This window comes from Sparus aurata, chromosome 6 (assembly GCF_900880675.1).
Source record: "Sparus aurata chromosome 6, fSpaAur1.1, whole genome shotgun sequence".
NCBI classification, from domain to species: Eukaryota; Metazoa; Chordata; class Actinopteri; order Spariformes; family Sparidae; genus Sparus; species Sparus aurata.
In genome coordinates, this window is record NC_044192.1 from 33,971,417 (window position 1) to 34,113,658 (window position 142,242).

At 41.7% G+C, this 142,242-nt stretch overlaps 9 protein-coding genes across 23 annotated transcripts in view; 3 read left to right on the forward strand and 6 right to left on the reverse strand.

Annotated features, from left to right (window-relative positions):
- Positions 1 to 8,188: 8,188 nt before the first annotated feature.
- Positions 8,189 to 21,976, reverse strand: p3h1 (prolyl 3-hydroxylase 1). Its single transcript, XM_030421601.1, has 15 exons — positions 21,302 to 21,976; positions 19,942 to 20,094; positions 17,836 to 18,025; positions 17,600 to 17,731; positions 15,857 to 15,996; positions 14,631 to 14,720; positions 14,482 to 14,534; positions 13,889 to 14,016; positions 13,562 to 13,689; positions 13,104 to 13,199; positions 12,753 to 12,903; positions 11,453 to 11,570; positions 11,292 to 11,367; positions 11,026 to 11,166; positions 8,189 to 9,467 (listed from the first exon to the last, which is right to left on the reverse strand). Exons 1-15 carry the CDS (start codon positions 21,761 to 21,763, stop codon positions 8,697 to 8,699), a joined length of 2,829 nt encoding a protein of 942 aa, XP_030277461.1. The 5' UTR covers positions 21,764 to 21,976; the 3' UTR covers positions 8,189 to 8,696.
- A 2,157-nt stretch (positions 21,977 to 24,133) lies between these two features.
- c6h1orf50 (chromosome 6 C1orf50 homolog) lies at positions 24,134 to 27,402 on the forward strand. The gene is made up of 5 exons (XM_030420945.1): positions 24,134 to 24,340; positions 24,848 to 24,963; positions 25,051 to 25,137; positions 25,488 to 25,619; positions 26,550 to 27,402. Exons 1-5 carry the CDS (start codon positions 24,283 to 24,285, stop codon positions 26,733 to 26,735), a joined length of 579 nt encoding a protein of 192 aa, XP_030276805.1. The 5' UTR covers positions 24,134 to 24,282; the 3' UTR covers positions 26,736 to 27,402.
- A 236-nt stretch (positions 27,403 to 27,638) lies between these two features.
- Positions 27,639 to 32,000, reverse strand: ap5b1 (adaptor related protein complex 5 subunit beta 1). Its single transcript, XM_030420942.1, has 3 exons — positions 31,682 to 32,000; positions 30,445 to 31,239; positions 27,639 to 29,723 (listed from the first exon to the last, which is right to left on the reverse strand). Exons 1-3 carry the CDS (start codon positions 31,817 to 31,819, stop codon positions 27,774 to 27,776), a joined length of 2,883 nt encoding a protein of 960 aa, XP_030276802.1. The 5' UTR covers positions 31,820 to 32,000; the 3' UTR covers positions 27,639 to 27,773.
- A 676-nt stretch (positions 32,001 to 32,676) lies between these two features.
- On the forward strand, positions 32,677 to 38,846 carry nuf2 (UF2 component of NDC80 kinetochore complex). Its single transcript, XM_030421596.1, has 13 exons — positions 32,677 to 32,911; positions 34,845 to 34,919; positions 35,181 to 35,257; positions 35,391 to 35,452; positions 35,579 to 35,676; positions 35,896 to 35,969; positions 36,271 to 36,364; positions 36,448 to 36,510; positions 36,673 to 36,810; positions 36,916 to 37,056; positions 37,836 to 38,011; positions 38,153 to 38,288; positions 38,373 to 38,846. The coding sequence occupies exons 1-13, from the start codon at positions 32,789 to 32,791 to the stop codon at positions 38,478 to 38,480; spliced, it is 1,365 nt and encodes a 454-aa protein (XP_030277456.1). The 5' UTR covers positions 32,677 to 32,788; the 3' UTR covers positions 38,481 to 38,846.
- Positions 38,847 to 40,457: 1,611 nt separating this feature from the next.
- Positions 40,458 to 51,684, reverse strand: cfap57 (cilia and flagella associated protein 57). Its single transcript, XM_030421595.1, has 21 exons — positions 51,363 to 51,684; positions 50,849 to 51,162; positions 50,492 to 50,751; positions 49,133 to 49,307; positions 48,901 to 49,053; positions 48,521 to 48,660; positions 48,012 to 48,177; positions 47,806 to 47,919; positions 47,461 to 47,673; positions 46,341 to 46,514; positions 45,400 to 45,561; positions 45,095 to 45,250; positions 44,744 to 44,837; positions 44,445 to 44,635; positions 44,182 to 44,355; positions 43,918 to 44,076; positions 42,746 to 42,889; positions 42,233 to 42,349; positions 41,380 to 41,514; positions 41,028 to 41,168; positions 40,458 to 40,860 (listed from the first exon to the last, which is right to left on the reverse strand). The coding sequence occupies exons 1-21, from the start codon at positions 51,517 to 51,519 to the stop codon at positions 40,687 to 40,689; spliced, it is 3,513 nt and encodes a 1,170-aa protein (XP_030277455.1). The 5' UTR covers positions 51,520 to 51,684; the 3' UTR covers positions 40,458 to 40,686.
- A 1,008-nt stretch (positions 51,685 to 52,692) lies between these two features.
- efcc1 (EF-hand and coiled-coil domain containing 1) lies at positions 52,693 to 72,543 on the reverse strand. Of its 2 annotated transcripts, none has more exons than XM_030421538.1 (8): positions 71,713 to 72,543; positions 70,200 to 70,639; positions 59,425 to 59,576; positions 58,965 to 59,100; positions 57,611 to 57,767; positions 55,734 to 55,823; positions 55,026 to 55,095; positions 52,693 to 54,872 (listed from the first exon to the last, which is right to left on the reverse strand). In XM_030421538.1, exons 1-8 carry the CDS (start codon positions 72,388 to 72,390, stop codon positions 54,739 to 54,741), a joined length of 1,857 nt encoding a protein of 618 aa, XP_030277398.1. In that variant the 5' UTR covers positions 72,391 to 72,543; the 3' UTR covers positions 52,693 to 54,738. The 2 variants fall into 2 exon arrangements, with proteins under 2 accessions (XP_030277398.1, XP_030277397.1); XM_030421537.1 differs by having other exon boundaries at positions 55,665 to 55,823; positions 71,713 to 72,542.
- Positions 72,544 to 75,099: 2,556 nt separating this feature from the next.
- On the forward strand, positions 75,100 to 87,432 carry cfap92 (cilia and flagella associated protein 92 (putative)). The gene is made up of 16 exons (XM_030421061.1): positions 75,100 to 75,377; positions 76,107 to 76,369; positions 76,542 to 76,738; positions 76,912 to 77,134; positions 77,238 to 77,357; positions 77,487 to 77,612; positions 79,276 to 79,460; positions 79,603 to 80,441; positions 80,561 to 80,755; positions 81,052 to 81,304; positions 81,379 to 81,543; positions 82,237 to 82,425; positions 82,671 to 82,821; positions 84,960 to 85,174; positions 86,851 to 87,005; positions 87,108 to 87,432. Exons 2-16 carry the CDS (start codon positions 76,123 to 76,125, stop codon positions 87,292 to 87,294), a joined length of 3,447 nt encoding a protein of 1,148 aa, XP_030276921.1. The 5' UTR covers positions 75,100 to 75,377; positions 76,107 to 76,122; the 3' UTR covers positions 87,295 to 87,432.
- acad9 (acyl-CoA dehydrogenase family, member 9) lies at positions 87,011 to 100,174 on the reverse strand. Its single transcript, XM_030421062.1, has 18 exons — positions 99,898 to 100,174; positions 98,426 to 98,519; positions 98,168 to 98,269; positions 96,444 to 96,550; positions 96,190 to 96,290; positions 95,800 to 95,878; positions 95,554 to 95,725; positions 95,373 to 95,446; positions 95,215 to 95,290; positions 95,049 to 95,119; positions 94,832 to 94,951; positions 94,616 to 94,744; positions 92,943 to 93,022; positions 91,749 to 91,875; positions 91,588 to 91,665; positions 89,505 to 89,633; positions 87,954 to 88,026; positions 87,011 to 87,668 (listed from the first exon to the last, which is right to left on the reverse strand). The coding sequence occupies exons 1-18, from the start codon at positions 100,078 to 100,080 to the stop codon at positions 87,568 to 87,570; spliced, it is 1,896 nt and encodes a 631-aa protein (XP_030276922.1). The 5' UTR covers positions 100,081 to 100,174; the 3' UTR covers positions 87,011 to 87,567.
- Positions 100,175 to 102,541: 2,367 nt separating this feature from the next.
- iqsec1b (IQ motif and Sec7 domain ArfGEF 1b) overlaps positions 102,542 to 142,242 on the reverse strand; it is a 233,083-nt gene continuing 193,382 nt past the window's right edge. For 10 of the 14 annotated variants that reach the window (XM_030420306.1, XM_030420305.1, XM_030420302.1 and 7 more), the window contains 13 exons: positions 123,088 to 123,367; positions 119,319 to 120,580; positions 118,647 to 118,808; positions 116,662 to 116,784; positions 115,255 to 115,421; positions 114,628 to 114,767; positions 113,923 to 113,952; positions 113,635 to 113,760; positions 113,444 to 113,543; positions 112,803 to 112,964; positions 112,504 to 112,680; positions 110,614 to 110,663; positions 106,816 to 107,349 (listed from right to left, as the gene is read on the reverse strand). In XM_030420306.1, the coding sequence (XP_030276166.1) occupies positions 106,816 to 107,349; positions 110,614 to 110,663; positions 112,504 to 112,680; positions 112,803 to 112,964; positions 113,444 to 113,543; positions 113,635 to 113,760; positions 113,923 to 113,952; positions 114,628 to 114,767; positions 115,255 to 115,421; positions 116,662 to 116,784; positions 118,647 to 118,808; positions 119,319 to 120,580; positions 123,088 to 123,367 (3,313 nt within the window). Of the gene's footprint in view, positions 107,350 to 110,613; positions 110,664 to 112,503; positions 112,681 to 112,802; positions 112,965 to 113,443; positions 113,544 to 113,634; positions 113,761 to 113,922; positions 113,953 to 114,627; positions 114,768 to 115,254; positions 115,422 to 116,661; positions 116,785 to 118,646; positions 118,809 to 119,318; positions 120,581 to 123,087; positions 123,368 to 128,126; positions 128,262 to 139,789; positions 140,010 to 142,242 lie in introns of those variants that run through there. The other 4 variants (XM_030420313.1, XM_030420308.1, XM_030420300.1 and 1 more) reach the window with 4 other exon arrangements.

Here is a 142,242-nt window from a genome sequence, read left to right on the forward strand (position 1 = left end):
AGCATGTTGCTGAAGTGGTAAGAGCGTCAGTTCCTTTTCCAATGCAATTAGTTGTACACAGCTAATCACATTGAAAACATAGGCATAATGTTAGTTTGCCAGAGTTGGCCAGTACCCGCTAAAAGTAGCTGTCCAGGTTGCTTGGCGCTCTAGCTCACTAGCTGGTCATTGCTTGTATTAGGTGATTGAAGACAAAGGCAGAGAGGACCCACAAGGGTCCTTTCATCTTTGTCTTTATTATCTCTGTTATATATCATCTATGTTTTCTACATTCATTTGCATTGTGGATACAGCCTTTTTATTTGAGTTTAATCCCCCTTAAGATTGTTGGGTGAAGTAGACAATATTTAGCTCTTTTTCAAGAAATGTGGCAGCCGTTTAGATAGCTCGAATTGTGCTCGACCAGAATTTTGGCTTTGCATGACCTGCCTGTCCACAACTAAATGTTTATGAGAAATATTAATATCCAGTAAAAGAGACATGTTTTGAATTGTGATCTTTTGAAACACACACAAAAAAGTATTTCACACAAATCTCCATCAAAGGGCCCTTTAGCACAATATTCTTACATTGCTCCACTCCTGTAAACATTGTAATGTAAAGTACACATCATACACCAAAAAAGTACGGCTGCTGCGTAAAATGTAAATACAACCATTTAAATATAAACCGACAACAGTTTTATGTAGTGTTCATGAGTCCATGTAGTAATATCCTTTATAAAATCACGTGTTCAACAAAGTGGTGAACCTCGGCCCATTCTTGCTTGTGAACGACTGAGCCTTTTCCGAGATGCTGCTGTCATACCTATCATGACACTATCATCTGTCACCAGTTAACCTGTTTACCTGTAAAATGTTCCAGACAGGTGTTTTTGGAGCGCTCCACATCCTTGTAAGTCTCTGGTTGCCCCTGTCCCGACTGGTTTTAAAATAAGCATATTTACAAAAATCAATGAGGTTGATGAGTTAGAATATTACATATATTGTATCTTTGCACTGCAAAATGATCAAATGAGCAAATGATCACATTCTGTTTTATTCATGTTTAAAGAGCATCCGGGTTGTATCAGCAATTTGTGGTTGGAGCCTTAAAACATAAAATTACCAGTATGATAATTAAACTGTAAATCAGTAGCTGTCTGGCAGGCAGGAAATTCACATTTTTCCTGTAGGTCCGTATCTATAGATCTGTCTTCCTGCACATCTATACATGTCCACAATCTTACTGGACCCCTGCTTCCCTTTCAGCTGTGGTCCCATGCCCAGGCCGGCACGGCTGTGATCCCAGTCCTATAGGAGAATAAGGAGACAGTTCATGGCAGAGCTGAAGTCATCAGCCAGGCATCCGTCAGAACAGCCACTGAAACAATGACCCCCTCTGTCCCGCAAACACAAGGTTGGTTTTAAACAAAAGGCCGGACTGCGCTGAGATGGACCGGCAGCAGCAATGGAACTGACAGCTACAGTTTGACCTTGTCTTGTACTGTAACACCTCACAGTCCTCCACAGTTAGAGGGAGCCTGTTTGAATAGGGGATCTCCTCACGTTAAATATTCCCATTGAAACTTTATCATTTGGGCCGAACAAACGCAATATCTTGAAAATAACACCCCTCGAGATTGTGCTGTCTGACCTCTCAGTAGCGGAACAATACCACACACACATATCTCCCAGAGCGCTGAGCAAGGGTTTACAGAGATAAGTAAAAGGCTGATCTTGAAAGTTGCAGCCAAAACGTTGGACAATGAAAAGTTTCCTTTGGATGTGCTGCCAGTAGCCGGAGGAGCGGAGAGACGGAGGTCATGTCAGTCCTTGATAGCCCGCTGTTTTATTCTCCTCTCTCCAGAGTCACAGTCACAGTTAATCTCAGCCCCGCGCCCCACTGTGCCTGACCCCAACCTGCCACCTCCGTCTTCATGCCCGCCACGTTGTCATAGCAACAGTGACCAACCATGTGGCGCACACACACACATATACAGACACACACACACACAGGCCTGTGGTGTTTAAAGTGAAAAGTACCTCTGCTACGTATGAAAATGAATTGAAAAGTGGCTGCAGGCAGAACAGTCAGAGACTGCTGTACCAATCACGGACTAGACCTCCGTTGTCTACTGTACTCTCACACTCTGCCCTCCCCCCCTCCTCCTCTCTCCCACTCTCTTTCGGAGAAACAATGATCAAATCCTTAGGCCACAAATATACAAAAACAAAGTAGCCTGTGTGTGTCTCTCCCTCTTTCTATCAAACAAGAGTAAGAAGACACAAAGAAAGCACTGACAGTACACCAGACACACACACACACACACACACACACACACACACACACACACACACACACTGACTGCATCAGCGCCGAGGGATCCTGTTCATGTATTCTATGCTGTAGGAGGTTGGGAGTTGGTTTATGCATGACAGCTGAGTCCATCTGCCCTTCATATTAATCACACCGCGAGCTTAATCAAACTCAAATTTGGCGTTTTCGGAGGGTAAATCAACATGGAACTCCAGCGTATTCTTTGACAGGGTCCCTGTGTCGATATGTGTGTCTGTATTTATGATGACAGTATACGTCTGTGTGTAGGGTTGTGTTGGTGGATGGGTGGGTGTGTAGATATGCATTGCACGCATGTGTTTCAGAGGGAGGCTTTTGCGTCAGCACTGACTGCAGTGTTTGAACAGGGCTGAAGGAATTTTTCACTAAACATTTGACTTACAGACCGACACACACGCCGACAGTCTGTTCGTGGGCTTCATATATAGGGCACTGTTATGGCAGCACTGTCGAACACCTTTATACTATATGCTCTGAATGGCTTGGCTTTCACTCTTTTTTTATGCCTATTATTTGGGTGACCATAATTGCACACTGTCTTACCGTGTGTGTGTGTGTGTGTGTGTGTGTGTGTGTGTGTGTGTGTGCGCGTGTGTGTGTGTGTGTGTGTCCAGATGGCCTCTCCACGCTGGCCTGACTTCATCCACATGCTTATCCTACACAGGCATCACATCACAGTATCCCAGACAGAGTCATAGCTGCCTATTGACCAACTCCAGAAGTGCCATTACAACAGATACAACAGACATTTTTAAAGGGACCATGTATTTACTAATGTCAATGCAGACATTAAGTTATAATCTGTCATTGAGCTGAGATGGAGCTTCACGCTTGTATTTCATTCCATTTAGACCTGTGGTGCCACAATCCTGCATATTAAAAAAGGCTCTGTGGGACTTGTGTGTTGTGCTGGGAGCCGGTCATTACTTTATGTTAGCAGATTCCATTTCTAAACTAAGCTAGTTACTGTTGCTCACTGTTGGTGCAGTGAACAGTGGCACTGAGAAGAGGCACTCGATATGTGTGTGAAGTTACATCCTTTGGACTGTCACGCAAAATCCGACATGAGTTCTTTCCAAAGAAGTCCACAGTCCAGCAGCATTAAAGAACTTCAGAGCTCAATCAGCTCACATATGGCCATTAAAAAAGTGATTGATACATTTAAAGTGCTATAACTTGATGTGTAGAGCCCCCTTTATGCAAACAGAATCTCATTTTGCATCACAACACCGTGACAGTGGTGCTCTGTATAGTGACTTTCTGCTCATTGTTGGCTGCAACTTTAGTGTTTTGGTTTCACTCTCAAATCAGAAAAGCTGTTTTCCGCTCTAAAATCCCACTTCTACGCCAGCACCAAACAGCAGACTGGCACATTTACAGAGTACTTGGTGAACACAGTGGAACATTTGGCAGCAAAAGACAGATATTTAATAGTGGCCAGAAACACGGGTCTATGTATGAACGCTAACGATACTTCCGAACTGATGTATAAATAAGGAACTGTGTATCATCTGGTGCCAAGTCACCTTTGTTTCCAACAAAAAAATCAAAATCGGGGCCTTGAAAAGTTGCCTGTTTCAGGCTGTCACAAGTCAAAAGTTTGGACCAACTGTTCTGCTGACATGTAATTTCCCGCTTGACTTGCCTTAAAGGAACAGTTCGACATTTTCGAAAATATGCTCATTTGCTTTCTTGCTGAGAGTTAGATAAGGGGAAACAGTTAGCTTGCCTCTATCCAAAAGTGACAAAATGTGCCTACCAGCATCTCTAAAGCTGAGTAATTAGTGTGTTATGTCTGTGAGGTTATGTGCTCTCCTATTTTTGGCCACCCGCTTAGATTGTGTTACCTTCATCTGGCTCCTTGATGTACCTTTGTACTTGCATGGACAAGTGTTGAAATCTGTTTCCCCAAAATACTTTTCCATTAACAAGAGATCCCTGTATCATTTACTGTGTATGCAGTCTAATGCAAAGATCTCACATGATGTTGATCTCAGTGTCTTTACACTGCCTCTCCATTAAATTCATTCCCATTTCAATCTCTTTTGACCACTTTTCTGCTGCATGGTCAGGCAGCCTGTTTCCCTGTGAAGGTCTGCAGGTCTGCGAAATCTGAGGCTTAACACTAAAGGAAAGCAATTCACTCACTTCTGTTGGCCTGAAGATCTGTGGATCTGGACACACTTTCAAAAGCAGCTCTGAACCTACCTGCTTTGTTTAGCTGTATTTAGTCGACTCTGTTATTACCTCAGCCAAGGCGCTAATAAAAGAGTCCGTGTCCGGATCCGGATAACAGTCTGAATCCGGATAATGTTCTGGATCCAGATAAAGGGATAAGGTATGTGGTTAACTCAACTTTAAGAGATGTGAGAACTGAGACTACACATGTTGTCAGGGACATTTACAGAGACTTACCTACTCAATATTCCATCTTTACAGCTGAACCTAAGTCTTGTAGACTGATTTATAATAACTTGTCAATAGTATAATGTACTGGTGATGATGAAGTCATGAGACTGAATGTGATTTGTCTATAGTCTAACATTAACCTAGCGAACATTAGCGATTTCATTTATGCTCCAAAAATCATAAAAAATGGTGTTAATTTGTGAAGATTACCATATTGAACAAAACATCTTAGCAGGAGATTTTTCTATTATAATCCAAAATCCGGTGGAAAAATCCCAGACTATTTGACGAGGGAACCAGGGTATAGAAGCCCCGAGGGGCAAGTGAAATCTTTTTTTTTTCTTCTGGCGATCCATTTTCCAAATCAGCAGCTGTTGGAGTACAATACTTTTGTGTTTTCTTTTGTTTTATGTTCAAAATGCCATTATAACATCAACAGCAGTAGTTACCAGAGAGCAGGACCGGGTATAGGATTCTTTCTCTGCCAGTGCTACGATGTTGCCTGACCAATATGTGGGGGGCTGAGAAGATAGTTGATTTTCATGACTTTAGAATTTATAAGTATTTGTTTCTTCATTACATTTGACAGCAGACTTTCTATAAACCAAATACATGTCACCACAAGGCAATGCCAAAAACGTCTTTTAGGTGCGAAGGTGAACAACTTCAGCACTGGACAGCGCCCTCGCTGCCATCATTTATAACAACTTTGACGAGATCATTATGACACTCAACACTCATATTGATGATCCATCTGATTCACCTATCACTGACTTCTTCATGGTGTCTAATACCAACCCTGTTTTCAAACATTAACACAACTGGTTTAATGATCAACACTCCTCAGCTGTGAATACAATAGTTCCATACAAAACCAGACTAGCACCAGCTATCAACCATCCCGCCTGAATAAACCATTCCATCAGACACCATAGGAGGGACTGTAGGAGAGTTGAGTGGAGAAAATCCTTCATGTTCACTACCTTCACATAAAGGAGCTATTAACCAGGCCTAATCAGCTCATCGGAGATGCTAGAGCGGCATATTTCTCTGGTTTAATGAACAATTCCAAACACAAACCAAAACACTATAATCAGCATCCAAACCCTCCTCCTTTCTTGACTCCCTGCTACCTCCTCTGATGACCGTGAAACGTTTTTTACACTTTTCAGCGGCAAGATCAATGGTCCCGGAGCAAATTTCAGGTCGACCATCTGATCTCAACCCCATTTCCACACAAGATCTTCTGAGCATCGTGTCTCACATGTGCCCTCTTCTGCCCCTGTTGATAAAATAAAGTGCCAGTTACTTCTTCCCTGTCATCTCACTACCATCAGCCAATCTCTCTCCTCAGGCAGCATACCTTATTATTTTTAACTTAACTACAGACCCATTTCCAGCTTCCTTTTATTTCTTGAAAAAACTGGTGCTAACCAGCTTCTCCAGCTGATTGAAGGTCACAATTTCATTGATATCAGCTCTGCCCAAAGTGACAAACGGCATCTTATGTGTACAGATAGGTGAAGGTGAATTCTCAGTTTTAATTTTATTCCACTTATCCGCTGCCTTTGATAACATTGATTATGCTATGTTAATTGACAGATTAATGAACTGGGCTGGCATCTCTGGCACTGAAATATGGTTCACCTCAATATTGGATCCAATCCGGTCCCCTCTATTTATGCTACCTCTGGGTGATCTGCTGAACTCCTACCATCGCCACGCAGACTTCGCACACTTCTTGTTTAAAACTGTATAACCTTAACAATCTAATCACCCTGCACGGCTGTCGAGCTTTTGTTACAAGTAGGATGTCTCGTAACTTCCCCCATTTCAATTCTGACAAAACTAAGGTCCTTGTGATCATCCATGATTGTTTTAGAAGTCTTTTTCAGTTGAGATACATTCATTATTATTATTATTATTATATTACAATACCAGACAAAAAATATAATATTATCTACTGCAGCCATGCTGAGAAGTGGGTGAAAGACAACAACTTTAATGGGGAAAATATTTATTAGCGTCCGTTATCTGCAGTGATCCTCCAGCAGCAGAGCCCTGTGGGCTTTTAGGCACACTTCTACTCTAGTCTTATTCTATTTTGGATAGTAGCATGTGGTTTAATACTTATGTGTGTCTGATGACAGTTTAGTTACAAAGATCGTAATGTTTACTCTGTGGCCGTAAGAAGCAAGAAAGATCGTCAGTCAAAGATGAGCTTCCTTATCATCCTCCGCCTATGCCTGTCAAGTGTGCGTTTAGACAGTCAGGGAACAGATTGGGAAGAGAATTTGTAGTTATCAACTTTTATATCTCTTATTTAATGATAAACTGTATTTTTTTTTAAAGTGAAATGCTTGAGTGGGCTTAACTGGGGCTGTACAGATTTGTGACACCCTCTGCCTGGTGTAGTGCCTTCCCTGCCAGAGAGCTCTGGCAGGAGGAGCGTACAACTGTTGACTTATCTTATTATTATCTTATCTTATCCTGGCAAAAATGTTTTCCACTAGTTCTCAAGTCATGAACACAGGAGAGAAAACAGTTTAGATCAGACGGTGGATCACAAGGAAAAACAAGTCTTAAGTTGCCCCTCAAGGCTCCTGTAGCTTGGCGATGCATTTCCAAGTTAGCCTACAAAAAACGTGTCATCCCTGCAGCCTTCTATGCTGTATATATCATGTGACTTGATAACTGATGCGTGAACATTTTAGCATTGTTTTAACGTAGCTTGTGTATATGTATATGTATATGTATATGTATAAATATGTGGTGGTGTAATTGGGAACAAAACATCATATTATATCAAATGTAACGGGTTTTTTTTCATATGTTACCTTATTCTACAGAGGACCTCATTACTCTAGCTGTTAAATAAATGTAGTGTGTAACGTCTGAATTCCCTCTGAATTGCAGAGCGGTATAAAGTAGCATGAAATGGAAACACTCAATCACAAGTAACTAATAAATGAACTTTGTCACCTTCCACCACTGCAGAGGCATCATTAATAGGGTTCTGTCTGTTAGCTGTGGCTCTGTGAAGAAAACCTGGTGATTGAGAGAGTGGTGGGTAAGACGTCTCTTTTACGGAGAGCCAAAGCTCACGCATACAAATTTAGACATGTTAGTTTTTCCGAGCAGACTCAGAGATTTATAATGCGACTGTGCTGAAATGTGCTGAGCTTCAAGGAAGTCAGTAGAACAATGAGCGCTTGGGCTTTGAATTATTCAGGCTGAAATCAAATCACAGCAGGAGGGAAGCCGGAATCTGGAAGTCTCTTGAAGTTCGCTACCTGAGGATTTCTCCTAAAAGTGAATGTGTTATGGTTTGCTACATGAGCAGCGGCGGAATACCGAACAGCGTTTCCATCCTGACATCCAGTGTCGGCTTGGAGTACTGCGCCAGATGGGGATATATTCTTGTGAAGGAAACCTCACCACAGTTTAGAGACGTCACTTTTATTTCATCGATTCACACAGTTGATTTTTCTCAACAGAAAAAGTCTGCTTGTATTAATAAATCCCCTTCCCCTCTGTAACCCATCGGTGCTCGGCTCCACAACATGACATTTCACATAAAATAGCTACAGAAAATTCCAGCTGAAAACTGAGATGAAGACATGTACCAGCTGAACAGATACAAAGCCTTTGGATGCCAAACGAAAAGTGGTTACAGTGATTAAGGCACAAGGAGATTGTCAGCTGACATACAAGCACTCAGGTAATGTTTCCCAGTGATGTTTACTGTGAAACAGCAGTCTCTTGGTATTCTTCAGTTATGGCTGACCTTTAGAACATTACACCATCATCCACCATAGCCAATTCATTAAAAGGCAAATAGCATTGTACAACCTTTCACTCCTTTATTATTTAACCACCCACAGAGAAGACCTTGTATAAAAAAGTAGAAAAATAAACAGCACATAGACACAGTCCCAGGTGCTGTTGGATCACAGCTCCTCCTTGTCTTTCTGAGAGTCTGAGGCTGACGTGGCGTCAGCTTTAGCTTTTTTGGAGTCCTTCTTGGCAGCAACTTTTACTGTCTTTTTTGCAGCTGGCTTTGCATCCTTTTTGTCAACGTGCTTGGCTTGTGTTTTGACCGTCTGTTTGCCATCTTTTTTAGCCGCAGGTTTGACTTTGTCTACCGTCTTGGTCTTTGCTTGACCTCCAGCTTTGGCCTTTGGTTTAGGAACAGCTTTGGCTTTAGTGCCTGTTGTTTTACTGACCGGTTTGGCTTTGTCCTTAGGTGAGTCAGCTGGTTTGTCAGCCTGCACGTCTGCTGGTTTGTCAGCCTGCACGTCTGCTGGTTTGTCAGCCTGCACGCCCGCTGGTTTGTCAGCCTGCACGTCCGCTGGTTTGTCAGCCTGCACGTCCGCTGGTTTGTCAGCCTGCACGTCCGCTGGTTTGTCAGCCTGCACGTCCGCTGGTTTGTCAGCCTGCACGTCTGCTGGTTTGTCAGCCTGCACGTCTGCTGGTTTGTCAGCCTGCACGTCTGCTGGTTTGTCAGCCTGCACGTCTGCTGGTTTGTCAGCCTGCACGTCTGCTGGTTTGTCAGCCTGCACGTCTGCTGGTCTTTCACCTGCTCTTTCCGGGTCAGCCTGCGCAGGAGGCTCTGCGGTTGTCAGTTCGGGCTTCGAGGTGTCCCTCGCTTCCTTTTTGATGAACTCTTCATTCACAGGGGTAGAAAACATTTTCAGCATATCCTGAGCTTGTATTCTCTCCTATAGGAAGGGGGAACAGATTGCAAAGTCATTGAAAATGTCAAGATCAGAGGCATATAAAAACTGTAATAATACTGGATTGTTTCATTGGATGTTTCCAGAAAAGTATATATGCACGACTAACAATCGCAGGTGTCCTTTAGATTTCTGTTGCCGGTCACAACATCATTATCTACTGAGCGTTCAGTTTGAATTCACCAACTCTAATATGTCTTTGAAGTGATGAAGATCTCTAATGCTAGTTATGGTAACTTTCTTTGTGCTGAAGGGAAGGGAAGGCAGATCAATGATATCAAGCAATGTTAAGTAAATTATTGTTGTTTATTCCTGAATGATATAAAGAATGGAACAAAGTCAATACTGTTATATTACTTTCACATATTAGTTTTACAGTTTTTTAATTTTCGCTCTCTCAAGTGATTTCATTAAGAAAGTATTTTTCTATATAGCTAAAGTTTACTGCAAAAAAAAAGAGGATTCATTTTTCTCACTCTATTCATGAATAGAGGCTGTCAGTGTGAAAATAGTAAGTATGTCTGGGCTTTTTGTAATTGTAATTTAATTTTTGTAATTATAACAGAATTTCTAAAATAACAGGAAGAAACAAAAGAATGCCTGGGAGATGCCAAAATAATTTGTCTCTTAAAGCAAAACTCTCGCCAAAATGCAACCTAGGGTCTTTTTGTGAATGTACCCGAGGCAAACCTTTGTGTAAAAGCATAATTACGATGAAAGAGGCACTTTTAAGATTTACCATATTTTTCGTTTTCGGGTCAAACTCATTTTCAATGAAGTGCTTGGGGCACTTTTATGATAGCATCAAAATCACTATTTTTAAAACACTAAGAAGGCTCGACACAACATGAAACTTTGCTCGTGGCATCACCAGGGTCTCTACACATGAACACGAGCATTGAGAACATTGTTTGTGTACACAGAGTTTACTAAAAAGAAAGTTAGGGTTAGGGTAACTTCAAGGTCAATATTGCTTTTTGCTCACGACCTAACGTGCATTTATATGGAACTAAACTTTAGGAGCCATCCACCTCAACTGTCCTCCCTGTCACGTCATATTCGGAGATTCTCGACTGGCAGGACGGCGGTGAGCGGAACAAGCAGCTGCTAACGTGAGTAGTTCAAAAACTTTCTTTTTAGTAAACTCTGTGTACCCAAACAATGTTCTCAATGCTCCTGTTCATGTGTAGAGACCCTGGTGATACTACGAGCAAAGCTTCATGTTGTGTCGAGCCTTCTTAGTGTTTTAAAAATAGTGATTTTGATGCTAACATAGTAGTTGCCCCAGGCACTCTATTGAAAATAATTTGGACCTGAAAACAAAAATACGTCAATCTTGAAAGTGGCACTTTCGTTGTAATTATGCTTTTAAACAAAAATTTGACTCGGTACACTCGCAAAAAAGACCCTAGGTTCTATTTGAGCGTGAGTTTCACTTTAATAAACTGTTCTTACAGACTGATAAATCTAAACTAGTTAGTTACAACTTAGCTTGTGCTAAAGAGCTCTTCTGGCTCTTATAGTCTATATAGGTAGTCTATACCTTTTCCTCGTGAGCAGGATCCAGGGTGAACCACAGCGCCACAGCACACCTCTGACCCTTGGTGACGGCTCGGACACCGTGGGGGTTTTCCTTTCCTGCTCCAAACGCGACTACGCGGCCGCACTGAGGACGCACCTCAGCCTGGATAAGGGTGAAGATATAGAACATACACCATTTAATAGCACTGAAGCTTTACACTTCTATACAGTTTTTATTTATATGCACATTTTGATGAAAGATTACGTAAAGAAAAGTTGGAAATATACCGTTACTGTTTTAGCATCCAACTCAGTGAAGATGAAATCTCCTCCTTCAAAGTCTTCATTTAGATAAAGGATGGCACTGCAGGGGGGGACATTAGGATGTAAGGTGGCGGCTGTCTGGTGGAAGGACAGATTCTGTGGTGTACTTCTGTGTGTGTGCTTACCTGTAGTCTCTGTGTGTGTATGCAGGAGGTTCCTTTATGCACTCGTTCATCTCAGAGACTAGCAGACAGTTGTCCACATGAACAGGGTGACTCAGGTCCTTGCGGTCGTCCTGCTTCTCTGAATAACCAACAGTGAGGAGACAAGTTACAACACTTAGACCATGGACACACAACTGTGATCGCCTGCAGTGAGTATTTCTTAGAACCATTCCTTAACGCTCACCTCGACAGTTTAAGCAATGGATCAAATTACTGTAAGTAATTACTGGGTTTTGACACAAACCCACAGAGAGTTATCACCCAGCACTTCAGTCCCCCTCTGCTGGACAGTTAATAAAGCAGCTATTCCAGGCTCTAAAAAAGCTCCAATAAAATCAGTAATGACAACCACCTTTAGAAGCAAACCTGCTGCCTGAAGAGATAGCATTTTGCATCTTTGTTTCCCTGGATCCTCCTAACCAGTCAGCATGTGGTACTAAATGATAATGTCATGTGATAGTGCGATGTATGTATTATACTAATGTCAGAAGCTAATTGTATTTGGCTAGTGCTCGGTATCTGCTCACTGTGTGAGAAGGCAAACGGATTGTCAATAACTTCACGACAGCAACTATACATGGTAATAATGTTGTCAATGGTGTGTTTTGTGCATCCCCCTAGTGGCCAAAATGTCAATAATGAAGCTCTACTATGAAAAGGATCAGAATTTAAAGGTGTAATGTGTAAGATATGGCCAGACCTCTAGGGCAGCTCTTAAAACTATAGGAGCAGCATATCACCACAGCAACCGACAGCTGCTGCTCACAATACTGTTTGCTAGCCTTCTTTGGCTATGGTTAGCAATTTAGCTCAGTTAGCTGTGCGGCTAATCTTAGTGAGCTGTCTGGAGTCTGCCTGGACTTGTGGCCTCAGGTCATGGGCTCAGCAGCTTCCCAGTGAGCTTAGCTGGACACCAGACTGATACCGATCAATATACATTACAGAGGTGATTTACAGCGGCTTGTGACCTTTTTTTTTACTAGCCTCCATAGCAACAGTCACTGTAGCTCACAGGGGGTATGTTATTTGGATCACTTTTGCTCCTCTTAATTCAGTTTAATTTGTCTGGTGAATGGTAGGGCATATGAGGAGGACATTTAGGAATTCTCGTGTGCATGTTGGGTCCTTGAAAAGTACTTCCTGAATCTTAAAACTGACCTTCTTTTGTTGATGGAATCTAACAGATGTAATAGATAATTTTATGAATAAACCCGTATTTTCCAAAGACACAAAACCAGCACACCGTGCCTGGCTGACTTACCATCGATGGCAGAGCGACAGACCAGGTGGGAGTAGGAGAAGTAGAGTGTAGTGTCCAGACTGAAGTAAGACTCCAACATCTTCCTCACTTTCTCGCTGAGGTCGAAGAACAGATGAGCACTCTTCAGAGGAACCTTTCCCTCCTGTCCGAGCTGTAGAAGAGGCAAACATCATTTAACAGCAGCCACACAGATGTGACCAATATAGGTCAGAGACTGTTTTCATAGAAAGGTCTACCTCACTAATGTTACTATATAGAAAATATATCTGGGTGGCTGTTTTGACGGACAACATCACTGTTAGGTTTATACTTTAAGCCATGCTTAATGCTTCAGGGAGCAGGACTACAGACCTTCACAGCCTTCAGGATAGTGACCCCCTGGAACATCTCACTAGCAGAGTGGGGGGAAGGTTGCCCCCTGTATCCATCACCTTTCTGAGCAGCTGCCTGGAAAATATGCACAACAGCAGATAAACTCTCTGAAGTGATGGGCTGACTCGCACAACAAAAACAAACATATGAGACACAAACAGGCATCAGGCAACATGAAAAAGTTCAACTTCAACTAGGACCATAGTGTTGTGCCATGCGTTCACGGAACTTCATATTTCTGCCTTCACTGTGTTTATTTATTATAGTATTCTGTGTATTTTTACATCCATTTATATGCTGGGTTAATGGTAATGTGTGGCTATCTATAATCCCGCCTGTCCTGTTGCACTACCAAAGCAAGTCCAAACAACTCGTTTTTCATGTAAATTAAGTTAACTCAGTTATTTATGAACGACCCCCCTCTTTAGATAACTCACATTGGAGAGGCGCTGCAGCTCCCTGCACTCGTCGTCAGTGATCACCCCATCCAACAACACCCGCTGAGAGCCGTTCAGCTGCTTGGACATCATGGTCACCTTGATGTCATCAGGCAAAACAGTGACACCTAGAGGGCAAATATAACAGGATCAGGGAGAGAAAAAGTTTGACTATCAAAAACTTAAACTTTGACTTCCTTAAGTGTAGTTTTTACTGTAGTCTTGCTCTCATATGATATTAAAGACTTAATGGTGAGACTATGTGGAACCAATGCACCATCATCTCATTAACATCTAGGTCACTAGTAATCCTGGTCAAATATTTACCTTCCTGTGGTGTTATGATCTTTGACATTTCAGACGAATCCTTCTTCTTCTCCTCAACCAGAGTCTCAATCTCCTTCATCAGGTTTCCTATTTCCTCTGTGATCCTCGCTGCAGTCTCTTTGTCAGCTCTGACAGGTAGAATGACAGGGTTCGTACACATTTTTCAAGGTCAAATTCAAGCAATTTTCAAGCACTTTTAAGGGTCATTTTCAAGATTTTCCAGCACCTTTTTGCTGGGGTAAAATACGTATCTACAGGAATATATATACTCGTGATTTTTTCTTATCACAATTATGTACATTGTATTATGCTGTAAACATCTAAAATTATGTTTCATAATAGCAAAAACTTCAGAAATTAATTATCCAGTCTGATCCCAATTTTGTGAAAGACAGAGTTATAATGTCAAGCACTTTCAAGCACTTAAACTAAAATCCAAGCACTTTTCAGGCCTTGAAAACACAACATTGAAATTCAAGCACTTTCAAGGATTTCAAGCACCCGTACGAACCCTGATGACAGAGACCTTAGCGTCATTTTAACAATGCATTTGTACATTGTCATGCACGAATGTATATGAGCCGGTTTCTTACTTCTGCTTGTCTCTCAGTTTCTTGGGCATGACATCTTCAGGAGTCCACTGGTCCTGAAGACAAAATAATAGAAAAGGCACAAGTCAAATGCACGAAACCGCTGCATCAAATAAGCAAAATAAGCATGAAAAAATCACTTATTCACTCACTGGATCGACAAAGGTGATTCCGAAGGCTTCATATCCAAAGTAGAGCAGCTCTTTTTCTAGTATGGACTGCTGCATGTATTGCTTCACCACCTGCAGGTCACAAAACACATAAAGCGTTATTGCATCTGATAAAAAAAAACACAATATGTAGAACGTCTCCATGAGAAACGTCTACACAATATCAGCCTCAATAAAATGTTTAAGTGGCCCAAATCTTCATTCTATTCTGGTGGGCTGGATCTGGGTCAGAGCTGGGCCAGTTCTGGTTTATAAGGTTCGCTCTTGGCCGACATCTGCACAAGTGCCATGATTCCGTATGTAGGCTGGATGTGTCTGGTACAGTTTTCTGTATCTATATTAGGTATCTGGGTAGGAATGTCCCGAAAAGAACAAAACACTAAGAAATAAAAAAAAAAAAATACAGGATCTCTACTGATACTGCCACACACGGGTCATAAGTGATGATTGAGAGGGATTACTTTTGTCTAAACAGTTTGATATTCTACTTGTTTTTTAAGATAAAATCCTGCATAGTATACCCTTAACCCGGGTGGCCCAGATCAGGGCTTTTAGACAGCAGACATTGTGGCTTGTCATAAAGCACAAAGCATTTGTTATTATTAATCACCAAAGACACGGTGAGCTAGCATGCAGCAGGACCTTCAGCTATCATTGACTAATAACAAAGCAACTGACTTCACATTCCAGGTCAGTTTAAGTTTTCAATATTATATGAAACACAATAGCTAATGACTCTAAATGTATATAAATGCAGGAGACAGCATTGACATAGTTTGAGGGTATTTGGGGGTGCTTTTATTCCAAAACGAATCATGGGCTGGAAGGGAGTTTAGTTGTGAGAGCCAAAAATCTCAGCAGCCAGGGAAATGATCACTTAGTCATTAGTATTGATCAACAACCCTATTAACCCACTATAAATACTGCATAATGGACATTTGGAGCCTGAGGCAGTAAAAATCTTACTTATTGCTTCTTTAAAAAGCAGCAAACCTTTATGTGCTTTAGATTACCGTCAGTGCTTTTTTTATGTTCCTTTTGTGCCCTTGAGTACATTTAAGTGCTAATGGAGGCTATTTTTCTCTCACCACATGTTGTGCGGCCTGATTTACTGCTGATAGTTATGGATTAAGAAAACACACAGCTAAAAATAACTGCGCTGAAAAAGGTGCCTCTCTTAAACAGAGCACGAGTTAGCCTGACTATACCTGTCTGGCTGAAATGGTTTGCGCCTTGTCTTCGCCCAGCACAGCAGAATAATAGGCCAGGTTCTGGTTCATCACTTCATCATCAGGATGGAAGAGCAGGAAAGTCTTAGCACACTCGATGGCCTGCTCGTACTTCTCACCTGGAGACGGAGCAGAAGAAGAAGAGTGAACGACTGGAATGAGGTGTCCAGAGAAGAATGTTGTTTGATATATGTACTTAAAGGTGGTTTTACATATGAAGATAAGTCAACATCATGGGGAGTAATCTGTCCAGAAACAACTGTGACATCAGCTGATTTATGTCGTCTGTGGTTTGGGATGGACTTCGGAGAAAATAACCCCGATGATGTCATCAGGGTTATCCCAGCCTGTTCTTACATTTAGGGCATTTAGCAGATGCTTTTGTCCGAAGTGACTTACAGTAATTCATGCATACACTGATACACTGATGGCGGAGGCTGCCACGTAAGGAACCGACCAGCACATCCGGAGCAGTTTGGGGTTCAGTATCTTGCCCAAGGACACTTGGACATGCAGACCAGGGGAATCAAAACCAGCGACCTTCTGATAACAAGATGACGGCTTCACCCCTGAGCCACAGACAGCCGCCCCTGTTCTTGGCTACATTTACATTAATAGTTAAGTGTAGCTGCTGGCTCTGTGAGATAATTCAGACTTGTTAAGCTTCAGCACTAACAAATGCCTTTATTGAAACGTTTTATCTGGTGCTGCCTGTCAACTCACCAATTCAAATAATTCTAAGATTATCTTTTCCATAGCTCTACATCTGGAAGTCTGGCTCCTGTAGTTAATATATGAATGTGTCAGCTGTGTTTCCAACTAGTCATCAAGCAAATGGGTGGCAACATTTTTAAATGTCACAATACGCGCCTTTCTCATCATCTGGGTTGGAGGACGTCAATTTAGCTTTGCAAAGGGTAGTTTCGCCAGAGGTTGGCGGTTAAAGGCCATGTTACGCATGGCTGCAACAAACAGAACAGAAGACACAGATGTCGCGAACTGGGAACAAAGCCAGTTGATTGCATACTGTTCTTGAAAATCAAAGAAGAAGAAGAAGAAGAAGTAGAAGAAAAAGCAAAAACAAAACCAGTTGCCAGTTAGCCGTCTACTTGGACATTTCTCTGGGAATAGGAATCTCATAGAAAATCTAACAGCGTCTTCTCTTTCTCTTGGGGCGGCTGATCAGTCACGTGAGATGAGTGTTCTCTACATCAGAGCTTACTCGGAAACGTTTAAAACTACTTTGTGAAAGTTAGGAAATTTTGCTATTTGAAGAAGAAAAGTTCTGTCAGTCTGTTTACTGCAGCCGACCTACTGAAATACAAAACTGTTATTTCTGAATGTTTTAAAATCTACTTTGACTATGTTGCAGCTTTAACAGAGATCATCATTGCGTTTGCGATTTAAGAGGCATCTGTACTCCGAGGTTGTGACACTGATGAAGGCTGTCACTCATTATCAGTCAGTATAATAATGAAACGGCATCATTTTATCTCAACGTGGTGGAAACTCTACAGAGAGGAACCTTCATCACATGTCGTTTTTAATAAAAGGCCAGGACCTGCCGCATCATATTCAGCCAATATATCTGACCATCTACATAATCAGTGATGCTGTAAATCTCTGTAGGCTTAGGGTTGAATTCTGCTTCCATTACAGTGAAGGAAACTGGACAAAGTACACGCACACTCCTCGGTACAGGCTGAAAAAGACAAGACTCACTGTTGTAGTAGGAGAACTGCAGGTAGTTGAAATGTGAGGGGAGGAAATCGTCAAAGGGCTCGTCTCTGCCTGAAGTTATGGCCAGCTCTACTGCGCAGTGCTGCTTACAGTTCAGTACCTGCATGTAGTGGTCTGACACACACAGACACGTTTACACAAAGGAAAATGCTCAGCAAACACTCAGCTTTTAACATGAATCCTTTCTGCACAGAAAAGCCAAGGGTGTAGCGTCTCACCTGTAATGGTCTGGAACAGGTCAGCACTGTACTCCATGTAGTTGTATCCGTCATAGTTGTAGGCTCCCTCACAAAGTGCTTTGCATTCCTTGTCGGCAGTGAAGAACTCGTCTACAGCCACCTCGAAGTGGTCAGCCGCCAGTCCGAAGGAGTCGTCGCTGTAGTAACTCTTCCCCAGCAGGAACTCGGCCTGAGGGAAAGTAACAGGGTGTCAACAGGGTGTCCACTGAGGCAGGTTTATGGTCACAACTGCATTGCATTACTAGTGCTGTAACATATGGAAGTGTCCTGTTACCCAGACACATTCTTTCAGCAAAGGTGTCATTATGAAGTGGCAAAGGTAGCTCAAAAAATTATAAGGGGCAGCATAACCACTAACTACTGCTCATTATACTCTTTGCTGTAGCAACTAGCTGCCATTAGCAAGCAGCTCAGTTAGCAGTGGAGCAGATTACCCTCAAGGAATGTTTCAAAAAGGTTCCCTAAAGGTTCTTCTCCATCATAAGTTCTCTGATGGTAATCTGTGTAACTTTCAGAGAACCTTTAGCGAAACGTTCCCTGAGGGTTTTCCAAAAGTTATTTTGTGCAACCATCAGATAACCTTTAGGGAACATTCCCTTGAGGTTCTCTGAAGGTAAAGGCGTATGGAGAACCTTTAGAGAATGTTTCCTGAGGGTTCTGTAAAGGTTTTTTTTAAGTAACAGTCAGTGAGCATGCAATGTCAGTTTTACCTCAAAACATACACTGCACGTGACAGAAAGCCTTCTCGGCAGGCAGACGACTGCAGTTACATGCTTAGTCTATTAGCACAGTGGCCACTGCACTTAACCTCCAAACAGCTCTTTTCCTTCCCTGATGTAATGGTAGTGAAATACCTGTCATTTTGACCAGATTTAACCTTAACCTGTTTTGTGTCTGTCTGCGCCAAATGTCTATTTTGGCACTTCTGCTTGCATTTGTGGTCACAATGTTAGACAGAGCTGTCTCTGTGTCAGGTCATTAAATCTGTGTGTCTCTGCACAGAATGTGTAGTAGCGTCATCATTCAGTAGAGACGGTCACAGAGATTACAACCAGCAAGAGCTTGCACCAGATGACCAGTCTGATGAGTCCCGGTGACCCAAAAGTGCTGGCAGGAGTATATGTCAGAGTTTCAGCAGAATATATTTCAATGGTTCCATTTATGTTACCTGCATATTAAAATAAGGTTAAGGTTACAGGAACGTGGAGGTCAAAATAATCTCTGATACCAAGATGCATCTAACTTATAATTAGCGTCTTATACATCTCCACGCTGAAACTACGACGGCTTGACTATCAGACTATCTCCTTTTTGAAGTACAGTGGTATTAGGAGACAAGACAGGCCTAGGCTAGCTGGTTAGCATGCTAACTTCATTTAAAAATCTCTGCAACATAGTACATAGACATCTATGACTTAATATCAACACAGTCTTTATACAGGGTTCGTACACATTTTTCAAGGTCAAATTCAAGCACTTTTCAAGCACTTTTAAGGGTAATTTTCAAGATTTTCCAGCACTTTTTTGCTGGGGTAAAATACGTATCTACAGGAATATACATACTCATGAGTTTTTCTTATCACAATTATGTACATTGTATTATGCTGTAAACATCTAAAATTATGTTTCATAATAGCAAAAACTTCAGAAATTAATTATCCAGTCTGATCCCAATTTTGTGGAAGACAGAGTTATAATGTCAAGCACTTTCAAGCACTTAAACTAAAATCCAAGTACCTTTCAGACCTTGAAAACACAACATTGAAATTCAAGCACTTTCAAGGATTTCAAGCACCCGTACGAACCCTGTTATACTGTTGAAAATGTTAATGTTAGGGTAAAAATCAGGCGATATCTTACATATTGCCCCTTGGAACACACTTTGAGTTCAATTCCTTCTGTCTGACATAATATTGACTTTACCGGCAGTTTATAACCACCAATAAGCAGAAGAAAAGATTAGTAAAGCTATTTAGAAATGTAAAATTTGGCCAGTTACGTCAACCACAGGCAGACATTACGACAACACATTTGAGAAGGACAACTCAAAGACTGTCCTCCATCAGAGAAGGTGTTTGCTCTCACCATGTGTGTCCTGGCCTCCAAATCTTTAAAGTCCTCTTGCTGTACTCCTGCCATCATCTTGTAGTACTCCAGGTTCTGTTTCATCTCCATGTGATCCGGGTTGGCCAGGAAGAATGTGTGGGCAGCTGCCACTGCCTTGTCTAGCTTATTGATCTGAAAGACATCGGGGGTTAAAGTCACGGTCTTTGATTGAAGATGTGTTAATTATTGAATTACCTGGGAAAAAAAACCACAGACCGTAACTGACAGTACTATTAACTTCTTCTGTTTCTAGATTAGATGTTTTTTTCTAAAGTAAGAAACTTATAGTATTAGGATGTAACCATGTGGATTCAACCCAAAATTGCAAGAAATCACTGCAGTACATCAATTTCATCAAATAAGTTGAAAAGATATGAGACATTTTCATTTCATTGTATTTCTTTTCATGGGTCAAGGTGCAGTCTGAACAGGTGATATTTCAATCTGTGACAATGCTGTCCTGGTGTCTATACGAACATGTCCCACCATTGTTGAGCCGGGAAAGCAAACGGTCTGGTGGTCTCGATCTTTCCCCCATTTGTATCAGTTGTAGCCTGTCTATCTGATGGCTTGGAGCTGTGGTCCAGTGGAACTGATCCATCTGACCATGTTATTGTAAAAGCTTTTCAAATCTGAGCAACCAGCATGGCTGGGTTACAAAGTCGGCTAACTGACCAACAACTCTGCCATGACGTGCATTATGTTGTGTTGTTGTCATTTGCTGAATCCTTCATGTATGTAAGTTGGAACGACTCATGACAGGAGCTTATTACAGAACACGCAGTGGCTGGAGTTGAGATCAGCTCTTCCACCTCACAGATTTTGGTGACAGATTAAAATTCTGCATCAGATTTTTATTTTTTTCATCATGTTGCTGCGTTCACGTTCTGTGTGAGAGTAGTATTTAAGAGTGCACACACAGCCTGATAACCCAGGAAAATTTTGAATATGAAAAAATGCTCCTTTGACAAAGAACAATATTACAGTACTACAATGAGCCTATGAAGCATTATTTGCCTCTCTGTCTCGGCGCTGTAAGAGTTTATGAGAGCATTAAAGCAGCACTTTAGGCCTTTAAACTGCTGCTGGGTCTCAGCAGCCGACGTGCTACTAGCGTCAGGCTCCTCTGACTCCACCTTAAGACGTGGCATGGCTGTCCTGGTCTTGGGGGGTTGGGGCATTTACAGTATCCAGCTCCACACCAGCCCTCATTGCAGGCATGAATGAGATTACAATAAAATGTGTTCGGTTTCTCGCTCTGTTGTGGGCCTACATGTTATGGAGTCAAACTGGAAAATAAACATATCGCTGTTAGCAGCCTCCATACTGATAGCCCTACCTTAAAATATGCCACTTGTAGGTAATTGTACGGGGTCCTCTTGGTGAACTCGAGCTGCACTTCTGCAGTGACTTGGTGCATAGTTGGTGAGCCCAGTTTTTCACTTTCGCAGGAGTTCACACAGTCTGCCCGTGTCAGGATTTTCTGGAAGAAGCCCAGGTCCTCCACGGACCCGGCCCCCGGTATGGCAACTCCTAAGCCTGCCAGTTGGTCTCCGAAAGCGGTCTGGTTGGCGCAGCTCAGCCGGCACTGAGCCTTCACCTTTCGGACGGTAGCTTTGTTCCTGAGCGCCTTTTCCATGTTCAGGATGACCGTCAGCCAGTCCCCCTTGTAGTAGGCTTCCACCGCCGTGTCGAAGAGGAAATCAACGGGCTCCAAAACGAAGAGACTGCCCGGGCTGGTGTCCGAGGAGCACAGCGGAGCGATAAAGAGGAGCAGTGGAAGCGCATAACGGAGCTCCATGATGCTAAAGTGTCAGGCTGTGCAGCGGGGCAGGCAGACAGACAGGCAGGCAGGCAGACAGGCAGGCAGGCAGGCAGGCGTCTGAAGCAGGGACCGGACCGGACAGGCTGGCGAGGCAAGCTCAGACCTCTTTCACCGACAGTCGCTCTCCTGGAGGTGGGGTTTGAAGAGCAGAGCCCCCGGTTACACCCACCAGTGCTCCCCCGTATCCCGGCATACACATGGAGACACCATTACAAACTAGTAATGTCATAATAGAATGCTACTCATATGAGTGTATAATGTGCAGGGAAAAATGCAATAGGATACAGCGTTGACATATATCGTCGTAAAGTAATTTGTATGAGTTACAGAACTTTCTGATGAATCTCATGAAATCACCTTAAATCCAGGCAGGATCATCATTATCATCAGTTCATCCAGGACCAACGCTTCCAGATGGAGTTCCCAATAAAGGAAAGTTAGTTGAAATGTATGGAAGGTCATGGATGACAGAATTCACGGACAATGAGTTGCTCATAAACAGAAAAAAAAAAATCACACATAATCCGATATACATACAAAAAAATTAATATGAATCAGCTCTATAACTTTGTATGCTATTGGTTTGTCAGAGTCTCGTGTATTTTTAATTTAGCCTTTTGACATACCTTTCATAATAATTTCCAGTTATTTATAATAAAGATCAATTATCGGGTAGAAGGGTGCCACAATTGGACAATACCAACAAACGCACGATATCTTCCATCTTAAAATCTAAATTTACAGATCAAATCTCCAGACAGTGTCCTGAGTTATTTTCAATAATCTACGATATTTTCCAAGTTGGTCATATCTGACAGAAAATGTCAACGCGCATAAGTAGAACAAGGTGACTCATAAACCTGAAAATGTTCAACTAACGAAGAACAAACATGTCTTTGCAATATGTTGGAAAATGGTGTGGATGAGCAGTTATTTTGTCAGAGGACATAAAAATACGTTATGTGCCACGAGTCATTTTTACAGTTCGTCAGCAATTTCTAAGTTTCAATGCAAGTAGAAAAAACAACTGAACTGATAATTAAAGTCCGCACAAGAAATTGTGTCAGTGAAATAAAAAGCAAAATAAGAGCAGAACAAAAACACAGCAGACTTCACCTGGAAAGGTTAGTTAGAACATGTATGCCACAAGTCACTTATGTCCACTTCCATGGCTTTAAGATACATTCGGACATAATAAAATAAAAATGACTCTGAAAACTTGATCATTTTGGCAAATTCAGTTTCTTGTTCCTGCACGAAATCTGCACAAACGGACCAAAAAATATGCAAGAGCACCTATGATAGATATCCTGGTATATTTTATCTCAGGAATATAATATAACGTATCAATAAAGATCAATTATTGGGGTAGAAGATGCCACATTTGGACAATAAAAAAAAAAATCATCTATGTCTTTGTCTGTTTATATTGTATATATTATAGTCACTGTTTGTTTATTGTCTTCAATGCATGCACCTTCTTCATCAAGACAAATTCCTCGTTGGTGTAAAATCCTTCTTAGTAATAAACCTGTTATTCTGATTCTGATTCTGATTCTGACATGGCTTGATTGACTGTAACAAGAAACGTATTATGATGATATACTTCTCTTGTCATGATAATGTTTTCAGTATGGAGCACAAGCAAGTTAAACCTGTTGGTCTGTAAGTCAAAAAATAGGGTTGCTTTTCTGAGTCAAGTGCACTGCTTCTACTCCACTGGATCACATGTGAGTCAATAGTTGTGAGGACTTGAGATTGATTGGACATTTTTCTCATTCAAAACATAATATGAAATCCCATTTTCATAATTCTATGATATTTAGTTTATCTAACAAGAAAAGTTGTTTTTGTTTTTATAAGTTGTTATAAATGTTGTTATGATGACAAAAGACGACTGTGCCAAATGGAAGTAGGCCTATTTTGGTAAGAACAAATATTTAGGATACTTAAAGGACACAGGAGTATATTAAACATCCTAACTGCTGTAATCTTAGACACAACATATCTAATGAAAATAACTTCTGCAACACGTGTATCACAAAACTTGTGTAAGAGCGCACGCAATGGATCATGGGGGAACTTCTACGTTTGGGTTTCTCCACAGTGACACATCTCCTCTTGTTTAAATGCTCTGTGGCGAGGATGAGCTGATTTTGAAGTGCCTGGAGACAAATATAGTTATACATGAGCATAATATAAAATACACAACCAACACGTTGATATTAATTACAATGTGAAGCACATCACGAATTTATCCTGACAAATCAATAACCTCCAACGAGGCATTTTAAAATATGTTTGTTATTTATACAGGCTGAAATTAGGACTGCCATCTAAGAGAACATGGGGCGGGGATTTAGGACCCCGACAAGCCTCCAGTAGTTTTGCCCAGATATCAGCTGGTTATAAAAGCACCAGGTGGAAAGAGACAGTGTATTTGACAACAGTCGAGAAAAGCAGTTTGTTGTAATAGGAGAAAGAATAAAGACAACATGGACAGGACGGTCAGGACGGTCAGCCTTCCCACTCAGCCCGACAAAACCACCACAGGTAGAAGAAACTCAATGCTCATGTCCAAGCTTTCAACCGTCATGTGCACTCGCCGAACTGTTGAAGTTATCATACAGAGCACACGGACAATGTTTATTTGGATATAGTGGTCTTAAAGAGCTACACGTAGCCCGGCGCACGATACACCGGTGTGTTAGCAAGTGGCGCCTTGAATGTTCGAGCAGCTGTCAAGTCCACTACACTTCCACACATGGGCACGGGCCTTACTGCACTGTATGAGGATTTAATTCATAGTTTTTTGTTGTATTCTGCTGAAGCTCAAGGAGGCGAGATTGAAAAGTGTTTAAAGGTTTAAATTAATCTATTAGTATCGTGTTATTAAGTAAGTAATACATACAGTACTGGTGTGACATGTGGTAGTCAAATCAGTTGCAACAGTTTCAGCAATGGATTTGATACAGTAGTCGAGGTATTTAAGTATTCAGCTCTCTTCATTCGCCTCACATAGATTAAGTAATGGTGATGTAATTCTACCTGTTTGTGCAGTAAACCTGGTGGAGAGCAGCAGCGCCCCCAGCGGGCTGGAACTGGTCAGTTCCTATCAGACCCACAGAGTGGGAGACCCCATGGACCTGGTGGCCCTGGCATCACAAGTCCAGAAGGTGTGGACCGAGATATGTTTTTAAATGTTATGTTCAGACTGTCAAAGTATATACAAAGCACTGTAAATAACTGGACTTTGTCTTTAGGGGGATGATTTCATTAAAGCCAATGCTGGCAACAAACTGACAGTCATTGCTGACCAGATCAGATACCTGCAGGAGCAGGCCAGAAAGGTAAGAATATCAGCAAACACACCAGCACACACACAGAACGGGCTGTTCTCATGGATATGCTGCTGATACACAAATGCTGCAGTTATTCTTTGGACTGCTGTTTTTTTTTTTTATAAATGATAATTCCTGGTTCAATATATGTGATCCATTGAACAAGACAAAGCATCAAAATCTCACTGGGTAATGTTCTGATTAGACTCTTTTTGCAACCTATTACTTAATAATAACCTATCTGGAAATGGGACGGTAAGAAAACCTCATGTTATTTATGTGCGTATGCAACATGTCGAACGGGATGACCAGCCATGTCTACCAGTCCAGTGAACAGATTGTTCTGCTGTTCTTTCTAGGTTTTAGAAGAGGCTAAAAGAGATGCTGACCTCCACCACGCTGCCTGCAACATTGTGAAAAAACCCGGCAACATGTATTACCTCTATGAGCGGCCATCTGGACAGAAATACTTCTCCATCATCTCTCCTCAGGTGAGCATGTCACGATACATACTGGTCAGACTGCTGAGCTGCCTTTAATGTTCCGTAAGCCTGTGAGTACAAGCACTGTTACTTAACATCCCCTCAGGGAGAGTTCTGTGAGGATGTTAATATGTGAATGCCTAACTAGATACCTGCAGGCATTTTGCTCCAACTATGTTGACAGTTGGGGGCGTTTGGTGGTCAGAGTTCATTTGACGCAGGAGAGCCGATAGTGAGTCGATGGCCGTAACAAAGGCAGTTCAGGTTGGATTCAGCTGGTTGCTGTTAGCTCGCTAGGTACTGACAGGGACTGTGGTGGTGGTGTAATTATGTAATGTGAGGGGATTTTGACTTTGATTTCTATTAAACTGTCAGGGAATGGAAGGATTGTCACTTGTATTCTGGTGTACCGGAAAATAATTTATTGTTTCACAGATTTCGTGCAATAAAATGACTTTTACTTGTTTTTACACACAGAATTCAGGCTCTTCCATTACACACATATAAATGTATTCTTACTAAGGCTGCACACGTTTACCAATTCTTTAATTGAAAGTCAGCTGCCTTTTTATAACTGATTACCAGTTAGTCATTAATAATATTTGAGATATGTTGGACATTTTTCAAAATAAAATAAACAGTTTTAATCTCTGATTTGATCAGTTGTAAGAACATACTTTGTGTCCATCTTTGTTAGTTGATAATTTTTAATTCCCATTTACCTTACTGATAATTGATCATGATCATTGATCATTGATCATTAATATCCTTAATACTGACAAATAGACAAATTTAACACTTTTTAAACTACTTGCTGTAAAAAGTCTGACACATTTCAGCCTTTGAACAAAAGCTCCAAAATGTTTTAGGCAGGGAGCTGTGTGTTGGTAAACTTATATTGAAACGATTTTTCGACTTTCTTTGTCTTCTCCTTTGAAGGAATGGGGTTCAAGTTGCCCTCACTCTTTCGTCGGTGCATTCAAACTTCAACACGACATGTCCTGGACCCCCATCGACGACGTGGAGAAGAGGGACTCGGAGATCGCCATCATGGATAAACTACTGAGCCAGAAGACTGCCATACCTCCATACGCAGGACCCAACTTCAGGGGCCTCTCTGATTAGAGGACTGCTGAACTGGACTGAATAAAGGACTGGAATTTTTTTAAAGGATGCTGGCTATAGTCTTAATGAACATCTATTTGAACCGACAAATCCATACATGGATCGGTATTGCTGATATCCAAACAGCCATCACACAGTGTCTTGGTGACTTTTACTGAGTGAATACTCGTAATGCGTTACGACAACTTTTAGTTTGTATACACATTGTTCTGATATTGGATGTACACACTCAACCTTAACACTCTTCGCTAAACTAGTAAAATATAGAATGTGGTTTATCTGGTTAGCCTGCGCAGGGAATTTCTTCTGAATAAAATTAGAAAATGATGATTAGTCGGTTGTCTTGCCAACATTCATCACAAGAATGAAATTCAAAAGGTGCCCTGTGGAGTTCTGTAAACAAAAAAAACATGTTGTTTATAATCAGTAAGTCCCACTTAAATCCATGGTGCAAAACCTTTATTTATTTATTTTAATTGCTCATTGTTAATATCCATGTTTGCTGCTGGCAGTTGTTTTTGTCACTTCACTGCCTTTGTTGGTTGTGACCCACTAACAACTTCAGAATAGCATGAAACCACAGCAGGGTGTGAATTGTGTCTATGATCAAAAAACAAAGTCAAAAACATTGATCCAAAATAAATGCAGTGATCCACTGCGCTACTGACAGGGTTCTGTTAATGTACATGGGGTCTCACTCTGGTATTATAATGTCTTATTTGTATACAGCAGGGAAATACAACTGATCAATGATATCAGTGACATCATGAGCAACTCAAAGAAATGTATGTATTTTGTCGTTCATTTATAGACTGTAACCAACAAGATGTGAACAGATGTATATGGTGAATAAATGACAAAATATGTAATTTCATGCATTTGTGCAATATTAGGTCAAAACAATTAAAATGCAATAAGTTTATTTTAAATCAACCATCTTAAGCAATTTAATTTCAAGTACAACTTCAAAAATTCAGAGGATCTCGTTTTAAAAAATCAGCTTTTTCATTTGAATTAAAAACGAGGCAGTAAAAGGCGTCACAGATGGCCGAGAGCGGCGTCCTGGCAGGATGTGATTGTCAGTAGATAAGAATTAATGTGAGGCAGAAGCTGCCAGTTATCTGTGGCGATGTTAAAGTGCACGGCGTCTTCCTCTGACCTGATCTTCAGCAGCATGTGAGACTGTGGTGGGAGGAAGACGAGCACTTTGAACTCGTCGTCGTCTTCAGACAGGTCTGATACAAGGTAGGGGAGGAAGTGTTTCTCCACCAAGGTTATCAGAGCTGCCTCCTTCAGCTGGCAGCAGAACAGGCTGGTGGCACAGTCTGTCAAGTCCTTCTCTCTGCTGTCAGAGCTCATCTCATCCCATAAACCCTCAAACAAGCTCAGTCTGCCACCCCGTCCCCATGTAGGCGGAGTAGGCGGAGGCATGAAGACCTGCTGGAAAGCAATGTGTATGTCCGGCAGGACGGTGTGCCAGGAGAGCCCATCATGGGTGGTGAAGATGGCGCTGGCGTGGAGTGTGGTGGGGTGGGGCCTCCTGGGCTTCAGCGTCAGCTTCACCTTGGGACATGGCCTGTCTCTGAACAGACACGGGACGCTGATGTCGCTCAGGTCGTCATAGTGGTCGTCTGTGAGGCTGAAGTGGAGGCAGATGCTGAAAAGCTGATCAAAGCGGGAGTCCACAGCCTCAACGTGAGTCAGTTGGTGGTTTAATGTGATTTCGGAGGCGAAGCGAGGGTCGTGGAACTGAGTTCTGTAGGCTTCCAGTGCTACGTTCGCCTCTCCTGGGCTGTTCTCCGTCTCATTCTGGTTAAGGTCACTTTCTCTATCACTTTGTGTTCTTTCTCGTGGTTCAGACTGGGCCTTCATCAGCCTGAATATTGCTTTCTCTGTCTGGTGAATTGTTAGCGCGCTTGTGAGCCCCTCACCCTCAGCCATGATGGAAGACAGTGTTCGCCTCTTGACCTGCCGCCCTCCCTCAGTCAAATCCTGCGCCAACATGCTGGCCAGCTTCTCCCGGGACAGCGTGGTCAGGAGAGAATAGTAGAGGCGGGCATGGTCCATGATGTCCGTGTCTCCGTAGCGGCAAGTGAGGTGCTGCAGGATGTCAGCCAGAGGAATGAGCAGCGAGTCCAGGCTGGGGTGGACGAGGAGGCGGCGGCAAACCCCCAGCAGGCTGTTCCCGAGACGCCAGTCGCCACTCACGCACAGCGATGAGGAGGACGGAGTGATGACGCTGGACAGGAAGCTGAGGGTAGTGTGCTGGGGGATTTCTCCTTCCTCCGCCACTCGAGCCAGCATCTTGAGGTGCCTGCTGAGGTCTTGTAAGGTGAGCTGGGCGAGCGGGGCCTCGGTGATGACTCCCTGGAGGGCCTTCAGGAGCCCCACAGCCCAGCTGGACTCGGTGAGTTTGTCCTGGGTCTGGTCGGCCAGATTGATGAGGTGTGGAGCCAGGTAGGTGTGGTGGAGGTACAGCTGACACAGCTTCTCTGTCAGGCTGTTGGAGTAGCGCTCCACGTGACAGAAGTAGGAAAGAAAGAGGAGGACAGCTCTAAAGAATGTAACGACAATTTCCCTGCTGCCTCCGTTTTCCACAATATGCAGCAGCGAGGTGAGGTGTTCGTAGAGGTAGGCCAGGCCCCTGCCCTCCTCCCCGTCCTCCCCCTCCTCCAGGTAGACCAGAGACAGCAGGTTGAGACGGGCCAGCATGGTGGCGCTGTCGTTGAACACAGTGGGCACTAGGGCCAAGGCTAGCTGTGGAGTCAGCAGCACGGGGAGGGTCTCGTCACCATCGCTGCAGCCGATTGGCCGGTTCTCAGGAAAGTGTAGGATACAGTCCATGTAGAAAAGCTTCTCTGGTGTACTCAGCAGGGGGTGCTGGGAGAGCACCACCAGCCGCTTAAGGATGAAAGCTTCGTCTTCGGCGCTGAACAGGCTATCTGTGAACGCACACTTCATCAGCAGGGTGGTGTGGAGGAGGCCGACCTGGAAGAGGTCAACAAAGACTTACTGAGTCATCAAGTCTACTCACCTCAGAACTGTACAGGTTGAAGGAAAGGCTCACATAAACATTGCAATTCAGTCATCATCTCCCCACATGTACATTGGCAAACTGATTTCATTCTTAAGAAGGAGTTTTACTGTAGCCAGTAGTGATTAGTAGCTTGCAAAGCTTTACTTTCAAAGTACCTTCCCAAAACTGTATATCTATAAATACAGAATTTATAATCCTTTGAAATGTCTTTACATTACATAACATACGTAATCAAAGATGGAATGATGAGTGAATGGTCAGTGATATTCAGGTCACCCGTCAGTGGTTTTGATGTTCTGGCTGATCAGTGTTACGTTACTGCTCATGATTTCATCTTACTGATAGAACAGTCCTCCCTGCTACAGGCTTTAGCTGTGTCAAAAAAGTTGTACTGCTAATGCAAAACACAATAATTCCCACAGGCTCTGCTTCACATCACAAGCATCCATCTGGTGAACCACATGTTGGCTTTAATTGTAAAGCAGCTTGCCAAGGTTACTGCCACCTGCTGTTTATCATTTAATATGTGTACAAAAACAAAGACAAGAGTGATTTTCTGCACTCTGCGTCAGGATATCACTTATCACATATTGCATGAGTTTTCAGACTTAATTTGTTGATGTCACCTTGGGCCCTGGGAAATTCTCATGAGCGTTTTGCAGCATGTTTTACCTCGCTCGTCCCCAGCAGACGCAGCAGCTGAGCTCTGAATATAGCAGGAGGAACACCAGGCACCATCGCAACCAACTCTGTCAGTCTGTTCAGCAGTGCAGCCTGACACAGAGGAGTGAGGAGGTAGGACTCCTCCAGCAGGGAGGACAGGACTGAACGCAGCTCCTTGCAGTCAGGCCCAGTCTGGAGGGTAGGCACCGTCCCCATGGGTCCCAGGATGACAGAGGACAGAATGGCTGAGTCTTTGTTATTCATCAGTCCTGAGTCCTGCTCTGCTTCCCATGCAACAGAAGTATTCCCTCCTAGAATAGCCTTAAGATGCTCAGGACCAGCTCCAGTTTCCTGTGTGAGCTGATACACAGCATTTCTTAACACCAGAGTCTGAAGTCCTGCATAGGACTGGTGGAGCCGGGAGGATTCTCGCTGCCGGAGTCCACCTAAGAGCTCCAGGCGCTGGGAGAGAAGGCCTGGAGAACAGGCCTCCAGCTCCTGCAGGCAGTCACAAGCTGTGGCCCGCAAAGAGCGATGGGCAGCATCACCGTGGAGGTCACTGGTGTCCTGGGCGATCTGAAGGAGCAGGTCCAAGAAGTCTTGAGATGCTCGGGATCGACTGCTCACGCAGGAAGTGCAGACCAGCACGGAGGTGAGGGCCAAGAGGAGGTGACAACAAAACTGGACAGTCTTTGGAGGACACTGGGCGAACACTGACATGAGCTCCAGGGCTGTCTCCTCGCCCACTGAATCTGAGGGACACAGCACAGTCGGATGCTCACATAGTGGGGACAGCAGGAGGACCTGAGGTGGAGGAAAGGTGAGGAACATGAACCATCTGTTTTCACAGCACACAGACCTCACACACTAGTTAGGATTACATTAAACACACAACTGGTAAATGAAAAATGCCAAAGATAATATATCACGTAGGCTACTTATTACAAATCATTACACACTTGGAGAAAGAAACAGTAATAAAAACAGCCTCTTTGTTGAACGATGTGTGCTTTCTGTCAATGAATGACTTCAATTATTTTAGATAACAGTCCCTCTCAATTTCCCAAAGTCCAAGTTGACATTTAGGAAAAACTAAGTCACAGTAGTTAGGAAGAGTCAGCGTTTCACTAAACGGAAGACCAGGAACAGTATTTCGTACCGGGTGAATTAGCAGTGGAGCAGGCATTTGAACGCATTTAAAGGGACCGGGGATTCATTTATTGTACATTTCACCATACATGCTTACCTTCACACTGTAGCTGGCTCTGTCATCTCGGAGCTCTCGCAGCAGCTCAGCCAGGAAAGCCTCAGCTGTCGTCCCGGAGAGGAAGCGGGACGGACTGCGGGAGAAGGCAGAGATCCTCTCGGCCCAGTTCACCGCCATTATTATCCCCTTAAATCTCACAGCTAACCGTCAAGCTCAGTAACTCCGTCCACAGTCATTTTGTTCTACTGTCATCGACACAAGTTCTCCTAAAAGACACCCAGGACCCACCCATGGACCTGTAGGATCCACCAGGGGCAGGGCACGAGTTCCGCGTTATGTCACGTGCACATTTACCACGCGCAGTGTTACGTCAGCGCCCCCTGCTGCTGCGGGGTCCGGCCCAGGTCCTACTGTATGTTGGTGTATGTACAATTTGATATACTTGTACTCTTGTTATGTATTCGTACATAAATATCGTTAAGCAAGGCCACACAGAAACATATAAACTGAATCCAAACAAACAGGCAGCACGAGGTTAAAAAACTGTACACATTTTAACAGAAGAAGGAGGAAGGAATGGATAGACCGTATTTAATAACAGTGCACACAGTAGGAATGGGGGCGTACACCATAGCCCTACAGTGGGTGGAGGAAGTAACACCAGACAGATACTAGTTGTGTTTAGTAGGGTGAGGGATATAATGGATGAAACTTTTGGCAAAGGAGAACCTAAGGCAATACTGAAAAAAACAAATTAAGAAGAAATGGAAATTAGATGGGACAGGGATAGCAGAAGGTAACATTACAGCATACATAAAACGTACAGGTAGTGTATATTTATGGGATATTTAACATAATTGAGGGATTTTTTTTTTATTTAACTTTCTATTTAATCTGATGTCAAGCACTGCCATATATCGCCATGCTAAGTACTCCGGTACAGTAGGTGGCGGTATGCACCGTAAAGGTCATAGTTGCAAACCACCATCCAACCAGAAGAAGAACAAAGATGAACTGACCAATCAAACGCTCCGTCGAGAAATCAACAAGGAAGTCTTTTTAAGGCGCCAATTTTGTATCGCCGTGGAAGCAGAACCATTTTCCTCTGTGTTTTGTCTGTTTTTAATCGCCTTCAACATTACAACAATGTCTGAAAACACGTTCCCTCTTCATAGTGCGGATGCGATAGTGAACTTTTACCGGACAGAAGTTCTCACTGGCCAAGAGGCAAAACACTTCACCAAGAGCGATCTGACTCCTGCTCCAAAGGTAACGTCCGTTCAGGGTTACTAACGTATGCGGACAGAAACCGAATATTTCAACTTGACGACATAATGAGGAGGTGTAAATGGTTTGCGAAAAAAGTTGCAAAAGAACACGATGGACTTTGATAATGAATTTATAAGAAATGGTGCCAGACTATGGCGTTAATTTCTATTTTTTAACAAAGGGGAGACGTCAGTCCAACGACATATGCGATGAGGATGAAGTCGCATTGTTTATCCGTATCAGAAGAGCAAATATCATGTAAAGCTGTAGGATTTGACACCTAAAACGACTGAATAGGACCAGCTAACCATATAGCTTAACACTGTTACAGATGTTTACAGTATGTCAATATGCAGGACCCATAACATGTAGCCAAATAATAACACAAACATTTGGTTCATCAAACAACTGAACTTTATGTAATGGGTCGCTTGTCTTTTCTCTGCACACGAGTCATACCTTACATTTCATATCACACCAGCTCGACTGTTACAGATATTCCACATTTTAAAGATACAGAACTGTCTTTCTGTTCTACTATTTTTATAGTTATTTCATTTATTACATTTCTTTTATTTCACCTACTTTATCTATTTCATCTCTTTTATCTCACCTACTTTACCAATTTTGTATCTTTACCTCGCAGTTGTATTCTTGCTTTGTCTGTCAGAGCACTTTGTAAACCATGTTTTTAATTAATATCTAATAATATAAATTTATAATAATAAATTTTTTTTTTTTTTTAAATAAATAAATAAATAAAATAAATAACAAAATAAATAAAAAATAATAATAAATGTATAATAATAATAATAAATAATATTTAATTAATATATTCATGTTTCTGCCTTTTCAACTCCTTCAAGAATACAACTTCATGTTCAGCTAGAGAAACTGTTCAGCTATCAAAATGTTCAACTTTGTTAGCCCATTAAACCTATTGCTTTCAAGCCTTTCTGCCTCACCAGCTATTGGAAAATTCTGCTTTTTCTGCAAAATCCCGACCATTCAGCCTATAGTTTTATGCATTTCCGGCAGTACGTTCAGCAGATTTCGCTTCAGTCTTCAGCATTCACACTGTATTTTCGTAGGAAATGCAAATGTTTCTAGTTATTATTATTATTATATTATTATATTATAAAGACACACAGTTCTTTAAAACATAGTAACAACCAAAAAGTTAACTCAGCATTAATGTTGACAGTTCAGTGCTTTTGTAGTACAAATTAATCTTTAATATTACATTTGTTAAGAACTGTGCAACAAAGGAGCCAAAATAGAAGACAAACAATCACTTTAAGAACGAGAAGTGTTGTGTGTCTCATCTTCAAGCCTTACTGAACTCCAGTTCCTTTGTAGTCTCCCACAGACTTAAGTACCCTTCCAGCCCAAGAGAGAAAGCTCTGACTGTCTGCTGACTAACCTACAACAGTGTTCACTTCAACTGAATTAAACAGAAACAAGCAAAATCAGTCCCAAAAACACAAGTAACATATATCCATTGTAGTTACAGTGTAGTTTAACAGGGTGTTTTTTGTCTTGATCTGGCACATTTTTCACGGGCCCAACCCACATACTCAGCTCTGCTGCTCATCCCACAAATACATGTTCCTCACAAATGTGGCACCATTTAAAAGGGAAATAAACAGGCTTTCCAAAGGTATAAGATTTATTGCCAAGAAGCATTGTTACAGCAAAGTATTAATCTACCAAACACAAATGTCCTTGCTTATGATGACAATGTTTCAGTTTATATCTTTTGGGATTTGTATACAGTTGTATAGGAGACTTGCCAGCCAGACTTGGATGAGGAAGAGAACTCAAACAGACTAGATTAAAAGTCAGTTATACTGTGTGAGTTTCAACCATCAGTCCTCAATAGTCAGTAATAATAATAATCAGTAACAAAGTGCTCTTTCATTCTCTCTTTCAGCCGGAGGCGGTTCAAACATTGTACATGAGAGTGTTGCATCTCCTGTATCGTTTCAGACCCGAGTGTCACTCCATGGTAAGTACTGTGTTTGACAGGAAACATGAAGCTGTTTGCATCCAAACCAGTGTACCAGTTCATGAGGTCAATATTGATTTCATTATAGACTTAGTTTACAGTGAGCGGTCTCTTGTGTTCCTTTTTGTATAATTGTCACTGTCAACACCTAATGTTTATGTAGGTAAAGATGTGGTTCTTTATGTAACCCGTACTGTAGTGTCCATAGCCTGTATTTGTTTGAATACTTCCTTTACTTAAAAATCATTTGTTTTCCCACAGGTTCCTCTTATGGAGAACATTCAGTATCCAGAATATCATGAGGGGGCCACCGCAATTATGAGCGTCTACATCCGCATGTGAGTTCTCCTAGATGTATAGACATACCAATCACAAAACAATGAAAGTTAAAATTATTTTTAAAAAATGAATTGTAAGATGTGTATCTACAGTGCATCTGTTTTTATCAGTAGTGTTTTTGATCTCTTTCAGGCAACAGTTTCTGCCGATGTGCTTGGTGTATGATTTTTCACTGAATGACCTTCTATCGCCAAGTAATTTTTTTTTTATCTGGCTTTTTTTTTTGTTATTTTTTTTCATCAAACTATATCACTTATTTGCACATCTGATGACCTAGATGTCAGATGACCCTGGATACTTTTCTTGTTCTTCCTCTCCAGAAAAACAGCGGACTCTGACTATCCTCAGTGCCATCATGAACTTTCTTCACTTCAGGAAGCAGAGGATGGAGATAGCCCTGGAGAAACAGGCCAAATTTGTATGTTATGTTGGTCCAGTCAAGTGTGGTGTGGAAAATGGATGTGTCTTCTAAAAATGACATAATCCCTATATAATCTATTTGTGTCTATCAGTGACTCAGTGTCCAGTGGAACACTGCTGCTGGAAGTTTATCTTAAATCTTAAAAGAAAAACAAAGACAGACAGTATTGGCCAACTTCTTTCTCAATAAGGTTTTCTATTCACTCTCTCTTGTCAGAGGTCAGATATGGACAGACTGCAGGCTTACAAAAAAGGCATTTTAGAAGCAGAAAAGAAGATTGAGATTTTGACGTAAGTATTCATTTTTCAAGCTTCTTTAATGTCATGTTCAGCTGCTTTCTGGCTATTTGAGTTAATTTTAAACATAATATTTCAGCTATTTTCCGCTGTTAGTTGGACCAAACAAGCAAATTTAAATCTTTTACTATTTTTTTGACATTTTATACACTGAACGATGAGTCTCATTGTTGAATGCATAATGCCTACATTATCTAAATGCAAAATGAGTGGCATCACTGGAGGCACTGGAGTTGTGTGTCCCCCACTGTAACTTAAAAACAAGAATAGTTTGATGTTTGCTGTTGGTGTTCAGGACCATCCCACCAGAGCAGCAGGCTGAAGCTGACGAGTTGGCAGCCGCTCTCGCTGAGCTGCAGACCAACACCATGCATGAATGCCAGGAAGTGGTAGGTGCTGATGAAGCAGCCGGAGCACTAAAACTTGATGTTATGTGTGCTGTCAAGTGAATTAAAAGTATCTCCTTTTTCAGAATGCGAAAAATGACATCATAGCAGAACTGAAAACCAACAATGCAGAGAAGAATCAGAAACTGGTATGTGACTGGTGGAAATATTATCATGTCTATGCCCCATGTTGTGTGGTACTTAGGTGTACTGACCCAAACGCCCACAGAAAGATCAATCCACATGACAAACACTTAGACCGGAGGCCTTTTGCTGAAAAGATCTTTATGCTGTTTGGATGTGTGTTTCAGACCCAGCTGAAGGTGGATGTCAGCAACCTGAAGGAAGACATCAGCAAACTCAAGTCTCAGATTGTGGAGTCTCCAGAGGAGCTCAAGAGTCAGATGGAGAAGATGAGGGAGAATGTCAAGAATATAAAGACCTCCATCGTGAGTAGAAAAGCAGAGTGATCTCCCAAAGCTGCTGTTTGAAGACGGATATATGCAATTGGTTCTTTTCATTTAGCTTAAAGCTTTTGATGGCTCTGATTTCAGGAAGATACGGATGAGCGTGTGGTGGAGCTGCAGAACATGGTGCAGAATATGACTCATACTGAGGCTGAGATCCAGCAGATGTCCAACCTGCTGCAGGACCTGGAGAGCAGCATGAACAACACCAAGCAGCGACAGGAGGAGGTAAGAACAGACCGTCCCTACAGTAAGCACTGTAAGTTTACATACACTTGTAAAGAACATGTATATTGCTGCAGTCTTGAGCTCCAATGATGATCCCCAGGCAAAAGGAGGTCTGCAATGGGGAGTGGTTAAAGATTCAGCCAGATCTCTACCAGAAGCTTGTGGGTGGTTATTGAAAGCACCTAACTGAGTTGAAAATGGACAAGAGAAATTTCACCAGATATTAGAATACTGTATGTACATGTAACCCAACAGGTTTGAGCACATTTTCAGAAGACTACTACTGACAGTAGTATGTGTTCCACTCATTCCATCACAGAAAAAATTACATTTACATTTATCAGATGCTTTTGTCCAAAGCCACTTCCAGTAATTAACACACACTTTCACACACTGATGGAGGTGGCTGCCATGCAAGGAGCCGACCAGCACATCAGGAGCAATTTGGGATTCAGTATCTTGCCCAGAGACACTTCGACATGCAGACCAGGGGAATCCAACTAGCGACCTTCCCATAACAAGATGCTGGCTCTACCCCTGAGCCACAGCTGCCCCTGTAGAGCTGTAGAAATCATTGGAACTTCAGACTGCCATGATCTACTGTGCGTTCTTTACAAGTGTACGTTGGACCAGGCTCCAGAATGAACAATCCCCCAGCAGTACATTCTGATAATTATGTGGTGTAAAAACACTAGAATCCTCTCTTTACCACTTGTTAGTGTGCAATTGTGCATTACTATATCATTGTTCTGTATGTGTGTCTGTGTGTCTGTGAGTAGCACCAGGAGCTAATGGCTCAGTATGAGAAGAAGCAAAAGGAGCTCAAGAACCTGTGCATTGAGGAAGGCCAGTTGAAGCGAGCTCTGGCCATGAAGCTGGACAAAGAGTCGAAACAGAACATCCGCAGGCAGAAGAAGAGAGAAATGAAGGAGCAGCATGTTCAAGAAGTGTTGGGGTACTTAATACACACAACATGATTCACTACTGCTCATTTCTACAATATCATGGGATTTACACAGAGTAGTTAAAAATCTGATTCACAGGAATAATTTCACAATCCGTTCTGCAAACTAAAAGTATTTGAACTGTTCCCCAGGCAGTGTAACCAGATCCATCAGAAGCGTGAGGAAATGGCCGAGAAAATCCAAGAGATCTCCAGTGAGACGCAGCAGCTGAAGGCCAAGATCCAGAGTCTGAGAGATGTGTGCAGCAAAGAGACTGAGAGAGCTCAGGTAGGTGCAGGACAGGGGGCCTTCACCTATTACATGTCTGACCTCACTGTACGAGACTAACATGCTCCACCTCCCTGTGTCCAGGCTCTGTACGACAACTTGTCAACTTCAATTGACGAGCTGCACAGGAGAATTGAACTGCACGTCGTGGACCTGCAACGTGACGTCACCAAAATGTCTGCAAACTTTTAAATGGATAATTTGACATGTTTATCATTCTATTACTGTGTTGTATTACTTCTCTGTTATGTGTTTACTGTTCTAACATTTTGTTGCCTTTTTAACTTTTACTATTTAAAATAAAAAATAAATAATAGTTGTATATATAAAAAAAAAAAGGTAACACTGTCATCTTTATTCTTAGTTAATACATCTGATTAGTTCAAACTGTTTAGCTCAAATGTTTCAGAATGAGCAAATACGCTGTTCAGGAATGACAACAGTAACCATATGTTGCATAAGTTTGGCCCAGAGATCATATGTTTTATTCTGTGATCATACACAACTGAACCTACTTTGCAAAACCTCCATAAAATAAAACAAGGCTATAAAAATGTAGACTGTTGTGATTTTATATGCTTAAAGCAAACGGCTGTAATTTTTCTGTGTTTTTGTTAATTATCACATATTCCATTCTCAAAGCCCATTTGTTCCTACTGATGAGAAAAAAGAAAAGAGTTTGGCCACCAGGGCTGAATTTCATTTTCATAATTTTTCTTCACTGGATTTGCTGATTAGCTGAAATTTGCCCTGAACAGCTAAGAGACCAGAACTGCAACATGCATTGTGCATTAATTGTGTTGTATTCAGTTGTTGCTGTATGTTTACAGTTGGTTTTTTTTACCAGAAAGGTCACTTTCAAAAGAATCATATCTTCAAGAGTTTTCACTTTTTGGAGCCAAACTTTATTCAGTATAGTATTAATTTATTCTGTCACATCTAGAAGTTATTTGGTTATGCCTAAAAAAATCAGTGCAACAGGTCTGGCTAAGTATAGCTTTTGAGCTTTTTGACTAGATTTTCCAAAGATTCATTTTAATTTCCTTAAATCGTTCTTATGTCAAAGCGTAAATATTCATTGAATATATTCAAAATATTCATATATGTAATCACTCCATCATTTAATATTATTTAATTATTCCATTGGGTTCAGATGGGTTAGGGTTGTGGTTAGTTCATTTGCAAGTTACAGTTTGTAATAGCTCGGTTTGTTGCATACAAACTGTTTCTGGACTAAATACTATTGTTGGTTCCTTAAATACCCATTTTATGAACTAATATCTGACACCATCAACTTTGACAGTTGACATGGAATGACCCTAATGACATTACTACTCACAGCTGAGGAAGAACAGGGGTTGAGTGTGTGTGTGTGTTTGTGTTTGTGTCCCTCCACATCCCAAGACTAAATTGCCTTTAAAGGACCATAGCAGTGGTTTTGAATTTTTTAGGCATTTTGCTAATCATGGTGCTGTGTTTTAGAAATGTATGGTCCCACCTTTCCAGGCATTGATCCATCACTGTAAACACAGTTCTTCTTCGATTTGAATTTAAGTTATATATAACTGTTTTATACCCTTCTTCAGTCTGCACTTAAATGTTAAGTTTTTAGGATTTAGAAGGCTATTTTTGCAGATATTAATATAATTTTGATGATCATGTTTTCATTAACGTTTTCATAATCACAATAACAAAACAACTTCTGTTTAGAATGAGCCTTTTATGTCTACTGAGGAAGCAGGGCCTCTTCCACAGATGTCGCTCCAGCGTGTTTCTACGGTAGTCCAGAGTATATAAACCAAACACTGTCTCTAGAGAGGACCTTCAATGTTTTTAGCAGCCACAGTAGAGCAGGGTGAGGTGAGGGGTATTCAGTTGGTTGCAATCTGCAACCACACCACCAGATGCAACTAAATCTGACACACTGGACTGTTAAATGCTCATGTTGATCCCAAGCCAATATGACTGATCCAGTGTCTTTGTTTAAGTGCTTTTGTTCCACCAAAAGAAGAAGTTAAAATGCTCAACTATTTTATGTCCAACAGTGTATGATACTGTACTGTACAGTATATGACATCTAGAAAATCAAACAGAATCTTCAGAGGCTGCGGGTGATGATCACATCAGGAGTTCATGGAAAAATAAATAAGCTTTTAAGGACACGTAGAGTGCTTTTAATATAAACGCTTTTTAATTTTACCTTAACAAAGTCTTCATGATAAGTATGTAGTGAAATAATAGTAAAAACCTTCAAAATCATTCTAAAAACCTATTTCTTAAATTTAAGACAAAAAGGTTTTTACATTTAAGTAAAGTTAGCATCAACCTGTTGCTGTGATGGTTGCTTGAGGCTGAAGATCCTCAACACCTCTGACTTAGGTCTATTCTTAATCTATTCTTAATTGACCTGTTCGTGGTTAGGCTCCTTTCTGGCTCCATCTTGTGAGTTAGGGCGGGACTTGTTGGACTTCTTGATTGTGGCCAGCTGAGCTTTGTACTCTTTGACCCGAGTCCTCTCTGAAAGCAGCTCCTTGCGCAGCTCATTGATTTCAGAGATCAGAGTCACATTCTCCTGCAGAGTAGACCAATACCATTACTTAAATCAAAGGAAGAAGAACAGCTGAGGGCCATGTGTATGAGACTCAGATTGTTGCAATAAGTCTTAGCAAACAAAAGACCGAATCTGTAATGAGCAGTGAGACAAACTGTCCATGCAATTTTCTTTGCTTTCTGACTTGCCTTCATGATCTTGACATAGACTCTGTCATGCTCCTCGGCAGATTTGGCCAGCCTCATCCTCAGACTGTTAACAGTCCTCTCCAGGTGATCACGCTGGCGACAGAACGCACTCTGAATATCCTCATCCATGCTAGACTCCACCTACGAAACAGACACATGCACGCACGCACACACTTGTATATTCCCTGCATTTTTTACAGTGTATGTAAACTGCATCTCTCAATTAGTCTGTGAGTAGGGTTGAAGTGAGAATGACTCCAGCTGGAAATTAAACCTCATACAGCACGCTCACAGCGAGTGGCTGCTGGTGCAATGAACTCTCAGCATCAGCTACACCACAGGCACCACTCACCCCATTAGCCTGCGGCACATAGCGGGAATAGATCATCTGCACGCTGTCCCTTAGTTTCATCGGCTCCTGTATGAAGCCAACACAATTATGGAGGTCTGACTTGAGCCGCTGCAGATGTGTCTCCAAATCTTTCACCTGGCAACAGAGAAGATGTGAAAGGCTCACACTTGTTTTAGCTATTTCATAAATAAAATGTTTAGTAAAGCTGAACCTCATGTTTCAGTCCTCTATCAGAGGGAAGGGTTTTCTGTATGCCTATGTACGGGCATATCAGTATTGTTTTTAAGAAATGGTTTTAATGTAAGTATTTTGAGGAATTTATTCATCTTATCCTATTTTCTGGTACTGTGCACATCCACAGTAACGTTATTATGTACACCGCTGCTTTTCCTGCATTGGTGTGTCAAAATGTCTGCGGTGAAAAGGTTCTGTTGCCCTCCTTTAAACATTGTAGGTCGGTTCGCTGCGGCTGTTACTACATCTGTCGGCAGATCAGAGGCATAATGAAACTGTCACCCTATTTTAGAGAATATCAGCGCAATATTTTGCCTTGAAAAGGCAGTGTGAATGGGGCTACAGTTGGCCGTATTTAACGTGACGTGAAAGAACGGCAAACTGAGTGTCGCAGAACAACACTGGTGTTCTAACAAAAATGTGAACATGTAAATTAAACACGTATCAGTTTTTGATTTAATGAGAACATCTGTCACACACAAGCCTTTTAGCTTGATGACACACTCCAGTCATCTAATCAAAGCATTTTAAAGCTGGAAAAGTATCACCGACAGTGTGTGTGCTGTAATCATAGTATGTTGCTGCAGTACAAAAAAACAGGTGTTGGGTGTGTTCTCACCTTCTGCATCTCCTTATGCACCTCCTTGTTTCTGGCCTTCACTTTGAGTCTCAGGTCAGAGACAGTGAGCCTCAGCTGAGTGTTGCTCTTGTCCATTTGCACCAGCTCCTCCTCTAGCTGTTAAACAGTGGAAACAGCACTTCACTGTCAACACCAGAGACGCTTAATCCTTACAAGCAAAAGGTTTACTGCACTGGCATACAGAGAACCGTTTCTAATGCAGACATTAGAAATACCACCTGTGTCTAAGTGTGGTTTTAAATGTTGATACTGGAGATTCGCTTTATTTCAACACATGTCATCATTATGTTTCAATAATATGACCAAAACAGGGTGAACTGCATTTCAAAACAGCTCATTATCTTTCCATTAGTATCTTTGACTTGACTACGCAAAACTAAAAAAGATAAAAACAGCTTCTTGACATAACTCTAATGTAAATTGTTGAAGTGTTCATTGTTTTTTTGAATACTTCAGTGAAAAGGGAATATACCCTCGCAAATAAACCGAGACCTTTTGGATGCGCTCCTTCTTCTCGTTGATGTCATCTTGTTGAGGCTCAGTCTGTTTCTTCAACTCATTTAACTGGAAGTCAAGAACAAACCTCAACTTCTCAAGTTCCTGGTTCTTCTTCTTCAAGCTGGAGATGGTCTTATCCTGTGTGTGTGTGAAGAGAATTAAAAGAGGTATATACAATACACAATTAACAATATCCAATACTGCAGCAGAACATGATCTCCAGTCTATGAAATTGTAAAAAAAATAAAAAATGAAGGAGGTTTCTTTCCACCACCCCAAAAGCAGTCACGTTAGTGCAAATTAACTGATATAATATCTCATTTGAAGAGCCTCTCCAGGATCCAAAAACCTACCATTAGGTTTTTATGATCTCATTTCCATGTGTTTATGTTTGGGTTGCAACTAACAATTACTTTCATTGTACACTGCCTGGCCAAGGAAAAAGTCAACACCTGGATTTAACTAAGCAAATAGGTAAGAGCCTTCCATTGGATCATTACCGCAGGGATTAATATGTTGTTTAACCCTCTCTGGTGCAGTGAGAAGCTTTTCATCTCTTAAACAACCACATATCCTGTGGTCGTGGAAAAGATGTTACTCTGTTTCAGAAGGGTCAAATTATTGGCCTGCATCGAGCAAAGAAAACAACTAAGGAGATTACTGAAACTACTTAAATTGGGTTAAGAACTGTCTAACGACTTATTAAAACCTGAAAGGATCCAGGAAAGACAGTCCAACGAAGTGTTACAGTGTGTGACTTTGTGGCAGTGTAGATTAATTTGCTGATTATTTTCACAATGAATTCAATGATCGCTTATTCGAAAAAATGTCAGAACACTGTGAAAACTGATCATCAAAGTGACATCTTCCAATTGCTGGATTATGTCCAACCAAGAGTCCAAAACCCAAAGTCTTCATTTACTGTCATAAATGACAATGAAACATCCTGAAAATCCTCATATTTAAGAAGCTGGAACCATATTGAAAATAACTAAAACCATTAATAAATTCAAACTAAAATAGAACAGAGATTAAAATAGTAAATGTCACTGTGTTGAGCTACAGCTTAAAGACTAACCATGACAGCACATAAACAATTCAACACTTTTCTGCATTTTAGTCTAATCACTTTGAATGTAAAAGATTGAAGCCCTGATCTCAGCCACCTTGTCCTGGTTGGTCTTTTCGTGTCCAGAGATCTGCCGCTTCAGGTCCTCGATGTCACTCTCCAGGGAGCGGATCAACCCCAGCAGCCTCTGCCGCTCCTGCTTCAGCTTGCTGATGTCTGTGCACCTGTCATCAATCTGTCTCTGCAGACTGTAGAACTGTGATCAAGCAATCACCCACCGCACAGGAAGAAAACACACACGGAGCAGGAGATTACATGAGAGACAGACGGGGAGAAATACATCTAAAAATAATTTGCTCACCTTTTGCGTCATGATACTAGTTTCTCCTTTCAGGTTCGTGTTGGTCTCTTTCTCAGTGTGGAGTTTCTTCTCATACTTGATTTGGATGTCATGGATCTTCCGCTCCTCATCCTGCTCTACTTGCTTTATGATCTCTTTAAAATCACAGATCTGCTGCTGCGCATCCTCCTGACACTGCACAAATGAAAGTTCATGTGAGAACTCACAAGTTTCATGCGGTGTCCCTGTCCTTTGTACGTCATTGTCGGCTCCTCCCGACCAACCTGAGCCAGCAGCTGAGTCTTCTCCTGCAGTCTGGCCTCATAGAGCTGCGTCTGCTCCTTCAGGCCTTGGACTCTGCTCTCCTCCGCAGCCTTTAACTGCATCTCATAGTCTTCTTGCATTCTTTCATATTTTCGCTGAAGATCTTGGTACCTTTCGTGCTCCACCATCAGCTTCTGGCTGCAGGACAGCTCTGTGTATGATTGATTGATAGACAGACAAACGGATTGATTGATCCTTGTAGAAACAGACAGTTTCTGTCCCCGGGTTTTTGCTGATTGTGATCCTGTCCTCTACTTACCTAAATCCTTCAGCTCTTTTGAGTGATTCAGCGTGACCTCCGCAGAACTCTTCTGGTGCTCGCACTCCTGCTTCTCTATTTCAGTCTTCATGGCCTAAAGGTAACATAAATGTTATGAATAGACAATTGAGTTATACAATTCATTCAAAGGCAAAGGTAAATAGGGTGTCTATCTTTTATCCTAATTCTTTAAAAACATGCGACTAGAAAGTAATCAGGTAATGTTAATGCAAGAAAATGAGACATAGTAATGAAATAGATTGTTGGATTCTGGAAGACATTTTGACAATAAACTGTGAGGTGAGCTTGAACATATTTGGAGTGGAGCTCTCTAGTAGGGGATCAGCAAACCTGTTGGTGTGATTTTAGAGATTCTATTTGCTGGGTAAACTTGTCAGAAAGCTCTTTCATCTTCTCATTGTAGTTCATGTCCTTCAGACGGAGCTGGTACTCATTCTCCATCTGCAGCTCTTCCAAACGCATCTTCAGCTCCAGCATGTTCTGCGTCTGCAACACACAGACAGACAGGAACACAGGGCTGAATACGCGTGATGCATGTCCCCATGTGTTACTCACATATTGCTATGTGATTACTGTCTTTTTCCATGTCACTAATCCAGCTCTGTCTGATGGCTGATGCAAACATACACACAGACCTTCTCCTCCAGGTCTGACTTGGTGACGAGGATCTCTTCAGTGTGGATGATCTGCCTGTTGCTCATCAGTCCTCTGCCTTCCTTATCGATGATCTTCCACATCAGCAGACAGCCATCTGCAGACACTGTCAGCAGGAACTGATGGTCAAATGTGATCACCATCTGAGGACAAAGTTAGTCAGTGGACTCATATTTTAGTTGTATAAAGGTTGATCAGTATTCCATTCACATCTAATGGTGAAGGATTTCTGCCTCTCTGTCATGTTAGTTTGTGCATCAACCAGGGCATGTGAGCGGAGCGGAGCGGGTTTTAATCCAAAGGCCAGAGCGATGGTTCCATTTCGCTCCAGTTCCGCTCCGATACCGCTCTCCATGAGTCTAGGGCATGCACAAGTCCACACAGACTCACGTGTGCCTTCGAGGGGGTCATTCGTTGAGAGATGGAGTTTGTAAAAATATTTCAAAAAGCAAGCAGACAGGCGCACCGTCAGCCGGGGGGGGGGAGCGTCCGTCTGTCCCCCGGCTCCTCGCTGTCAGCCGGGGGGGGATGGACGGAGGGACGGACGGACGCTCGTCACCGTCAGCCGGGGGGCGCTTTTTTTATGAGAAGACCGCGGCAGCCCACTAACACCCGCTATAAAGCAGCTAACATTGAAAATGAGTATAGTGGCGCTGAGCTAGCAGTATAGCGGAGCAGCGCCGCTGTTCCACCATCTGGGGAGAACCCTGCAGGTGCAACGTCAGGAATTGCTCCCTCTTTTAAATTTGAGCGAGCGTGGAGCGAATGAAATTTTAGGTGAGTGGAGAGCGGTCTTTGAGCGGAGCTGTCTGGTATGACTTTGAGCGATGGAGCGATGGAGCGAAGGAGCGAACACCCACGTAAGCGGGGAGCGGAAATTCTCGCCGCTCAGCTCCGCTCACATGCTCTGGCATCAACCAACCTTGGTGACAGGGCCACAGTGGGCCTGGTACATGATCCAGTCCTTCTGGAGTGGTAACGGGTATTTGATGGCTCTTATAGTTCCACTGGATGTCCCGGTGAACACAACTCTCCCAGAGTGAGACACTGCCACGACAGTGTGTGCTTCCTCATCAGGAGGAATCTCCCTCAGGACCTGTGAAATCAAGGACCAAGATATACAATACAGAATACAATCCTGCACTTCCATTACCACAATTACAGCAACGATGATTATTAATAAATGATTATTAACTTTTTAAAGGTTTCATTTTGTTGACAAATATGAGCACATATTTGATATATTGCACTAATATAAAATTCATATTATGATATTCCAAAAAGAGGGTTATGGCTTTGACTGATTTATTTACCCAATAAATTCGTCTTAGCAATGGATACACTTTCACAGTTGAATTATTTGGTTTGTGGTTTTTGCATTTTAATATGTGCTGTTGCAGCATTCCTGGCAGAAATATGAATCAGTACATATGAGCATGAGTAGATGAGCATAATATTCTTTATTTTCAAATCAAAAAATGTAAGTCACCAGCATTAACCGCTGGTTCCCAAATATTTTGGATTTGACACTTTAAAACAAGCACAAACAACTCATTACCTCTTGCCTAACATTAAATACTGATGACATAGATTTAAACACTGTATTTTCAGTAGCTTTGTGAGCACCTTCAGCAAACAGTATCTTTTCTATTCATAGATTGCTGAGGAGGTAAAACCATTCTGCATTTTGCATGAAAGATGGAAGTATAAATGTCCAAAATGTCCAGTGTTTGTTTTTGTTTTTCCCTTTCAGATTTCTAAAAGCTGCTCCCATTTCTCTCAGCATTATCACGTCTAAAATAAACCCCGCAAAAAACAGATATTTTTCTCAGGAGTTGGTGGAGAGCAATACAGAGCTAAGATGAATTTGGACTTGCAGTCAAACGGACACAAGCACAACTCCAAATGAATGCAGATGTTTTGCACAGGCAGCCGCTTTAGGGAAGATGCAGGTTAAAAAAAAAAAGTCTCACATCCTAAAATGTCCATCCTCTATTAACAATATTCTAAGCTCATTGCACTCCTACTCATTCAGTACTGACCTGACAGTCCTGGATTTCCTTCAGTGTGAGGTCTGTCCCCACAGCCAGGATGCTCTTGCAGTCTGAAGAGAAGGCAACATCTGTGTAGCTGCACGAGTTGAGGACGCTCTCAGAGACACGCTTGCCCGACTGTGTGTTCCACTCGTACACTGCGCCCTCCATCCCACATGACACTAGCCGGCTGTCGTCCAGGCTCCATTCAATGCCACGCACCTGCAAAAAAGTTCATAATGGATTTGTACTATAGGTTTTTGAAGCATTGTTACCACTGCCCAGTGGTTTGACAAATATGACAAGTCTCTGACTTATTCAACATGTTTTATGATACACTCCTGCCTGACTCACCTTTCCATTGTGGCCCTTCAGACTGAGGATGTTCTCAAAAGAAGTGACGGAGTAGATGTGGATGACATTCCCATTGACAGCTGCAAACATGTGGCCGCCATGGCTAAAAGCACACTGAGGTGTGGAACGAAAAGTTGATAAAAATGGCTGAAAAGTGAATCATGTGACTGTGACATCAGCAATTTAGACATTCTGAGTGAACCCACATCTCTGCAGCCGCGCACAGTGAACTCCTTGAAGGTGCGGATGTCATCGATGAGCAGGTTCATCAGCCTGAGTTTGTCTGAAAAGCCCACCAGGATGAAAAGGCCGGTGGGGTGCAGAGCAATGCTGTACGCCTCCTCCTGGAACTCTTTGTACAGCTCCAACACTCTGGGGACAATTCACAGACAGAGGCAATAAAGAGACACAATGGTCCTTAACATGCCAGACTTATGTAGGCACTTTGTTAACTACCATTTGGTTTCTGAGTACATAAATAATGCTGAAAGCAACTTGATCAGACACTTTCCCAAATCCTTTTTTAGTAGCAGCAGTGTTCAAGCACTAGGCAGAACAAGCACACATTAACATGCAGTCTAAAATACATTAGCTCACTTTATGTGTAGGACTCAAGAAATGACGCCTCAGATTGTGAGGAGAAATGAAGTCAATACAGTACATGACGTGACACAGATAACGGAGCAAAGGGCTCGGGTGGGAATTTGTCTCTTACTTTGTTTCATAGTTCCAGATGCGGACAGAGTGGTCAAGAGAGCAGGTGGCTATGAGGGGCTTTTGAATGCAGACAGACAAACCAGTGATGGACTTAGAGTGGAAGGACTGCGACAGGAACTCAAAATGTGCGTGTGCCTCCTGATAGACAGAGGGACAAACATCTGAGATGAACATTAGGATCTGGATGTTTTAGTGTCTAAAACATGAGCGAGGACAATGGAGGAAGACTGGGGACAACCCTGCATTTTTTGCTCAAACCCTTTGCATGGGCACTCCACTGTACCTGTGTCCCACTGAAATAAATGAGCGGGAAGAATGTTTTTGCAGCACAGCACTAATTAAACACAATGGTGTGGCTGGTAAAAGTGACTGTTCTACCTTGTTCATCTCCAAAGAGGACAGGCTGCAGCTGTACAGCTGTCCTCTGTCTGTGCTGATGGCCAGAGTCTCCTCTGCTGGACTGATGCACATGGTGTCAATCTTCTGGCTCTCAGCCAGGCTCAGCTCGCTGCTGTATGGGTCTGAAGGTATCTGACGGAAAAGAATGCACACGTGATCACTTTGAAACACACACAGAGCCTGCAGTGCCAATGTTTCCTGCATATTTTACCCGTATCTCCCTGATTCTTCTGTAATTGTCCTCCTCTTGCTTTTCAAAAAGACAGACTGTGCCGGAGCCCAGAGAGCTTGCAAAGCCCTTGGAATAGGACAGAATTGCTGTGATGCGAGGTGCATTGGGATCTTTGTCCGTGTCAGCGTCTTTGATCTTTTTCATCTCAAATTGTCTGTGAAATGAATTAATGAATTAAAATACTCAGAGTATACTCAGTTTAATAGTTGACAACAAATAGAATAATTATTGCCTTTTGGTCACAAGTCTTGACTCTGAAGTCCTGTGTCAAGTCTACATACTCAACGTTTCATTGTAAAGTCTAAACAAGTTATTGTTCATCAGATGGGCACATCCAGGAACTTTGGCTGGCTTTCCACATGTTCCTGCCCCCTTTTGAGGACAAACCAGACTCGCCCTTGACTTAAATATAAAATAGTTGTACGAAATGAAAAAAATAGAAACCATTTTTAAAATATGTTAAATTAAGACACTAAGTCAAGGTCATCTATGTCCACTTAGCCCACCATGGAAAATGCTAGATATATCGTAAAGATTCATTTGATCAACCTTCAGTTACACTGCCCAACTTTTTTTTGTTAGTGCAGCCAACTGCACAGAAACTCTACGGCATTGTGTAAACCAGGGGTCACCAACCTTTTTTGAAAGTGAAAGCTACTTCATGGGTACTGAGTCATACGAAGGGCTACCAGTTTGATACACTTCTGAAATAGTTATATATGATTATTAATGATTAATGATACTCATCGATGTGAAGACACGGATCACGTTAATGATTTCTCACAATAATTATCAACAATGACTTAACAATGTGGGAAACAGATAATATCAATATTCAATTTTCATTTTTAGAACAGGCCAGAGACCAGAGGTCCTTGGGGGCCACCTGGTGCCCGTGGGCACCGTGTTGGTGACCCCTGGTGTAAACAGACATGTTTGAAGTGCTGTTCTATGTACTGTTTTTGTATAATGTCAGTTGTATGTATGTCTGTCTGACAGGTGCGGTGCAGTGAAACAGAATTTCCCCTTGAGATAATAAGGTCTAATTCTGAGAAAGTCTAAGGATGACATATTGCCGAGCTGATGTATGCATCCTTTACCACATGTAATGACACTGTAATTTTGCTTCAGCAAAGTAAATAATGTTTACTTTTCAATTCTCCACACAATACGTTTGAGTAAATTTACTGCAAAGTGCTCATATTTCCAGTAACTGACTTTCATCATAGCTAGCCTAAACTCGTATCTTGCCTATGCAACACATTTACTGTATGGGAACCTATGAGTTTATAAAACAATCTGAATAAGTCATGTTGTCACAGTGGTCCACCTTCTGACCTGTCAAACTGTTCCTGCATGGCTTTAGAAGCCGTGCTAATCTCCCTTCGCAGGTCACCAGACTCAAACACCAGAAGCCTGCCTGTGTCTGTCCCGGCGATGACACGCTCCCCCTTCATCCAGGTATGACACAGGAAGTTGATGGACTCCACCTTGGCGAAGCTGCTCTGTTTCAGCGCTCCCTCTGTGTAGCGGAACAGCTTGAACACACCAGTCCCACACACACACAGCTGTGTGTTGTTGTAAGGGTTGAAGCTGACCTGAAGGGACACCAACAAAATAATACAAAATGCTCCGGGCACGAAAGATTGCACTTACAAGAGCTGTGGCTGCACTGACACAGCATACATGACTTACCTGGATAACAGGGTTATTTGAGTTAGTGGTCTTCACTGTTGCCAGGACTTTCTGTTTTTCCCACAGCCAGAAGATTAGCATCCACTCTGGACCACCTGTTTGGCCTATTAGGTACTTGGAGTCAGGAGAGAAAGCCATGCACACAAACTCTTGAACAGGCGTGTCAGCTGCAGTCAGGACCTTTCTCTTCCTGCCCTGCTCATGCTGCAGGTCGAACACTGTGATGGTGGCCCTCCCGCCACACTCTGACACTGCCAGGTAACGCCGATTGGCACTGATGGCCAGAGCGCGCATGCCCTGGCTTTTCTCTGAGCCTGTGGAGACCGCACGAATGGAAATCGAGACACAAGAAATAAGAGGAATTTCGTTTTTTCTTTTGTTTTAAATTTCACATAATAAACTGGACATCTCTAATGGAATCAACATTAGCAAGGTAACGTTACTTTAACCCCTTGAATATGAGTTGGAAAGTTTCAAAGAAGTTGCCCAACACTTCACAAACATTTTTTCTCACCTTGAATGAACCTCTGCGTTCGTTGGACGGTGTTGTAGCACACACAGTTGTTCCCGCTGGGGAAAACAACAGTTTGCTCATCGAAGAAACACAAATTGTTACTCACGTCTGTCCGCAGACCGAAGATGAAATGGGGCTGTGCAACAACAGTAGCCATTATTTAGTGGAATTCTAATGTTCAAACATTAAAACACAACGACACAATTCACCAGCATACGTTAATTTAGCGTTGAGAAAAGAACCCGCACGGATGAGTGAAACACAGGTAAGCTAGTATGAGTGGAGTCCCGTCGCTAAGCAACCCAGGAAATCCCGCGAGAAGCTGACAACTCGTTTGAAGTTCCCGCGCCACTGCTGTTCTTGTTGCCCAGCTTTCTTCGTCCACCATTGTGCGCTGTATGTTAAGATTCACGTTATTTATATTTCCCCTGCATATTGTAGCATAATAGCAATTTCACCTTTAATGATTCGTGTCTTCTCGCGGGATTTCGGGGGTTGCCTAGAGACGCAGCTCGGGCATCGGTCTCGTGCCGGAATTTATCTACTCGGGCAGTGTTGTTACAGTTTCCAGGCACTTACCCGCCATACGTACTCTTATTTCTACCATACATTGGGGAAAGGGAAACATTTTACCTTTCACTCCACTGCATTTTTTGGACAAATCATAGTCTACTTGTTTGCTTTTACAGAGGCATTCAAAATCTTTTCTAAAATAGATCAGCATGGGGAGCAGGAGATTACTGCCCAACTGTTAACAAAGAGGTGGCTTCAGTAATAATATCTAACCGTAGTCTATTGGAAGACTAGATCAAGTAGGCCACATTCTGCTGATGATATTTTTGCACTTTTCCTGATGTAGGTTACTTATCCTGTGTGTGTTTGTGAGTATTTGTACACTGATGTATTGCATTGGAAATCTGTTGATACAACTGTTAAATCCAGGTGGTCTGTATGTGCAGTCCGCTGGAGTTGACTATCATGCAATTCACATAATGAATTCATCCTTTGTTCACCAGTGAATGACAGCATAAGGCCTACGATGATCAAACAGTAGAACCCCCACGAGACAATAGACAAAGGGAAGTGAAGAGTTAACACAAAGGTTTGGGGATAGGATATCATTTAAAACAAATGACTTATTGGAAAGTGATTCCACATCTAAGTGCCATCTTAGATGTGGAATCTAAGACACAACATGCTGCCCAAGTTTTTCGACGCCAACTCGTTTTCTGAGGCCTGACACATGGATGAAGATCAGGTTGATTGAGTTAGCAGAAGTTGGAGTTAGTCATTCCTTTTCACAGACATAAGTAAATAAATCCATCCGGGCTGCATATGTCAAAGGCTTTAATTGCATAATTCAACAACAGTGGTTATGTATCCAAGACCCTCATTTCATGACAGCAATGACAACACATACAACTGACATAGACATGTTTTGTGTTTCAGAATGAACATTCAATTGAAGGTAACTCTGCCGTATTGTATTGAGAAACAGGTGTAACTGCAGGTTCACCTGAAGCTGTTGCTATTAATGTATTACATTTGTAGCACTTGTTTGGGAAAGAGGCTGAACTACCGGGCAAGACTAATCATTGTATGAATAGAACTTGCTGTACGTGAATATGTATCTGGGTGTACTGTGCAGATGCATCCAGAGGCATGGATAATGCAAACATCATGGTGAGATATGATCCTATTTGGGACAATAAAGTCTAGTCTTATAAAACTTGTATATTTGTGATCAGCCATAGTCACTATGTTCCCTCCTTGAGACAGACACATACAAAAATTGCCCTCTCTAATAATAACAAATACCATTGTTGTTAATATCTGACCAATTTTAGCAAATAAACATCATTTTGCACCATTTTGAAGTTCTAAATTCTTGGCAGAGCTTGAATGGTCAAAGCTCACAGAGACAAAAATACATTTGAGAAATCTTTGTCCTCTCTAATGCTAAAAGTGTTGTTACTTCTGCACCAGAAGTCTGGTAAATACCAGTAGTGACTTGAGACAAGTCCCATAAGAATAGTGTTAAGGGTATGCAGTTTACCTCATCTTGTCATGGACATACAGTGTAGCAGGTTAATGACCAATATACTGTATCCATAGAGCTTACGTTTATCAACAGCCAGTAGCTAACAGCATGTTCAGGCTGCCCGAGGAGCAGCTTGAAAACAGCAGCTGACAACCCTCAACCCTCAACTCAAACTCTACTTACTTGCTTCCTATTTATCAGCGGATAGATTTTGCTTCATTTACATGGAAATGTAGATGCTCAAATGTTGCATTATTGTCAGATGCACAGTATATAAGAGTATAGAGACAACATCCACAAAAAAAAGAAAAACGTGAAAAGCTGTGGAACAAGTGAGTATGTGAACCTTTAGTTGAAATTATTGGATCAAAAAAAGAAACAGGTTTAAGCCGACAGGATTGACATTTGCAGGGCTTTTCCATTGCTGCAGTACATATGATGCATATAACGCGGACAGATGAGCACCTGAATACAAATACCCAGAAGATATGAAGTGGCTTGTGTTTTCAACATTAATTGATGTTAATAAACAAACCACCAGAATGCACCATTACACAACACAGGCATCCTGAGGGTCACTAAGTACACACTGTTATAGTGTTTCCTTACAGTTGGTCAAATGTAGGCTGCACTCCTTGGTATCTGATACATTTGAGCTTGACATTTTAACTTTGATAAATGAAGCATGTGACATGACACCATTTCCTTTAAAGGTCCCATATTGTAGAAAGTGAGATTTCCATGTGTTTTTGATTGTAAGATTATTACAACTGTAATGTTGTAATGTCAAAACTATACAGTCCCTGCCCTCAGCCACTCCCCCAGCACAGCCATGGTAGCAAAACCATTGACAAAGATGGGGCGGAATCATTATGGGCCGACTCGGGCCTTGAAAAAGCATAATATAGGCCCTGTAAATTCCATTAGCTCAATCAGTGATGTTGTTGACCAGTGGAGTTGGATACATTTCACAAAATACTTTATGCCCCTTTACGATTTAGCTTATTTCAACATTTTCACATTCAGAATACTGTTGTGGAAAAAGAAAATCCATATTGGATTATGAGCGTTTTATGTGCAATAAAAGATCTTAAAAAAAAAACCCAACATGTTTAAGCATGAATTTCCTTTAAATGTAATAAAGACCTTTGCTACAGTAACAAACATTCTAGACTAATATCCCTTTATTGATAGTAAGGTCTGAGGAGTATAAGAGCTACAATATAATACACTATACACATTAACCAGTATGTTTCTGGACCAATAATAATGAATAAGCTCTGTCCTGTACAAAGGCTGTTGGAGCATCACTGGCCCAGCAGGAGGCAGTCCTGATTAGCAGGAGATGATGAGTGCGTTGAGAGACTGCTGACTCTGTGTTCGCTCCAGAGGTCCACCATTAGACAGAATCTCACAGGCAGCTAGTTCATGATAGAGAGCATTGAGCACCTCCAGAATGTGAGCTTTGCCTGTGCAAAAACAGAACAGATGTGACCGCTGAGGGGATCATGTGACAGACGATTGTGTTTAATTCAATTCCCTGCCCTGAGTAACTGCGAATTTTCATAATCACATTTCACAGCTCTTTTATTGATTTTAGTGGGCGTGTGAACTCCACTAACCGTGTTGTGGGTCGCTGCAAGACTCCAAAGTGCTGAGCAGGATTTTCCCGAGTGACCGCCGCGAGACATTCTGAAACAAGAGAGAATGATTCTCAGATGGCTATCGGGCAATTAACAGGCACTTTAAAAGGCAATCTGAGTCTTGTAACCACAGAGGCTCTGACACATGTTCAACAAGTGAAATTCATCTAGAATCGATCTTACACTGTGGGCAAAAGCTCATGTTAGTGCTATGACAGATAAGACATCTGTTTGCTGATTCAACAGGTCAAAGTGGCCTTTTGATTTTCAGGATGTCCATATAGAGGTTCATCCTTGAGCAATGCAAGTGAATACTTTTAATTTGCTTTCATTTCTGAAGTCTGACAAGAGGAAATGACTTCAGTGTAGCATGGGTGGGTTTCTCTAAACTGCCAGCCCCGTAAAATGATTTTCATTACTTTGAGTTTCAGTGGTTTTAGATCACATGATGGTTTCAATGCGTTTGCACTGTACTAAAAATCAAACAATCAAATCAAATGTTTGAGCCTTTAAATGATTAAAGCGTGTTGAATGTTAGCACAAAGCCTTGGTTATTAGCAGCTTCGACCTCTTCACACTCAGCAGTGCAGGTCACCCTGTACTACAACTGAGACTAACCAGGTCTCTGAGCTGCTGGAGCAGCTGCAGGATGTCCACAAGTTTCTCCTCAACCAGTGACAGACGCACCCTCTCTGTCTCCAGCATCCGCAGCTCCATCTGAAGCAGCTCTGTCTCCTCTGCCTTCTGCTGCAGCTCCTGCACCAGAGAGTCCTTCATCTGGAAGACACAACACACACCGGTCACACACACTCAATTCATCCTCAGCACTCCCCATAAAAAGTATAATTCAAAAGTAAAAGGATAAGTTGGACCCAGTCTTCCTGGTGGTGGTCTCATTTGCTTACGTAGGTCATTTAGAGGAATCAGTTGGCGGACCAAAACAGACCCCTAATATACCGCGGTCTGTCTAAATTCGCGGACCTAGCCGCAAAAAGACAGCCAATTGGCGGATTGCAGCCCAGTATAAAAACGGCTAGTGTTAAATTGAAACTGTTTCATACAGTTTTACTCTAGTACTATTTGTATGGATGGGTTTTTACTTCTACCAAAGTAATATTTTAACACAATATCTTTACTGTTACTCAGGTACAGCCTTTGGGTAATTGTGCACTGATAAGTTCTGCACTATTCCAGCGTGAACACAATACACATTTAACACTCTTACTTATACTTAAAAATAAGACTGACATTATTCAACATTTTTCCTTATTATCAACACAATCCACGAACAGAATATGTAAAGCTCAAAGGAGTCACGAATAAATGGTAAATATTACATAATGCTCATATACAGTACTCAGCTAACAGCTGGGCTGTCGCTTCACATGAAGAGTTACTATAACAGTTGTTAATTGGTTGGAAAGTATTTTCAGTAGGTTATTAACATACATGGGGTACTTTAGTGCAAAGATACAGCATCTGGAGGGTGACTGAGTCAAAATAAACTCGATTTTGTGTGCGTGTGTGTGTGTGTGTGTGTGTGTGTGTGTGTGTGTTCACGGTAATAAAATGAACATGTCACCCAGTGCAACAGTGTGACTTACTGATGTGTTTTTCATAGTTTTTCGACAACTATGGAGCTCTATGGCACAGAGGAAGAAGATACAGTGTTTCAGGAATTGGACACACAGACATGAGGCAACAGAGTCAGATGAATTCATTGTTGATTTTTGTTTTTTCATGAGATTTGTTAAGAAATAAGAATAGAATACCACCATCCTTATCCTTAAAGTTCCACCATGAAATACGTTTTTACAAGAGCAGCTGGATTCGTCACCCTAAACGTTTTTTTCCCTGTAGGCCTGTTACACATCTTAATACAAAATAAATATACCTACTCATGTCTGTCAAATGTTAAGGTTCAAGTTAAGTTTTCAGCCCACATCATGCAGGTTTGCCTGCCAAAACTATTGGAAATCCCTGCAGTGCACCTTTACGTCAGAGCATATTGAAGGACAAAGGTCTCACCCCACACATCCTGCGCATAAACAAAGCCTCACAGTCAGGACTTTGTTTAGTTTCAACTTTTCCTCTCTGAGTGCTGAGATGCTCTGGGAACACATTACGTCACGGTTCCCCTTCTGCCCGTCTTCCTGTGTTGTGAAAATACTACTCGACTGTAACAGGAGAGCTTTAATTTATGATATTCTTAAGTGTCATGCGGGACAAGAGGGGAGTGTTTCTGTGGTCAGCTCCAGTAAGAAACAGCTGCACACACACCCACACACCGACGCAGGCTCTGCTGCCGCAGCTGGTGGCTTGGTTAGGTGGAAGCTGCAGGATGGAGCCACTAGCTGTGGTTTTGCCTTTGAAGCTCTCCACTTTCATAACAACCTTCACCAGCCCTCTCTAATCTAGTTTAACACCATATACACTGCCACAAAATGACTACGATGTAAAGCAAGGCAGAACATTGTGCAGACAGAACTGTTTCCTATATAGGGATCCAGCAGACCAGAGCAGTAGCCCACCCTGGTGTGATGGAGGTCAATGGTGGTTTGTACCTGGTCCATGTCTATCTCTGCCTGGCTCTCCTTCAGCTCCAGCTGCTTGTGCAGCCTGGTCACCCTCTCCAGGAGCTCCACCACAGCACTGCAGCTCTCCTCGCTCCTCGAACTTCCGAAATTTGACATCAGCTTCTTGAACGCCTTGTCATCGCACCTGGTCAGCAAAACACAGCAGTGGACAGAGAGTCTGTCAGGCTCAGAGAAGGAAGAATTGTCAGAGAGGATAAGAGTTGGGGGAGTCGTCATTCAAATTCTCTAACACATGACAGCATTTACAGGAGCACAATCTAGCAGGATTGCTAGTATATTGCTTTGCTACTACTATGTTCTACTGTGCGTTTTGAAAGGATCACATTTTACAATAAATGTAATCAGTACATGTTGATTGTACATTAGCATAGTATAGTAGTAGCAGTACACATGTTGTATAGTATGTACACTCTATGACATTTTGCTTTGGTTTTACCACTTTCATTGGTTTTGTTTTCAGCAGCAAAATGCAATAGTCCTTAGAAGGCAGCTCACTGGGCCTCGACTCTACCTGCCTGGCACCAGACATCATGCAAACAAAGCTAGCTGGTGAAGAAAGCCAAATATCTAACAGTTAAAGACACATATTGTAGAGGTTTTAAGACCACATGGAGCTAAAAGGAGAGCGAATAATGGACCTACATTCATCAGGGGACCAGGAACATCCACATAAATGGATAATACTAATACTGCCCTGGTTGCCAGCATGTTAGCCATTAAAACTTTGTAAAGCAAGTATGTCAGGACTGGAAAGTGTCTGTCTGTCAGTTGGCTTTGGACTTCCTCTCCCCTTCCTTTCCTGAGCTCCATTGTGCCCGCTATCCTAGCATAGACAGTAGGCTAGACCTAGACTCAGGCGTACCAAGAAATAGTGTCAAGTAGGCTATTCAAGCCTGCTGTCAGCTGGCGCTTTAAAGCTCTCATGAAATCCAAATAGATGTTTATGTTTTTATAGTATGTCTTAAGCTGATCGCACCTAGTTATACCAGTATCTGGCCCAAGAATGACAAAAAAGTTGTCATGAAAAGAAATGTTGCCAGCTCCTGTTTTGCTCCTCTTAACTGTCGTCACTATATGCTCGTTAGCTGGGTTGGCTGTGCAGCCAGCAGTCCTGTGAGCTGACTCAGCTAGTAGCTAAGTGCCATTAGTCAAAACAAGACGGCACTGCAAGCTGCATGGCACAGGTAATAACGCGTATTCAGTCATACTTGCTAAACGACAATCAGTACGGGTGACAAAGCCCCTCCCTCGAATAGCACCTTGCCAGCCATTTCACTGGAACTTCAAAATATAGTGTTGATGTACAGTATATGTGTAGTACCTTTCCCCACAGCAGGACAGCCTGGTCAAGATCCTCTTCACCTCGTCCACCTGCCTCTGCTGATCTCCGGTCCACTTGTCCTCCTCCTCATCAGAGGCTGCCTGGCCCTCCACTGAGCGAAACAGCTGCTCCTCCACTAGACCCCACAACACAACATCATCATTGATATTATCACTATCATTATTAGTATGGAGGGGGGTGGCCATTGCTGTAGTTAAGCTCTTCATTAGCAGAACAGTTATGGCCTACCCCATATGTAACAGTACTACATCTGCTTTCATCGTCCAGAAGTATTATGGTATTATTTTTCAGCAGATACTAAGTGTACAGGATTCTTTTCACTTTCCTCATACAAATATATAAAAATCATGTTGTTTTTTTTAATTTTATAATTCTCCTCATGACTGTATAGTAAATATATATTAATACCGCATTCTGTTTCATGAGACACATGTCTTACTTTTATCAGGGGTCGTCACAGCACACCCTGTCGGGGAACAGCGGTCATGTTGGGATGCTGAGCAACATCTCTGGCCCGGCCTGCTGCCAACGACACCCAGCTGCTGCTCGGCCCTGCTGCTGCCTGGGAGTTGTAGTTTTGACACCTCAGATCTGAAAGAGAGCACCGTGAGTTCAACATAAGCTGTTTGAGTGTATGTTCTCTGCAAATACTTGACCCATCTTTTCCGCTCTGAATGTCTCTGCACATAGACTGACACTGACCGATGGGCTGAAACTGCTCTTCAGATTTGCACAGATGAGAAAAGTTCAGCCCAAACCAATAGCCAGCATCAAAGAGAACATATCAAGTAACACACAGCAGTATGTATTAGGCCACATCTACAACTGCCATGATAATTTTATAGAGGCCTGTGATGTTGTATGCCAAATCTGGGTGGGGTAATTGAAGCCAGACATTGTATCTTTAAGGCATTTTTACAGTAAAGTGGGTCAATGGTAGAGAGGCGCTGTTAGGATGCAAGATGGAGGTAGAAGCAAACTGGCTGACACTGGATGGAACAAAATTTTAAGCTTTAAGTTTTTGAAGCTTTGCTACACAGCTCGGCGTCTGAACCCGAAAAGATGTGTCGCACTTTCATTCTGTCCGTCCCTTATGTCATAGACACGTTCAAACATTTGTTTCTGAAAGAAAAAAAAAAAAAAAAAAAATGACTGAGACTGCAGTTTGCGCGGATCAATCGTCCTCTAATGGTTTGAATTTTCTACGTTTCTCCTGCTGTCTGCTCTTTTGTGTTGGGGGAAATCCGATAGGGGGCCTTCGTAAATCACAGAGTAAGTGTTTCCAGATGATGATGTCTTGCTGAAAAAAAAAGGAGAAAATCTCGAAAAAAAAAAAAAAGGTTTTCTACAGCCTGACTCTCTGAAAAAAAAGTCATGGAACACTCATGCTTATATCCTGTTGGCACGAGGCAGACTATGCAGTAAGACAACATTATACTCTGCATCTGTGTACTACTTTAGGTTCCTTTGTACAGAACTGGGGAGAAACGGCTGACTTCACTGAGGGTCAGTAATTGCAGCATAATTTCAGGCAATCAATCAGAGAGCCGTGTTTAAGTTAGCAGGGGCCACGGTAGAGGAAAGAAGGAGTTAGTTCACCAGGGCCAGCAGCTGCAGTCAGACCAACATGGAACTGGTTCACGGACATGAAAACACACAAAACGTTGCTGGTTGCTGTGGAGACGCTGAGACTCTGAAATGCACTGGCAGAGGCTTTTTCAAATGAGGGCTTCGGTGTGACTAATTGCACTTTAATTGACAGTGGTTGGAAGAAGGCCGCAGCCTGTGTCCACTGAACACTGTAGCAAGGCCACAGCTTCTGGCTTGGGCCTTTGACATGCACAGTGGTTCAGAAATGGCTTTGTGTCCTTCAGAAACAAAAAAAAAAAAGGGACTCCAACAAATTCTGTCACTTTTGAGGCTTAAGATTTACACTGTTAAAGGATGGTTTCACATCACATGGCTTGACAGTAATGAGGTACCCTGAAGTGTTTGGCGATGACCGAGCATGGGAATTCCAACTGGATGAATGCAGACACCTGAAAGTAGTCCAGACAGACATCCTGGATAGTGGTCAGACTGCGGGATGCAGCAGACATGTACAAAATCGGATCAGCTTTTCATTGGGTCTCGCCAATGGACCAAATTCAAAAGCAGCATGGCTGTGATTGACCTGCCAAAACAAAAGTATTAATTTGCTTCTTTTGCTGAGAGAGAAAAATAGAGAACTTGATGTACACTGCAGACTTCAAAGAGAAAATTCAGCTTTGCAGTTTTTCAACAAGAATAGATCTTGATGGCATGTGTGCACACTATACAATAATTAAAATGTCTGAAATGTGAAAGGAGTTGCTCAGAGTGATGATCACCTGATTTTGCAGTTCAAATCATCTCCTCATCTGCTTTTACTGTTTGATTTGGTCTTGCTGCTCTTGTTGACAGTTTTTCCAGCAGCAGGCGGCTGTTTTCAGTGGAAAAGGCTCAGTTAATCCCACTCTACACTGCCTGCCCAGCAACAAATGGCAGACAAAGTTAGCCATTTGTAACTGCAGCACTTTGCTGCTAGATATTTCTAAGGAGTTGGTGGAGACCAAAACAAAGACAAAAGGTGGACATATAACTGCAAATCAATGCTAATGTAGCTTTTTGTAGCCTTTTTAGCCTTTTTTCTTTTGCTTCGTTCCATGGCACATTTTAAGTATGGATTAGTCACAGCACTCTCTATGCCTATGTCCAGCAGTAGCAGAACAGCTAGTATACCAATTGTACGCTGCCTGAACCACACTGCACAGTAAACAGTTAGTTACAAGTGAGCTGCTAACACACAAGGACAGTTTTCTAAGCTGATGTCTTTCTCAGCAAGCGGTGGAGACCAAAACAAAGCCAGAAGAGGGTAAATATTTGCATATCAATTTACATAAGGTAGAAATTCAAATGAATCCTGATGTTGCTTCATGTCTGCTGGACTACTTAATAGAACATGCTACATGAGCCACAAAAAAACATGAATATGCTATTCAGACCTGGACAGGGCAGCGCCTATCCTGCATTGCTTCCAGTTTTGCTCAGTGGTATTTCCTTGAAAGATTCCTCTGCGGCCTCAGAAAGATTTTCCCCAGAAAGCACCTAAGAGATGTCTGTAAAACTGTGACAGGACACCTCGAACTACAAACAAGTTCAATTATGACTCCTTCTATTGAGGTGTTATTATCCATGGAGGTTTTTTATATTTGTAAACATATTTCATTTAGCTAAGAAAAAACGTGACATCATCTCTATGTGGGTTGGCTGTGGCCCAGGAGGTAGAGTGGGTCATCCAGCAATCGGAAGGTCGCTGGGTCAATTCCCCGGCTCCCCTGCCTGCATGTCGAGGTATCCTTGAGTGAGATACTAAATCCCAAATTGCTCCAGGTCACTACCTTGCATGGCAGCCTCTGCAAAAGCTCAGCGTGTGAATGGGTGAATGTGACAAATGCTCTAAAGCACTTTGAGCTATCAGCAGACTGGAAGTCCATTGACCTTTTATCATCACAATGTGAACTTGAACTTCATATAAAAGTCCACACATGCTCCTGGTGAGCAATTCTCATTGACTCTGTTCAGTATCTACTTACATATTCAGCCATTGTGTATGGGTGCAGTCCCAGCAGGGGGTGATATTGATGGGATCAATGTGTCAGCGGCGTGTAACGACTCAGAGAGTCCAATCAGGAAGAGATCAGAGATGGCTGGGCAATTGACTCATAGGACTTTAACCCAGGCACCAGAGTTTGAGTCCCACCTGAGCCAAGACTCAAGACTTTACGCTAAACCATTATCCTTTTTCTTAAACCTAACCAAGTTGTTTCAGTGCTTTCATTCTGAAAATGTAACTGGACATAATATGTTTCTTATTTCTAAGTTGATGGTGGAATGAAACTGCATAATTTCCAGGATAGACAAGTGCGAGTGATACATGATGCTATAATACATGCATGATAAAAAAAACGTTCTATTGTGAATATTGCAGCACTGTCGGCTTATTTTGTGGTACTTGTACCCACAAAGGATTCGAGCTGCTTTAACATGCTCCCAACATGGAAAACATTTAGCATTTTCTGCTGCTTACCATTACGAACAAAGACATAAACAAAACCAGATTTTCCAAGTTCATACATTGGCTGCAGAATCAGGGCAGAATTTCACGGTCCATGCCTCATAGTTTTCAAGGAAGTGCTCTGCAATTGGAGCAGATAGATAATCAATGTAACCTTTCCTGAAGTGCCTGTGTGGAGTTGTTCTTCTCTTTTATCAGGTTCCTGTATAAAAAGCACATCTTGGCTTACCTGGAAGGACTTGGAAGGATCTTAGTCTACAATAACATAAAACCCTGATATGAATGCTTAAAAATCCAAGTATTACTTTCTCTGTAATTGCTTGTCACTGTGTTTGATATTATTCTTCGCAAAGAACACCTTTCTTATCATTCTTAGATCAGTATCTTGATATTTAAGGAAAAAAATGCACTCACTGTATAGTTTAATTTCTATTGCAGTATTTTGTAGCCAATTATCACACACAGGAGTAAAGGTATACATGGAGAGCTCTATTGTGCTCTGTGAGGGCATTTCTAATTAATAGGATCCTGTTTTATGCCCTATTAGCAAAGGCCTAAAGCTGTTCCTTTGGCCTGTGGGGGGTAGTCCAGCTGTTTGCTGTTAGAGCCAGGACACCCAGAGTCATCCCTGTGTTTATCACAGTGCAGCTCTGAAGTGAACTTTATATCAACACACTGCTCCCCCTCCTCCACTCCCTGAGGAGCAGTTTCCTCTTTCAGGTGTCATCATTTAATGACAGTCTCCTTTCTCTGTGGAGGTTTAAAATGAAGGCACGCTGTAAACCTGAGCTTGAACTTGAAGTTTGGCGCTAGTAGTTGCCCTGTGGCATGACGGAGATGGGGTAAGGGGGTCATGTTTACGTAGCTGACAGTTATTAATCAAGTCCTCTTGGGTCACACCCGGGCAATGACTTGCTTGACTTGTCTGGGATACAGAAAAAGCAGCTCCAGAGATGTGATTATTGTTAAGCACGAGCTGTGGACTTGATCCAAAACCCAAAGACTGTAATATTTACAGAGGGTACTTAAACTTTCCTCCTCAAGCAAAGTGCAAAAGAAACCCCCCAAACGGACGAGGGTATTAAAAGTAGAGGGAAATATACAGGAAGACAAGTCCAAAATGGGTGGGTGGCATAAGTTTTTAAGATATTTTGTGTGCGTTTCTGCTGATGTCAGCATACCTCAAAAACCAGAGAGAGGGAGAGGAGGGCAGCCGTTCAATGTGAAAGTGAGCCCACTTGGCAGTGCAAGTTTTGGAAGGCTGTTCAAGAACAACAGTAAGGCGGCAGCAGCAGAATGCCACGGGTCCCAAACATCCCTTGAGTGTCCTTTCCACATTATTTAAAGGGGGAGGAATGCCGTGGCAGCACCTGCTCCGCACAATACTGCAGCTCTTGTGCGGAGGCAGATAAATGGTCTGCTAGACCCTCCTCTCCCTCTGCTCTCAGGCGCCATGCAGAGAGCATGAAAAGGCTGGGAGATTATGCCTCCCCTGGGGCCTGCCTTCAGAGAGCCAGGGGTTAGAGGCATAGAGAGAAGAAGTCTGCAGGCGTGCCGATAAAATGAAAAGTGAGTTTTACACTTGCACACTTAGGACACATGTGCTTGGGTATGCTCTAGAAATCCCTGGACTGTACAAACGGAGAAACCTGGAATCAAGAGGACACCAAGTGAAGAAGCTCTGGGCTGAACCAAAGTTCAGTTTAATGAAGGAGTGTGTAGCTTCACTACTTCGTTTCTGAGAAGCACAAAAAGATGGGAAGCTAAATGAAGCCATTCCTCTCTTGGGGTCCTTTCAAAACATGTCCGTCATTTCATGAACAAACAGTTGAATGTTTGCTTCTTCCTCCAGATGGTAGACTTTCCTCCCCCTCACTTCTTTTTGTTCCTCTCACTGTGCTTCCTATTGTCTAATCCCTCTGGCCCAAAGAGCTCTATAGGCTACAGTGACTGATTTAGACTCCCTTACCCTCTGGAGTAAATCACAGACCTTTTAAACAATCCCAGTATAGAAAGACTCCTCTGTGCTAATCAACTCCTGTTGAAGGTGTGACTCCCATCTGAGTCCGAGCCTCTGCTCTGTTCTAGTGAGCAGTCCAAAGACATCACAGACATGTTATGCAACAACACCCACACATATTAAATTTCATACCAATGACTGCATTTCTTAAACTGACTTCTGCCTGGATGTTGGTGGAAAGTGGACTTTTAAGATGAAAAAAATTGCACATTAAAAATGCAACAAGCAACAAATGCTTTTTTAGACTGTTTATACAACAAGATATGAAGTGTTAATTAATGAGTATTAGATGTGCTGGTGGACTGATTTTGTCTGGCTAGCATCTTGGCTGTTTACAGTCATATGCAAAACTAAGATAGGCAGCTGCTGGATTTAAATGTATAGTTACCATACAGACATGAGAGTGTTATCATTCTCATTTACTGTACCTTTATGTAAGAAAGCAACCTAGAGGAGTGCACGTAGTAGAGTGCAGGTCTCCACCAGGCCAACAGTGAAGATGGCCATGATGATAACAAAAAAGCAGATTTATTCATCTTGTATTGTATCTAACCTGAGTGAATTATAAGACATTCTATATGTGCAGATGCTCTGGTGCAAAATGAGACAAGTTTTTTATGCCACATCAAAGGCCAAAGAGTGGCCTTCAGCAGATAAGGTAAGCCTTGGTCTTAGCCTAGCTGGTTGCTGGAAATTCCTTTTGCTGTGTTGCATATTGCAAAATGGTGAATTGCTGAAAAGGTGAAAGTCTATGCCTTACAATAGGCTCATAAAGAATCTTATCAATATTCATTTGAAATCACAACACAACCCACTGTCAACGTGCTGAAAGGTACTTGGCTCTGAGTTAACTAATATAAATCGGTGCTCAGCTGACGCTCTGCTGTTGGTATTGAGTGTCCCAACCAGAAACAATGAATTATGAAGGTAGAAAGACAGATGGCCTGTTTAATTTTTTCAAACTGCTATTAGTATGTTGAGAGATTTTCTAGAAATATAGAAAAGAAAAATCTAGAATAACTCACCAACCCTAGTTTTAGAGTGAGGAGTCAGGGGTCAGTGGTGGAATAAAACAGAGCAGTCAATAAAAATCGGTGGTTTTATGAAGTGTGTGAATCATGACGACCATGAGGGGTCCTTCAGCATACAGTAGCAAATGTGCACCAAAAGATTAGGCGGAATAATCTAGTATGCATGATTATCCGCAGATGCTTCTCAAGATATACACGCAGACATACTGGCAAACACACACAAAACTAAATGCATAATCCTATTTTACTTGATGCCAAGTAGAATGGGTAAGGGGCACGTCCTAGATGTTTAGTAGTGCAAGGATGCATAAGCACTGTCTATATTCACTGAAGTGAATTCCACAGGACAGAAGCAGTGCCAGCTCACGCACCCACTCCCCAGCCCAGTGATACTGTATCTCTGTGATCCAGCAGCATCAAGTTAATCTCATTACTTGTCACAGCAGTTTAGAAGTAAGCCGCAGGGATAATGTTATGTTCAATCACTTCAACAGACCCTATGACACATCTTTAAACCCACCACATATGATCCCAGACATCTGACAGTGACAGTGGGACATCGTGTAGGAAAACTGCTGACTGAATTTGGAAGTAAGTCAGAGTCACAAGCGAAATGTGAAGGAGGACAAAAAAAGCATTACATCTCACTCAAATATGACCGAGCACCTCAACGGGCACTGTTCTCTCTAGTCTTCGAATGAGATGTGGCTGAGCAAGCATTGAGGCTTTCAGTGGGAAAATTCATGGAGCTTGGTTGCTAAGATCCATAGGACGGGGGTGCCTATGTCGTATTGTTCATTTGGGAGTGGAGTGAAAGAAGTGAGCAGAGATTGATGAGAATGGTCAGTCTGTTGAGGTTCTCACTCAATGGAGCTTTCTCTTGACAAGTCAGAGCCTTTGTGGTGTTGAATTATTTGCCATTAGGGTATCAATGGAAGGGCTGTGAAAAGACTTTGGAACGCAGTCTGCATGGATTAGTGGAGTTTAGGGTTAAAAGAAGGGTATTGTGGTTGCACATTTTGTCATTTAGTACCACCTAAAAACAGGTAGTAGTGAGTACTTCAGTCATATGGGTCGGGTTGTGTATGACTGTGTCTCTGAATTCATAATAACTGCATTAGGGTCGATGTTACAACCATTTAGAGACATCTGCTACCTCAGAAAGCCAGACCTGCAGACACTGATTATATGGTTGGAGCAGAGACAACTGACATAGATAAACATTAAACCAATGGCTTTGTACTTAGAAGTCCAATTACACCCTTACTACCGCCAAAATGAATAGTTCCCAACAGTAGCAGAGCTCAGGCAGGATGGACCTGCCACACACGATGCCTGTTAAATAAACTAAAACACAACAAGGCTGAAAATTGGAATAGTAAACCACATCAAGCCTGCATAAGTAGCATGGCAGAGCTTTCCAGGCAGGAGGCCAGAAGTAAACAAAGTCATTTTATTGTTGGAGGAATAATAATTTATTATGGTTCACGCTTAACACAAATAACCTGCCAAAACAGGCCCTTGTTTCTCATGACATGATGAACAGCCAGGTATTTGTTTTGCTCAAGGATGGACAGCTGATGAGACTAAATGAAGAGGTAAAAAAAAAACCGCTTTTGTCTAGTCAATACACCCTCTCTGTGACCTCGGGGCAACGTTTCTTTTGATGCATCAACATGATGCCAATGTAAAATCGCAGGGACATTTCTTTTCTTTGACAAACTTGAAACTGTGCTAAAGGAATGCAGCTCAGGGCAGGACATACTACTAATGGGTGACTTCAATGTTAATTGGGAGGACAAAGGCACCAGTATGGCACTGCAACGGATCTCAAATAAATTTGATATCACACAACGAATTAAAGGGCCCACAAGAATAACCTCATCCTCTAACACTCAAATTGACTTGATATTCACCAACAAACCTGAAAGGGTGACAAAATCCTTCAATATGGTCACTGGTCTGTCCATAATTACTTCAATTAACAATTCCAAATCAAAAGACATATTTGGACTGGATTCTATGTTTTTAAAGAAACATGCTGCCTCTTTCACAGGGCCAGTTACTAAAATCATTAACACATCCTTTAAGGAGGGAAAATTCCCAAAGGACTGGAAGTCAGCCATTGTTGTGCCAGACTATAAATCAGGGGACACAACTGATATAAATAACTATAGGCCGATTAGTATTTTACCAGTCATGTCCAAGATCTCTGAAAAATGTGTGGCTGAGCAATTAACTTAACAGTAGTCCTTTTGCACTACACCCCATGCAATTTGGCTTTAGAGCCAATCACTCCACTGAGACAGCAAACTGCTTTTTTTGTGGAAAACATCAAATCAAAAATGGACAAAGGAGGCATAGTTGGAGCAATTTTCTTAGATCTTAAAAAAGTCTGCATTGGATGTGAGGTTGAGATGTATGCTGACGATACAGTAATTCATGTCCATGCACAAACCAAAGCCCAAGCTGCTGCCAAACTCAGTGATACAATGGTACATGTACATAAATGGCTTGCTTACTCTCAATTGTATCTTAATGTAAAGAAGACAGTCTGTATGTTCTTTAGCAAGACTAACACTGTACCTCACTGTGAACCCAAGGTCTATGTGTCTGGGGAGGTCATTCAAACAGTTACACATTTTAAATATGTAGGTATTATCCTTGACTCCACTCTATCCTTGAAAAACCAAGTGAGAAAGGTAATGCAAATAACCAAATACAACCTAGCCAACTTTAGATATATAAGGAACTGCCTGACAACACCTGTAGCAAAGCTCTACATGAATGCTATGATCATTCCCCACTTAAAATATTAAAATATTGTACAGTAGCTTTACCACCACTGTAACATTCTGGACAAATGTAACTTGCTCAGCTGGGAAAATACTTTAAAGCACACTGACGCATGCCTAATTTTTAAGATCATCAATGGCAAGGCTCCCCCACCACTCTGCACTTTTATACAGCAGAAACAGTGCAACAACAAAACCACAAGGTCTGCCCTAAGACGGGACTGTGTAGTCCCTCTTAGGTCCAGCTCCTTTGGTCAATTATGTTTCTCTGTAAGAGCATCTAAATTATGGAACCAATTGCCAGTGGAGATTAGAAATTTCACCTCCCATCATACATTCACCCACCGCCTTAAAGACTGGCTTTTAAGCAATCAAAAATGTGAACATCTTTGCTAGTATTTAATCTTAATGCATGTTTGTTGCTATGTATTATTGTAGCTGTCCTGTAGCCCATGGTGGTTTGTATGAATGGATGTATGGTTATATGTTTTAATATTTTAATGGAGCCAGCCTTTTGGCATCATGTTATAATGTTATTATATGTTGCTGTGTGTACTCTTTTATATGTCTTTTTTGTTTTTTTTAGCCACCCTGCGCCTAGCTTAACATCTTGCCAAAGGACTACAGTTGAAAATTAGCCTGCTGGCTAACACTGGCACATTTACAGAAATGTCGATTAATGTGCACTGTCCTTTAAATAAATAAAATAAATGAAATGAAAGAAACACATTAATTCCTATATAAATACATTTACAAGGAATCAATCACAAAAATTGTGCTGTAGTAGTAGAAACTGGAATGGTTCCACCCTCTCCTACACCACCCACACCTACAACTTCGGATCACTAACCAACTTTTGTTATTTGGATTTTTTTTTTTTCATCTGTCTTTTCAATTATTGTGCATTCTGTAAATAATAAATACAATACAAAGCCTTCTTTAAAAGTATCCAGACTTTTGTAAGGCGAGAGCACTACTACAACATTGGTGTTTCGGTTCAACAAGAGAGCGTGTTAACTAGTGACTTTTGTTCCTATCCATCCGTGGGCACCATGGAAGGAAGCTAGCTTGCTAGCAGTTGTATTGACATTTATAAAAATGTCAATACAAGCAACAGGAATTGGCCAAAATGAACTAAACATAAGTTTAGTTGGTCAATTATGAAGAATGAAGAATGAAGTGAAAAAAATGCAGTTCACTTGCACAGTCAGATTAGCAGAGCATAAAATGTGCCTAAAGCTTCATGTGGAAGGGTGTTCCAGGTGCTTTTACCTGTAGTACAGGAGGTCTGACTCCAGCTGGAGGATGTGTCTCTGCAGCGCTGGCACGTGACTGGCCTTGGTTTCCAGGTCCTTCACCTTACCCAGCCCGCTGAGCAGCACCTGCCTGGCCTCCTCCACTTTCCTCCTCATGCCCACCTGCTCCCTTTTCAGTGCTTGGTTACAGCTCTCCAGAGCAGCCACAGTTTCTTTAGAGCTCCACAGTTCCTGCTCCAATCTCTGATTGCATAGCATGGCCTCCTCTACCTGTCGGTCTCTGGAGCTCCGCAGCAGCTCTATCTCGTTGATAATGTTCTGCAGGCTCTTCTGGTTGCTGTCGGTGCTGCTTTTCTGGTTGTGGTAGCTCATACTTTTCTGGGAGGCTTGTTTCTGGTGGGCTACAAAACAGCCTTCCTCTGGTTTATGTTTGGAGTGGCTTTTCCACAGTCCTACCTGAACAGAAGTACAACAGGTGACTGGAAGTAACCAGATCAAGACATTCCCTGAAACCAGTATTACACCTGCTAAGTCATTAATAGGTAAATATTCAAGGATACTGGATTTTCACGTGACTCAAATCTTAACCCAAATGTTACTCTTATTGATGACTTGTAATGGATCTATAAGGCATTAATTAATGATTCATTAATCATTAACTAAGCATTAGTTACAACTTATTAACCTGGACAAGGAGAAGTGTACTTTGTGTTTATATCATTGATGCTTGGTGCTCAACACAGTCCAAGTTGATGGACAGTGTTTACTGATGTCAAACTTTCATGAACATGAACTGGTTTCAGTGCCTTGTAACTAATGCATAGTTAATTGTTAATAAATCACTAATTGTGCCCCAACAGATCGGTTATAAGCCATTTACATTTGACTTATCCAGGTAATGAAAAATGTCTTTTTTGATAAAAAAGTTTTCAATTAATTTCATTCATGAAAAAAATATATCATCACATCAGATTGTCTCACTTATTAATAAGTCATCAAGTCTGTGGTTGGAGCCGCTGATAAGGAATAATGAGTTTTTCGTTTTTTTAGTTTTTTTTTTACAAAGCATCAAAATAAATGACCTTTTGTCAAGAGTTGTTAAGTTGTGACTGATCATTAAGGATGAATAGCCGATGCCATTTAGGCCGTCTAATGCTAAGTATCAGTATAAGATCAGTTGCCATGGGTTGCCAGGTTGTAGACAATCCCTGTGTCAGGTGTTGTTTTCTCCTCCAGGATGACACTTTTTAGTTAGCTCTTTAGTTCAACACCCATCCAGCATACAGTTTGACCACTAACACTCCATTAGTGGCTTATCATGAGAATCATTTTATCTGAGACTTATAATCTTACTAACAATAACCAACTTACAATCGCAGAAGACTGACTTTCACCAGGTCTATGGAGGAACCTGACTAATGGCTTTAGCAATGGTAATAGATCATTTCGGTCACTCTCCAGGGTGTGTGGACAGCATCATATTTCAAACTTCAGCGTGCTGTTCAGCAGAAAGCTGCTCGCACTCTCACCTGCAGAGCCAAGCAGCGGGCATCGCTGCTCTGAAGCGCGGCTCGCATGTCCTCGATCAGCTCCCTCAAACTTGCATTCTCGTCTTCCAGTTTGGATATTCGGTCCTCCGCTTCCTCCAGCGCCACGATCTCCTCGTAGCACTCCTTGGTGCAGGATCCAAGCCTGCAGCCGGAGGCGTGTCGTCCCTCCGAGGAGGGACAGGAGCCGCAGCTTGCGCCCCCAGACAGCAGTTTCTCTCGCCGCCTCAGAGGGCTCCTCAGGCGGATCTGAGTCTCTATATGCTCGTTGTCCTTCCCGACCAGCAGCCTGCCGTTCTCATACTGACAGCCGGCCTTGGTGCTGAAGTATCCGCAAAGTTTAGCGTGGAAGTGTCTGAAGGTGAGCTCGGTGGGTAAATGGTCTAAGACACCGGCGCATTCTGTGTCCTCCGAGTCTTTGTTCAGCCCCAAAACTTCACACAAGATGTTGAAGTCCTCCACAGAGATTTTACCTCCGCCTTGGTAATCCATATGATGGAAAATCTCCTGGAGATATTGATCCAGTCCGGTGGCCAAAACTATAATTTCGTTTTCCACTCCCCGGTCCAGCCCGTAATGGTAAGCCAGAGTGCTGACTATCCATTGTGTCCTGCGCGCTGGTCTGCTGTATGGATCAATGGAGTCTCTTGTATCCATCATTTCTACTGAGCAACATCATATCTCCTCAAACTGAACACGGGGACTTTGTTTCCTCTGTTATATGGCCCTGTGTGTGCTTCGTGTTCATCGTCTCAGTGCAAACTGTGGGACAGACTGGCGGAGTAGGAATAAGGCGTGTGTTAACACAGAGCACATTTGAATTTAGCACTGCCCCCCAAATCCAAAACCAGGGGTCCCAGCCTCGACTCAGTCACATACACATACACATACCCTAACGGTCTCATACTGCCGTTTGCCTGACTGTAATTGCCACCAGGTGTGTAAACTTTTGTCATTCACTTGGGTTAGACCATGTTGAGATTTAAGATCCCCATGGGACTGATGGAGCTGTGGAGCAGAGGTACACTGTCTTTATTCAACTGATGAGTTTTTGCAGCTTGTTTTATACATATAGGGGTACACAAAACACAAGTGTATATAATGGCGGGTTTTAGGGCCACGACACAATATATAAATGGGCTGCATTAATAATAATGATTTGTTTATTCATTATTCAAGCATTGAGCTAGATTATATATAGGCTACATGTACATCAATTATTATATGATGAAATGCCTGAATAAATGAATGAAAATTTGATGTTTTAATCTGTTTATATAATTAAATGTTAATTCATGTCTTAAACCAATCGATTATATAATTTAGTAGGTATGAAATATTATCAAAGGCTACATTTAGTGACTTACATTCAGACACTAAATGTAGCACTCCATCTCCCCCTACTATTGCATTAATGTCACATCACTACTGTTGTTCGAATCATAATGCTAGCAAGCTAGCGTTAACATTACTAAGACAAGCGTTAGTTAACTTAACTAAATGTTGGTATGCATGCACATCCTGTAGAGCCATTTTATAGTTTTTTCCACAAACTGGAAACCACCAAGACTCTTAGTGCTGACAAAACATGGATTCCAGGTGATACCAATGGTTTTATACTACTTACTAGCCCCTTTTACATAGAAAATGTGCCACATTTGCAGCCAGGTAAAGGCTGCAATCTGCCGTCTTGTCTATGTGAAAGGGAGGTGTAATATTCCTTCTTTTCAAAAAAGCCGCCACTGGGGTAAGCCTAAATAGGTGACATGACATGAAGCATGAAGTCAGGCGTAAACAGTGACATACAACGTATTTGCATAGGAAGAATATTTAGCCCTGTGATACCAGTGTCAGTCATAATTGCTACTAAGCTGCCTGCTCAAGGCCGCCGGGATGCAGCATAATCATGAATGGCCACTGACTAGTCATGGTTGCCCCCATTGCTGTGGTATTACATGTGGTGACACTTGATAGAATTACTTAACTATAGTATCTTAACTTAACTATCTCTATAAGAATACATAAATATATGATTCGCTTACATACAAATGTAATCAATATGACCTTTAACCCTGTTGTTTAAATTGTATGACTTGTCCTAAAGTGACACCAACATTAGAAAAAGGGAAATATTGCCTTTATTCATATTTCCATGGAAGCTGTACACCACTTGGGCACAAAGATTTAGGGTCATTTGTTTTTTTCAGGCACAGACTCATGCCGGGTGACATGCAGCAAAGGTCCTCCGCCCAGGATTCGAACTGGGGTTCATATATGGCATGTGCTCTTAACCCCTCCACTAGCTGAACGCCTATCTTTTATTGACCTGGAAGTTAAAATCATATTACAGAGTCAGTTACAGACTGCAGAGAACACACACAAGATACACACACAATGCTGACTGATCTCAGACAGAACTAAAACTTTCTTGTGCAGGTGCACCGTCACCTTTCCACGACCCAATTCACAGCTTTCAAAGATCAAAATTCAAACTGTTTCGGACACAACCATCAACGCCCTGTGTACTTGTACTTGTACATTCAGTGTAAACGTGCTGCAGATGAAAGAACCCTTCTCTCTGTGCTGCACAAGACAGGTCAGGGACAAGTGGGTGAAGCGGCTGCTTGTTCTCCTGTAGTGGTCGCACTATCCACCAAGTACTATCTCTTGATAAAAAAAATAAAAATATTGTTTACCACCTTTGCAGTAACTTAAGAAATAATAATAACAATAACAATCGACTTTAGTAAAGAAAGCATATATGACAGCTGTGTTACAATAAAAATGCAAAATGCTATATTTATATAGGCATTTAAAATGAAATGAAATTGCTTTATTTTAGATCTCGGTGATAGTGGGTCATTTTTGACCCGGAGGACGAGGGGTGTACAGAATGTTAAGACAACAGGAAGGTTAAAACCCTCTACACATCTCTAGCTAGTCTGCACAAATGGTCCATGCTACTGTAGAAGGTCCACTCCATGTAGTGTAATACACACATATCCTGCTCTGCTTCACTGGCTCAATGATGGTCGCCTCTAGATTTATGTATTATTTAGTCCACTCTTTGTTAGGTAGCTAATTCTTGTTTTCTCTTTTTGTGTAACATTTCATTTGTGTTGTTGGTCTAATTTAATAGCTAATACTTTAAATCCATAATTATCTAGGCCTATATGTAAGCGTACGTGGCGGTTAATCAAGATGTCCGTGCCTAAAACCTCATATAACACTCCAAACACTGTAGTTATTAACTCGCCGTTATGCAGGCCATGGCTCACTGGCTATAATAGATGAATCATATGCGCAGATTCCGATAGTCCCAACCGCACGCGGGCAGCAACACACCTCACTTCCTTCACTACAGGGGTTGTCATGGCGACGCGTGGCACCAATCATAGCTCGGTTGAAGGTTAGTTTGAGTGACAGGCCGACCCCCCACAGCGCTTCACCTCGGCACCTAACGTCCTTTTTATCAAGTTAAATGACTTTGCAGTTTCGGAATCAAGTCCAGGTAGTGTAGACAAGTAGTGCAGAGGTATGTCTGATTGACTGACACATCGCCTTGACGCTACTTCACAGCCAACTCTTCTCGAGAGCACTAACACGCAAACTTGTCACTCTTCATGTACAGACCAAGAGGAGCTGAGGTGAGTGCACAAGGAAAATAAAGTAAAATGATGTGTTATTTTAATATTGTTTAATATCATTCCGTTTCCACGGTGTGCTAACGAGAAACACCATCAGACATAGCAGCCAAATGAAAAACTGCCGTTATGAGTTGCAACTGAAGCTCACTATAAAACTGAATCCTCGTACGTTTCTATGACAATACAATTTAACATATTGTTATTGGTGTAATGAAGGTAATTCAATTAGGCTAGATTTTGAGCAAGGTTTCTTGACTGTAAAATTCCAGTGTACTACCATTATTTTCTAAAGTGTCTTTTTTTAAATCAATAAAACCCCCTCAATCCATGCAAAGAACCTATCCCATTCATTTATTTTGCCTATTAATTTCCCTATGTGTCTCTGTGTAAGCCTACTGTTGATTACCTCTAGCTAATGTGTGTATGATTATCTTAAAAAAAAAAAAAAAAAAAAGTCATTAACAGTGTTTTAAAATAATACAAATTAATGTATTCAGGTTTCCAGGGGTAATCTAAGGATTAACTAAGAGTATTTGAAGAGATATATGTTTCATTGTGGTTATAGGACATGTGAAATATTACATTTTATGTGTGTGTGTGTGTGTGTGTGTGTGTGTGTGTGTGTGTGTGTGTGTGTGTGTGTGTGTGTGTGTGTGTAATTTGAGTGTGATGAACTGTCTCCTGGCAATTAACTCATTACTTGAGGGTCCTTTTTTAATTTCCTTTCAGTCCTACAGTGTGTTCCATGGAAAATATTCCAGTGGAATCAGATTCCATGGCAAACATGCCAGAGATGGATAAATCACAGTCAGACTGTGATGATGGAGAAGTTACAGATACAAAACAGGAAGATGTCCTTGAGAATGATGTCCTGTCCATAGAGCATGGTGTGGAAAACATGTCAGAGTCAACTGAGGATGTTACAACGGACTCAGATGACAGATCCTATTACGTCACATGGACAGTTTTCATTGCCCTAGCTGTCCCCAGAGGTAAGTTTGCCTCCCCACAGGGTCAGTTAAAAATTCTTGAACTGGAAGTCAGAAGGCTGAGTTACTGAGGGAATATTGTGCAGAAATGGGCAACAAATCACAATATAACGTAAGAAACATGACAGATCCACTCCATTCTTGGTCACATTTATAAACATATTTCTGTTTTTAGGGAAAGAAGTGGATTTCCCTGAAGCTCATGCAAAGACAAAGACAAAGAAAGATTCATGTACTGTTTTGGGCACAGCCTTTAAATGTCAAAGCAGTTATCATATTGAATACAGATTACCAGGTGACACAAAGCCTGTCATCGTGGACCTGGTAGTGTTTGGGCCTGCGGCAAAAATGTACAAAGGAGATGAGCTCAAGGTAACCATGACCTGATGCATGAACAATTAATGAACATCAGGAATAAAAAACAATAAAGCAGTATTGCCTAGAGTTACAGTAATTTATTCGTGGTTGTTATATTGTCATCATAGGAATGATGAGAGTAATAAGTGGCTCTAATGCAATCATAAATGTGTGACCTTTCATAACAGATTCTGAGAACATGGCATGAAGGAGAACGGACATGGGTTGGTTGGACCCAGAATTTTAACATCAGAGTCAACAGGGACCTGTTGATCAGTTTAATTCCTAATTATAAGATCAAGCTCCAGGTATGGAGCAGCAAAGAGAAATTGTCCAGCCAGGCCCGCTATGAAAGACTTAAAACCCTCAGAATGCCACAGGATCAGCTTGAAGGTGTGACAGACATGTGTGGTGAGTATCAATTTAAACTTGTCTCAAAATGACCAAAAACATTATACATATTGTGTATAGCCTGTTTTTATATAAAATGATAAAATAATATCTTCTCTCTAAGGTGGTGTTAAGATTATGGTAAACAAACTGAGAACGTTATGTGAAAGGAAGTCAAACACATCCAGAAAGCACAAAAGAGATATACTGCTTAATTCTGAGTCAGAGGTTGGCTCTGAAACAGGTAAATCTACAATTTTGCCTGATTTAGTATGGACTCATAGTGATGTCTAATTACATATCTTAGGCTTATATCATGCTACAGTAATATCCTTTCATGTTAGCTATGATGAATATATCTCTCTTTATACAGAAAATAGCTTGGCTCCTCTTACCAAAACAGGATTTCACAACCCCTCAATGGGTACTTTCGATCTTGAGGCTATCACAAAAAAAGGCTGTGCCAAAGTTGAAATTGGTACCATTTGCTTGATGGCAGGTAAGTCAACCTTTATCATTTTTAACAAAGCAATGTCTACATTTGACCCCTTGTCATTAGTTGTACACATCTCCTGTTATGTACAGTTCAACCACAAGGTCACTTTGGTCTTTATTCTATTTTTAGAGGCCATAAGAGGTTGAACTATCCAGTTACTCATTTGAAAAAAGACGAGGATAAGACATAAGTCTGAAAAAACACTTTTTTTTCTTGTTAGTCTTTAAGAGCACCACTGCTCTAAAAGAGTGAATTTTCTTTTCTACCTAAATCTAATGGGAAGATAGTCCAAAGGTGTGACAACGTAATTATTGTACAAGCGAACTTGTTTATTTATTTAATTATTTAGTATGATTATTTTTTAGATATTGTTTTATTAATCTAATTAAACTACAAATTGGGGAACAAATTGTATTCAGAGATGATAGCAGCTCTGTGAGGCTGTACCACCAGTGCTTTATGCTAAACACTAATATCAGTATATGTCAACATACAGTTACAATGTTAACAAATGTATACCCTGTTCATCATCTTAGTCTCCCATCATAGCATGCTAATATTTGCGAAATAGAACAGAAAAACAAAGTACAGTAGCTTGGGTCCAGATGTTTGAACCCATCTAGTCCACTGAGTTGACTGATTCTTTATGCTCATAACATTAAGTTCCAATTGCATTTTCTTTTTTTTTTTGTGAACAGTGATATGCACCCAAAGATTTTTCCCAACCGCAAAATCCACAACACATGATTAAATGATCCTCTTGTCACGTTATGTCAACTTGTAAATGTGCCACACATTGACAATACAAAACATGACTTTGCAGCACACTAAAACAGTTCACTAAGAGAATGAAAAAAGTATGAATGTGTCCAGGGTACCCCATGTGTTTTAAGAGTCATACTGCTCTTGGTGCTTGGTAGAGAGAAGTATTCCTTAAGCTCTTGGAAAGAACAGAGGCCTTGTTGGTTGTAAATAATTATTCTAAATAGGGGGCAAGTTGTGAAATTTACATGTGAATTGTAACTCTTTTTTTGTCTGGTACGATACAGACAGGGAAGTTGATATAATAGATTCCATATGTATTTATGTTTTCTTGATCTTCACACCACAAAATGACAGATGATTGAAGTGAATCAGATTGAAGTTTGATTGACATAAAGCATTTCAGAAGACGTTTGCCATTCCTTGAGACCCTTCAACCCTGTCACGTCGTCAAAAACAACAATGTTCACATAATAGCATGTCTTTTGTATTTTGGTTGCTGATAACATCTTCAGGCTGATGAAAATGCCATTAGTTTTTCAGATAATTGGTCATAAACCAGACGTAGACCACAATTCATCATGCAGAGAAAATAAATGTCTGTACTAAATTTCATGGCAATCCCAATTGAGACATTTCACTCACGAATAAAAATGTCAGTAGCACTAGAGGAAAAGTAATGAGACCACCAAAGTCATTAAGTCATTACGATCCAACCTTTAGTGTTTTTGAATACTTCTGCCAAATTTCATTGATATCTATCCAATATTTGTCAAGATAATTCAGTGTCGACCTAGGTGGTGGATCATACTACCATCCGTAGTCCAATTGTAGGACTTATATCAGACACTATGTTAACCATGAAAGAAAACACTATGTATTCTGTTGTTTTTCTGACTCCCAGGTGAGACCTCATTGAGTGAATGCTTCCCAGTCTTTTCATCTGGCCTATTTGAGGTCATGTGCAACATCTCTCTGGACAGACCCTTAATATCTGACCAACTGAAGGCTGAACTCAATCCACTGGTCATCACAGTTTTGTCAGCCACCTCAATGCCTTCATCCCCAGTCCCATATCACATCCTACAGGTGGGAATTATAATATGGCTTGTACTGTACATGTGGGTGTTGAATACATTCTCCATTTACTATTTTGTTTTCCTATGTTGATCACATTTTATTTACAAGGATTGAGCAGTAAGCTTTGATATACATTTTTTTGTTTTCCCAGGAAAAATGTGTGCCTGTATATTGCCAGTACAGGTTCCAGAACATGGGCATGCACAGAACAAACTATCACAAGCATGATACCAACATCCACTTCAGAGATGTGAATGTGATCCTGACTGGCTTGATGAGTCCTGAAGAGCTCAGAGAGTTCCTCTCCGGTCCACCTCTGGAGATAGAAGTTCATGATCGAGACAGGAAACTGGAAGAAACAGTTAAATCTCCAGCAATGTTTGGCACAGGGTCAGATCATGACACCCCTAGTAGTGCAGCACCGGGTCAAAAGAAGAGAACCATTATTAACTCCTATGGTATTGCAAGCCTGAACCTCTCTGAGCTGCTGCTTGGGAAGAGCCGAAAGATGAATCTACCAATCAAATGCTGCTCTCCACCTCCACTGCTGGACAGGGAGCGAAGTGCATTGAAGAATAAGATGACACACACTGCAGCTGGCAGAGAGCCCATGCCACAAGGCCATTACTCTGAGGCCAATTCTCAACTCAAAGTCGAGGTTGAGATAGCTCGTTCCCTTAAGAATGTAGTCTGTGATGGTCTGTTTGGGCGCATCATCTACTTCTTCGATTCCAGCAACTTCTCTGTGATGACTAAGCTTAGGTCAGAGATACTCAGAATCAATGCATCAGCTTTCCATCTGGGCTCACGCTCACTGGAAAATATGGAGAAAGCCCTATCGAATTACATAATGAATTTTAAGCACGATGAGAGCAAGGATTTGGACTTTGTTTCAGGATTCCACGTGCAAGATAAGAAGACACACATCTTTGTTGTGGAAGGGCTGAAACATAAAGCAGTGAAGAGACTTTGGGAGGCTGTTCCTATGAAGTAAGACCATGAACAGAATCCCAAAGTGCTAACAGTTCTTACTAAGTAGCCGTGCTGTCTACTTGGGTAGAGTGTTTAAATTCCATTGACAATCCTGCAGTCTGTGTGATGTTTTGCAGGCTAAGTGGGAGTAAGGAGGAGCAGGTGATAGTCCTCTACAACTCGAACATGGGTTTCTTCAAGCGCATCTATGACTCATTAGATGTGGGCCTGAGACCTATCCAGTTGTCTGTGACACTTGAGGCCATCATGAGGCAGCCTGTGGTCTATATTAGAGGCATGGTCCCTCAACCCTGCTTCCAAGCTTTGTCAAGGTACCCACATAGTGAGATTACAGTGGCCTGAAAGCAGGGCTGCCCAAAGTGGGGAGTTTACAGCTGCTTATTAGTATTTTGTGTCAAAATAATTCTGTAGTAGTTGGGGGTTTCTAATGTATGCAACTACTATAAAGTATGCAAGATTTGTTGTTAAGCATGTTAAACAAGTCAAGATGGATCTACTGGATGTTGACGACGCGGAAGGTTTTGTATGTTTTTGGATGAACTGTGTGATACGAGTTCTTCATGGTAACGACTCAATAATTCCTGAGAGGTACTTGTATTTTGTCCAGGTTAAGACAGCTTTGTGAAGCAAGGCAACTCCAAGATGTGGTGCAGTACGACCTCTTCCCGTCAGCTGACATGATTTTCAGCATGAGCAGGGTATGCGGCACATATGCTGAGCAGCAGGAGGAAAAAGTCAGAGCAGACACTGTGGACGTGCCCTCTGTGCCTCTCCAGATGAGAAGACATGCGCCGCTCAACACACACAACAGAGAGTACATGAAGCAGTCGCAGCTCAAACAGTGCACAGACTTTATTCAGGTCTGTGGGCATAAATTATTCTGAGTAGAATCTGTTTTATTAACAAAGCCACTCATGATGAAAATATTTTCCAGGAGAATATTAAGAAGGTGCAGAAGGAAAGTGAGCAGTTACAGAAGCCAGAGGCCGCTGTGGTAAGGGTGGAACAGTCTGCAGCCAGACCAGCCCACAACTACAGCATCCAGACCTTCAACTCAAAGGAGGAAGCCAAGGAGCTGCTGCGCAAAGAGATGGCCCAGGTTGGAAGAATGTGTAGGATGCAATGTATGGGGTGCACCTTACTATGTCCTTAACTGATGGCATGTCACTGTTCAAGAGCCAGACATTTCCCTCTTTCAGCCAAAGACAGGTAAAAAGAGAGTGATTTGCAGTAGCCTAATCCGAGTCACCAGAAGCCCCAAGATTCCAAATTTTTGAAAAGACGTTATTTGATAATGGAATAATAGAAATAATAAAAGCCGAAAGCATTAGCCCACACCTCGCCTGAAGTAGGTGCACAGTGACGGTGCAGATAACATCTTGGACCTGGATTACACTGAGTCACCTTTTTTTCGGTTTTCTACTTCAGTTTCCTAGGAAAATGCTACAACACTGACCTGCTGTGAATCTCCAGAAATGTTCTGTGTACAACAAAGTTTCACACGATGTTCCGTCAGCTTAGAGATGAGAGGGTAATTTCTTACCTTTTCATTTTTTGGGTGTACTGCTCCTTTTTATCAAGTATAAAGAGCCTGCTAACACAGTAGATGCTCGTCCCAGACAGAAACGGATTGGAAGCCTGCTTAATCAAAGGACAAACACATCCTCAGATCTAAACCTATCCTCATAATGAAGTGGTTAAAGGATAATGCTGGTATTATTTCATTCTGGCACACTGAAAGAAAGTGTCCCCTGAAAATCTATTTAAAAGTATTGTGCTTTTTTAACTTCAGGTGCCTGGGTGGAGGTTCACCTACAGTCAGCAGTATCACAGTGCTACAGTGGAGCCGGGAGACGTGACTTCTAAACATGTTTCCAGCACCACTGCTGCCTCTACGGTTTGGTTCACAAGTATGAGCAGCGACAAGCCCAAAGTGCACTCTAAACACCCAGACGAGGCTCGTGTGGAGGAACTCAGGAAGGTGATGTCACTCTTCATCTTCCAGCAGCGTGGGCTTTCACAAGAATAGGAATGCTCAGTTTACTGGCACAGGGATAGCATTTTTATAGCTGTTTACTTACGAGATCCTCTTTCTCTATGAGCCAGCAGTGTATAATATGACATGACTAATGATATTAACCTTGCTGTTCTTTGATGAGGTGTCCAGCAACAGGCTGTGTATCTGAGGGTGAGAGTGATACTTTTTACTGTTCACTTTGCTTCCAGCCATGGAGAGAGAACATCCTACATGCCAACATATTGAAGCCCACTGTTTCAAGGGACTTACAGGCCTGGAGCCAGCGTGATGAGGACTTCCAGCTCTATAGCAAACCTGCCCCTTTCTTCAGCCCACTTCCTGTCACCATTCACCTGGCTGGTAGGCTTTGCTACCATCAATGTACCATGTTCATGTATAGTTGAGTTTTTGTTATATGATAGTCTAGTTTTCATTTCCTGCGAGTGCCTGGCCAAATGTTAACAACCTGGTTTCACACTGAGATATTACCCTTGAGGCCTTCTAAGACACCACCGAGTTTAGCTGGCAGAGAGATTCCTCATAGCGAAAACAGATATTTCCCCACCTACAGCTGTCTCATACATAATGTCATACAGCCACAGCTGTGGGACATGGCTTCTGTGGTGTATCCATGGTTACATACCACTTTGCTGAAAAAGCCCAAAATTGTTACATTACAAATATGTTCAAGTGATAAGTGACCCGCATCATATGTATGTTAATCGGTGTTACGACCCCGAAAGGAGGAGAGCATGTAACAATGAGTACTGATAGTGATAGATCTGGTGGATGATCCATCCGAGAGTGTTATCAGGTAATCAGGCAGGAGTGAACAGCAGCAAATGGAGCCAATTAACAAAAAACACAACACAGCGCTCAGAGGTTTTAAACATTCACAGCAAATTGCAACATCTTTATTGTATTTTCACTACTCCACACATGACACTATTCAGATGTCACCGTGTCATGGAGAATATATCTTAGGCACCACTATCATTAGTGTTGATTTCTACAGAATGGTAGCTGATTTGAGGTAAAAAAATGTAAAAAAAAAAAAAATAATAAGTAAATTGCCGCTGCATTCACTGGTGTATGAAACAGAGGAGGCTACTATACAGCCATGACTTTGACTAGATGTCTGGTTATATGTTACTTTTACATGTTATACATTGGTGATATGTGCTTTGCTCAGTTTAAACCAGGCTGTTTACACAGCTGGACTGCCGTGGGTAAAAACACTAAGCTTGATACAGGGTGCGACCCATGTTGTGTCTGGTTAGGCTTAGGCCCAAAAACCCCTTGGTTAGGGTTGAAAAAGTGTCGTGCTTCAGCTGACCTGCTTCTGTCGCCACAAACACGGCTGGAGATGTCTGCTGATGTCTCTGATAAAGTATCCAGTGGTTCCATCTGAATAATAAGTTACTCTTTTGTGATCCTTCAAGAATAGTGAAATGTTATACAGAGTAGTTACTATGTAGACGCATTTATAACTGTTAACTGCACAAAAAGAGTAATTAATTATTAAGTAATCAGTTTGTTTGCAAGTAATTCACCATTATCTACCGTGAAGTCTTGAATCACAGTTATTAAGGAATTACTCATTATCAATTTTAGTCATTATGAAGTCCTTCCTGATACATTCCTAACTCAATCCTTCGTGATTGCCCACATTTGTGTGGACCTTACTGAAAACTGTTATCCCCCTAATAATAATCCTCTCTCAATTAATTTAAGTATTGACCGTCTTCTAGGCAAACTTCTACCAGCCAGATACCAGATTTACCACAATGTTGATGATTTCCTCAAACATTCTCTGTGGTTACTTTTTAGCTAGCAGGTGAAAATGTCCACTAGATCATTCTTAGGCCATTAGCTAATGGATGAGCTATGTTAGGCATTTGGCAATCTCCATTCTGTTGATACCGTCGGTACACACAGTACAAGCATGTGCCAATTCATTAAACTCAGCCCATCTGGCAGGAACTGGCATCTTCGTTGATCCTACTGGTGGGATTTATTGGCACCTTGTTAAAACTTTCCTTTGTTAATGATAAAATTCTACAAACATGGGAAGAAAGAGCTATGAGCGATTAGGCTGTAGCATCCAATAAGGCTCTCAATTTAACAGTCTGGGAGTATCCAAGACTGGTTTTTTTCCTATAGCTCTCTGAGACGTGAGCTTTTTTCTCAGTATAAAGGGCCAGCATTGACATGTTTTGATTGAAGCCCCAGATGGTGTCCGTTTGAGCCAGTATCAGCGTTTGCTATTGAGTAAAACACTCCCACACCACATTTGAGAGCAGATTTGGTCGGGGAGGAACTTCAGTGATATCAGCAGTGAACGAAGAATGATCTGTATTTGTCTGTCCTGTTGTGTTTGTCCAGCCATCCACTGAAGTTAAATCAGTGTCTCGCCTGTTAAGTTGATCAGTTATGTGAAAAGTAAAGCATACAAGTTTTTAATCCACAACGTTACATGGCGTGCTGTTGATTCTCAGGAGAGCGTCTGCGGCAGGAGCAGCTTGAGGCAGCCAGAGCGCAGTACAGTCGCTGGCAGAAGAAGCTGCTTCCTGGCGGCAGCACCAACCCACCAAGCAACGGCCGCTTGCCAGAGTTCAAGTGTCACATGGGAAGAAACTCAGAGAGAACTCAGGACATACTGAAAGATCAGCCCAAGAAGTATTCACTGAGGAAACCAGGCATGATGCTCAAGGTACAGTATTTGGACAGAGCTCATTTATTGATGCTGTGAGTCATGTTAATAATTTGAAATCTGCGGGTTATCCAATAGCCCAAGACTAATTCAGGAAGAGGGCTCGACTCCAACAAACACACAAATAAACAAACATAAAAAAAAAGGAATCATTTGATGTCTCGATTAATTTTGACAATTTCTTTTGCAGATGATGAACTGACACATTACATAACACAGTCATCAGACAGACAGTACAGTCGCAGTGTCTGCTTTCACTTGTTCTTGAATTCAGAGCCAAAGGATGACACTGTGTTGATCCAAAGGCCATGTGGAATTCTGTTCTGCCTTCTGTACTCTGATAGTGTCATTGCATGCCTCATTAGTGTTTCTGGCTTTCTTGAGATCTTCCATCTGTTTGTGGAGGGTTTCCAGCGAGGAGACATTTCACCTGTTTGGTTGAGGCAGATAAAACTTGCTCTGCATAATAAAATGTACTTTAATTCTTGGTATGAGTAGGAAAAATCTCCAGAGCTCACTTCTGTGAGTTCAATCTCAGAACAAGAAATATAAAAATTGCTTATTCAATGAATAAATAGCGTTCACCTATCAAACTTCCATTTTCAAAGGATATCCCAGGCTGAGGGCCACCACTGATTGTTGCACATAATTTGGGCTCGTGAAGCAGGCAGTCTGATCACAGACATGAGAAGGTTTCTCGTGTGCACCAGAAAGTTTCCCATGCACAGAAGAAACGTTTATGTTATTCTTTCTTTTCCCATGTCCCTTTACGGGCTCCGTAGAAAACAGCCGTCTGCTGAAGCTGAAAAGGATACCGTCAAAACCAAAATAGTAAACTGTGCATTGGTCAGGTGAACAATGAGCTCAGCCTGCAGGTTCATCGCTGCCTTAGACCCACATTGTGACTCTGTTTGCTTGCTTAAGCTCACTGTTTAACATGGTCAAAGTTATTATGAAGATGAGAGAAAATTCCTCAAGATCAAGATTGTTTTTTGTTACTTTTTTAATGAGTGTGCGTTTATATATACATTTGTATATATATATGTATATACATACATACATACATATATATATACGTATGTATATATATATATATATATATATATATACATACACACGTATATATATATACTTATATATGTATATATACGTATATATATACGTATATATGTGTATATATATATATATATATATATATATATATATATATATATATATATATATATACACACGTATATATGTGTATATATATATATACATATATATATATACATATATATATATATACACGTATATATGTGTATATATATATAAATATATATATAAATATATATATATATAAAAATATATATAAATATATAAAAATATATATAAATATATATATATATATATATTTATATATTTTTTTTTTTTACCCATAAGAAAATCAACTGGTGAAATGTGTACATGAAATTAAATAATTTGCTTTCTTATAATGTATTGTATATATATATACTGTATATGTTCATTGTTACAACTGGCATCCATAATATCAATACAGCCTATCATCAAAAGGGGTTCTACTCTGAATGCTGCTTGAAATTTAAGATAACTTTTCCTGTTCCAGTTGCAGCTGACTGCATTAAACTTCAGTTTGTGAGCCAACAGCTGTTTATTTATTTTTTGGTCTTTCGCAGCCTTTGCCCCAAGTATCTGTGATGATCCTGAGTGACACCGATGCAGAGGAGAAGAGTGTGGCTCTGGCTCCAGGCCCCTGTATGGACTGCAGCTTCAGCAGCAAAAATAACTCCATCGCTAGACACATCTCTCTGTACAACAAGTACCGCTACATGTCAGTTGAAGTTGAAGTTATGCATCTTTTATTTAAAAACAAACACTCAACAAACTTATGAAAATAATTTAACGTTTTTTGTTTTGCTGTTGCATCTTACAGTGGATTCAGTAAGCAGCATTCTCCCCTGTACAAGCGGAGGGCCCTGCCTCTGACAGAACAGGAGAGGGATATCTTCACATTTCAGAAGTATGAGCCCTTCGCGAAGACACAGACATCAGCTGTGGAGCCTTTCGGAAATATCGTAGAAGCCAGAACCCACAAAAACTCCACCTTGTATATCAAGTAGGCTCATAGTATCTTGTGCAATAATTAATTACAGCACTAAAGTTAATGAGCCGTGAGAAGACAACGGTCATCGTCAAAACATTTCTGGTGTAATCTCTCGCGCCATGGTTATTAAAATACAGTAACTGAAATCATAAAACTGTTAATTTATTAATCAAGTGTTCAAATGATGTTAAGCAAAAGAAGTATCAGTGACAGAGTAATGACAACTTATTGGGACTCCATACCGTCCAATTAGAATGGAGGAGACCGTATTATAGTCACATGGGAGAGCTCAGAATGTTCTTTCTAGAGGGTGAGAGCAGATGTAGGCTCTGTTCTCCAAGACCTCCCTGGCGATCTTCTTGATGTTGGCATCGTTGTTCTCAGGAGAGTCTGGAACGGATTGAGACGGGAATCACAAAACAAGCCACTCTCATTTGTTAAATACAAAACACAACACTCTCATCCGTCTGGATCATGTCACCGGATAACTCTGGATTACATATAGGCCATTAAAAAAAACGCGCACAGTGTGAAAATGAAAAGCAGCAGGGGGTTTGAGTGTTGGTATGTGGGCCTTGGTGGGGAAATTCCGCAACACATGCAAGTCTTTTGTACTGGAGACGCAGTGAAAAAAAAAGGGGGCTGTTCTCAATTAGCATTTTGTGTTGTACTTACGCTTTTGCAACTGAGTCATCAAGTAGTTGTTCTTGAAGAAAGCGTCACTGCAGAATGTGTTTGCGAGCAGCACCTAGAAGAATCAACAACAGTTATTCATCAAACCTGCAGAATGAATCCAATGGAAAGCACAGAAATGTTTTTTGTAACCAATTTTTTTTGTTTGGATGAAAGCTACATGATTGAAGTCAGACTTGCTTTTAAAAAAAAAATCAGAACTGGGTTTGAATCTCTTGTTACTTTGTGATCCTCAGGCGAAAAAATGTCAGACTTAAAAAAGACACAAATGACTATCTCTGGCCTGGAATTTATTTTGAAAGGATCTCTACAGTCTATGTGTGTTTTACATGAAATACAAAAGGTGGGTCACTGCATGTTTGCTGACATCTCTGCCCGCAGCTACAGTGGAGAGGAATACTGTAGGAGAAGTAGAGGGCTGCCCATCTGAAACACTAAAGTGGATAACACAAAGCATGCACCGTCTTTTTGTAATGTCTCTGTTTGCTCCGCTTTGCTATGATCACTGATTCAGGGTACACACTGGACAGTCCTATAATTACTGTTTACACTCTGTCATCCTGTGTCCTTCTCCACCTCCATTTGCTCTCATTGAAAAAAACAAACTAGAAACATGACTAAAAACTTTGTGATATGCTGCTGCTGTTAAGATAATGTGTGTTTTATTAAGACATGACCTTCTTTCCGGATAATTATACTGGGATCAAATGCAAAGACTAAGCTGTTTTGTCTCACCACAGCAAAGTGTGACTGCAGCACATATTCAGCTAAATGTAAACGGGGTATGATCCAAAAATCCACAAATCAAAAAGTGGGTGGGAGGTACTTATTATGATTATTATGCCAAATGGAGATTCCCAGCATTGGTGTGTGGTCAGGCTTGATAAATAGTGGCAAATGGGCGAATGTGTGTATCTGTGGAGAGCAAACGACTGCAGAGAGCTTAATGACAGACCGAACTAATCCATCACAGATTGTATGATTCTTTCCCATCTGCTCTAACTTTAAAGCAAGACTGTGGAACTTCTGGAATCACACAAGAGGATAAAACTAGACCATGTTTTGTGGAGAGGTTTCCTGTTGGACATGTTACTCGTTGCTAAAGAAGCCGCTAACTGAAAAGTGAATTGCAATCCAAAAATGAACGGCCATTTAAAAAATAATATTTAAACAAGTAATTAAATGTATAACAGTGTGTGTAAAGAAAAGTGTTAAAAACAACATCACTGACTGATGAGTGACCTGTATTGACCAGTCAGTTTGAAATAGTGTAAATAAAAAGGATCTGTGTGAACCGGTTTGCTGAGGTCAGTGGAAAACAGTTTCAAAAAGAAAATAAGAAATAGGGAGAAAAAAAAGACAGACACTATGAAAGAGAGGGATTCAAAATAAATATTTGTTTGCTTGTTGAAGACTTCAGTAAACATAGTTGGTGGGGGGGGATTTTGGACCCATCCAAGAAAAGAATATGTTTTATATCCTGGTCTACAATGGATAATACCAGACTCTAAGCAGACAGTGCCATCCTCTCACCTCGTGGTCGTGGTTTCTGAGGCCGATGCTGATGGAGCGGCTGGCTCTGGACAGGACAGCTGTCATAGCGTAGAGGTTGATCATCACATCTGCTACTCTCTTCAGGATAAGCTGTTCATCTACTATAGTCTGAAAACATCAGTGGATAAAAACAAAGACGCTGCAGTCATCGATCATTTCCAACTACAGAAAGATCTTTCTGCTTAAGCAGTGTCTCTGTTAGGCAGTGGGGAAATAAACAAATAAAAATACTACTACTCAACCACACTCAAAAAAAATATATATATAATTTTGTCATTTATCAGGTAATAAAGAATGTGTTTTTAGCAGATCTGCATTTGATGCTTTTTGGTAGGTGGTACCAAAAAGAGTGGAGCCCTCATTCAACTGCTGCTTAGGGAACAGTTTGGATTTTGCTCTTTTTTTTGTGATTAATTACTTCTAGTGTTTGGAGAATACCTGAGAGAGCGAGCATACGTCTGACTTAATATGTGATACCTGTGGTGTCTACGTTTGTGGGAAATAGATGCTGTTCTTTTGGCAGGTCCATTTTATTCTGAGGCTTTTAGATCAAAACTGATTTCTCAGTGGGACTGGTTTTGGAGCAGCTACGCACAGTACTAACAAGTTACTCGATATATCCCAAATATTCAGATAAAAACCAGAGAAAAGAAAAAACTGTCTGTCACTGCTGTGATATTTCGACGTTTTCTGCTTTAAAGACAAAATAATAGTGAAATTCCATCCAGTGGAAACTTTTTTTTTCTTACTTGAGGCCATGTAAATTAATTGACAGCGGTAAGATTAGTTATGGTTTCTCTTGAGACCGGAGTGGTGTTCTGAGAATTTTTAAGCATTTCGATGTACGCATGTGCATGGTATAGTATATTCGGACCTGCCAAAATAACCTTTTTGAGTAGTACATAAAAACTTTTCAGCTCATGTATAGGTATGTGTGTGAGGCCAAAGATTATATATCTAATTGCAGGGTTCGTACACATTTTTCAAGGTCAAATTCAAGCTCTTTTCAAGCACTTTTAAGGGTCATTTTTAAGATTTTCCAGCACCTTATTGCTGGGGTAAAATACGTATCTAAAGCAATATATATGTACTTAAGATTTTTTTCTTCACTTTTTATCACAATTATGTACATTGCATTATGCTGTAAACATCTAAAATTATATTCTATAATAGCAAAAACTTCAGAAATTAATTATCCAGTCTGATCCCAATTTTGTGAAAGACACGTAGTTATAATGTCAAGCACTTTCGAGCACTTAAACTAAAATCCAAGCACTTTTCAGACCTTGAAAACACAACATTGAAATTCAAGCACTTTCAAGGATTTCAAGCACCCGTACGAACCCTGTAATTGGTTCTATTTCAATAATAAGTAATTAAAAAAAAATAAAAAAATACATTAGGACAGAGTGCTGCTGTCAATTGGCAGGTTGTCTTTAAATAAAAAAGATTGTTCTCTCAAACAATGCATACATATGGTGACATTTAGGAACAGGACAGGAGCAGTTGGGAACAACCAGACCTACAATAAATGGTCAATCTGCTCCACCACTGCTGCATCCAGTTAGTCCATCTTTCTTAATAATTGTGCCCCAATTTCCTCAAAATATCCTAGTGTTACCTTCATGGTAAAAAAATGAACAATACTTAATAGAACATTAAACTTAAGAGGGTTTATTTACTTTGATTTAAGCTGTTTGAACCTAATAGTTCAAGGTCTTTACTGTTCAGCAGCTGAAGACTGCATTGTGATGAAAGTCCTCCGAGGACACTTCTCATACACTGGATCAAAATGGAGGCAAATGATACAGGAAGTTGGAAAGCTGACCAGTTTCCAAGAGCTTTATAGCTTCTTTGGGAAAGCTTTGATTACAAAAGCACAGTCACGGAAGAAAAAGAGAACACAGCAGCTGTTTCACACACGAACAGCACCTCTGAAACACTGACTGGAATATATGAAGACAGACTGTTGTCATTAAGAAACAACTCATACTGTCAGATGTTTAAGAGAAATTACTATTTTGCTTAAAATCATTGCTTAAAATCATCACTCAAATGTTACCTTTCCGTATCTGTACAGCAGGCTTTCCACAGTCGATCCCACATGGCTGACATTCTGTTCAAACTTCTTTGCACTTTCCTGTAAATAGAAAACTCGTGAGCTCTTAGAATACAACGAATGCACCTAAAGCCTGCAGAAAATGGATCCTTTAAGATTCTTACTGCCAAGCTGGGATGCACCACTCCATCTTTTCCCGTCAGGCCGTAGTCCACTGAACCTCCCAATGAGCTCTTCAGTTTCTTGCCCACAACGCCGAAAACCATGCCGATATTTCCTTTCTTCATCTCCCTGAAGGCAGAGAACAGGTGAGACTAAAAGACTAAAGACCATTGTGAAAGTTTTCATATATCAGACAACCCTGGGTTGGTATTTCAGGGAAGACTATTAACTCAGAAATGCTGCAAGCTTTTAACCAAAGGTAACTTTCTGTCACTATCTGATAGACAATAAAGTTTGTTGAATCCTTCAATATCATGGCCAGGCGATTCACCATAAACTCTTCTTAGATAACATAATTATCTATGCAACTTACATGGTTTTAGGTCATTCAGCTCATGTTTATGATTTACTGCCCTACAGTAGTATTTATTTTCAAAAAAGGCCTTTTGTAAACCAATTGCACACACTACCTGCTCAGAACCACATGTCAGATAAAGGTAGCTGGTGAGCACAGTGGAGCATTCAGAAGCTAAAGAGCCAGATATTTGTTCTATTGTTGGTGGGGAGCAAAACAGAATTAATAAAGGGAGAGTATATATTTGATCAGGGGCTAGAAACTCACCTCCAAACAAATGCTAATGTTGCTCTATATCTGCTGAACAAGCCCTTCTTTCCTATCACATTGGCAATAACCACTTTTTAAAGAAGAAGAAGAATCAGACCGCAAACTCGTATTTCATTTGCTTTGTTGGATACAACTGGTACCCCTCCAATTCAGACATATTTCTAGCCATCGATGTTTGTAATGGGACGATATATTTACCTTACGGAGTCATGGTTTTATACCACATTCTGAGCCAGTGGGATTGGAGCATGAATATCAGGGTTCCATTAAATGAAATAGCAGTTACTTAATTCACCTCAGCAGTCCAACATCATCTGTTTCTGAATAAATCCGAGGTGATAAGAAATCCAGTTGCTGAATCTTCACTCATATCGGATTGACAAGTCTAATTTAAAAGTTTGTTCTGATCTTCACGCAGTTTAACGAGTAACTGTTACCTGTCCTGTCTAAACGAAAGCTAGCTTGCTTGTAGTTGGAGCGATGAGTTGACAACATGGATAACACCCCTCGAAAGTTGAAAATGCACTGAGAGGTTTCACACAATGCCAGGCTACAACCTTCATATTCTTACTTTATTTTCCCTGTGAGAGCTTTTCCAGCATACTGCATTCCGGTGAGAGCGATGTACATCCTCAGGATTTCATTGGTGCCCTGTGAATAGACAAGAGATTATACCAGGCCCATGAAGAACACAACATAATGTGTGCATGGGGGAGAACTGTGGTATAGTAAAGCACTGCATTATATTTTCATATGTAATATTTATTCTAATTTAATGTAAGTATAATCTTTGCCAATGCCCAATGTTCCTGTCAACAGAAGCATAACAGGGTATTTAAACATGGAAAACCATATTTGAAAAACATTTAATATGTGAAATTTAATTAATCTTTAAAAATAGGATTCTGATTCATTCTTATATTGCAACACAAACAGAGGAACTTATGCCGATGAGCTGCAGGTCTGCTCAGCTCATTTATCCCACTGAAGAGAGAATCCATCATAATAAACTATGGTATTAAATGAATGTGTCACCTGTGCCCCCTGGTGGCTGGTGGTAGATCATCTGAACAAAGTAACTATAGTAGATGGTGTTTTAAAGGTGTAGTCCGCTTATTTTATAAATCAACATGTGGTACCAGTCGTGAGGAGGACGACGGCGGAGGGGAAAAAAGGAGAGAAGAGAGAGAGAGAGAGAGAGAGAGAGAGAGAGAGAGAGAGAGAGAGAGAGAGAGAGAGAGAGAGAGAGAGAGAGAGAGAGAGAGAGAGAGAGACAGAGAGAGAGAGACACACAGAGACAGAGAGACAGAGACACAGAGACAGAGAGACAGAGACACAGAGACAGAGAGAGACAGAGACACCTAGGACAGAGAGACACAGAGACACAGAGACAGAGAGACAGAGGACACAGAGAGACAGAGACACACAGAGAGAGAGACAGAGACACATAGACAGAGAGACACAGAGACACAGAGACAGAGAGACAGAGTACACATGAGAGACAGAGAGACACAGAGAGAGAGACAGAGACAGAGACACAGAGATAGACACAGAGAGATAGAGAGAGATACAGAGACACAGAGACATATACACACATAGATATATATATGAGATAATATACATATATAGATATATATACATACATACATATATACATATATATATATATATATACATACATACATACACACATATGTATGTATGTATGTATGTATGTATGTATGTATATATATATATATATATATATATATATATATATATATATATATATATATATATATATATATATATATATATATATATATATATATATATATATATATATACACATACATACACACACATATACATATACATAAATTTGGATATTTCACATTTTAATTATTTAACTGCTCCGAATAATTCTACATATTTTATCTCCATCAAAACCGCCAAAATGTAGTTTCAGAGGCTTCTCTAAACCCTTTTGTTCGAATTTTCTTGTCTAAATTCAAAATAGCTGAGACAGAGACACCACTTACTCTATTACAAGACACTGAACCATCAAAATTATCTTAAAGCTGTTATTTTAAGGTAAAATAGTGAAAAGTACATTCAACCACAGATACTTTAAGACTTTTTAGTCAAATTCTATGGCTGACTTTCACTTTACCAGAGTAATATTTTAACACAATATCTAAATGTTTACTCAACATGGACTTTTGGGTACTTTTTTACAACACTGTTGAATGATCATAAGAGTACCTCAAAGATAGGCAGGATGCGACAGTCTCTGACATAGCGCTCATAGGGGTAGTCCTTTGTATAACCCAGACCGCCAAGCACCTGAAGAGCCTCGCTAACACAGATCCAGCCTCCCTCTGAGCTGAACACCTGAACACAAGACGAGGAAGACATGATGAGACATTTGCTTTCTACTGGTTTTATATTAATAACATTTAAAGACAAAAGCTATCTAACCTTGACCATGGCAGCCTCTAGAGAACAGTCCGGAAGCCCCGGTCTGTCCATCATCCCTGCTGTCAGGTACGCCATGCTTTCCATCACAAAGGCATTAAGAGCCATCATTGCAAACTTCTCCTACAGTAGCAGGGCAAAAACACATACCTTAGTCACTTCTGACCACATGGAGAAGGGCTGATTATTCATACTCCTGCTAGGGAAAAGTCAAGTGTACCTGAATCATACCGAACTCAGACAGACTTTTGTTAAACTGCTTTCTGGTTGCAGCGTACTCTGCGGTCAGTTCTGAAAAAAGAAACAGATGGAGATGATAATGTCAGACTGAAGACGTTTTATAATCTTACACATCCTCTTAATTAGTCAATTATTTATTTTTTTACCGATCAGTTTTTTAATCATTCCAGCCGAGGAACTGCCCATACTGAACCTCCCCGAGTTGAGGATGTTCATGGCAACCTATCCAACGCGGAGCAAATGTTTGGTTCACAGTTTAACATAATCTTACAGATATGTTCTTGCACAAAAGGATAAAGCTTACCTTGAATCCACTACCCACTTCTCCTATTACATTCTCCACTGGCACCGGGACATTGTCAAAGGACACTTCACAGGCTGAACAAATCAAAACAATTTAATTAAAAAAGCCATGAGCAGGGACTAACTGTACTGAGACCACATCCACGTGTTCATCCGTTTATCCAAACTTATGAGAGACTTACTGTTGGAGCCGCGAATGCCCAGTTTGTCCTCAGCCTTGCCGCTGGTGATGCCCCCATAAGCCCTCTCCACGATAAAAGCACTGATCTTATCTTTCTTTACACCATCTACATCCACCTCGGTGCGGGCGAACACTGTCATAACATCCGCTATAGCTCCATTTGAAATCCAGATCTGAAAATACAAATAGAATTTAAGATGTCAACTTGAAGCCCAAAGTGAAAATTTGCAAAACTTGATCGTCTTACCTTTGAGCCGCTGAGCAGGTATTGTTTTCCATCTTCTGACAGGGTTGCACGGGTCTGAATGGAGGCTGCGTCACTTCCACTGTAATGATCAAACGAGTGTTGGTGAAGCTAATTTAACCTTCCACTGAGACACAAGGTAATATTGTGAAAGATCCTCAGCACAATTTCCCAGAGCCCTAAGTGATGTCTTCATCTCGCTTCTACTATCCAACCAACAGCCCAAAACCCAGAGACTCTTTCTGCAGAAGGCTGCTTTCAAGGTCAGTGTGACCGTCTGCTCTGCCTATGATAGAACACTTCATGTCACTGTTAAATGTAAGATCTGCGGAATAGAAAAAAGGCTGCGTGCAGCATCGATGAATGGAATTGGTGTCGGCTCAGTGCCTTTACCTTCCAGGCTCTGTCAGACAGAAAGCTGCGATGTGTTCTCCTGAGGCCAGTTTAGGCAGATACTTCTGCTTCTGGGCTTCATTCCCTGCTATCAGAATCCCCTGAAACACCAAACAGCTGTTAGCAAATTACACAGCGGAATCCATTTACAACCTCATTCATTGTTAGGATACTAATCATCCATTTTCCTCCAGTTTCTCCACATTACATATATGCGGATGATGAGCCACATAATGAGTTTGGTGTATTTTTACCTTCAGTCCAATGGCTTGATGTGCAGCCAATGTTACAGCTATAGAGCCATCTAATGAGATGATCTCTGCCAGTCGTGCATACATGGTGTTAGACAATCCGAGACCCCCTGGGATGAGAAAAAAACACACTATAAACTACACAGCCCACAATTAGAGAACAAACTGTGTAAACTAAACAAGTGTGTGGATTGGCTGTCAAAGTTAACAGTGCTGGCAAACACCTGACACACATCTCCACCAGGCACCACTAACCAACAGCCGATCATCAAGGAGCTGGTAATCATGTCGAAACATAGGAGAGACACGGTGCATGTAGTGATCCTACATAATACAGGCTAATCTATCAGCTGAAGTTATTTACTGAACGTCGCTAAAAAAGGTCACATCTGTAAAATTGTATCATTGGCTTGTTTTCCGCTGGTTATGGACATCAAACAAACACATCACTTTACAGGATAAAGTTTTAATAGTATTTTTAGCCATGCTAGCTGAATGACTGTTACTTCTCAACAGCTAATGGATGAAATGCGTAAATGTAGTACATATATTCATGCTCCCCTCAGGAAGAATTGTAATCAGTTTGTTGTTACAATGCAACATTCTGCTGGGAAACCTTGGTTCCTGGCAATCATGGGGATGCCACATAACACACACCACTCATCCAAACAATCCAAACGATCAACTACAAATGTACCGGGGACAGACACCAGATGACACCCCCAGTGGTCTTATGACCGCGCATTGATGAGTCAGAGCTGTTTTGGCAGCACGAGAGTAACCTGCACCATATTAAGTAAGCGGTTTTAATGTTGTGATTTATCATGTATATCTGTAACTATATTCATGATAACCATGATATTAAAGAATTATATATTTATATTGTGTGAATAATACACATGTGATAATATTACATTACTAATCCAGCAAAGATGTTTGACCTTGTGCATGTTCTGTTTATGAGTTCATTTAGTAACTAAAAAGTTATGGTAACTTATAACAGATTGGTAACAGATTTTATTTTTCATTTTCTTCTTGTGGCTAAAACCGCTGCAGTGAACATGACTGTGCTGTGGCATACGCTTCGTGGTGCACTGAAGAGCAGGGGCTGCCCCACACATTGCCTTCTCCAGAACATCATCTGATACATCTTAACCCCCTGCACATATGGATTGCGTTCATTTTCAAAGCCTGGAAATAAAGCCACGAACAGCTCTCACACAATCGGTACCCTCCATATCGTTAAAGTCTGTATCTTCAAGTTCATCGTAACAAAACTTATTAAACAATGGTGTTAACATATCAAACTTCCATTTTCAAGTGATATCTCATGGTCAAGGAGAACACTAATAGTTGTGATCATTTTGGTGGAACAGTTAGTCTGATTGCTGTAAACATGTAAATACTGTGGTGCAACGTGTGCGAGATTCTGCAAGATGCACAGTCTTTTATTTTAATTTTATTATTGATTTATGATATTGATCAGTGGCTCATTTCCATGCAATAACATTCAGAAGGCATATTCAATTGACCATTTATGGTTGAATGTGGGTTGGTTCATGTGTGCACATTTCAAAGTTTATTTGGGTTTTTTAAAAGAAATCACGCACTTTACTGAGTAGGTTTTATAAATCAGAATATTTTTATATAACTGCAATTATGCAAAGATTTGGTGAGGATTCTCTACAGAGTTTTATAAATGAGGCCACTGGTCACAGTCATCTTACCATACTCCTCAGGGACCATGATTCCAAACAGCCCCAGCTCCTTCAGCCCGTTCAAAGTCTCTGGAGGGATTTTTGCTTCTCGGTCAATCTTTGCAGAGTCAACTGAAATGAAAAAACAACAAATTGGGCATCGTCAAATCCAATTGTTCAGAGGAAACATATTACAAGATCATACTTCACACATATTTATGTATCCTACAAATTGCTACTAGAATTATTCATTCTTAAAACTTATGTTCATCAAAAGTCCTCCCTCACCTTCCTCAGTAAAGAATCTTTCCACCGGTGCAACAAGCTGATTGATCTCCTCCACTTCTTCATTTCCAATTTCCGGATAAGGGAACACCTCAGCCTGCAGGACAAACATTAAACTTTATTTATTTATTTATTCTATTTTATTTTTTAAATAGTTAAATAACCAGCTTCTTGCTGCCATTTATAGTGAAGATGTTACTGTTAAGTGCCCACCTTCTCAATTCAAATGTTACAACTACAGGCACATTCCATTCCAACAAGCCAAAAGAAATAACATATTTCAAATAACCAAATATCAATGATCATAAAAGTTATTTTTTCAGGAAAAAGTATGTCCTGGCTCTTCTCAAATGTTGTTTTGCCAATTTTTTTTTTTTTTTTTTTTTTTTTACTGTTTTTATTATTAAAAAGTTTTGGACTCATGGTTAGACAATGGAAACGTTGTGAAAGTATTTCTATTTTCTGTCATTTTACCAACCAAGCTATGAATCAATTGAGTAGCCTACTTAAGAAAGTAATGACGTAACTCATATAGAAGTTAATTAACCAACCACAACAGTAAAATGCTGCTTAGACAAATATATATTAGCAATAATAGTCAAATGGTAGGCCTGTTATGGTATGGTAGGCCATTTATATATTGGACTAACAGCCACAAGGGACATTCTTCTCCATTCACTACTTTTAATACAGCACATTTTCCTGATTATCCTTACATACTTTTACTTAAGTAATGTTTTCAATTATGTTGATTCAGGTTATCTTAAGGCTAATGTTGAGGTCAGGTTATGTTCAGGCTAACGTTGGGCTCAGGTAATGTTCAGGCTAATGCTGGAGTCAGGTAACGTTAAGGCTAATGTTGGTGTCAGGTTACACTATTGTCAATGTTGGGTTCAGTTTATGTTAAGACTAATGTTGGGGTCTGCTTATGTTAAGGCTAATGTTAATTCAGGTTATGTTAAGGCTAATTGTGGAGTCAGGTTATGTTCAGGCTAATTTCGGGTCAGGTTATGCTCAGGCTAATGTTGGGCTAAGGTTATGCTATGACTTATGTTGGAGTAAAGTTACATTAAGGCTAATGTTGTATTTAGGTTATGCTGTGGCTAATGCTGGAGTCAGGTTTTGTTATGGCTAATGTTGGAGTCAGGTATTGTTATGGCTAATGTTGGGCTCAGGTTTTGTTATGGCTAATGCTGGGCTCAGGTAATGTTCAGGCTAATGTTGGAGTCAGGTTATGTTAAGGCTAATGTCGAGGCTGGGTTATGATATGGCTAATACTGGAGTCAGGTCATGCTGAGGCTGATGTTGGAGTCGACTGGTCGGTGTCAGGACCATGGTTAGGGTCACGTTAAGCGAAACAAATGGACAGGGAAACGGTCTTCGACACAACTAATGAAAAGGAAGCTCTAAAGCTACATTTAGCTCTAGTTACCAATTGATAAGTTATAACTCTAGTCATGTTTCAGTTACGTTACCTTGTTCACCTGACCGAGGAACAAATCCTTGGCATAAGCGAGGTTTCTTGACTGAGTTTTAAAAGTCCTCCTGTGCTGAAGATGAAGCGCTTGTTTCCCAGCATGTTTCACGTTACAGGCGAGCAGCCGCTTTCCGATTTGAACAGATTTGGACAAGTGGATTAATCTATTTACATTCATCATTACTATGGCATAGACCTCTGTGTGTGTCCAGTCCCACCACTGTATACAACTGCAGCCAGGATACCTTTCACCCCTTTCTGTCTCATAATGATGACGTAAACAGATGGTTAGATAATACCTTCAAAGACCATCGGAAATAGTAGATTCTAGAACGAAATAAATATATTTTTTATTTGTATTGTTTAATGATTAGTTATTCATTGAACTTTACAGATAATTATCTTTTTTGACTAACCACCCCCTGCAGAGCGTCCATTGTAGACATTTGGTCTCAGGAATAAAAGTTGTGTAAGTATGTTACATCAGAATGCTGTTTTTTTTCCCTTCAACTCAGCAGTCACCACAACCCCACCCATGAAGTCGACTGGAAAACCGAACTCTCTTGGCTTGACTCCAAAACTCTGCAAATGGATGTTGGACTTGAATGTATGCATGTATTCATTTGAATAGGTTATACTTCATACTTTGTATAAAGCTCTAAAGCATTTATCTTTGCCTGCCTAATTATCAGCCTGACTTCAGTCTCCTCAGTGGGAGCCCTGTCTGAATGTCAAGATGGATAGCCAGTTCACGTCGCGTTTACTTCTTCTTAAACTTGTGATATTTCCGACAGCGCCTGAATACAGCATAACAGCATTATTATGCGGCGAGGCGACCACTTGGTGGCGCAATGCACCAAGGAACTAATGAGCCCTGGAAGCAAAACAAATACAACTGCATCAAAGTAAGAAATAACTGTCTTTAAACTGATTTATTATGCAGACTAATTGACTCTAATAAAAAAAAGACACCAAAAGCTGTGAAAACAAAAACCTCATGCTTTCTACAGAGAGAAATGTAAAATAAATAGCTTAAACAGCTTGTCTGCCTTAGAGACAGAGAAATGGAGCCCTGTACTTGGCCCCTCCCAGATGCATGATTACGTCGTCCTGCTGACTCTGATGATGTGGCCCTCAAAGCTGCGATCTATTTTTAGCTCAAACCTCAAGGGCCAGACACACAAACAGGGCGAACTGTCACCCAGACCACCTGCCACAGTCAGGCAGGCAGCCACGTATGTCTGTTGTGTAAGACTACAAAAAGAATACTTGTACAGCTGTTTGTATTTTTATCAGCACTGGCGATTTCCAGAGAATTGTGTTTCGGTCACAGATGCGCTGCCCCTGAAGAAGGCCTCCGCATGACTAGAAAGACGAAGGAGTGAAACATGTTCGTAACACTTTTGGGCAGGGCAGTAAAGCTGAGGACACAGATGTCATGTCCTCAGCAGTGTTTCTGGGAACAGGAGGGGGGGATTTTAAAGAGGAACTCCACCATTTTCACACATAAAGGTCAATGTACTCGTCATGGCCATGGGGAGAACTACTCACCCTGTGAAAATAGATGTATGATGTGTTTTGCGGCTCTGGGTGTGATTTATCAAGTCTAAGAAAAAAATGCCACACAATGTCATGGGGAGGCCATACAGAGAGTCTATGTCACAAATTGTGAGTGTGGAGTTTCAAGAATGTGCAAATCTTCCGAACAGGAAGGGTCCTTCAACAGATGTTAAGGACTGCACATCGGATATGGAGCCTCAGGACTCCTTGAACAACCCCTCTACAATTTCACACAAATTAAAAAGTTCTTACAGCTGACTGGTGTGTTTTTTCGACAAATGATCTTTTACTGTTTTAGGCAAAAAAAAATTAAATGACTCAATAATTAAATTAATAAGTAAATTCAGTTTTTCTCCCGCATTATCATTCCTTGCAGCATTCCTGCAATAATCCTAAACATATTTCTTTACCCCAGCTCATTCTTGGGCAAAACCCTGAACAGTGTGAAGCATTTCCTGCTTAGGTAAAAGCACTGGTGCATTACTAGGATTCTAGAACCACTTTTATGTCGAAAAGCTTGAGTTTTTAGATTTTTCCAATGCTTTATGTTTATAGGTTAATGAGTCTAATTAAGTGCTTCCTCCAAAGTCTTAAAGTGTGGTCCTGAGACTGCAGGAATACCTTCGTAATGAGCCTCCCTGCACTGTTTTGGTAAAATAAAACCTCCTACCTATGTATGGTCCAAAGATTCTTGGGCCACTGATGTTTAGAAGGTGGACAAGCATAATTAAGTGCAGCCTTCAAAGGCATACAGTCATCAGCCTTTACATTAAAACCACCTACTTATACATATTGCGCAGGCTCTCCATGTGTAGCCAAAAGAGCTCTGACCTGGCATGGCCATAAGACCTCTGGCGGTGTCCTGTGGTGTCTGGCACTGGGATGATTGTAGTGGATCCATTGGGTCCTGTAAATTGTGGGGTGGGGCCTCCATATGTCAGATGCAGTCATACAACTCAAAGGCGTAGAAATTTGGTGTAGAAAAGACCGAAAAACTTAAAGAAACTGAGGCTGCTTGATGCATCAAGTCGTCCAGCTGAGACCAACAGATTGCATTGTTTGACAGAGCAGAGTAGAGGCAGTTCTGGTTTAACAGTATATCGCTTTATTTTGTGTTCTCAACATCGTCACAGTACTAGTTTTACACCAATGGGGTTTTGTCTACTTAGAAACAGAATGCATAATAAAATAAGAGCACTCCTCCCGTCCCTTTGACTTCAAAAGTGGGCTGTGAGTGTGAGAGAACAGGAGCGTCTTAGGAAATAAGTCAGAAGCGGTGTTAACTGTGTAACAGTTGGCTGTTCACCTCTAGATCCTATGATAATTCAGCCTGTCGGAGGCAGAGAGAAGCATTTGATGATTATGTAAATATCAGAGGGGAGCAGGAATGCAGCTTCTGTGTAACTGCACACATTGAGTAGTAATAATAATAATAATAATAATAGTAATAATAATAATTATTATTATAATTTACAGACTATTTACATATGTTTTCTCAGTTTTACTCTCCACCCTTAAAATGTTTCTTCCCTTTTAAACCCTCTTCCTCAAATTACATTAGATTTACCCAGATGGATTTGCTATTTACACTCGGCAGTACACTGCCATGTCTCTAAACTGTACAGTTAACGTGGGGGTGAAATGCATGCCGGAGGAGAATGACACAACTTTAAATGAAAAGACACACTAGTAGGCCAGAGATCATCTAAATGTAAACAAGCATCAGTCAGACAAATCAAAGCTACGTTGAAAGTTGGGATCTAGTCAAGCCCACTGCTCAATGGAACACTTAAAAACAAAACAAAAAAAAAAAAGGAAAGAAAAAGAAAAGACTAGAAAAAGAAACGGTAGGCATCAATGGCATGCAACAAAGCACCTCACGGGGAATCTGGACAGGTTTTACAACAGATCGGTCATCTAAAGGAACTGGAGGGTTGTGACTCAAAACACTCATGTTTAATATCCAATAATCAACAAGCCTCCGCTTCCTCTTGGTTGGTGCACCATTGTTTCATCACAACAAATGAGTTATCAGACGTAGGCCTGAAGACAAGTTATTGTCGGTCAACTGTGGGGTTGTGGTGGCCCCCAATTTATTTGATTTAAAATGTAATGACCATGCTATATTGGCACTTTGCTGACTCCCTAGAACCTAAACTCCACTCGATTGAATGCTGTAAATACTTGACAGATCAGAGACCAATATTCGATTTTAGAGTAAGTAGTAAGCAGTAAGTAAAGCCTGCATAATACGTTTTGAATCATGAGTGATTTTAAACATGCTACCACTGCCTAAGAAGGCACCTTTTATAGCAGGTTAATTACACAGGTAACTAAAGGGTCATTAAGGGTTATTAAATGCTTAACGGATGCTTTATAGATCAGTAAAAAGCCATTGACAAAAAGAACATAAAAGGTTGTCGGGATGTGATAAATCTCTTAGGCAGGTGTTTATCCTCCTCATGAGTGCTCAGTGCTCATTTTGTGAATTGTTTCTTTCTCCTACGCAAGCTTGATTGCTGTCTTTTGCTTTACTGCCTCGCTGTGCTTCTTTGAGCCATACCACCACCAACCAGCTGGTCTGCAGATGTCTTGCCATATATATTGCCAATATTTCTTTATAGCAGGGCTGCCCAAAGTGGGGTCCGCACACCTAAGATGGCCCACCACAAGGTTCAATTTGACCCACCAGATATTTCTAGCTAAAACAAATTTAAAAATAAATGCACAAATATTATGATAACGTTGATGGTGTTGAAACACATGAATTATGTAGGATCCCTAGTTATTATTATTCAGAATCTGAGCTCAGCGGGCAGAGTGCCACATTGCAAGGGAAGTTAGTCAGTTAAGAGAATTTGGGAACCTTGTGCCACATTTAAACACCAGCTGAAGGGTTTCTTCCGGAGAGTTGCAACACAACAGTTGTTAGTATCAGTGGCTTATTACCAATGTATAAAGCAATAGTAAATAACTTATTAACCTTAATGAAGTTAATAGTAAATTACCATATAAATCAATGTAATTAGTTACAACTTGTAAACCCTTTATAAAAGGTGTCGTGTTGGAAAGTGGTACCTTCAAAACTTGAACCTTGAGGAAAGGAGTATTTAAGAATCTGATCTACTTGAGGTCACTTGACAACAGTAATGTGCGAGCCATTCACAGAGACAGATGACAAAGATGAAGAGAAAGGAGCTCCATTAATTATACTCCTAGCTGTCGGTCCATTACCACTCCGATTTATTGATGACAGAGTACATCTTTCATCTCACTTGCTCTACCTTTCCTCTCACAGCTTTGACTACTGTTGTACACTAAAGATCCAGAGAACTATTGTATGTGGATCAGGAAAAGATACAGGTTTGCCTATCCTCTGGAGTGACACAAACACATAGTTGACTTCACCTAGCTGTAATTGGAGAAGTTAAAACTATTCTACCATTCATTGTAACAACTGTCAACTGTAACACTGATATAGTCTGGGAATACACAATAGTTAGAAAATAGCCTCGAAATACACTGTTACATGCAATTACTTTCTTTGACATTCTTTATCAGTGTGGAAGGTCCAGTCCCTCCAAATCCATGTGGATACTCGCATTCACTGAAACATTCAGGGAGAAATGACAAAGGATGTTGGGGGGGAAAAAGACAAAACTTACAGAACTAACAAAATGGAACAACCACCAGATTGCAATTGCTCTCAGACAAAAAAGTAAATACATATTGCACATACAAGTAAAAAAAAAAAAAAAAAAAAAAAAAATCCATCTCGTGGTCTTTAAGCAGATACAGACTAACCTCTGCCATTGATATTAACTAAGTAGAACAAGTGCTGTGTCTATCACTTTCACCTGAAAAGACGCTCTGCACACACCAGCGCCCTGCCTCCGCTCTGCACACACCACCTATACTGTGCACAGGATGGCTGCGAGGTACAAACAGCCATCCCACAATATGTCAGAAAGATGATTGATATAAAAGTTCCACTTGAGCACATAAGAGTGCAATCACCGTCAAAGAATGATAATTATTGATTTCTGTACTGTGTATTGTGTGTACGTGTGGTTCAGAGGAAAAGTCAGATGGAGGGAGTAAACAGTACTGCACGACATGCTCTCTGCTCAAGAGCGACCAATGAAACCAAAGAGGGACAGGGCACACTCAGCCAGCTGAGAGCTTCCACGTCAGGAGAGACACTTAAACAGTCATGTTGCTGTTTCCCTGCTACGCAGTTTGCACTGGCTCGTTTTCAATGAAAAAACACCCCCCTCCCCACAAAGAACAATTACCTCCTCCTTATCCTCCTCCTCCTCCTGCAGAATGGACTTGAAGAATCCTGCCACGTCGCAGTACAACATATAGAGCGTTTCGTTTTATTTATTGGAATCTAAAAAAATAGTTTAAAAAAATAAAATGATGGTGGACAAGCAGCCAGTACTGAAGGGGCGAGCATGACGATGAACCCGTTTGCTCGCTGGCTCGCTGTGACTTCCTTTTTTTTCCAGAGCAGAAGAGACGACCCCGAAACGAGTGCAGCGGGATGAGAGTGTTTTCAGGCTGATGTGCAGGTCTGCACCGGCCTTCAACAGCCCTCGCACAGCTCTAACTCGAAGGCAACCATATGCAGTAGTGTTCCAGCTTACTGAATTGCCTAACTATTAAGAGCATTGATTGTTTTCATAACAGTGAATCTACGCCACCTATGTGCGAGTATAATACTGAGTTTAAATTGATGCCATTTGTTCTCTAATATTAATTATAATAATAACAGTTGATATCGTTATCTTACAAAATACTATGCACAATATACATTAACCATTTTTGTGGCTAAATTAGTAAATGCTTTAATAATTGGCACATTTATCACTGCTAACAGAGATATCACAGTGCACTGTGAGCTACGGCTACATTAAATACTTGTACAGCTACTGCCGAGGATGACCGTCTGTTTGTCTGTCTGTCCAGCCAAACCACCCTCACACTAGATAAACTCACTTTGCAGACATTAAGTCGAGATTACTATTTACTTTGTCTGTAAAATACTAGTACGCAAGATATTTGATCATGTTAACTGAGGAGAAAAACAGTAGTCGTGGTCTTTGTGCATGCTCTTGTATTGTTGCCCTTAAAGCAGGCAGACGTGACTTATAAACTGAAATGAAATGAAAGGGGGCAACCAGTAATGAAATGTGTTAATACTGAATTCACTGCCCAAGTGACGAGCGTAACAAAAAACGCTGAAGGAGGCACAGGATCTCGTCTGGCTTCACATCCCCAGACCAGCGACGCACAGTATGACCGTCTCGTAAGCCGAGAGCCTCAAAGTTCAGTCAGAGAGCCCCTGTGCTGCTCACACCACCGTGCTGATGCCACTGTGCTTGGGCTTGGTGCTTCCGGTTGCCTGGGTGGGTGCCGGCGGCGGGCCGTGGTGGTGGGAGCTGTGAGCCGGGTGGGAGGAGTGTGCTGAGTGACTCCCGTGGCTGTGCTGCGAGTGAGGCGGGTAGGGAGCCTGCTGGCCGTGAGACGGGGCCGGGTGGAACTGGTGCGGAGGGTGCTGCAAGTGGGCCGGCGGGTGGTAGTGGTGGTGGTGGTGGTAAGGCGGGGGGTTCTGGGCCACGTGGCAGAACTGGGCGTGGTGCATGGAGACCGGTGTGTCTGTCTCCGCTCGCGCAGTGTGGTGCAGGTTGGTGGGGTGAGGGGAGTGGGAAATGAGTGTGGGGTGAATGGGCTGTGGGGTGGGGCTGGGGGACTTCACCCGTCTGGTGCCAAACAACGATCCAAGCAGTGAAGCGGAGCTGGGCAGGGACTGGCCACTGTGGCGGGACGGGCAGTCCCGGCTGGAGGGGGGTCTCCGCCGCATGTGTGGACTGCTAATGATGGACCCCTGCAAGAGAGAAAACAGTCAGGTGGCAGCAGAGAGGCGGGAGGAAGAGCGGGAAAAAGTGAGGGTATACCCGCTGCGGGTTCAAATTTCAAAGGGGCTCAATGGAACGTTTCGTAAAATTCTATCAAGGGTTAAAGTTAGACACAATCAAGGGCGTGGCCGCTTTGAGTGACAGGCAGCCACAAGCCGTCTGCTCAGCTTGACCTCAGCTAGTTGCAGTAGATGGACTCGATGTCTCGGCTGTATTTGTGTCGTTGATGACTGTGTGGTTAAGTGGACTAAAAGACTGGAACTGGAGGAACACAGGCTGGTGTTTTGGATCAAGGAGCGACACTGTTAGTGTCAACCAAGAGCCGGCAGCTGGAGCCGCAAGCTCTCGAGGACACAGCCAGAACTTGGAGCTTCTGGAGAGTCGAGGAGAGTGCTGATCGTTTTCTAAACTTTTGGGTTTACAACATTTATTTTTCTTCACTCTTGCCTGCCATAATAAGCCACGGAGTCGCCAAAATCCACTGTCATGTACTGTAACTCTGTGACACTGTAACTGTTATTTGACTGCTGAATGGAAGGGAGATGTAATGTTAACGTAGCTTTACTTCATGAACGTACAGAGAGGTGATGGGAAAAGAAAAGACGCTGCAGGATAACACAGACGAGAAAAGTATTTGTTAAGTGCTCACTTTGCTCAGATGGAACACAAACGCACCCTCAGTACCAGTCGCTGCTCGCTTTCTTCAGTTTTGATTAGCCAGGAGTTAGGTGGAGTCAGGCACTGCCAAAGATGGCGACGGTCAGTCCCACCCACTTTGAGCTTGACTCTGGCTCTTCAAAAACCTCTGGGTGACGTCACGGTGGCACTGTTCCCTATCTTATACAGTCAATCCCAACTCCCTGTTCTTTATACCATTTTTAAAGCCAAAATCTTCCCTGTAGCTGTTAATCTAAAAAAAAAAAAATTACACGCACAAGGTGTGAAGTAGGTGAACGAGCATGATCAAGGGTGTAAATAACATCTTTTCAATTTGGGATCTCGGTGCTTCCAAGTCTCCAACAAATCTCCATCGGCTTCAGTGTTTAGGAGAATGCTGCAACACTGTTTTTGCTGTGACGCTCCAGAAATGTTTTGCGGACTACGAAACTCCACCCGACTTTCCACTGGCCTTTGGATGCGTAGAAAAAGACTGAATTTTGGGCTACAAGACATATTTGTGGAAAGAAAAACACATCACCCCAGTGGTTTTGGCTTCTGCCGGCTGCTTGTCGAATTCTTCACAAAGCAGCACCAACTGCATACAGCTGATCTCAAATCACACACGATCGCTTGTGTTGCCCTGTGGAAAATCTCCTCCATTTCCTTTTTCCAGTTCACAGCCTCCGTTTGTCTATCCACGCTAACGTCTCACGCTCGACTCTCTCTAAATGGTTTGCAGGCTCAGTTTGCTGAGCTAGTCAGAGCCCGAGGTATCTGCACTGTCATGGGCAGACAAACTGCTTCCAAGTCTTCAGACTCTCTCTCTCTGACTGCTCGTGCCGTTCTGAATTCGTATCACTATTGTATGTGGTTCAGAGGTTACAGTACCCGCTTCAGTTTTTGTTTGCCCCCACTCTGGAGCCTTTCCAGAACAATATGAAGCCACAGCTTGTATACACACTACACACACCCATGTTCAACTATCAAGCTCATGTTCACTGTATGTCCACTACTGAGAGAACAGATGTGTTTTGATGTTTTCTAATTTCAGCCTCAGCAGATCAGACAAAAACAACAACATAGGAATATTACATTTTTTTTGTTTTTAAGGAATGACAAGGTAAGTATAGAACAATCAAAAACAAAAGTTCACATTAAAGAAATGAAGCAGATCTTTCAGGGCCATGCAGAACATGCAAACTAAACTACTCGGACAATGACTTTGTAGATCAGGTATGATGTGCTAATGTGAAGCCAACTAGACTTAAATGATCAGAGCAGCCTGGCCCTTGCAGGGAACTGTTCAGAAACAACGCCTTATGGATTTATGATACTGTTTGACTATCAGACTGATTTGACCTCACTCCTTTAAATGACCAATGAAAAAAAAAGATTAGAATAAATCCATTACTGTATATTACAATGACATGTTTCGTGTTTAACCATGGCATTTCTAGCAGTGCTAGAATCACAAACTATTTTGAACCCACTTGAATTGTGCTATGAATTACACACTAACAATTTAACTGATCGTTTTTCAACTTGAGAGAGTCGAAGTCTGTCGTGAAACTGACTGAGCTCTCAACAGCTGCGTAAGTGATGTTGCCTTAAAACTCACTGAAAACCACAATCGAAACCTTGTAAAGCTGTCAATATTGCCAGACTTGTGATTTCCACCTCTTAAAATATTTTCTCTGTGAAAATATCGTGTTAGCGTGCTAACAGATAACTTTGATATTAGCACCAATTTGGGGGATTTTAGGATGTTTCAGGAAATTGTTTAAAAAAATTATGAATTCTAAGTTATAGCTGGAACTAATGGATGTGGGGCCACAGTCAGTTTGTTGGTTGGTCTTTTCATGGGATTTGTTGTTGAAAAATAAAAGAATAAAGACAGCCTTATCCTAAAAAGATCTCATCTCGCAACAGCTCCAGACTCAAACTAGAGAAAACGCCCCTATAAACAATTAAATGAGGCGAACTCAGCCAGCTATATACAAATGGCCTGGCTCACACAGTATATTTTGATAGTTTAACATGGTATGCCTCCATACCATAATTATTTCACTCCAGAACAATGAGAACTGAGTGTGACGATAAAAAAGGAAGGGGGAGGAACTTCTCGTGAAGGTCAGGGGTCAGTGGAAGAAGGCAGTGTGAGTCGGTCAGTGTTGAAACTGTGTGGCATGCAGCAGCTGGAACTGACCAAGCACGCAGTCAGATTCACGTGGAGCAAACAGAGGAGGACAAACTTCAGGAGGTGACTAAAAATCTGCCCCCGGTGGATTACTCAAAGGTGAGAGTCTAACACCAACGCGGAGCAGCCCTAATGTGAGTCAGGAGTGTTATTAGTCGTGTCATGCTGTGTACATCAAGGGTTAACATGTGTCAGCCACAGCGGATCATTCCGGTTCAGCCCATGCATGCACAGTGACCAAGGTGCTCAGAACAAAAAGCAACAAAACAGAAAAAAAAAACCCAAACTACACAAAAACAAAACACAGAGACTTGTGTGCTCAGAGTGAACAACATAAAGTCAGAGGACAGCTCAGCATCAGATGCGTCCTACTTACTTCCATATTGCTGTCTAGTGATCCTGCACTGCTGCGTCTCCCACGCTTGCCTGCCCAGAACATGTAACATGACAGATTAGACATGCCCGGCAAACACGTGAAGGTGCACATATCCCTTCTGTCTAGTACGGCGAGGAGGGGGGGGGGGGGGGGCGGGGGGTTCTAGCACCCTAAGGTGACAGCAGTGGCGCATGAGTAGCTAGCAGCAGACCATCAGTATGGCAGAGGGAGGCGAACAGGACGAAAGGACAGGGACGGAGCAAGCCGCCGCTACAGCTCCACAACAGCGTTAGCCTCTGGGACAGTATGAGCTGGAGGATTCTAAACGGGTCTACACAGGAACTTGAGTCACAGCTGGCAGGAAACCTAAAAGACTTCTAGCTGCATTTAGATGATCTAGCAATTTAGCATTTTGCATGTGTTCAGTTGCAAGACGCACAAGAGGAGGAGATTAGAAAAAGAGTGAACCAGCAGAGGATATCCAGAATTTACATTCAGAGTGTTAGTCACAATCTGAAAAACATCAGATCGTACATTTCCCACAATGCAACGAAGAGTATGTTTTTGTCATATCTCCCCATTCGGTAAATGTCCATCTCTTTCAAACTCCATGCCTGCAGTTTTTCTAAAGGAGGCTTTCTTTTCAAATTTGCCAATACTGAGATTACTTTTCCCGCCTTGACAAAGCGGTGATATTTATCCATCTAGACTGCTTTGGCGTGAGTTGCCGAGTTTTGGAGCTATTGGCTGAAGAAATGTCTGCTTTCTTTCAAGTATAATGGAACTAGATGGCACTTGGCTTATGGTGCTCAGAGCACCAGCAAATTATATTTGAAATATTCAACAGCGGCGTTTCATCCTGAGAACATCACGCCCTGGTTATTCAAGACAATCACAAGCCTTGTTGTGAGCCTCTCGTCCATCAGTAGACGGACACTTCCTTCTGCACAGTAATACGAAGAGAATATAGTTCCAACGCGAAACTGCTCACAATGAAGTCTGTGGAGTATCTTGAGTAAGCGGGGCAGAGGCATTGGTTTTCTGAGTTTTTGCAATATTTTGGCACCTTGAGCTCCACAAGCCGAGTGCCATCTCCTTCCATTATATTCACCGGAAGGCAAACATTCTCTGATGACGATATCTCCAAAACTCTGCTACTCACACGAAACAATCCAGATGATTAAATAGCACTACAGGTAAGAGAAAAAAATATGTTTTATTGATTTTGGGGTGAACTGTCCCTTTAACTGAGTGACGCACAAACAGATCCGAAAAGGAACTATAAGCCTCGTAACTCCACTGCTGGCTGGGCTTGATGAAGACTGACATTAAAATGTGTTGTGCCTCATTCAGAAAGCATCAACAGCTCGGCTCAGTCTCTGATGTTGCTTTACAAGTGTGGAGCCTGTGTTCGAGGTCACGGAGTGCGCCTGCCTGTGCAGAGCAGCTCTGCGCCGCGGAGGCAACTCTCAATCAACTGCACCACATTAATTCCTCTTACTGCTAAGACGCTCAAATTGATCACAGTGACCTACATAGTGCCGCCTCCTCCCCCCCCGCCAGTCACGCAGGATTATTAGTTGATAGCCTCTAGTAAATTACACCTGGGCCCATTAGCAAACACGCCCATCTCTATCTCCTTGCTTCCCTGGCTTCGTGGCTCAGGCGGTGCGTTCACCGAGAGAATCGCTGCAGGTCGTGAGCAGGTCAGTCGCAGCAGCAAGTATATCAAATTGTACGGGGGGAGGAACTCGGCTTCTTCAAATCAATTAACACCGAAAAGGAGTGAATGGTATCATGCCAGTATCCGTCTTGGGAACTCACTCTTTGTCTAGCAGAAGAAATACCACATGAGATGTTGTGTTACCATGGCAACCCCCCCGATTTTACCTGCATCCGAGAGGTCTCGCAGGGAGCTGCTGAGGGCACTCCTCTTCAAACCTTCACCAATGGCATAGCTGTCGTCGAGGCTTGCTCGGCTCAGGTTACCGTTGCCCGTGTCCTTCTTTAAACCTGAGCTCTGGGACATGCTGGGCCTCACCACCCCCTTCTGTTTCTCTAGCTCAGCTGTGCAGGAGACACATATGCAGCATTAACAGTAATCCAGACTCTGCGTATCTTTTCTTTAAATTTGGACATGACTAAAGAGTACTGTCTGGTGAAAAAAACAGAGCTTGAACTATACTTACATTCTATCCGGTACTTCTCCATCTCTTGGACTTCAGCAATAGATTCTCGCAAATCGTCAGTGAACTTTTTGCGGTCCTGAGGATTGGGTGCATTGAAGTTGATGAGGACTTTGATGTCAGCTCCGGGAATGGCCGAGGTCAGACGGACTCCGTTGGGATAATCTACAGAGCGATGATATCGACACTTTAACTTGTGTTCACACAAAACAGACAGCTCTACAATAATCGGTTGTGCTGCCATGAAGGTGTCAGTATGCTTTAAACTAAATGCTTGTTGGAGCGTTATAACACTGTGTGAAACCCCCTCAATCCCTCAGAACTGGGTGTCTGCTAGCCTTTGTAACTTTCCAAAAGCGATAATCCAACAAACACGCTACCTTCATGCAGGGGTTGGCCAGGTGTGCAGATGATTAACAGGATTAGCTCTTTGTTCATTCCTCATAGAACAAATTCCAAACTCTGAGGAGATACTGTTCAAAAGCGTAAATACAATTCATCATGCATCTTCCCTCCCCTTGTTGGAGCGGAACCATTCCGAACAGCCATACACGTATTTTCCCTTCAGATGTGTTATCGTACAAGAATTGTTTGAAGCAGACTGAAGCCTTCAGAGCTTCCACAAAAGTCCCCACGTCACTTACACTGATTCTCAAAGAGCAGCACTTGCATGCCATAAAGGGAGAAGGACTGGCGGAAGCTGTACGTCACGGAGTTCTTCTTCTTTTGGAAAATTTTAGTGACCTGTGAACAAAAAAGCAAACCATATACTGTGACTTCAGTGGAATACCTAAGTGTGTTCTCAATGTGCCTGGAAAAATAATGCATTTCATACCACCAGGAGGTCATTAAAGAGGAAGATCTCCCTTTGGTGCAGGCCCAACTTTTGTGGTTTGTTGGGGTCGGGCACTTCAAAAAGTCTGCAGTAACAGACCAGTCTCCTGTGGGGAAGGGATAGTACCTGCACACACAATACAGCACCGTTAATAAGCCGGTCTCTTGTTGCCTCACAAGAGACTTTTAAGGTAGACTGAAAAAATATAACTTTACACATGGGTATTTTTCTGATAGTTCTGCCCAACCCTGGTGTGGAAGACATAATGACAGAAAAAGTCATACTCACACAGCCCAGGCCATGGTGTAAGGAGCCAATCTGTTAGCAGGAGACACACACACAGGAGTTATTTAACAGGGATCAGTGAACACATGTGGGAACTTTTACATTCTCGATACATCAGAGGGAAGACATTCAACGTAATGTTCAAAAAGAAATATGGGCCAAATTTAAAATCAGGAAAACTAGTTTTATGGATCACAGAGCAAACATCTATGTGCTCCTCACTATCCACTTCATTGGTTGCGTTCACATGGGACTGCTGCTGATTTGTGTCACCGAAGGAGAGACAGTTTGATGAAAAGGTTATCAATGAAGTGCGGAAAAGGGTGAGGTTTCAAGTAAACACGTTTAAGATCACTGGGCGTGAGCCGTTTGTCTCATTTGTTATCATAAACCTTGTCAGAAGGAACTTGTCTTGGCCGACACTCAGGGCAAGAGATATATTACAGTCATTCAGCATGAAGGTCTCAGACCTGAAGAATTGATGTGTCACACAGCAACGAAAGTAAGCTCATGTATCGAAGAGTCTTTCATTTCTGTTCATTTTTAAAGGACATTGGCCATGAATAACCTCGAACTTTCTGTGAGGGCTCAGAGGTACATTGGGTAATTTGGTGCTGCATGCTTCTGCTAGATTCAGCTTGTGAATGGAGGGGAAGATAAAAGTGGTCACACTGTACGTGCAGCAGCTCAAGGCAAACTGAGACTTACCGGCTTTTTTCCAACAATGAGTTTTTCCACTTTCTGGACCTGGGACACATGGTCTTCATTAGTCTTGAGCTCTCGCTTGCGAATCCGCTCATATATCCCTACGAGCATCTCTCGGGGGATGTCCTCCCCATCATCCACTCCTGTAAGAGGATGAGAGGAAAAGAGAGAGAAAAAGAGAAGGATTAATGATTAATTTACAGATTTACAAGAGCTGATGAACCCGTGATTTTACTGACTTACTGCTGTGCTGCACATATTTCTCACATTACAGACAGAAATGTCCTTCAGAGCCCTCAGAGGACTATTTCTCCTGCAGTCAATACTGTACTTTAATTACTTACACCCCAATGGGCAGAGGAATGAGTTAGTCATGCCATAAAGCCCCCGCTAATACCCTCAAAATCTGTTGAGGGCAACTAAAAAGTGCTTTGCCTCAATGCAGAGCTTTTCTTGGCCATGAACCCCCCCCCCCACATACACACTTATTGACATAGCTTTTAATCAAGGCAAAATGCATGCATAAAACTCAATTTGGGATGAATATTTATCCTGCAGCTGTACAGTAGCATCTTAAGATAATATGGTTTTGTGACAGTAAGCACGGTGCTGGTAGGGAGAACAAAGTACCTCGAAGGTTCTTAACGAAGTCTTCCAGCTTCATTTTCCTCTCAGGCTTAACGTTGGGGCTGTACATGTCTGTGTTGAGGAGGATAATGGCAAACGCCAGGATGAAGATGGTGTCAGGGTTCCTGAACTGTCGCACCACGCCTGGGTTGCAGATGCAGTAGCGTTGGCTGCAAAGAGGATTTCGGACATAATTAACAACAGATCATTTTTGTCGAGAAATTGATATCCTTGGTGTTTGTTTTCACTTATTTAAATTTTTTTTTTAATTTAAACACATTTATCTGCAATGGTTCTGTACTAGACCACCAAGACAATAAAGTCTTACTAAAGGGCATTATTTCTTCCCTCTTCAACCGGCTACAACTGAAGCCTTTACAACATTCATGAAGGCAAATCGATGTTTGTTTTCAATGAAGCTCCTCAGCCTAGCTTAGATAACATTAGCACTGGCTTCAGTGAGGTTTCTTCTTGGTAATGTTACTTGATGTGTACGTCCCACATGTGGAACAGATGGGTTCTTGCTAGTGTTGGCTGTCTTTAATTTTTACAGGTCCAGACAACGTTCTGATGAATGATTAGCGACGTTTCACTCACCAAAACAGTGCAAACACATGTATGTTGGCAAGTGAGACAGTGTGTGGTAATTTGCTTGCAACTTTGGGTCTATATGTCCCTCTCCTATGAACCTAGCACACAACATAGATGTGTGAAGTATTTCTTTATTCTGGGCTGTTTAACAGCTTTCTGAGTCGCTATAAAGTGAATTCATGATCACATCTGGACTGGTCTCCAGGCAAGTGCCAGATGATTAGTTATCATTATCTCCCAAACGTAACACTGGCACTGGTGCTCACTGAGGCTGAAGTGTCCTTGCTAAGTGCTGATCGAAGCTAATTCTCCGTCAGTGTGGGAGCACCTTTCTTCCAGAGGTTTGGAATAAATAAATGAGGGACAAATAACATCCATAGCAGCCTGAGGGAGGTTTTCTTCAACTTTTTGAACCAATTTTCTCAAAATTATTATCTACAATGACCTGGTCGAACAACGCCGAGATTCAAAATGGCTTTATACTGCTGCACTGATGCTCTTATGCCGGCGGGTGTAAAAGGCAGAGGGGGACTTTTTGGGTCTGTTTCAGAGGGTAATGGTGCTTTTGAAATGGTACAAAGCTAGCTTGTGCTATCCATTATTCATACATGCTGTGTTGGTGGTAAATACAAGACAACGAATTGAACCTGATAATGATCATCTCGTCACATATTCCTCAGTAGGTCTAAGCTGATTTACGACCCTATTATCAAAAACATCCGTTTATTCCTACTTGCTGTGAAAAAAACCACATGACTTGATCTGGATCTAATGATCCAGATGAAACCCTGTCACGTCTCTCTGTCAGGACCCTCTCACCTGTACGCCTCTATCAGCCGCTCGACCTTCTGAGCCTCTCCCTGCACTCTGATGTGCGCCTGAAATTTCCTGAGTGCTTCGTCCAGCTCCATTGCTGAGAAGTCCATTTCATCCACCACACAGCTTGTGAAAAGCACACAATTAACAGTGATTAGTTCTCCACATCACACATGCATTTGACACATTATACATCGCACAGGGTACATTTATTGTCATTTTTTGAAAACCCAAGGGTTTAAAAACGAAACTGTGTTTGAGTCTGTGGGCTCTGAGCAGACATCTCACTGCACTGATACCACTGATGCTCTGTAGATGGTATCAGTGATGTTATGGGTAGTTTTAATCGCCCGCTGTAGAGCTCTTCTGTCTTGAGCCATGATGGACCATGAACTAGTTTGTGATGCTTCCAGTCAGGATGCTTTCTATTGCTCCTCTGTAAATGTTGACCAGCATCTGCCAAGTTTCCGTAGGATGTAGAGCCTTTTCAGTGCTTTGTTTACCACTGTGGTGATGTGTGATGACCAAGACAGGTTCTCAATGATTCCAAGGGACCTAAAACTGTTCACCTTTTTTGCCTCAGCTCCACTGATGTAAACAGGGGTGTGTGTCTTTGCTTCCTTTTTTCTAAAATCAACAATCAGCTCCTTGGAATTACTGTCACTGAGCAGACGTTCGCTCAAGGCAACAAACAGCATAGTGACGTAGCTTATTCTTATTCTCCAGGTGTGTGAAGACTGAGTGAAGAGCAGTAAATATGGCATCCTCTGTAGATCTGTTGGTTCTGAAAGCATACTGGTGCCTCCCTGCATTCTTTTGTCACCTTGTAATGGCAAATAAGTTAGCAAACAACCAAAAAAACAACAGTAAGCTTGAGGCTTTCAAATCAAAATCAATCATCTAGAAGTTGCCAGAAAGGTCAGTAGAGCTGAGAATAGTTCCAGAGGTGGGTGATACAGACGGTATGGTTTCATCACTGGAAGTTATCCCTTTTAAATAACACACTGTTATTTGCCTGCTGCTCAATTAGAAATATTAATTAAAGCAAGTTTAATGCAGGACTTTTGTGTATAATGGAGGACTGTGATATTGACCCACCATACTGTTTGAGAAACACAGACCAGTGGTGCTCCCCTCAATTTTTTTTTATAGGGGTGGCCAGCTGGAACAAAAATGGGTGGCAACCAACAGGGAAATATGATATAATAAAAGCATATCATACATATGGGACTGGCAAGGAGAAGCCAGTGGAAGGGTCAGCAAGTGTATCAAAATAACTGTGGCCACCCCTGGCCACCACTACCACTGGCTTAAATAAAGAGAGAACTTTTTTCTCAGCTGAAGTGAGGACTGTGACTTCGCTCTCCGGAGCCCTGATACCTTGATACCTTGCATGTCAAGATTTATAGACGATTTCTCATTGAGCCCTTTAGATATGCCTGTCAAACTGACACAGATGGACCTTTCCTGTCCTTATCCCCCACTGGATCTCAATGGGCTCTGAAAGAGCTGGTGTGCTTCAAGTGAGTTTCAGATAAGTCAATCCAGTCTAAAGTATACAGTACAGGCACTATTTGAATGATGCAAAGAATCACTCCTGGGAAATACTAGATCTTTACAATCTTCCCTTCCCTATCAAAATGACTCAGGAATATAAATGGGGTCTGTATGTTTATCTGAGCATCACAGCAATTTCCTGAGTGGATTCTATTTCTGTTTATTTCCTGGATGTAACTTGAGTCATTATGTGGTACTCAGAAACTCCAAAGACTGTTTGAATGAGTGAAGATTGCAAACTGGCAACCCTATTGGCAACTAAATGATGATTTATGTTCCTGGAGGGAATATAAAATAAAAGGGCAAGTTTGAAAGTGAAATCAAAAGCCTGTTTTGGAGAATCTGCATGATTTTAGGGTTGAGACAAAATGATCCATCTGCATATTAAAATGAAGCAATGATTACACAGACATTACTCGCTGCAAACTCACTCAAGGACATCACGGTTGAACTGCTTCTGTCTGTTACCCAGGAACTCGCCAATCATCTGTCTACTCAAGCCTTTCCTCTGCAGCAGGAAGTGGGCCACACCCACTGGAGTGTCTGGAACAAAGTTCCGCTCAATCAGATACTGGATGCCCTTTTCTGGTTTCCTGGAGATACAGTAGAAGGTAGAGAGAGAGTGAGACAGAGAGAGACAAACAAGGAAGGAGTGACGACACAATCCAAATCTGTGATTATCCCACTGCACTTCTGTCCCTGGCCAAATGTGTGTCAGATGAGGGACAGGATTTAGAGAGGCAAACTAGGAGGTGGGAAGGGATGAGGGCCGAGAGTCGGGAGGAGGGACGTTTCTATGTGGTGCCAATCACAAATGATTAAAAATAACTTAATGGCCGGGCCTGAAAAAAAGCAAATCCACAATCAACTATGATTAAATGGATTCACACAGAGTCAGTTGAATCGCTCTGCGCAGCAGGATGATTCCCAGACTTGTTTGCGAGGGTGGTTTTGTTTTTTCAACATTCCTGCATATCTATTGCAGTTTCATGTTGGGTCTTTGACACAAATATTCAAACATTGGGTGTGTTATGTCTATCAGACTGTGTCTAGTTCTGTGTGAGCAGTTTGCTAATGGATGTCATGTAGAACTGTTTACATACTTGTTGAAGAGGTTTAGGCCAATGCGGTAGTGCCTCTTGCGGATGATGTCATTGCTGAATGCAGGTGAGTCCCAGCTGTTGCGTGTCTCTTTGTGGTACGTTTGCTTGCTGAGCGTCTGCTCCCTCAGGCTGTCCCTGGATGAGGACTCTGAGCTACAGTTGATGGTGTCATTGGAGTTGGATGTGCTGTTGATGCTGTCATTGTCACCGTCAGAGAAATCAGACTCTGACTTGCTCTGCCGGTTTGCAGTGCCATTGATGGCCAGATGGGCCTCCAGTTGTCTTGGCCGATGGCGGGTGGCATCTTCTTCTCTGGAAGGCCCCCGGGGTGGAAGGCTGTGGCCAATGTGTTTAGGGCTGCTCTGCTGGTTGCTGAGGCTCCGATCATAGGCATTCTGTCTCTTCAAAGAGCTGCGATCAGAACGATCACTCAGCTCCACCGAGCTGTCGCTTGGAGGCTCAATGGTAAGTAAGGGTAGATGGTCTACCCGCAAGCGCTGCTCTTGGCACTCCAGAGATGGTGTACTGCGGCAACTGGTGTCCGTGTCCCCTTTCTCATCCTTATGAGCCAGTGACCAGTAGTCCTGGGAAGAGTTGAGGGAACGCTGACGCAAGTCTGATTCTGTGCTGGAGGGCCGGTCGACAGATTGAGACAGGGGTAGTGGGGGTGACAATTCTTCTTCATCAATGTAAAGGGTGACGTCACTGTAAGACGCCGTCATCTCGTCCAGTTTGCGGTGTTCTGAAGCGCTGTGGGAGGGTTTAACCTGGCAGCTGACCTCCCTGTCCATATCCTGGTGACCTCTCCCTGGCTCTGACTGGTTGTCGTCACCATGTAGACTGCGACAGTTTAGAGCATCATCAATGGACTCAGCTAGAGATTTGACCTGCCTAGAGAAGGCATCTTCAAGTTCTGTTATAGCGTCTGTGAAGTCACTCTGTGTCGTGGGAGTCTTTGCCTGCATGCCCATTTCCCCACTATGCTCTGACTGCACCAGCGCACCAATTTTGGTGCCATCATCTGTTAGCGAGACCTGCTTTCCCTCGAAATAGGAGCTGTGGACTTTTTCAGGCCCTTCAAAGGAAAACTGCATTCTCATATTGGATAGGACGATCCGTCTGGACATACGGTTCTCAGACATAGAACTTCTAAGACGCTCAAAGTTCTTGTTCATCTGGTACTGGCGGAAGGCTGTCTGGATGGTGCGGGCTGCATGCCGGGTTATGAAACGCCCACCATATTTGCGCTCTAGCATCTCCACCTGCAGGGAAAGAGGGAACATTGGTGTCAAAAATGCATCTTTTCCTCAGCTACAGTCTTTTCACAAATCTAACCTTGCAAATATTCTCCGTAATGGGAAAACTAGTGACAGTGATCCTAAGGTGAGAACAGGTATAATGAATGCAGTACCCTGAAAGAGACTGTATTTTGGATTTTTTTCATCAGACCAAAGCTGGGAGAAATTTCATTGCTGACCCTGGAGAAGGCTGTTTGACAAAATATAATTGTAAGGTCCAAGTCCTTGATTTTCCAGCTTTCGCCACCCAGATAACATTTTTTATACTTTTAACTGTCTGTTAAAAGTTTATAGTTTGCTCCAAATTATTGAGAAAGGCAACATAATGGAAGAAAACATAGACTGAAACTTGAAGTGGAATTAACTACTCCAACCATTTATCATTATATTCCAAGAAATCATAGTAGATTTACTATTGAAAGATCACTTGAAAGAACTGAAAATCTACTGATAATAATGACGCTGCTTTCTTCTCTACTTTTGTCATGTCTTGAGGAACTGAAGAAGAGTGGCGATGGTATTCAAAAATGACTGGAATTCAGGCTTTATTAGACTCCACTAGACCCCCGGGTAGATGGATAATGTTGAATTATGATGGAAGCACAGCTTGACTGATAAACTGGTAATGGCCCAAATAATGATGAGGAATTGCTCTTGGAGGAACTTCCACAAACAAGACTTGGTGGAGAAACATGATTATAGCTGGGGACTGCATTGATGTTAGATATAAAAAATGACCATAAAGAGACCACAAATTAAAATGTAGTAAAAGACGTGCCAAAACGGTAATTGATTACTGGTGGATGCAACAGCGTTTTAATCTCTTTCATTAAACGAGGGATGAAAATGACTACGCTTGAAAGGAATCAGTCAGGTGTATAACATAAAGTACGCTTACATGAAATGACTGAGAAATAGATCTTTATACTAAAGACATGTACCTCTAGGACAGTGTCCAGAGCAGGTTTATTTAACCCCCCTCTCTTAGCCCCGTGCATTCTGAACCAGTTTTCCTTCTATGGAGGAAGTAGATTGGCACTTATCATATGTCCCTATTTCCGGTGAGGGAAAAGGAGGCCAGTGGTCTTGCCACAAGGAACAAGGACCATGACAGTGAGTGTAACTCCAACAGGCTACGGTGTTTAACAAGAGGACCAGTGTCCTTCCCACCTAGACACAAGATCTCACCAGACAACTATGACATCACTTGTATTTGACCACTATATGACGCTTCAGAGAGACATCAGCTTATAGTAACAGGTAATGTAATAACCTTCAGATAACCTAAGGTGTTTTTACTTGAAATTTACCTATGATATTATCCAGCAGGTACTATGTCGTGACTTTGTAGCAGAGGTCTTCATGCATCCACTTGGTTTGTAGAGGGTCCAATTCTTACTGCTGTTGGTCTCAGGTCTGTGTTTAAATATGTGTAATATCTGAATAAATCAAAAGAGGACTCATTATTGGCTCTAACTGGCGTGTAATGATTTCAGCTTTCATTGATAGGTTTAGCCTCTCTCTTCTTTGAGTCTGTTCTGGTTGACCACATCTTGGAATGACTTTAATCACTCTCAGGTAGGTTTGGATTATGTCCAAATGTCCATGGGTTTTTTTTTTGGACATATTCCAAAATACTGGGGACCAACACATTGCAGCCTCTATGTGAAACAAACATATAACTTTGGAAATGACATGCTTACTGGTATGACAATATACGGTTCCTTCCTCACCTTCTGCTGCAACTCATGATGTGTTTTGTAACACATGTATGTAACTTTTATACATATGGAAATTTGGTTTGAATCCCTTCAATGAATTTACAGCAATAGCAGTGACATATTGTTGAAATGTATTGCACAGTTCATTTCACAGAAGCACGCAACACTATTTGTTGGATGTAGCTCAAACAATTTCTATTTATATTGTGATATCTTGGTTTCAAGTGGTTCCTTTCGCATTTTTTCATTACTAGATTTTGTGAAGCACTGTTGGTCTGTCAATGCAGGTCAAGTATGCAGCGTGGAAGGAACACATTTATTGTGTGCATCTGTGCTGAACATGTGACTCCTTGGCATTAGATAGAACCAGTTAGCTACCAAACCATATAAAGTCACCAAGGGCAATACATTTCTCATAAAAAAAACAATATTTTGTCCCACAGTAAATAAGAAATTATTGACTAGTGCAGCCTAAATGTTTTTGATTAAATAAAAAATAAATTCCAAACCAAAAATATCAGCAATTGAAGGTATTACGTTTTTTTGCTCCTGTCTGACATTATGCATAACATCGTTTTTATTATCTTGCATGTGATTTTTTCATACATTTTCTATATCATGATAAAATACAATATCTATTGTTCTGAATCAATTAATAGTGTCATATTGGCTCAAAAACATATCCAAACCCTGTGTTAGATGTTTCCAGATGAAAGTTGTTGATGTCTTTGTGTACCCTCCCACCCTTACCTGCTTGTCCTGTAGGTCTGATGAGAGCTCATAGCTCTCAGACAGAGAGCGGGAGCGCTTGATGGCCTCCTCCTCTGCCTGCTTGCGGAGGATAGACTGTGAATGCTGAAGCTTGGGTCGGCGCGGCCTCGGGTGGCTGGGCAGGAAGATGTGTCCGTAGAGCTGACTGTCCAGGTGATCGGGGCCGAGCCCCCCGCTGTGGGTCACTGGGATGCAACTGTAGCCGCTGCTGGGGTCCACAGAGGCGCCCACCTCGCTGCCTGGAGCATCACCTTCCACACTGCAACACAACACACAGGGCAGGCTGGGTTAGTTTGCTGAGTCATTTTCATGAGGGCATGCACTGCTTTGTGTTTCAGCTGGAGGCACGTGATAGATGGAAAAAGTGAACTTTGATACTGCTGGCAGGGTACAAATACGAGTGAGAGAATTTATAGCCGCAGTCTGAGTGCTGCCTCACTCTTTACACTTTACAATGCAGAAAATACCTTAAGTCATTCTCAGAAGCTTTACGTCTATTCCACTGGATCTTGATGAGAAGCAATTCAATGCCTTTGAATAAATCATGAATACCGAAGAACAATCACTGAAGTCCATATGACACTATCAGCAGCTCAGTCTTTCAATCTTAGAAACATAGCAACACTGTTAAGAGTGATAGAGGCATGTGAAGCAGTGCCTTTAATATTAAGATCAATAAGGACCAACATCAGCCTGCACAGATTGGATAAACCCTGGCAGTGCCTCACCAGGCCACGGCTAAATGTGAACCACATATCTGTTCACTTCCTCCACACCTCTCAGACTGTTGTGATTACCTGAGAGGGCTAAATGCACTGGGCTTTGAAGCTTGAACACAGCTCGATAACTCTTACTTTGAGGCATCAAAGCTGGTTTTACCAGAAGAAAAAACAGTAACCTTATATGAATTCCTCTTGATTGAGTGAAATAACAAGCTGTGCCACCCCAGAGAAGTTTTGCCTTTTTTTCCTTATTCAGAGGCAGAGCTTGATGCCAATGCAAGACTAAAAAGAATGTTACATATTTTAATTCAATGCATTAGAAGCCAGCTCAGCAAGATGGGGGTTTTGATGTGAGAACAAGGAAGGCAACTGAATATGGCCTGAGTGAATACATGTCCACTAAAGACACACAATTTGAGAGCACAATAAAAGCGATCCTCGTGACGGCTGCGAACACTAAAATAAACTGATATGGTATCTTTCACAGCCGAAAGACCTGTGAGTGTTCACCATGCAACTCCATAGATTTGTATTCAGTCAACGTCTAGCTCTGGAGGTGGACACCAAAGTTTCACTGGCAGTTGGCTTGTAAGGTGAGTGTGAATAAAACATACTGTGCTTCCTTCTTTGATTACTTGCACAGAATATAATCTTACAATTCCACTATCAGAGAGTAGAAAACAATAAATTCATGTGAAAGGGTATAGGCCTACTGCATGTGCACCATCCAACCTTGTATGAACGGCACAGTCGATCAGTCTAAGAGAGAAAAATGTCTCCAATTCATCAACAAAAGCCAGCTGACACTATTATGTAGTTATTGGACCAGACTTTGAAAAAAACGGCACCTGATTTCCCGAACTTCACCTTGCCAGTTACAGTCTGTGGTGCAAATGTGAGCTTTTGTACCTTAAAGCAACCTTTTTCAAAAGACGATCAATACAGTTTCATTCTGTTTGTCATAAGCTGATGGATGAAGTGGCGAGGCTCAGAACAAGGATGCCCATCTAGAGGCATCTATCACTTCATAACCTTGTCAAATTCCTCGCTCTCGGTGGGAGAATGTGTCAAGGTTAGATAATAAAGGCTAGAATGAAAGCTTTAACAGGAAAGAGATTTGATGTCCGGAGGGGGCTCAGAGCAGCAAAGACGTGGTACATGCAAGGTGAAACGAGTAGTGAAAAATCATGTCTCTCATTAGCCTGTGCAAACAGAATACTTGAGGGTGACATTTAAACACGCTCAAATACAATTTATTTCATTCATGAACAGTTGATTCCAGTGATCAACAGAAAATTCAGATGCCACATGTCATTTTACTTTTTTTGGGAGAATGTGGAAGGCATAATCTACACCAGTTCAGTGCTGGGGGTCATAGGAAATAAAAGACCAAAAATATTGTTCAGCTTTTCAATTTAACATTCTTTTCTCCTGACTTATCCGCCAGTAGGTACATAAAAGGGCAGGGTATTTCATATGTTGTAGACATTAGTTCTCTGAGTCAATTATGTTATTTTGGGCTATATAAATAAAACCACCTTGACTGAATTACTGGATTATTTTACCTTCTCAGGCCTCAGGTTATTCAAATGAAACAGTCTGAAAACCTGGTTGAAGTGATATCTAAGGCTATACACATACAGTACAGCACTGCCTGTGATGTATTTTAGGTATCACTAGACATTTAAGTGGGAACTGCATTACTCCAGTTCCCGCAAGTACCACAGCCAGGGAGCTACTAACATACAAACATACACATACATTTATATTCAAAACACACAACTTCAGTTGTTTAGAATAATGCTGCAATGCTGCTTTCCTGTGAAGCCCCCAAAATGTTTTGTGGACTACAAAAGAGATGACGACTGAATTTTCATTTAAGGGGGAACTGTTTCTTTAAGCCACGTCACAGTGAGGTAGGCTCAGGGTCTTCAGTCATGGGATAAGATCTCTCATTAGAAAACATGTCTTCTCCCTCGGAGCCGGACACTCGACGCTCATTATAAACACCCTCTCTGCATCTTCATTCTCCTCCCCATGCATCCTCAACACATTTTTAATTCTAAAAGGAACAAATTTAATCAGACAGAGAGAGTTCTTTAATTAGACTGAAGGGTGGGCTGTAATACGTCTGCTCCAGCAGAGGATGTCGAATTGGAAATATCCATTTGTTTAGATGGAAGAGAGGCTTTGCATGCTTGAAATGTGGCACTCAGCTTGAAGATGAGAGTAGGCAGATGCCTGTAGGAACTAACTGTAGACTGAAAGCATGACAGCGCCCAAGGCATGTTTATGTCCGCACTTAGCTGGTCTTGTTGCATTAGAGTAACTGAGCAAGATGTTCTTCTGTTAGTTACACATTGAACAACCACGCAATGTGTTTAAAAAGACAACAACAGAGACAATCAGTTTCAACAAAACAAGGACAGTTGGTTGAGGACAACCATTCCTTGCAAAATATACAAAAAGTTTTTCAGTTTCAGTATGAAGCTACTTGTCTTCGTGCAGCAGGCGGGAGTCTCCCCAGCAGTCAAAGCATTACTGATCCAATTCCCTTAGACAGGGGGAGAGGAATGGTGAGACCCATCAACAAACTGAGAAACTTCTACAGTCTGTGCCAGTCATTATCTAGCCTCATTAACATAAATGCTAAATTACTAAAATTCAACCCAAGCCAAACCCTGTAATTGACCCGACGGTCCACTGTGTCACTGTCACATTTGGCCTCGCCTATCCATGAGAACAACATGGTACTGTGGTCAAGCTGGCATTAACATCAGCTTATGCTTTCAAAATAAAGGCACACAAACCACTTGGTAAGTTAAGGTAAAGATCAACGTTTCATTTAAAATAATGACTTCCTGAAAACAACCATCACTGAGTACAGACCTCACACAGGACTCAAAGGCTAGTTTATTGGGTGATAGCCTCGGGAATAAACTGCTCATGAATAACTTCCTTCAGACATGAACTTTTTGGCTGTTTATTGCAGGTTTGCCCGTTGTTCCCGACATAATAGCCGTCGCTGGGCTATGTCTTCATACACAGGTGAACTTTTCACGCTCAGGCGAGGCAAAAGTCACCCTCTCAAACTGACATCTAGAGGAAATGATATACTATACTATTAGAATTAAAGTAGGACACGGTAGGACAGAATCATTGGATGCTTTCATGTGGTGTTGCAGTGATAACAATGTTTAAAATACAATACTGAAACCAACTCTGTCGGTATCTGTGGTTGAACTTCGATTAACACAATTAATAAAAAAATCTGGCATCACATTTGCCACAGAGGACATTATACAGCTGTTTTCACAAGCTGTGGAGAATTCCATGTGACTGGATAATTAACCTCCAAACAGTCACCTCTATATGCCATTTTTAAGGTTATCGTCAGACAAAGATGCCAGATACGGTTTTAAAAAGTAAGCATTTTTTTTTTTTATACGGATTACACCCGCATGAACATGCACCTCAATTTCCCTCTTGAATCAGGTAGGTGATAAATTCGAAACCCCTCACAATACAGCAGCAACCCATGACAGTAAATACATTGCCAGCTGATAAATTTTAATGACGATGTGTATAGTATGGATGGCTGGGTCCAGCAGGGTGGCAGGTGAAGTGAGGACAGCTCTGGTTTAAACACCTCCCCTAGAGATGCCCTCATTGTGCCGCTGAGTGGCTTCTTTAAGTGCAGCCTCTTCTCACTGTGTCACTCCACGGTGATGAATTAATTACTCAGACCTGTCACTCACACACACAACCTGCCCCATCTGGTTTTCCTCGACTTTTCTGTGTGTTGACACTGACGTTGCTGCAAGCTAGCAACTCTTACAATTAAGTTGAGTAAATATCAGTTAGAGGACACTTGATGAAGAACAGTGAAATATGACTCAGCTGCATTCACTTGCTTGGCACACAGCAGGAAAATCAACAACTGGCTCATTAATGAAGCAGAGACCTTTGCTGCATCACAAACGAAGCACACCTTAGTTGCACAAAGTGTGCACCTTGTGAATCTCATCAGATGCTCTAGTCTGGCACAAAATCCACTACATTGAAGGCAATTTGTCCAATAAGGGGTAACAGCAATTTTGTCGGACTTTAATAAATGCTTTCTAAATTGATCTCAGTGGAGTCTGGCAGCAGTCCCTGAATAAAGCAGCGGCCATTAGTGAAATGTACAACCTGCATCACGAGACAAATTCAGAGCCAAATCAGAGAGTAAGTACATGTCATGCAACTATTAAAAGTATCGACTTCTACACACTGCATGCTCAAGGTTAGGCTTACCAGCTGTCTGATTCCAGCTCCAGTAAGGACTGACTCCTGTCAGAGGCACACTGCAAACACCACATTATGCAGTCTGAGAGCCTACACCAGACCCATAACCACCCTGCTCTCGATTAGTCCATCTCTGGGTTAAATGTAGCTTTGAGCCCTAACCACACAGCTTCAGTCTCGGACACCTCTCTAACTCTGGCCTTCCTCCAGAGCCTTACGAGGAGGGGCGCTTGCAGGAAGAGGGAGGGAATTCCTCCAGAGGAAACTGGGTCGTGTGGCAGCGGGAGCACTGGTGCCCCACAGATGAGGAGGGTCTTAAAAAGGAAGGGGCAACAAGTAACATGTAAAAATGGAAGGGAGATTGGGCAAGCTCTGATGGTGATAGCATCAGACAGGCTTTATTAATAGCTAGAGAATCTGGATGAAAGACAAAGAGTGGGGAAACCCCTGGATATACTGTCCCATTTAAGCTGGTGTCACTATGGAGGTATGTCTGTAGTAATGTGAGCTTTTCATCCAGCTCCTATGGAAGACATATACTGTGTTGGATAATCCCTGCTTTACAGCTGCAGATCAAAGGCCTAAAAATGGTGCTTAAAATGATTGTATGACTACCACAGTCATCTAACAGACAATGCAGAACAAGCAGCAGCTGCTTGGCCAGGCGACCTCGCCGAGCTATCCTTTAAACAAACAAGTTAATGGGGAATGTTTGACTCACAGTCCCTCCCATCTCTGTGCTGATGGTTAGAGTGATTTCCCCCAGTCTATACCCCCGCCTAGGCTCAAGACGTGAGCAGTGAGGGGCCTATCCATTTCCGCATAATGATATCATTACCCAAACAACGGGCATGTATCAAGTGGACCAAAGTGGACCAAAGATGTTATCAAACCAAGGTCACTAATATAACAGAAGATTTTATGAAATTTGTTTAGTAATTCTTTTAAGCCACACACACGCACACACACACACACACACACACACACACACACACACACACTAAAACATAAACTACGGACTAAATAATAAGTAACAAGTCACAAAATAATCAAGAATGACAATCAGTACAGTGCTTACCACCACTGTGGCCCAACAGTCGCATTTTGTAGTCATTCATAGACACTCGCCACCGAAATTCACCTGATTCAAAGATTCAAGATCAAGATTTGTGTGTTATTTAACAAAAATGTAAAAAAAAAAAAAAAAAATGCCTTTTCTCGAGATGTTACGTCCTTTATTTGGATCTACACCAAAAGTAAATGTGGTCCACTCTGTGCTGTGACACCCATCCTCCATTACATTTTCATGGAAATCCATTCAGATATTTTTGTGTGATCGTGCTGACAATCCAACCGAGTAACTAACTAACCAACAAAGATACAGACAAGGGTGAAAACATAACCTTCTTGGCGGAGGTAATCATTCATGGTGGAGTGATGAGGATGAGTTCAGGGGGCTCACAGCCTGTCGTGTTCTCTTTTAGGACCCTTTGGGCACTGTGCAGACATCTCACATCACAAATACCACTGACTAAATCAGACACTCTGTTGTTGTGTTGTCACATTAGGCTGCGGTGCACACTGTGTAACACGTTGTGTTCCTCTGAACAGAAACGCCTGGTTCTGCCGTGTGTTTAGCTCCATTAGTTTAGCTCCATTTGCCAAACACACTACAGGACTCTACTGCCCACCTGCTGCAGCTAACTAGCGCTCCTCCTGCTGACTTTGTTGGACAGTGATTGTAACAAGCGACGACACATCGCTATGGAGAGAGGGATTCCTGTCATCCTGGAGGTGTCCAAGGGCAGATCATCTGATCATTGCAAACACATTTTCTATTGCCTCTGAGTCAACAGGACTCCATTAGCCTACATGCCGTAACAATAATTAAGAGTGAAGAGGGAGACAGTGCAAATTGCATGTTCATTATAGCTAATTATACCACAGAGTTAAGATGATCTCCCAGAGGACAAGTACGGAAAACTCCTTGACCGTTCTTCTGGACATTCAACTCTGGGCAATGCTCAGGAAATCTGATCCTTTATGGCCCAAAGCTGAATAAAAATAAATAAAGTAGAGATGAGCTGAAGTGATGCACAAACCTGAATAAGACCTGAAACTGATACTAAGTCTTGATTCCTGGCCCAGTCCAATGCACGTTTAGGTTAAAGTAGACGCTAATTTAAACATCGAGCCCAGCCCTGTGCTATATAATCCAGTTGGTTCCTTTTGGCATTAAATAGCCATGAAGCTTAAGATAAAGCTGCAGCAGTTCACACCTACATCTGTTTGATTGCAGACAGGGAGTTTTAAGACAGCTGCCTTTGATCAGACCTTGGGTTATTTTTGTCCCTCTCATCTCTATCTTGACAGTAAGGGGCGAGACTGTAAAGTCGTTAGGAGTGAAGTGGTGTATTTTTACCCCACAGACTAGTCTGAATCTGTACCATATACTAAAGGGGGAGGAACCTGTCAACATACCTTGGCACTGTGACAAATATAAATGATTCATGGACTCAACTTTGACTGTCCATTTACAGTGATCAAATCAAAGTTAATATGGGCAGCTTTAGTGTCTCCAAAAGGGCAAGGAGAGGTTAGCCAGTGGAAAACTGTTTGAACTGCAATGACTGAGATTTTGTGAGAGGAGGATAATGAGGTCCAGCATTCATACTAAAAAAGGGAAAATGATTGGTGTATCGCCTCACTTAAATTTCACAACTGCCAAAGGGTTGGACACTTGACACATACAGTGTCAGTCTGCTCGTACCTCACCAAGTACATAAATGTTGTGAAAGCATCTTACAAATAATTGTGATGGTATATGTGTCTAGTTGTCAAAAATGAAAAGAATCCTGAAAAGAACTGGTTATTGCATTCCACCACTGAAGACGCTACAGTTGAGCCAAATCAAGATGTCAACATAACTCAAAAAAAACATCCTATCCAATAACCTTAGCTTTTCCTGAGGTTTTTCGTAAGCTCATGTAATGTCTTAGGAACAGTTATACAGTTACATTTAGGGACTAGGTCGATATTTTGGTCAATATAATGTGCTTGTTTGCTTTCTTGCAGAGTGTTACATGATAAGATTGAAATCACTCTCGTGTCTGTGCATTAAGTAAGGAGCTGAACCCCGGAGGAGATCAGTGTAGCTTAGCATTAAGACTGGAAACATAGCTCCCAGGTTGTGTCCCCAAAAACAAAACAAAAACACAGCTACACACCTCTGAAGCTCAATAATTATCAAGTTCTACCATTTTAGTTAATCTGAACATGAACAGAAATCATTTGTGGTGTACTCTGACTATTTCGTCACAAAAAGCAGTTTATCCATGGGGCATATTAAAGTATAGAGCAGCAGTTTATAGCCTTTTTGTCAGATGTACCATTTACCCATTACCTATTTCAACTGTTTATCTATCCCTTTGAGTTAAGTGTTTTCACTTCTCTGCTTGCTTGCTAAGATGTTCTCATGCTCTTTTAATACGTGGTATCAAAGTTTTACAGTTGACTCCATGTCAGGATACACCGGTAATGTCGTTAACTGTGATATTTAAAGATACAAATATTGAAATCATATATTGTACACATACTATTATGTAAATAATCTTGCACCTCTTAAATAATTTCCATTTCTTTCCGTTTTTCACTTTGCCACAGTAGGTGGGTGAAATGCACCTTTACAGTTGCCACCAGCCATAAAACAGAAACAATGAAGAAGAAGAAGAAGAAGATCAGGTAGCTAGCCGGCTAGCTACTCCAACAGTGTGTGGATTCAACTGCTGCATAAAATCATGTCTGAGGAGATGACAGACGAGAGTGAGACACTCTGCCCATACCTGTAAAAAGATGATCAATAGCATAAATTCTTATGGCCACGATAATCATGTAGTGAGAATTCTGATTTGTTGATTATTTCTGACCCCAGTTAACTGCAGAATTGCCCCCTGGGTACAGGTCCACTGGTTGGCAATCACTTGTATAGATTATAAGTGGACGATGGTGGGTCCTTTCTGGAATTTATGGTTTTTCAAGGTAAAAGACTTAAATACAGACTGTAACATACATGTAATTACTTAGTGGGTAATAGGTAACAACTGTGTACCATCATTAGGAAAAAAAAAGACAAGTCTTATTATTCCACCACTGCTAACTATCAGCTTGCATCAGTTTCCCTCCTGACCTTTAAGGTGCGTGTGCAGAATGACACTGAAGCAAGCAGACTGGGCTGTACATGACAAGAATAACTAAACACTGCACCCTCAATATGACCTCAATTTAAGTGAGATTGATAAGCTCAGCTTTAGCTGAGCATGGCCTTCCTTTCAATATAGTCAGGCTACTTGTATCCATGTCACCGCCATGACTGTTATGGGTTTCCTCATGTGTTAATATCTATCTATCGCACCTAAGAAGCCATTGAGGAATTCATAAAACAGCTGGTCCTTCAAGGGCAGCTGAATAACTCTGACCAAGTGCTTTCACACTGAGTTTGCAGACAGACAACTCAACACCGGATGGCTCTTTTAAGGGCTTGCGTAACAGACACACCTGTCACGCTCCGTCTAGACTCCAAAGTGGAAACAGCAGGAACTGTCGTCCTTGTATTAATCCCTACATCAGTTGCAGCTCCTCAGGAGGCTTGGCAGAGTGTCACAGCTCCGGTCCGACTATACGATCCCCCTCTCCTCCTGCGCAGCCCTGTACCTTCATCTACAACATCCACATCTCTCCACCTCCTTCTCCATTTGGGGTGACAACATGCCACTCCCACAGCGCTGATACATTTCGCATATTGCACGAGGCTGGTTCTCATCCAGCAGGGCCAAAAATAGAGTCATTGACAGACACTGCATTTTCTGCTCCGCTTGGTAAGTAAATTGACCAGTCAGTATGAGGGGGGTAGCTGGAGACAAATGTGTCTGCATGTCCACCTCCCCAGATGGTACCACTGCGGCTGAAAACAACAGCAGCGGTGATTAGAAACTGATGGATCTGAGATTCAGCACACAAAGGCATTGGGGACAGACATTTTCAACAGGGAGCCCTGACGAATAAAGCACATGATCACACAAACGACACCTTGTATCTGCACTGACGATGGGACATGATGAGATGCACTCAATCTTTTTTTCTGTGCTGTAGCGTTAAAACATCATTCATCACTCAAACTACTTCAACGTATCAAAAGTGAGGACATGCTGCTTGTGTCTGTCTCATATAATGTAAATCAAATATCTCTGGGTTTTAGACTGTTGGTTCTGTCACCTGGGGCTCAGTGTACTTCTGAGTGGTATGGAGTGCTGCGTGGATAACATATCTTTGCAGGTTAATCCAGACGTTAGAATTACAGTAGCTTCCTTAACAAAAAGCCTATGGGAATAATTTTTGGGGAAGTTTACGTTACTTTAAAATTTTCAAATTTTCTATTTCTGAAGCATAAATCAAACTGCTAGAATTATAGAGCTAATGTTAAGCTATAAACTAACTACATCGCGGTTGCATGACATCAATGTCACAATCTCTAAGCTTTCTACTACACTATATCACACACACTTCACTATGAATTGATCTACAAGTTGTAGATCAAGCTTGTGTTAAGCACAAACCTTATTACAAGCATTTACCCAAAACCTAAAGACCTCGAGAAAAGGGAACCAGAAGTGCTAAAATGTTAACCATTTTCTTGGTTTTAGGACTCACTCCTTTGGCATTTTTCACTATTTTATGACCATCTGTGATTCAAAGACTGCTGCCGCCCTTCATCCAAAATCAACGTCCCCTTGGGAGGAGGGTTAGCATCATCACTCTCTATTCCCTGCTGTGCTGAGCTTGGTGCTTCGTTGGGGGTTGGGGAGTGACGAGGCCCGAACTTAGTCACCAAACATCATATACCCCAGATATATGTAATATAATCTCTTTCACATTAAATCAAAAGTAGGTCAAAGTATCCTGAATCAAAATCAAACGAAGCCTAAACCTGGCTTTGTTTGAGCAACCCTGTCTCCTACAAATTATGTTTACACACTACTAATTTGTAACAGCAAATACATTTTGAGAAAAATGTAATACCAACCAAATTATCAGTTTTTATGAACATGCCTGAAAAGTCATCATATGTTCTTGTGGTGACTTAAGCATGACAAATAGCTCAGAGGTTTGCATTTAGGTTAGGTAAAGATAGTGGTTGTGGTTGAATATTGAAAAATCTAATTTGCACTGGACAGTATGTGTCTCTTTTATTGTGTAACCAAGATCTAAGTCACTAATGTTAATAAAAGTGTTTTAGAAGCCTACATTTAACCATACATGAGATGAAGGACCGCCACTGAACAGGATTCAGGCGGCAATTACATTTTCAGGGTTGGTTTTAAAGTGTGTTTGTTGTAGCCTAAAAAATGAGATTATATTTGACCTGATTCTTTTTACAATCCACTTCACCTTAATTATGAGCCAGAACTAAATGTACATAAACAGGCAAGCTATTAAAACAACATCAGCAGTCATAAATGCTGTTTTCCATTAGCCTACATCAACTTGGAGCAAAGACTGCAGCATGTTTTCACCAACAACATGTCAGCACGTATATAATTATCTTCTGTGTAAGCACCATGTCCTGTTTACAGACACTGGGGAATATGTTCATTTTGACACAAAAACAAAGATCTAAGCAGCGATTGCCGCCACGCTCCGGCCTGCTTCTAGCTGCATGACCCACACCCCAAACTGAGCGTGGTCCAAGTCCAGCCCTGCAGGCTGACTGTGTCTCTGGCTGTCCGCTCTAAAGCTGTTTGGCTCCACTTCAGCCCTGTAATCCCTGAGCTCAGAACCCACCCACGTGTGGCCTTCAGAGGGTGGTGGCGGCCCTGCCCTTCCAGCCTCATGCCTCTGCACCAGAGAGAGAGAGAGTAGGAAGAGGGAGGATTAACTTAACTAACCACTGGCTCCCATCATGCACATGCATGTTGCTCCTGGCAAGTGAGGAATACATATATGACAAACAAGACATTGCTTATTGAAAGACTAATACCAACCGCATGCAAGCGTCTATACACTTGTGCACCCATTAAGCACAATCACACGCAAACACACACTATACTGTAAAGCCAGCAAGCTGCAGAGTCAGGAGCTGGCAGCTGAAAACACAGTTGATGTTATGTTGATGACCATATGGCAGTGAATCTGTTCAGTGTTTATGCTGTGCCGTGGTAGCCCCTCGGACCACAGCGCAGTTATTTAGCTTATCTCTGTTAATCCTCCTGCTGTAACTCTTCCTCCATCCTGTTCCTGATCTGCCCGGTGCCAAACCAACACCATTAAGCCACAGCATTGTAGTTAGACCTAAACACTGAGCAAGCTCACACAGACGCTGGGGAAGTTTTAAATGATAGTTTCAGACTTTGGTCTTTTCTGTATAGTTGTGTCCATCAATACTATCAGGTAGTACAAAGCACAACATGAGCAGTCTGAGAACCAGTCAGTAAGCCAATCGACAGCTTAACCAAATACTCTAAACCATGGGGTAAAAGTGAAAGTGAACACACCTTTAGTGTCAGTCATAATCCCGCTTTACATAAGAAACCTACCACAGCTATGGTAAGTAGGGTCGGTCAGAGTTCAAGCAGAAAGTGAGGGTGTAAGCAGCGATGGTTGTTAAAAAAGCAAAGCATTTTGAAAAGCATTTTATGTCTACATTTGTGCCCATGTGCAGTGGGCAATCATAGTAAGAGCACTGTAAGCATGAGTAAATCAACCCTTCAGTGCAGAGAATGGAAGAGTGTGGGGTGAACATCTAAGCAGTGTGTGGCGGTGGAGGGAGTGACGGAACACAAGGGAATATTACTGAACACTGCAGCAGGGATGGCAACATACATGGTCGTGGCCCGGCAGTCCGAGCTATCCAACCATGAGAGCAAGTTACTGTCACACTCTCGGTGTCTCTGCTGGAAAGACGGGGAATGTGGTGGAGCTTGACCACGACCAGAAGCACATTTATGGCCCTTTAAGAGAGTCACCATGTGAGTACCTGCCAGGGTACCTCCTGCAAGAGCCTCTCCCAGTGTGTCTGGGGGAGTGTCACCACACAGTCTCAACCCTGCTGTTAAGATCCTGTTAACAATGGATAAATAACTTAACTTGTACTTTTAATAGTTAAACCAGCAAACTTTTACTAGAGCCACTCAACCCATTTGACTGGTTTTTGGTGATTCTGCCGTATCCCCAGGGCTCAGCAATTTGCAATAATGTTTTATAAAACTGACAGGAATGATTGCCAAATAGACAACAAAAGGCTGTGATAAACCAGATTTATCCTTGAAGTAATGCAGTCAGATTTAATCTCAGCAAGACAAAATAAGGTGTAGCTCTGCCTCAGAATCAAAAATCAAGCACCGTCATTCCCAGGCATAAATCCTTGAATGGTGAATGGTTTCACTTTCTGTATTTGTGCCACAGCTCAGGGTCGAGCTTTTATCATCAATTCCCATCGTCAGTGTTTGTTATTTTTTTGGGGCTGAACGCTGTGCACACAATCTGAGCTACCCTGATGCTATCTGATGATTCAAGACAGGAAGCATTTTTCAGATGTCCTCCACAGATACAGAGCATGGAACTGAATCATTGGCCAGCTCAGAAGCCCACCTAACAGAGATTTGTTGATAAAACCTTCCCTAAAAAAATCAGATTTTATCCTACCAAGTAATACACGATAACATTCAATAATGTAGAGGCTTACATTCACAAACAACTCATCACCCGCGTCATGTGCAGTCGAGACGTGCCGTTGCTCCACACAAGACGCACAGCAGATCCTGACATGTTAAGTTTGCACTGAAAACAGATGAGAGGCTCACAGTGACGTAGACCTGAGGCACTGGTGAACGAGCTGCTGCTTCATTAGTATTCATAAACATTTTGCTATTCCAGGAAGAGCAGCCCGGCTGAGCGTGCTCAGACTGTGTCTGAGAATGGCTGGACACTGACTATGTGTGATGGAGCAGAAGACAAAGCGCCAAAACACAGAAGGGTGTGGAAAAGATGGGGCAGGTGAAACTCTGTGAGGACAGTTTACTGCTCCAGTGAGGAGCACATCGTTTGTGTCATGGAGACCAAAAATATCATTTTGTTACTGTTGGAGAATTTTGACTTTGTCTCTGGTTCTTTGCGTGAAGCAAGCTTTTTGACCAATTCATGATTGTACTAATATTGAACATACTACATGGAACTTTAAACTGGTTATTAAACTCAATTTAATATTGATGATGCATAAGCAAATGAGACCATCTTCAAGAAGATTTGCTATGTCTTTATAGTTTATATAGAATACTTAGAAACGTAATTATTCTTAAAGCCTGACACAGGGTCAGACTGCAACGTAATGGCAGAATCCTGAGGATGAATTGAGGAGTCTCATTGCCTGAGGAAAGACGCTGCTCTATAGTCTGGTGTTACCAAAACAGTTTTCTTTGTTACACTTTTGTCAATGGGGCGCCAGAATTAACAGGAAATTAAAATTTCTTGTAGCAGCTTTATGCAATCACAAATACTACTCACCATTTGATCAAACCAAAGTGGACATATTTAGTGGACTCAGTTTTGGCTACTGTCAGCCCAACAGGCTACAGATTTTGTGCACTGGTCAGTCTAAAACAAATCAGCTAAATCCACTGAGTCCAGTCCCTTCAATGTTAGCTGAGCTACGGCATGCTTATCATCAATATATATTTTGTTTTGTTTGGTATTCTTACTCTGAAATGTAATGCTGTGTGTCAAAACTAGCTTTCATTAAATGCTAAAATATCTGACTGTGAGAGTCCACACTGTTAATCTTTTCCTGTCCTTTTACTGCACTGATCTATTTGGGCATAAGAAGCTGCTAATAATGAAGCCGTTTTGTAAATGATGTTATGTGGTTGGAATTGTGAATGATTTGATGCCATAAGCAGTCTTAGTGTGATTACCCCCTTTCAACAAAAAAAATCTGCTGCAGTAAACCAACATGGCACACAATTTGAACTACTCAGTAAAAGAGTAGTAATCGACAGGCTGAGACGGTGGTTACCTGCAGAAGTGATGTTTATTTGGACAGAACTGTTGCAACTTGTGCACATTTTTTTTTTCCACTGTTTTTTTCATATTTAGGTTTTCAGGGGATATTTTTTCATTGAGGGTCCAATGTTTCTTATAGGGGCATCTGGAGCAGCAATTAACAGCTACACAAATTCCCCTAACCAGACTCAATACATGGGTTGAGTGTCCGTCTGTGGTCTACATGTTAAATAGTTTTTTCCTGGCACCGGGTGTGTCAAACTATTTGGATGAAATGGGATTTCATTCGAGGTGGAATGGAGGAACTTTGAGCTGCCAACTCTTCTTTTCCCTGAATATTCCACACATTTCTGTAGAAACTGTGTTCCTCTGTTCCGTCTTTTTTCTCCTCCTTGTAGCTGTTACCGTCTGTACATCTACACCCTCTAGAGGGGAAATTACATTTCTGTTTGCAAAACTAATATGGGGAAACCGCAGAATGTTGAAACAAGTCAATACTGAATCAAATGTTTTACATACAGGGTTCGTACACATTTTTCAAGGTCAAATTCAAGCACTTTTCAAGCACTTTTAAGGGTCATTTTCAAGATTTTCCAGCACCTTTTTGCTGGGGTAAAATACGTATCTACAGGAATATATATACTCGTGATTTTTTCTTATCACAATTATGTACATTGTATTATGCTGTAAACATCTAAAATTATGTTTCATAATAGCAAAAACTTCAGAAATTAATTATCCAGTCTGATCCCAATTTTGTGAAAGACAGAGTTATAATGTCAAGCACTTTCAAGCACTTAAACTAAAATCCAAGCACTTTCAGGCCTTGAAAACACAACATTTAAATTCAAGCACTTTCAAGGATTTCAAGCACCCGTACGAACCCTGTACATAGGTACTGAAGTAGTTGTTAAACTTCACCTGACATCACCACTAACATATGCCAAATCTGACAGACTAACCAGAGCAAGAGGGTAGTAATGTCGAAAGGCTGAATTTGCTGCATAACTCCACAAGTCCTCCCCACCTCCTCTGTCTCCCCTTCTCATCTCGTTCACGTTGCTTCCCTGCTATCTATTTCTCATCACTGGCACCGAGTGGGCAGTGCTGCTGCCAAAGTGACTGATGGGCAGTACCCTCCACTGTCCTGTCTCTGAGCAGGACCATCAGGGCTAAATTATGCAGCCTGAGATCCTAGCTGAGCGGCCATGACAGGCTATGGATCCGTCTGACACCCCTGCTGCTTTCAAGGGCATTTTTTCCTGGCGAGGGGAAGGAGAGGGCAGATCAGGTGGAGCAGCTGTGCATCATCTGCTGTGAGGCACAGGTCTGAAACGTGAACAGGGGTCATCTATTATCTACCACGAGGGGAAGAGATGAACCCATCGGGTTCAGGCCTAACAGGATAGTCCCCAGACTGTCAGAGAATATATGAAAAAAATGGAAATAAGGCAAACAGAAAATTAAATGTCATTCTGTGTTATAACTTAAAGAAAACAATTTCTCTGCGAAGCACAGTCTTCGAATAACACACTGAGATGAAGGACCCCAGAAATGCTGGAGGTTAAAAAGCAAATCAACCAACAGGAAGGTTACAGTCAGGATGACAGACATGAACATACCTTCAGTGTACAGAGGCTAAAGCTGACTCTGGGCCTGTCTGAACCATGCATTACTTGATTGGAGCTGTAAAGTTTTAATTCCACAAAGATGTCCGAACAAGCAGCGAGAGCAGAACTCCTCTCTTTCACACTGACAGGTTTCCAGAGGAGCGTGGATCTACTCTTGTTAGTGTGGCTAGTAGGCACCACCCTGCCTTCCTGGCTCTCTTCTGCCAGCTCCTGACCCGTCCCTTTTTCTGTGATGGCACACACACACTGTGGCTATTGAAGGACAGGCAGCACCTCTGTCTACGCTCTGGGTCTGGGCGCTGTTGATGTTGGCATCTGCAATAAAGGCTGCCTTTCTCTTTCCTGCATGTCCCCTTGCCCTCCTGCTGTAGTTTTCACCTCTGCCAAGGAGAGCTGTGAGGCTGAAATGGAAGAAAGGTTGTGTGACGGCGTTTTGCCGGCTGTGTGTGCCTGCCTGTCAGGGGAAGGGAGTGGCAGCCTGGTGTGACACACTTGATTACACTGGCTGATTGGGGATTATTTTTGGCATCCAATGGCACCCTTCTAAAACTGAAATTCTATGCTGTGTTTCTCCCCAGTAATTTTATCTTACAGTCGTTATATCATTCATCTGACATCAAATACTTCTCTATTTTACTTTCTGCAAAACACGATATACCTATGAGATACCTATCACATAACATAGGTCTAAGAGTGCAGCACACAACACATAGAGCTCCTCTCTCGTCCTGTCAACTGAAACCCTGGGTGAGCTTCAAGAAATAGAGAAGTAGTTCAGTGTTAGACACTCCCACTGAGATAAATAGTGAAGGAGTAAATATAAGTTCATGTGACAATGAGCAATGGCCAAATGAGAGAGTTGAACTGTCTCAGAGGCTGAATGGACTTTTCCATTTTTAAATTTAAATTACAAATACTTAAATACAGCATCAATCACCAACAGAGTGAGCCACGGAAGCACTTGATGGTTCCTCAATCTTGAGTGCCCTACAAGTCATGGCGTTCCTGCAGATCTTGTTAAAAGGCAGGTGTTCAGATGGTTCCAGGTTGGCTGAAGTCAGTACAATATCAGAGAACCCATCGCTGACACGGAGCTGTAAGTGTGTCTTGTGGTAATTCTGACAATACCCTGCTAAAAAATTAAGGGAACACTAAATCATCATGGTGTCATTGTAGCTTCAGGGACACCAATCTGTCCATTTAGGAAGCACAAGTGATTGTGAATCAATTTCACCTGCATTTGTGCAAATTAAAGTGACCACAGGTGCAATCAAGCAAGTAAAAGCAAGTCAACCTGGTTTTGCATGTGGTGGCCACAGTCAATTGCTCTCTCCTGATCCTTCCTGACTGATTCTTCTCGAGTTGTGTGTTCAGCTAGTATCCTCGTCACTACTGGTAGCATGAGGAGGAACCTGCAGCCCAATGACAATAATCCCTAATGCTCCAATAAGAGTACTCCACCGTATGTTAAAGCCGATCTGCATAATTTACTTCATATAAATTTGCTGATACACGCCTGGAAACGGCTGCATTCAGTTGTGCTGGCAACATTGAACCACTGCAGAGCCAGTAAACACTGCACTTGTAGTTCAGTAGTTCATGTTGTCAAGTATATTCTGTCCTGTAGGTCCATGCAGCATTTGTAATTAGTGTAACTGTCTAAGCTGAGCTAACAATATCTGCCTTTATGAGCAACACAAACAGATCAAGGTTTGACTAATGCATACCAACATGTATGTTGCCTGTTAGGCTGACAGATGAAGACACAACCTTTGTTCTTTTAAAAGACATTCAAGATAGCACATGCTGAATAGGCAGATATAAGAGGACTCTGTCTTATCTGTTTTAAACATTGCCCAAGCAGGGGCCACTAAAAATACCTACTGTGCATCTTTATATATCCTTCGCACTCAGACCTTGTGATGAAGAGGCCTCTGGTTGACTCTTCCTGAGCCTAGAGATCCATTTTCCTCAGCTTGAAAACTTCCACTTCAGATTCGTCCTCTTTTGAGCTTTTTAACCAGTACCTCCTCCACATTTCAACAGAGAGAGGAACCCTACTGCTCCACAGTGCCCAGTGTGGACTACTTGTGTAAGCTTGTTGCACTCCCTCCTAGGATGTTCTAACATCTAAAAAATCCCTTTGTGAAACCACCAAAACATGACAAATCGGAGTAGACAAGCAGGGTGTTGTTCAAACAGGCAAGTCATGCCGGTGTGATACAAACAACAGGGTATGAAAGGTGTGTCTTTTCCAAGAAAGGGAACCTAAATACATCTGCCTCAGTTGCCTGACAATGACTCCCATGATTATTAAATGGATGACAGAGTATGTACAAGAGGGACCTCTAATACAAAGAATAAGCATGGTTGGAAGGATCAGCTTAATTCTTTTCTGGGCACAACACTAAAATCTCTGCAACTTTCCATTCCAATGAAATATG

Excerpts from the sequence above, each read along its gene's own strand:
- p3h1 (XM_030421601.1), bottom strand. The coding sequence starts at position 21,763 with ATGGAGCTCCGTTATGCGCTTCCACTGCTCCTCTTTATCGCTCCGCTG. Across the intron at positions 12,904-13,103 it reads CTATCCTGAAGGCTGTGAAG|CTCGGACAGGAGGGAAAGGT; the intron begins GTCTGTAGTCCT and ends CCTCTTCTACAG. Across the intron at positions 11,368-11,452 it reads TACACACACAGAGACTACAG|TGCCATCCTTTATCTAAATG; the intron begins GTAAGCACACAC and ends CCCCCCCTGCAG.
- c6h1orf50 (XM_030420945.1), top strand. The coding sequence starts at position 24,283 with ATGGACAGGACGGTCAGGACGGTCAGCCTTCCCACTCAGCCCGACAAA. Across the intron at positions 24,341-24,847 it reads GCCCGACAAAACCACCACAG|TAAACCTGGTGGAGAGCAGC; the intron begins GTAGAAGAAACT and ends CTGTTTGTGCAG. Across the intron at positions 24,964-25,050 it reads TGGCATCACAAGTCCAGAAG|GGGGATGATTTCATTAAAGC; the intron begins GTGTGGACCGAG and ends CTTTGTCTTTAG.
- ap5b1 (XM_030420942.1), bottom strand. The coding sequence starts at position 31,819 with ATGGCGGTGAACTGGGCCGAGAGGATCTCTGCCTTCTCCCGCAGTCCG. Across the intron at positions 31,240-31,681 it reads GAGCCAGCTACAGTGTGAAG|GTCCTCCTGCTGTCCCCACT; the intron begins GTAAGCATGTAT and ends CCTCCACCTCAG. Across the intron at positions 29,724-30,444 it reads GTCTGCTGGGGACGAGCGAG|GTCGGCCTCCTCCACACCAC; the intron begins GTAAAACATGCT and ends GACCTCTTCCAG.
- nuf2 (XM_030421596.1), top strand. The coding sequence starts at position 32,789 with ATGTCTGAAAACACGTTCCCTCTTCATAGTGCGGATGCGATAGTGAAC. Across the intron at positions 35,677-35,895 it reads TGGAGAAACAGGCCAAATTT|AGGTCAGATATGGACAGACT; the intron begins GTATGTTATGTT and ends CTCTCTTGTCAG. Across the intron at positions 36,365-36,447 it reads TGCATGAATGCCAGGAAGTG|AATGCGAAAAATGACATCAT; the intron begins GTAGGTGCTGAT and ends CTCCTTTTTCAG.
- cfap57 (XM_030421595.1), bottom strand. The coding sequence starts at position 51,519 with ATGGCTACTGTTGTTGCACAGCCCCATTTCATCTTCGGTCTGCGGACA. Across the intron at positions 47,920-48,011 it reads CTGTGCGCGGCTGCAGAGAT|TGTGCTTTTAGCCATGGCGG; the intron begins GTGGGTTCACTC and ends TCCACACCTCAG. Across the intron at positions 44,356-44,444 it reads AGACTCAGCTGCTGGCTCAG|TGTCAGGAGGATGCGCAGCA; the intron begins GTTGGTCGGGAG and ends TCATTTGTGCAG.
- efcc1 (XM_030421537.1), bottom strand. The coding sequence starts at position 72,390 with ATGATGGATACAAGAGACTCCATTGATCCATACAGCAGACCAGCGCGC. Across the intron at positions 59,101-59,424 it reads TGTGACGACCCCTGATAAAA|TGGAGGAGCAGCTGTTTCGC; the intron begins GTAAGACATGTG and ends TGTGGGGTCTAG. Across the intron at positions 55,824-57,610 it reads CAGAGATAGACATGGACCAG|ATGAAGGACTCTCTGGTGCA; the intron begins GTACAAACCACC and ends TGTGTCTTCCAG.
- cfap92 (XM_030421061.1), top strand. The coding sequence starts at position 76,123 with ATGGAAAATATTCCAGTGGAATCAGATTCCATGGCAAACATGCCAGAG. Across the intron at positions 77,613-79,275 it reads TACCATTTGCTTGATGGCAG|GTGAGACCTCATTGAGTGAA; the intron begins GTAAGTCAACCT and ends TCTGACTCCCAG. Across the intron at positions 80,756-81,051 it reads TGCTTCCAAGCTTTGTCAAG|GTTAAGACAGCTTTGTGAAG; the intron begins GTACCCACATAG and ends TATTTTGTCCAG.
- acad9 (XM_030421062.1), bottom strand. The coding sequence starts at position 100,080 with ATGATGAATGTAAATAGATTAATCCACTTGTCCAAATCTGTTCAAATC. Across the intron at positions 96,551-98,167 it reads CATGGTCCCTGAGGAGTATG|GGGGTCTCGGATTGTCTAAC; the intron begins GTAAGATGACTG and ends TTCTCATCCCAG. Across the intron at positions 95,447-95,553 it reads GGGCATTCGCGGCTCCAACA|CCTGTGAAGTGTCCTTTGAC; the intron begins GTAAGTCTCTCA and ends TGATTTGTTCAG.